General features: G+C 36.4%; 1 protein-coding gene and 1 pseudogene across 2 annotated transcripts in view; both read left to right on the top strand.

Moving 5' to 3' along the window:
- Nucleotides 1–3,428, top strand: part of LOC116531898 — a 4,547-nt pseudogene extending 1,119 nt beyond the window's left edge. The window contains exon 1 of the transcript XR_004260634.1: nucleotides 1–3,428. This exon is cut by the window's left edge and continues 1,119 nt beyond it. The product of XR_004260634.1 is annotated as a periplakin pseudogene (transcript).
- Nucleotides 3,429–75,245: 71,817 nt separating this feature from the next.
- On the top strand, nucleotides 75,246–140,764 carry RADX (RPA1 related single stranded DNA binding protein, X-linked). The gene is made up of 14 exons (XM_032250923.1): nucleotides 75,246–76,098; nucleotides 86,080–86,222; nucleotides 89,297–89,489; nucleotides 96,636–96,744; nucleotides 96,947–97,038; nucleotides 97,144–97,266; nucleotides 100,509–100,613; nucleotides 101,724–101,888; nucleotides 103,395–103,555; nucleotides 104,433–104,602; nucleotides 106,068–106,141; nucleotides 124,826–125,116; nucleotides 132,165–132,332; nucleotides 139,459–140,764. Exons 1-14 carry the CDS (start codon nucleotides 75,456–75,458, stop codon nucleotides 139,587–139,589), a joined length of 2,568 nt encoding a protein of 855 aa, XP_032106814.1. The 5' UTR covers nucleotides 75,246–75,455; the 3' UTR covers nucleotides 139,590–140,764.
- The last annotated feature ends 3,415 nt before the right edge of the window (nucleotides 140,765–144,179 follow it).

Here is a 144,179-nt window from a genome sequence, read left to right as displayed (position 1 = left end):
CAGCCGTGTCCTGGACAGCAAGGGGCAGGAGCTGGCAGCCCTGGCCTCTGAGTTACAGGCCCAGAAGTCCCTCCTGGGCGAGGTGGAGCGGAATCTGCAGGCAGCCAAGCAGTGCTCGAGCATGCTGGCCAGCCACTTCCAGGAGCACTGCCCAGACCTGGAGCACCAGGAGGCCGAAGTTCACAAGCTGGGCCAGCATTTCGACAACCTGTGCCAGCAGGTGGAGTGTAGGGCACAGAGCCTGCGGAGTGCCAAGGCAGCCTATGAGGACTACCGCAGTGGCCATGACCACATGCTGCAGTTCTTGGCCAGCATCCCCAGTTACGAGCCCCAGGAGCCAGACAGCCTCAGCCAGATGGAGACCAAGCTAAAGAACCAGAAGAACCTGCTACATGAGATAGCAGGTAGGGAGCAGAAAGTACAGAAGATCTATGCCAATTCCCAGCAGTATCAGCAAGCTGTAAAGGACTATGAGTTTGAAGCAGAAACACTAAGGTCCCTTCTTGACTTGGAGAATGGAAGGAGCAGCCACATGAACAAGAGAGCCAGGCTCCAATCTCCCGCTGCCAAAGTGAAAGAAGAGGAAGCAGCTCTTGCTGCCAAGTTCACTGAAGTTTATGCCATCAACAAACAGAGGCTGCAGAATTTAGAGTTTGCTCTGAATCTCCTTAGACAGCAGCTGGAAGTAGAAGTGACCCATGAGACCCTGCAGAGGAACAAGCCGGACTCCGGAGTGGAAGAGGCATGGAAGATCAGGAAGGAACTGGATGAGGAGAAGGAGCGGAGGCAGCAGCTGGAGAACGAGATCAAGAGCACCCAGGAAGAGATCCGGACCCTGCGGAATCAGGGGCCTCAGGAATCGGTGGTGAGGAAGGAGCTGCTCAAGAAAGTGCCAGATCCCGCACTGGAGGAGAGTTTCCAGCAGCTGCAGAGGACGCTGGCGGAAGAGCAGCACAAGAACCAACTACTGCAGGAGGAGCTGGAGGCACTGCAGCTGAAGCTGCGCGCCCTGGAATAGGACACATGGGACGGGGGACAGGAGTATGTGGTCAAGGAGGTCCTGCGCATCGAGCCTGACAGGGCCCAGGCAGACGAGGTCTTGCAGCTGCGGGAGGAGCTGGAGGCACTGAGGCGGCAGAAGGGTGCCCGGGAGGCAGAGGTGCTCCTCCTGCAGCAGCGTGTGGCCACCCTGGCCGAGGAGAAGAGCCGGGCACAAAACAAGGTCACCGAGAAAGAGGTGGTTAAACTGCAGAATGACCCCCAGCTGGAGGCAGAGTACCGACAGCTGCAGGATGACCACGAGCAGGAACGCCACCTCCGAGAGTAGCAGGAGGAGGAGCTGAGCTTCCTCCAGGACAAGCTCAAGAGGCTGGAGAAGGAGCGGGCCATGGCCGAGGGCAAGATCACCGTCAAGGAGGTGCTCAAGGTGGAGAAGGACGCATCCACCGAGAGGGAGGTCAGCGATCTCACCCGCCAATACGAGGATGAGGCTGCCAAGGCTCGTGCCAGCCAGAGGGAAAAGACCGAGCTGCTCCGGAAGATATGGGCCTTGGAGGAGGAGAATGCCAAAGTGGTGGTGCAGGAGAAGGTGCGTGAGATCGCGCGGCCAGACCCCAAAGCAGAGAGTGAAGTGGCCAACCTCCGCCTGGAGCTTGTGGAGCAGGAGCGAAAGTACCGGGGGGTGGAGGAGCAGCTCTGGAGCTACCAGAGCGAGCTGCAGACCCTCAGGAGGCGGGGCCCCCAGGTGGAAGTCAAAGACGTGACTAAGGAAGTCATTAAGTACAAGACTGACCCCAAGATGGAGAAGGAGCTTCAGGGGCTCAGAGAGGAGATCGTGGATAAGACCAGACTGATCGAAAGGTGTGATTTAGAGATCCACCAGCTGAAGCAGGAAATCCAGGCCCTGAAAGACACCAAACCCCAGGTCCAGATCAAAGAGGTGGTCCAGGAGATCCTACAATTTCAGGAAGACCCTCAAACCAAGGAGGAGGTGGAGTCTCTGAGGGCAAAGCTCTCAGAGGAGCAGAAGAGGCAAGTGGACCTGGAGAGGGAGAGGGCTTCCCAGGAAGAGCAGATTGCCCGGAAGGAGGAGGAGCTCTCGCAGGTGAAGGAAAGAATGGTGCAGCAGGAAGTAGTCAGGTACCAGGAGGAGCCTGGCCTGAGGGCCGAGGTGAGCTCCTTCGCCGAGAGCATCGACGTGGAGCTGCGGCAGATCGACAAGCTGCGTGCGGAGCTGCGGCGGCTGCAGCGCCGGCGTACCGAGCTCGAGCGGCAGCTGGAGGAGCTGGAGGGTGAGCTGCAGGCCCGCAGGGAGGCAGAGCGCGAGGTGCAGCGGCTGCAGCAGCGGCTGGCACTGCTGGAGCAGGAAGAAGCTGAGGCCGGTGAGAAGGTGACCCACAAGCAGAAGGTAGTGCTGCAGCAGGACCCGAAGCAGGCCCGCAAGCATGCCCTGCTCCGACTCCAGCTGGAGGAATAACAGCACCGGCGGCAGCTCCTGGAGGGTGAGCTGGAGACCCTGCGGAGGAAGGTGGCCGCCCTGGAGAAGGCGGAGGTCAAGGAGAAGGTGGTGTTTTCTAAGAGTGTCCAGGCGGAGAAGGGCGACACCAAGCAAGAGATCCAGAGGCTCAAGAGCAGCCTGGAGGAGGAGAGCCGCAGCAAGCGCGAGCTGGACGCGGAGGTGAGCCGGCTGGAAGCCCGGCTTTCGGAGCTGGAATTCCATAACTCCAAGCCGTCCAAGGAACTAGACTTTCTAAGGGAAAAGAACCACAAATTACAACTGGAGCGGCAAAACCTGCAGCTGGAGACCCGAAGGCTCCAATCGGAAATTGAAATGGCAGCGACGGAAACACGAGACCTGCGGAACATGGCCGTGGCAGACTCTGGGACTAACCACGACTCTAGACTGTGGTCCCTGGAGAGGGAACTGGACGACCTCAAGAGGCTCTCCAAGGACAAAGACCTCGAGATCGACGAGCTGCAGAGGCGCCTGGGCTCCGTGGCTGTCAACCGGGAGCAGCGGGAGAACCACCTGCGGCGCTCCGCCGTGGTCATCCACCCCGACACGGGCCACGAGCTGTCTCCGGAGGAAGCCCACCGCGCCGGGCTCATTGACTGGAGCATGCTTGTGAAACTCAAAAGCCAGGAGTGTGACTGGGAGGAGATCTCAGTGAAGGGGCCCAACGGGGAGTCCTCAGTGATACACGACAGGAAGTCTGGCAAGTTCTCCATCGAAGAGGCCCTGCAGAGTGGCAGGTTGACCCCTGCTCAGTACGACGGTTATGTCAACAAGGATATGTCCATCCAGGAGCTGGCGGTCTTGGTGTCTGGGCAGAAGTAGGCACAGCCCTTGCAACTCTTCTTAGCGGCAGATGCTGGCCCTCTCTTACGACACAGTGACCCCCTTGTGTCGTCCTCTCCCTGGCCCTGTGCAGGCCAAGCATTTTATAAACAAACACCCTCAAATGCCAGCCCACATATGGGACAGGCACTGGCTGAAGACAGGCAACTCTCATGCCAACCACCATTCACTCTGAGTGACCCACTTCATCCTCCAGTGATTGGACAAATCCGATACCCTTTTTTCCTCCCCTCTCCCGTACACTTCCAGCAACAAACTCCTCGTGATAGCTGCACACAATCTGCGAACCACTAGAGGACAAGCTGACCACAGCAGCCAAGCCCACTCAATGCAGCATGGGCACTAGCACAGCAGACAGTGACACTCTGCCCTACAAAGGGCTAGGCCCACTGGGGCTGCTGCCCGCCATGACATCTCTCCAGATTTCTGACTTAAAACCAACTTACCATCAGAGAAGCCGCCTTGGTAGTCACTTTGTTCATGAAACAGATCTGGGCTCCATGCCAGGGAAGGCAAACAGAAATCACAAGTGTCCAGCCCTTGGTGCTAGGGTGGACAGTAATTGTCAGCCGGACTGTCCCAGCACCAATAGAGAACACTTCACAGTTCTGGCACTGAAATCCTTTGATGGTGGATTGTGTTGCTCTTAGCCCTGGTTTCAGTGCTTTACAAGTCTCGCTTATTATCTCATTGGTATTTAGATATACAAAACAGTTGATTATTCACCAAGCAAATTTCTGGTTCTCTGTATCTCATGTATAACAGAAAATGGGAACAATAGGGAACTTTATTTACAGCATGAAAATAAACCTGGTGGCTGGAGTCTAAAAAAAAAAAAATCACCAATAATAGAAAAAATATTTTAAAATTGGACTTACTTATATTAAACCTTTCTTTAATGTCTTTAATAGACATTAAAAATTAAAAGGCAAGCCAATTCAATGAGATAAAATATTCACAATAAATTAATCTGACAATTGACTAGACCCCAGGATATATAAATAACTCTTTCAGGCTGGGTACAGTGACGCACGCCTGTAATCCCAGCACTTTGGGAGGCCAAGGCAGGCAAATCACTTGAGGTCAACCTGGCCAACATGTTGAAACCCTATCTCTACTGGAGTTCAAGATCAGCCTGGCCAACATGGTGAAACCCCGTTTCTACTAAAAATATAAAAATTAGCCTTATGTGGTGGGGGGTACCTGTAGTCCCAGCTACTTGGGAGGCTCAGGCATAAGAATTGCCTGAACCCGAGAGGAGGACACTCCAGTCCGGGCGACAGAGCAAGACTCCCCGTTTCAATAAATAAATAGATTGATAAATAACTCTTTCAACACAATAACAGAAATACAACCCAATAAAAAATAGATGCAAAGCTTGAACAGAAAGCTCAGAGAAAACATATGAGAGGTTAATAAATGTATAAAAGATTTCCCAACATAATTAGTCATCAGAGTAACAGAAACCACAAAGAAGCACTACTAATGAACTATTAGAATTACTAAAATAATTTTTAAGCTCATAATGCAAAGTTCTGAAAACTAGAAAATATTTTGGACTGAATGATAATTAAAATACAATACATAAAGTTTGCTAAATACAACTCAAGTAGTGAATAGAGGGAAATTTGTAGCTGCAAATGCATATTTTAGAAAATAAAATTTTAAAACAATATTCTAAGATTCCACTTGAAGAAATTAGAAAAAGAAAAGCAAGGAGAGTAGAGAAGGAAGGAAATAATAAAGATAATGGCAGATACCATTAAAATAGTCTACAACCGTTAAAATAGGGAAAATCAACAAAGCCACCAGTTAGTTCTCTGAATATCTTAATAAAATTGATAAGCCACAAGGAAAACTAATCATAATAAAATAAATTAACCACATCATAAAAATATATCACAACAGAGTCTATAGACATTAAAATAATAATAATGGAATTTTATGGACATCATGTAAATAAATGTGACAAATTAAATGCACACATTCCTTGAAAAATATGAATTACAAAATAAGAGCTAGATAATCTCTGTAATCCTATGTTTGCTAAATAAAGCGATTCCATAATTAAAAACCTACCCTCCAAAAACAAAACACTTCAGATCCAGATGGCTTCCCTGATGTATTGCTGAAGATACTGTATCAACCTCAAACTGACAATAGAAAAAGGAAAAACAACTCCACACTTTTTTCATGAGGCCAGAATAACCTTGAAAGCAAGTCCTGACAGGTATATGCCAAGAAAATTCAATTACAAAGCAATGTCCCTCATGAAAATAAACATACAGACACAAAAATAAAAAGGGCCAAATAAGATACAAAATTATATTCATCTTCACTCATCATCAAAGAAATACAGATATAAATAGCAATGAAATTCTATTCCTTAACCTATTAGAATTTGCAAAATAGAAAAAGAATAACACTATACACTGTTAGTAAGGGTGTGAGAAAATGGGCAACCTCAGACACAAGCTCCAGGTCACACAGTTGGGAAGTGAAGGAGACCAAATCTGAACCTGGGTCTTTCTGTGTCCATAACAGATGGATGTGCTCTTTCTCCCACTTGTCACCCACTCCTGTGTTTGGAATCCTATCTTGGCAATGTTATATGTTACATTTTTAAAATGAAACAGCATTTTGAGATACTTGTAGATTTACATGTCATCACAGGAAATAATACAAAGAGATCTCTTGTGCTGTTTACCCAGTTTCCCTGTTGCTAAGTAGTAGCTCATGGTATGGATGTACCAAAGTTTGTTTAATCATTACTCACTGAAAGATATTTGAATTAACTCAAGGTTTGGGCTGTTATGAATAAAGCTGCTATAAACATTCAAGTACAGGTATTTGTGTGTGTAAATGTAAAGTCTTTTTGTCTGAGATAAATGCCCAGGAATACAATTGTTAGATAGTACAGTACTTGCATGTTTAGTTTTATAAGAAACTGCCAAAGTATTTTCCATAGTGGAAGTAACATTTTACATTCCCTGAGCAAAATATGAGCAATCTAGTTTTTCTGCATCATTGCCAGCATTTGGTGTTGTCACTATTTTTTATTTAGGAATTCTTATACGTTTGTAGTGATATCTCAATGGGGCTTTAACTCTCTAATAGCTAATGATGTTGAACATCTCTTCATGCATGGGCTTGTCATTTGTATATCCAGTTTTGAAAAAAGGTCTCTTTATGTACTTTGTCCATTTCCCATTATATTGTCTTGATTTTACTGTTGAGTTTTGAGAGTTCCTTATATATTCTTATACTAGTCGGTTGTCATACATACGGTTTACAAATATTTTCTTACCCTCTGTAGCATATTTTTAAATTCTCTTCACAGGATGTTTTTCAGAGCAAAAGTTTTTAATTTTGAGGAGGTCTAATTTGTCAATTTTTCCTTGTATAGATTATACTTTTATGTCAAATCTGAGAACTATTTGCCTAGGCATAGCTAGGCAAAAAAAAATTTTTTCCTGTTTTCTTCTAAAATGTTTAAAATTGTACATGTCACATTTGAGTCTGTGGTCCAAAATGGCTAATTTTTTATAAGGTATGATAATTGGACCAAGCTTCATTTGGTGATCTATCTATATTCAATTGCTCTAGCATCAGTTGTTTAAAAGGCTGTATTTACTCTATTAAATTGCTTTTGCAACTGTGTTAAAAATCAGTTGGGCATATTTCAGCAGTTACATTTCTGGATTCTCTGTTGTGTTCCATTGATCTATGTATCTGATTACTGTAGTTACATAGTAAGTCTTGAGATCAGGTAGACTGAATTCCTTCCACTTTGTTCTTCCTCAAAATGTATTTATCTATGTGAGTTTCTCCTACTTACTATATGAATTTTTAAAAATATTCATACATATCTACAAAATATTGCTGATATTTTGATAGAAAGTGAATTAAATCCACATAATAATTTGGATAGAATTGAAAGTTTTTCTATGCTGATTCTTTCAATCCATCAACACAATTTGCTTTTCCATCTATGGGTGGGTCTTCTTTCACTTCTTACATCAGTGTTGAGTAGTTTGTAGTATACAACTCCTATACATGTTTTAATACATTTACACCCAAGTATTTCATTTTCAAGCAATTGTAAGCGATATAGTATTTTTAATTTTGGGATCCATATGTTCATTGTGAATACATAGAAACTCAATGGATTTTGGTAGAGGGTTTTTTTTTTTTTTTTTTTTTTTTTGCCTCAACTACCTTTTTTTCCTCTCAGCTTTATTGGGGTATACTTAACAAATAAAAATTGTATACATCTACCATAATTTAAAAGTTGTGTATATCTAAGTTGTACAATGTGATGTTTTGATATACATAGACATTGTGAAATGATTATCACAATCAAGCAAATTAACATGCTTATCACATCACATAGTTACGTTTTGTGTGTGTGTGTGTGTGTGTGTGTGTGTGTGTGTGTGGTGAAAACACTTGAGATCAACTCTTTTAGCAAATTTCAAGTACATAGTACAGTGTTAACTATAATCACCATGCTGCACATTAGAGCTCCCAAATTTATTAATCCCACATAGCTGAAGCTTTGTGCTGTTTGACCAACACCTCCTAATTTCTTGCACACCCCATCCCCTGGCCACTGCCATTATACTCTGCTTTTATGAGTTTGGCTTTTTTGGACTCCACATATAAGTGAGATCGTGCAGTATTTGTTTTTCTGTGCCTGACTTATTTCACTTAGCATAATGTCCTCCAGATTCATCCATGTTGTTGCAAATCGCAGGTTTCCATCTTTTTTAAGAATGAATAATATAACATTGTCTGGATGCCTCACTGTTAATTAATCCATTAAGACGGGGCGATGGATGCAGCAAACCACCACCATGGCACATGTATACCTATGCAACAAACCTGCACGATCTACACATGTACCCCAGAACTTAAAGTATAATAAATAATTTTTTTTAAAGACAACCTTAGTTGCTTCCAAGCTTTAGCAATTATGAATAAAGCTGCTAAAAATATCCACGTGCAGGTTTTTGTATGAACGTTAGTTCTGAATTCACTTGGTTAAATACCAAGGAACACTATTGCTGGATCATATAGGAAGAATATGCTTAGCTTTGTAAGAAACTGCCAAACTGTTTTCCAACTTGGCTGTACCATTTTGCATTTCCACCAGCAGTGAGTGAGAGCTTCTGTTGCTCCATATCCTTGCCCGTATTTGGTGTTTTGGTGTTCTGGATTTTGGCCATTCTAATAGATGTAGTGGTATCTCATAATTGTTTTAATTATCACATCCCTGATGACCTATGAGGGGAAGCATCTTTTCACATGCTTATGAGCCATCTTCTTTGGTGAGGTGTCTGCCTAAATCTTTTGCCCATTTTTAATTGAGTTTTTTGTTTTCTTATTGTTGAATTTTAAGATATCGATCTTTGTATATTTTGGATAACAGTCCTTTCTTAGGTATGTATCTTGCAAATATTTTCTCCTAGTCTGTGGCTTGTCTTATTCTCATGACAATGTCTTTCACAGAGCACAAGTATTTAATTCTAATGAAGCTTAGATTATCAATTATTTCCTTCCTGGACCATGCCTTTGGTGTTGTATCAAAAAAGTTAATGCCAAACCCAAGATCATCTAGATTTTCTCCTGTTATCCTCTAGAATTGTTTTATAGTTTGTAATTTTACATTTAGGTCTATCATCTATTTTAATTTTTCTGAAGGTTATAAAGTCTGTGTTTAGGTTCATTATTTTGCATATGGATGCCTACTAGTTCCAGCACCATTTGTTGAAAAGACTATCTTCTCTCCATTGTAACACCTTTGTTAAAGATCAACTGACTATGTTCTCGTGGTATCTTTTTCACTTTTGATGTATAATTTCATAGAGTATAACACTCTAGGTTAGTGTATTTTTCTTTCAACACTTTATAAATTTCACTCTACTATCATATAGCTTACATGGTATCTGGTGAGAAGTCTGCTAAGATTTATATGCTTTTTCCTCTATAAGTAAGCTATTTTTCCCTCTTGTTTCTTTCAAGATTTTTACTTTGTCTTTTCTGCACTTTATGTTATCATATTTATCCTAATTTGTTTTTCTCTGGGATTCCTGGGTCTCTGATTTGTTGTCTAGCACAAATTGTGTAAAACTGGTCATTGTTATTTCTGTTATGTCTTCCTCTCCATTCTCTCCTCTGGTATTCCAATTACATATATGTTACACCTTTTGAAATTATCCCATCGTACTTGGATATTCTGTTTTTTTATTTATTTTTTCTCTTAATATTTCAATTTGGGATGTTTCTATTAACCTATCTTCAAGCTCACTGATTTTCTTTGTCCTCATCAACTATTAATGAGCCCATGAAAGGTATTCTTCATTTCTGTTACACTGTTGTTTTTTTTTTATTTCTAGCATTTTTAAAAATTCTTGCTTAGAGTTTCCAACTCTGCATACATTACCCTTCTGTTCTTGCATGGGATCTACATATTTTCCTCTAGAGCCCTTAACATATTAATGATATTTATTTTATTTTTCCTGACTGATCATTCCAAAATCTGTGTCATATCCGAGTATGTTTGTAATACTTGCTTGCTTGTTTTATATATATTTTTTGCTGACTTTTAGCTAGCATGACTTACCATTTTTTGCTGAAGCCAGGTATGACATATACAATATGAACTGAAATAAGTATGACATTAGCGTGAGTTTTTATATTAGTTTAACTAGGAGTTAGGTTGTATTTAATGTTTGCTGTTTTTGTAGGTGCCAGAGCTTCAAATTCCTCTAGTGCCCTTGGTTTTGTCTTCCTTGTTGTTTAGGGATTTCCTAAGAACTCTTCCTTAGATAGAGACAGCTCTTTCATTTGTAATCCACTGTTACTATATCAGAGCCCTGTTTAAGTGGTGGTAAGGGGTCGGGGAGTGAAAGTATTCTATAATTATAACAATAATTGTGTTAATAATGATTATATTCTCAACAATAGCCTTATTATTATTAGCAAGATTATTATTATTAAATCATAGCCTTTTATTGGGTCTCTGTCCCTAGGTTATTTTCTTCACAAGTGTTTCTTATTTTTTTTTTTCTTTCATTTAGTTGCAACAGGAAGGCTAAAGGTAGCTGGAGTTGCGTGACTGTTTTTCCCTGTAAGTGGGATAAGTTTGTGGTAAAGTCTTACCACTTATCAAGTACGCCTTTGTTAAACAGAAGTTCCAAGTGTATTTCAAAATTATTACTTTCCACTCCTCTGTCAGAAACAAGAGGGGATATTTCTTGGCTCTTCACCATGAGAATATGGTAAGGATTCTAGAAGTAAAACCCAGGAAACTTTGCTCTTCCACAGGATTTGAACCCTAAGAGCTGTTTTTCATTGGAAAGCTAGTCCACATTCAGCCTTCAGTAATGTGTCAAAGTTACTATTTCAGTGTTCCCAGGAGCTTATTGCCCCAGCAGCTTCTGTACCAGATAAAGTGATCTTGGCTATTTTTCTTTGTCTTAGCCTATTTCTCCAGATCTCAGGGTTGTGGTCTTAATTCTCTGGTGGAACTGAGAAAGGCCACAGATTTTCAGTTTGTTCAGCTTTTTTCTTGTTGTGAGGATGAGAATAATCACTGCCAAGGTCTTTACATGTTAGACCTTCCTATTCAACTACATTGGTGGTTTCACCCCAATAACATTCTCTTTTAAAATAGATTTGGTTGCTCTGGCTAGGGCTTCAGTACTATGTTGAATACAAGTGGTGAAAGTGGGTATCCTTCTTTTGTTCCAGTCCTAGCCAGAGCAATCAGAAAAGAGAAAGAAATAAAGGGCATCCAAACTGGTAAAGAACTCAATCTGTCACTGCTTGCTGATGACATGATTGTATACCTAGAAAACCCTAAAGACTCATGAAAAAAGCTCATAGAACCAGTAAATAAATTGAGCAAAGTTTCAGGATACAAAATTAAGATACACAAATCAGTAGCCCTGCTATACACCAACAGCAACCAAGTTGAGAATCAAATCGAGACCTCAACCCCTTTTATAACAGCCGTTAAAAAAATAAAATAAAATACTTAGGAATATACTTCGCCACGGAGGTGAAAGGCCTCTACAATGAAAACCACAAGACGCTGCTGAAAAATATCACAGACAACAGAAACAAATGGAAACACATCCCATGCTCATGTAGTGGTAGAATCAATATTGTGAAAATGACCATACTGCCAAAAGCAATCTACTAATTCAGTGCAATTCCCATCAAAATACAACTGTCATTCTTCACAGAACTAAAGAAAACAATTCTAAAATTCATATGGAACAAAAAAGGGCCCACATAGGCAAAGCAAGACTAAGCAAAAAGAGCAAACCTGGAGGCATGACATTTTCCAACTTCAAACTGTACTATAAGGCCATAGTCACCAAAACAGAATGGTACTGCTATAAAAACAGGCATATAAACCAATGGAACATGACAGAGAACCCAGAAATAAAGCCAAATACTTTCAGTCAACTGATCTTTGACAAAGCAAACAAAAACATAAAGTTGGGAAAGGGCACCCTATTAAACAAATGATGCTTAAATCATTGGAAAGCCACAGAAACAAGAATGAAACTGGATCCTCATCTCTCACCTTATACAAAAATCAAATCAAGATGGATTGAAGGTTTAAATCTAAGACCTGAAACCATAAAAATTCTAGAAGATAACATTGGAAAAACCCTTCTAGACATTGGCTTAGGCAAAGGCTTCATGACCAGGAATCCAAAAGCAAACATAACAAAAACAAAGATAAATAGATGGGACTTAATTAAAAAGCTTCTGCACAGCAAAAATGCTAATAATAATATTCAGAAGAGTAAACAGACAACCCACAGAGTTGGAGAAAAGCTTTGCAATCTATACCTCCAACAAAGGACTAATATCCAGAATCTACAAGGAACTCAAATAAGTCAGCAAGAAAATAACAATCTCATTAAAAAGTGGGCTAAGGGCATGAATAGACAATTCTTAAAAGAAGATCTGTAAATGGCCAATGAACATAGGAAAAAATGCTTACCATCACTGATGATCAGGGAAATGCAAATCAAAACAACGTGATACCACCTTACTCCTGCAAAAATGGCCATAATCAAAAATTTTTTTTAAAAATAGATGTTGGTGTGGATGTGGTGAAAAAGGAATATTTTTACACTGTTGGGTGGGGATGTAAACTAGTACAACCACTATGGAAAACAGTGTGAGGATTCATTAAAGAACTAAAAATGGATCTACCATTTGTTCCAGCAATCTCACTCCTGGGTATCTACCCAGAGGAAAAGAAGTCATTATACACAAAAGATGCTTGTACATGTATGTTTATAGCAGCACAATTAGCAATCACAAAAATGTGAAACCAACACAAATGCCCATCAATCAACAAGTGGATAAAGAAAATGTGATATGTATACCATGGAATACTATTCAGCCATAAAAAGGAATGAAATGATGGCATTTACAGCAACCTGGATGTAATTGGATACCATTATTCTAAGTGAAGTAACTCAGGAATAGAAAACTAAATATCATATGTTCTCACTCATAAGTGGGAGCTAAGATATGAATATGTAAAGGCATAGGAATGATACAATGGACTTTTGGGGACTCATGGAAAATGGTGGGAGTGTGAAGGACAAAAGGCTACACATTGGATACAGTGTACACTGCTTGGGTGATGGGTGCACCAAAATCTCAGAAATCACCACTGAAGAACTTTTTCATGTAACCAAAAACCATCTGTTCCCCTAAAACCTATCGATCAATAAATAAGTCAACTGAAAATACAAAACACAAAAAGATAATAACAGAAAACTTTCCAAAACTTGAGAAAGATAGAAATGTTCTGATGCAGGAAGATCTGAACATACAAGGCATATAATAATTAAACTCTCAAAGGTCAAGACCAAAGAGAGGAGTCTAAAAACAGCAGGGAAAAGAAACAACACATAAAGTAGCTCCGATTTATCTGGAAACAGACTCCTTTTCTCAAAGGAAACCATACAGGCCAGGAGAGAGTGGAATGGTGTTTCAGATTGCTTGAAGAGAAACAAACAAAACAAAAAAACCCTGCCATCCAAGATTATTTTATCTGACAAAATTATTATTCAAATATAAGGGAGAGATACAATCTTTCCCAGACAAACAAAAGCTCAGATAATTCACTAAGACTAGATGCATCTTGCAAGAAATGCTAAAAGCAGTTCTTGAATCTAAAAGAAAAACACCAATGAGCAAATGAAAGTTTTACAAAGTATAAAACCCAGTGGTGGCTGGGTGTGGTGGCTCCCTCCTGTAATTCCAACACTTAGGGAGGCTAAGGCTGGTGGATCACCTGAGGTCAGCACTTCAAGACTAGCCATGGTGAAACCTTGTCTCTACTAAAAATACAAAAATCAGCTGGGCACGGTGGCACATGCCTGTAATCCCAGCTACTCGGGAGGCTGAGGCAGGAAAATCGTTTGAGCCCTAGAAGTGGAGGTTACAGTGAGCTGAGATTGTACGGTTGCACTCCAGCCTGAGTGACAGAGCGAGACTTCATTTCACACACACACACAAAAAAAAGAAAAAGAAAAAGAAAAAGAAAGAAAAGAAAGAAAATTTAAAAACCCAGTGGTAAAATTAAGTACATGGACAAACTCAAAATACTCTGTACTGTATTTTGGGTATGCAATCTACTCATAACTCTAGTATGATGCTCAAAACACATGAGCCAATGATTGCAAAGTGCCTCAAGAAGCTAGATAGGAAAGAAAATAGATTTGCCTGAGAACTTCCAGAAGGGAATGCAACCCTCCTGATATGGATTGGCTGTGTCCCCACCCAAATCTCACCTTGAAGTGTAATAGTTGCCAGGTGTCAAGGGTGGAGCAGGTGGAGACAATTGAATCATGGGGGTGGTTTCCCCTATACTGTTGTCATGGTAGTGAATAAATCTTATGAGATCTGATAGTTTTAAAGACAGGAGTTCCCCTGCTCAAGCTCTCTTGCCTGCTGCCATATAAGATATGCTTTTGCTTCTCCTTTGCCTTCTGCCGTGATTGTGAGGCCTCCCTAGCCATGTGGAACTGTGAGTCCATTAAACCTCTTTTCTTTATAAATAACCCAGTCTCAGATACGTCTTTGTTACCACCATGAGAACAGACTAATACACCTCCCAACACCTTGATTTTAGCCCAGTGAGACCTCCATCAGACTTCTAACCTGTAGAATTGTGCAATAATAAATTTGTATTGTTTAAGCTGCTAAAAAAAGATTTGGGGATCTTGATTGGTATTCCATCAAATGTACAGATGATTTGGGGGAGAATGCGTATCTTTATAGGTTTTCTTTTCTCATGTCCTTCATCATATATTCATAATTTTATTAATAATACTTAAATGGCAATTATTGTAACCTTAAAAATTGTGAAACTGCCCTCTCATTTCTTAAATGAATTGAACAGTTTAGTCCTATTCCTTATATTCTAAATATAACTCTATCAACAAATATAAGCAACTAATCCAATTAGCAAGCTGTTCACAACTGAAGCCCCATTTTCCCATCCTTCCTTTAAAAATAAATTATTACAGAGTTTTCCAAGTAGTCCCCCTCATCCCAGGACCAGCCTCTTACAACTGAAATCTCAGGATGTAACAGAGTAACAACAAAAAAAATAGACACTGAAAGAAAGAAAGAAAGAGACAAAAAAGAGAGAAAGAAAGAAAAAGAAAGAAAGAAAGAAAAAAGAGAAAGAAAGAAGAAAAAGAAAGAAAGAAAGAAAGAAAGAAAGAAAGAAAGAAAGAAAGAAAGAAAGAAAGAAAGAAGGAAGGAAGAAGAAAGAAAAAGAAAGAAAGAAAGAAGGAAGAAGAAAGAAAGAAAGAAAGAAAGAAGAAAGAAAGAAAGAAAGAAAGAAAGAAAGAAAGAAAGAAAAAGAAAGAAAGAAAGAAAGAAAGAAAGAAGAGGGAAAGGAAGGAAGGAAGGAAGGCTGCAAAAATACCTCCAGTCTTGAAGAACAACACAACAGTGAATTCCCAGGGTTTTCTTATTGCCTCCCATTTATCCTGTACAGGGCACTGCAGAAGATTTCAAAACTACTAAGTCGCATACTACAAAAAGTTCAAAGAAATGCTTGTTCTCCCTAGTGAAGGGACTAGGAAAACAGTGGCATAAAAATATAAGAACTTTTGGGCAATACTTACCCTATTCTAGCCAAACACCAATGGGAAAACGACACCCCTCCCCTCTTGGTTTCAGTTAGAATGAGAAGCTGATCTTCCATTCTACCCCACCTCTGCCCACAGAAGCAGGCACCAAAACTCCAGTTTTCCCACCTGTTTCTGACACTATCAGAGAGGCACATCAGAGAGCTAATCTTCCATCCCTGACCTAGCAGAAGCAGGCAGTGCTTTGATTCTCTAGCCACGATAATGTCAGCAGGTTCCTGCAGTGATCTAAGCCTCCACCCTACTCAGCATCAATGAGACTGGACAAAGTGGTACAAGTTGAGACTAGTTGCCTCACCACTTTACTCCTTCACCCCATGTCAGTGGGACCCAGTAGGGAGCTGACCATTTACCCTTATCCCTTCAATCACATCTAGCATCACCAAGACTGCATGAAGTCCGGTGATGAAAGATGTGGCTAGTAAGTATTCTTCAATCCTCTGTTAATATCAGGGAGACCTGCCAAGAACTGAGCTCCACCTCCAGCAACATCAGTGCAGCAGGCTGAGAAAAAATGAATAGAGCCTCAGAAGCCTGTGTGACAATAAGAAAATTAAAATGCATAAACAATAATTATTATCAGTGTATATTGATAAGAACACAATTTATCAATATATAATTTGTTTTAATAACATAAAGAGGGGGACATATAAATATATAGTAGCAGAGTTTTATATTCTGTTGCAGCTAAGTTGGTATTAATTCAATATATGTAGTTATTAGTTTAAAATGTTAAATGCAGTATCTAAAGTAGCCATTAAGAAAATAACTTTAAAAATACACAAAAGAGAAGGGTATCAAAATGTTACACTACAAAAAAATCAAACACTCAAGAAGGCAGTATTGAAGGAACTGAGGAATAAATGAGATATAAGACATATTAAAAACTAATAGTAAAATGGCTGAAGTAACTCACCCATTGTCAGTAATTAGCATAAATATAACAGATTGAACTCTCCAATTAAAAGACTGAGATTACCAAATAGATTTTTTAAAACTGATCCCCAGAGCAAGATGGCGGAATAGAAGGCTTCACCAATTGTCCCCAATAAGGACACCAATTTAAAAACTATCTACACAATAAAAGCAACTTCATAAGAACCAAAAATCAGGTGAGTCCTTATGGTACCTGATTTTATCTTAGTATTATTGAAGGAGGGATTGAAGACAGAAAAAACAGCCTTTTCTTTTTTTTTTAGCTTTAGTTATTTTCATTGCTGTATGGTATTCCATTTTATTTAAAATACCACAATGTTTTTTAGCCATTTTCCTATTTACAGTTACATTCAAGTTTTCAATATTAGAAACAACATTCTTTTTCATGTTTCTTTATGAACACATCAGTTACTTTATGGTATAAGTACTAGCTAAGCCCTATAAGCACACCTTACATTTTAGAAGGCTTTGACAAATGTTCCTCAAATGTGGTTATATCAATTTACAATGTAGAGTAATGGGAGCACTAATACATTGTAATAAACAGTCTTGAATCATTGACATCACCCCTGCCCAACCCCCGGCAGCGATGGTCTGGTGAGAAGAGCATCTCTAGGCAATTGGGGAGGGAGAACACGGCAATTATGAAGCATTGAACACATTGCTGTCCTGCTGCACCAGAAAAGAACACCCAACCAAACTCAGTTGATGCTAACCCACAGAGCATTTAAACCAGCCCTAGCCAGAAGGGAATCACAGATCCCAGTGGTCCAAACTTGAATTCCCACAAACGTCACAACCAAGGGTTAAACGGCTCTGTGTCTTTAAGTAAAAACTTGAAAAGAAATCTAGGCCATAAGGACTGGAAATCTTAGGTCAGTCCTAGTGTTGATCTGGGCCCAGAGACAGTGGACTATGGGAACACATGACCCACTGAGACACCAGCCAGGGAGACCTAGTGGAATCCTGGCATCACCCCTCCCCTCACTGCAGGCTACACAGCTTATGCCTCAAAAAGAGACCCCTTCCTTCTGTTTGAAGAGTGGAGGGGGAAGAGTGGGGTGGATTTTGTCTTAGATCTTGGATACCAGCTAGGCTACAGCAGGATAGGGCACCTGTCAAAGGCACAAAGCCCCTTTCCAGGCCCTTGCTCATGGACAACGTTTCTAGACACACCCTAGACCAGAAAGGAACCCACAGCCATGAAGGGAGGGACCCAGTTCTGGAAGCATTCATCATCTGCTAACTGAAGAGCTCCTGGGCCTTGAATAACTTGTGGTGATACCCAGGTACTACATCAAGAGCCTTGCGTGAGCCTCTGAGGTTTGCTGGCTTCAGTTAGAACACCAAGAAGACTCTTAGGTTCCCCAGTTCTAGGACCTGACTCTTAGACAACATTTCTGGACCTGCCCTGGGCCAGAGAAGAGCCCACTATCCTGAAGAGTGAGTCTCAGTCCAGCGAGCATTAATCAAAGGCTGACTTAAGAGCCCTTGGGCCTTAAGGGAACGTTGGCAGTACTCCAACACTACTCCCCATGGCCTGTGGAGTTACTGGCTATGGGGTGAGGCACCTCTGCCTTTGTTAAGGGGTGGGAAGAGTGAAGAAAATTGTGTCTTGTGGTTTGAGTGCCAGCTTAGCTGCAGTACATAGAACACCAAGAAGACTTCTAAGGTTGTTGACTCTAGTCCCTGACTCCTGGACAGCACTTCTAGGCCCGCCTAGGGCTTGAAGGATTTAACTACACTGAAGAGGAGGACACAGGCCTGTCTGGTTTTGCTCTCTGCTGACGGTTGAGTCCCAGGGCCCTGAGCAAACATAAGCAGTGACCAGGAAGTGATTACAACAGGCTTTTGGCAACACCCAGTGTTGTAATTACATTAGGTTTTACTCAGCACAGTCATAGTGGTAGTGGCCACAGGGGTACTTCTGTCACTTCACTCCCAGCTTTAGGTGGCTCAGAATAGAGAGAGAGAGATTCCATTTGTTTGGGAGAAAGTGTAAGGGAAGAGAACAAGTAAGGGAAGGGAAGGCTCTATGAGTCTGCAAGAACTACAGCATTACTGGGCTTGGGGTACCCATTAAAGCAGATACACCTAAGATAACAACACTCAAGACTTTTTAAATATCTGGAAAGCCTTCCAAAGAAGGATGGGTACAAACAAGTTCAGAAGTGGGTGCAGTGAAGACTATGACAAATACCTAACTCTTCTGTGCCCTGACACCAAAGAACATCTACTAACATTAACACCATCCAAGAAAACATGACATCACCAAATAAATTACATAAAGCACCAGGGACCAATCCTGGAGAAACAGAGATATGTCACATTTGAGACAGATAATTCAAAATAGCTCTGTTGAGGAAAATAAAAGAAATTCAAGATAACACAGAGCATGAAGTCAGAATTCTATCAGATAAATTTAACAAAAGACAAATAATTTAAAAGAATCAAGAAGAAATTCCAGAGCTGAGAAATGCAAATGAAATATTGAAGAGTGTATCAGTCTTTTAATAGCAGAATGAATCAATCAGAAGAAATAATTAATGAGCTTGAAGACAGGTTATTTGAAAATACACAGAGGAGACAAAAGAAAAAAAATTAAAAAAAAACAATAAAGTAAACCTACTAGATTGAGAAAATAACCTCAAAAGGGCAAACCTAGAGTTGTTGGCCTTAAAGAGTAGGTAAAGAAAGAGATATGAGGTAGAAAGTTTGTTCAAAGGGATAATAACAGACAACTTTCCAAACCTAAAGGAAAGGAAGATATCAATATCCAAGTATAAGAGGTTATAAAACACCAAGCAGATTTAACCCAAAGAAGACTATCTCAAGGCATTTAATATTCATACTGCCAATGATCAAGGATAAAGAAAGGATCCTAAAAGCAACAGGAGAAAATAAACAAATAACATACAATGGAACTCCAGTACCTCTGGCAGCAGACCCTTCAGTGGAAACCTTATTGGCCAGGAGAGAGTGGCACAACAGATTTAAAGTACTAAAGAAAAAAATCTTTTACCCTATAATAGCATATCTGGTGAAAATAACCTTCAAACATGACAGAGAAATAAAGACTTTCCCAGACAAACAAAAACTGAGGAATTTCATCAACAAAATACTTGTCCTACAAGAAATGCTAAAGGGAGTTCTTCAGTCACAGAGAAAAGAACATTAGTGAGCAATAAATAATCACCTGAAGCTGTAAAACTCACCAGTAATAGTAAGTACACAGAAAAACACAAAATATCATAACACATCACACTGTAACTGTGGTGAGGAAACTACTCTTATCCTAAGTAGAAAGATATGAATCAATCAGAAACAGTAACTACAACAACTTTTCAAGACATACACAATACAATAAGATATAAATAGAAACAACAAAAAGTCAAAAAGCAAGGGGACATAGTTAAGTTATAGAATTGTATGTTTCCTTTTTTTTGTTTGGGGTTTTTTGTTGTTGTTGTTTATGCAAACAGTGTTAAGTTGTTATCAGCTTAAAATAATGGGTCATAAAGGTTGCATTTGCAAGTATCATGGTAACCTCAAACCAAAAAACATACAATGCATACACAAAAAATAAAAATCAAGAAACTAAATCACATCACCAGAGAAAATCACCTTCACTACAGGAAGACAAGAAGGAGAGAAAGAAGGAAAAGAAGACTACAAAACACCCGGAAAACAGATAACAAAATGGTAGGAATAACTCCGTACTTATCAATAATATTAAATATAAATGGACTAAACTCTCCAATCAAAAGACAGGCAGTGGGCCGGGCACGTTGGCTCACGCCTGTAATCCAGTACTTCGGAAGGCCAAGGTAGGTGGATCATGAGGTCAGGAGTTTGAGACCAGCTTGTCCATCATGGTGAAACCCCATCTCTACTAAAAATACAAAAATTAGCCAGACATGGTGGTATGCACTTGTAATCCCAGCTACTCGGGAGGCTGATGCAGATGAATTGCCTGAATCTGGGAGGTAGAGGTTGCAGTGAGCCGAGAGCATGTCATTGCTCTCCAGACTGGGCAACAGAGTGAGACTCCCTCTCAGAAAAAAAAAAAAAAAAAGGACACATTGATCTGTTGCCCACAAGAAACACACTTCACCACTTCACCTATAAAGACACACATAGACTGAAAATAAAGGAATGGAAAAAGATATTCCGTGTCAATAGAAACCAAAATAGGAGCAAGAGTAGCTATTCATATACCCAAAAAAAAAATAGATTTCAAGACAAAAATTACAAGAAGAGACGAAGAAGGTCACTATATAATAATACAGGGGTTAATATAGCAAGAGAATAGAACATCACTCCTGTTATTCAACATAATATTAGAAGTCCTACCTATAGCAATTAGACAAGAGAAAGAAATAAAGGGCATTCAAATTGAAATGGAAGAAGTCAAATTATCCTTGTTGGCTGATGATATGATCTTATATTTGGAAAAACCTAAAGATTCCACCAAAAAATGATAATAATGGCTAAAAAAATTCAATAAAGTTGAAGGACACCAAATCAACATACACAAATCAGAAGCATTTCTGTATGCCAACAGTGAACACTCTGAAAAACAGATCAAAAAAGTAATTCTATTTTCAACAGCCCTGATAAAATTAAATATAAAAAAATTAACCAAAAAAGTGAAAAATTTTTATAATGAAAACTAAAAAACAATAATAAAAGAAATTGAAAAGAACACACAAAAAATTGAGAGATATTTCATGTTCATGGATTGAAAAAATCAATAATGTTAAAATGTCCATACTACTCAGTAATCTACAGATTCAATGCAATTCCTATAAAAAATACAAATGAAATTCTTCATAGGAACAAAAAAAATCTTAAAATTTAGATGGAACACATAAGACCCAGAATAGCCAGTTATCCCATGAAAAATGAAGAAAACTGAAGGAATCACTTTATCTGAATTCAAATTATACTATGGAGCTATAGTAAACCAAACAGAAAGTTTCTGGCATTAAAACAGGTACATAGACCAATGAAACAGAAGAGAGAAGCCATAAACAAATGTATACACTTACAGTTAACTCATTTTTTACAAAAATGCCAAAAACATACACTGGGGGAAAGACAGTCTCTTTAATAAATGGTGCTAAGGAAATTGGATATCCATATGCACAGGAATGAAACTAGACCCATATCTCTCACTGTAGAAAAAGATCAAATCAAAACGGATTACAGACTTTAACACATCAAGATATGAAACTACTACAAGAAAACATTTGGGGAAATCTCCAGGAGATTGGTCTGGGAAAAGATTTCTTCAGTAATAACCCACAAGCATGGGCAACCAAAGAAAAAATGGAAAAATGAGATTATGTCAAGTTAAAAATCTTCTGCATAGCAAAAGGAAACAATCAGCAAAGTAAAGAGACAACCCACAGAATGGGAGAAAATACTTGCAAACTACTCATCTGACAAAGGAGTAATAACTAGAATATACAAGGAGCTCAAACAACTCTATAGGATAAAATCTAATAATCCAATCAAAAAATGGCCAAAATATTTGAATAGACATTTCTCAAAAGAAAACATACAAATAGCAAACAGGTGTTCAACATCATTGATCATCAGAGAAATGCAAATCAAAACTACAATGAGATATCATCTTATCCTAGTTAAAATGGCTTATATCCAAAAGACAAGCAATAATAAATTCTTGTGGGGATGTGGAGAAAAGGGAGGGAATGTAAACATGTACAACCACTATGGAAAACAGTATGGAGTTTCCTCCAAAGACTAAAAACAGAGCTATCACGTGATCCAGCAATCTTACTGCTGGGTATATACTCAAAAAAAGGAAATCCATATATCAAAGAGGTAACTGCACTCCCATTTTTACTGCAGCCCTGCTCACAACAGCCAAGATTTGGAAGAAACCTAAGTATCAATTATCAGATGAATGGCTAAAGAAAATGTGGTATATATACACGATGGACTACTATTCAATCATAAAAAAGGATGAGATCCTGTCATTTGCAACAACATGGATGGAACTGAAGATCATTGTGTTGAGTGATATTAGCCAGGCACAGAAAGAGAAACATTACATGTTCTCACTTACTTGTGGGATCTAAAAATCAAAACAATTGAACTCATGCAAGTAGAGAGTAGAAGGATAGCTACCAGTTGCTGGGAAGTACAGGGGAAGTCAGGGGGAAGCAGGGGAAGTAGCAGTGGTTAATGGGTACAAAAAAAATCGTTAGAAGAAATGACTATGATCTAGTATTTGATAACACAACAGTGTGACTATAGTCAATAATAATTTAATTGTACACTTTAAAATAACTAAAAGAGTACCATTGGGTTGTTTGTAACAAAAATGATATGTGCTTGAGAGGATGGATACCTCGTTCTCCATCGTGTGATTATTACTCATTGCATGCCTGTATCAAAGCATCTCATATACTCAATAAATACATACACCTACTATGTACCCACAAAAATTAAACATTATAAAACAATTCAAGTGGCCAAGAACATAGGTTGGTATAGTTGCAGGAGAATAAAACAATTTCTTTTTTACTTTCATAAACTACTTTAGGGAAATGTTCCCAAATCCGCCATAATCAGTAAAAAGAATTTCAAAGAATTGTGTGTGGAGAGCATTTGGCTCCAGAAAATACACCATTTACTTTCTATGACATAGTCCAGTCAATGATCAGTGGACCTCTGATCAGAACCAGGTTGAACCTTTCAAAGATGTAATCTCTCGAAACAAGGAGCAAAACTATGACTTACATGACCTTCCAGTTGGGCTTGCTGCTGTCATCAGGTCTGTAATTTCTAGTAGCTTACACTTTTCCCATTAACAATCTTATGAAATAGATGAACCGAAGTTAATATTAACAGGAGTATCAGTGGTGCAGATTCAGGATGACACAAAACAAACTAGCAGCTTTATACTGTTAGACACAAAAGATGATGAAATCTTTCCAAGATGTACTGAGGAGCTGAAATTTCTTTTTTCCATGAAGATTTTGCCAATTCTGGCAGAGGGTAGCTGATGGGGAATGAACAAACCAGATGAGATTTCAGTGGCTACAGGGAAACAGAGTGATAAATTTGAAACCTTGAGAGGACTCACACACATAATCATAACCCTTCTCAAGACATTTGCTAAATTCCAAAACTGAAAAAAAGAGAGAGCCTAAAAAGCTAAGTTGAAATCCCTCTGGAAAGTAGAATGGAATTTCCAATCCTTTCTCAAGACCTAGGAGACAAAAACACCCCAAGTGGAGTGATGCTCAGAATATTTCACCATATTCAAGGGGCAGGAGTTGGACACAGAGAATAATTGCCTTTAATAATGTGCAAGAGCTTTCCTTGGAGAAACCCATCAATATGAATCAGCAATCTGCTGACAATTAAGGTTCTGGCCTAGGCAGAAGGATGTCTCTGGAAACTGATTACATGCACATGCTATGTCCCAGCAATTTCACTCCTCTTTTTATATACAACAGAAAGGTATATACTTACTCACCAAAAAACCTATACAATAATGTTCAGAGAGGCCCTATTCATAATAGCCCAAAACTGAAAATTACCCAAATGTCCATCAACAGTAGAATGGATCAATAAAATGTGGTGTTATTATACAACAAAATACCATACAATGATGAGACTGAACAATCTATAACTACATGCAAAAATATAAATGAATATCATAAACATAGTGCTGAGTGGGAAGATAAAGCCAGATGCCAAAATAGTATAAACTGCATGATTCTATTTATGTAAGTTTTAAAACACCACAGATAAAGCTAATTTGTGGTGTTAGAAGTCAAGACAATGGTTTATTTGGGTGATAATAGTAAGGGGACATAAATGTGGCCTCTAGGGAATAGATAATATCCTCTCAGTGCTGGTTACATCAGTATGTGCCCTTCATTAAAATTTATTGAGGCAAATGTTTATGATTTGTGTACTTTTAATATGTGTGTTTTACTGAAATTTAAAAAATAAAAAGTTTAAGATAAGAAAAGCAAAAAAAAAAAAAAATGTGCACACAGGTCCCACCTCAAGGGATTTGCTTTTTATAAAGCTGTGATAGGTCCTGGAACAGCATTTTTCATACATAGGATTACTGGACAATCTTTTCTCCTTACCAGATACTGGAGAGGATGCAGAGAAATAGGAACACTTTTACACTGTTGGTGAGAGTGTAAATTAGTTCAACCATTGTGGAAGACTGTGTGAAAATTGATTTAAAAAAAAAAATTTGCCTCCTTTATGGATTGTATGTCATTGTCTTCTAACTTTGTAGGCATTATTATGTCATTGTGTCTGGTGGTATATTTATTGCAAATAACTTATTCCTATCTATTATTTTATTTTCACTTTGCTTAAGATGTACTTTTTCAATCATAAGGCTTTATTCGTATGGTCAAATTTTCTAATATATTCCTGTATGTATTTAATATTGTTATTATTTCAAAAACCCTTCCCATCTGTTGTAGTATAAAATATCCTGTTTTTAATGTTTTCAAGGTTTTTTACACTTTAGTCTAACTGGAATTTTTTTATATTGTGAAACGTAGGGTTCTTATAGTTTTTTTTTTTTTTTTTTCCACATGGTAAGTGTATTGTCCCACCTCCAGTACTGATGCAATCATCATTTCCCCTTATATTTATTATTCCACCTAGCAAATACCAAATTCCCATTTATGTTTGGTTTGTTTCTGAGGTTTCTACTTGACTACACTAATACATATGTATACTAACATTTCGCTTCTCTAATTTCTATAACTTTATCATAAGTTCCCATCTTTTTGCTTTTTTTGCTTTTTTCCCAAATTTTCTTGTCTCCTTATGCATTTTTATTTTATCCCTGTGGATTTTAGAATCATTTTATTTGGTCTACTAGAATTCCTACTAGGAGTTTGATTGAAATTACACTAGATTTATGGATAAATTTAGATAGAAATGACACTTTATAATATCAATCTTCTAATCCAAAAACATGGTATATCTCTCCATTTATTTTAGTTTTATTTTAATTATCTCAATTTTTAAATTCCTTCCATAAATATCTTGACATCTGTTTTAGATGTTTATATATTTGCTGCTATTGTAAATTAACTTATGGTGTAAGAACGCTATTAGCTTTTGTACGTTTATTTGTGTCTAACAATTTTACCAAACTCTCATTTTAGTTACATTAATGTATCTGTAGATTTACTGGATTTTCAATGTAGTCAATGACATTGAACACAGGCATACCTCAGAGATATTGTGGTTCAGTTCCTGACCACTGAAATAAAGCAAATACTGCAGTCAAGAAAATCACATAATTTTGGGTGGTTCCCAGGTGCATATAAAAGTTATGTTTATGGCTGGGCATGGTGGCTCACACCTGTAATTCTAGCACTTAGGGAAGTTGAGGTGGGTAGATCACCTGAGGTCAGGAGTTCAAGACCAGCCTGGCCAACATGGCAAAACCTCGTCTCTACTAAAAATACAAAAGTTAGCCTGGCATGGTGGTGGGCACCTGTAACCCCAACTACTCTGGAGGCTGAAAGGGGAGAATTGCTTGAACCTGGGAGGCAGAGGTTGCAGTGAGGCAAGATTGCACTATTGTACTCCAGCCTGGGCGACAGAGTGAGACTCTGCCTCAAAAAAAAAAAAAGAAAAAAAAAAGTTATGTTTACACTATACTGTAATTTATTAAGTGTGAAATACCATTACATCTTTAAAAAATATAAACCTTAATTTAAAATATTTCACTTAAAATGTTAACAATCATCTGAGCCTTCATCAAGTTTTAATATTTTTGCCAGTAGAAGGTTTTGTCTTGATGTTGATAGCAGCTAATTGATCAGGCTAGTGGTTGCTGAAGCTTGGAGTGACTGTGACAGTTTCTTAAAATAACACAACAATGAAGTTTACTGTATAGATTGTCTCTTCCTTTCATGAAACATCTCTCTGAAGCATGAAATGTTGTTTGATATTATAGCATTTTACTCACAGCAGAACTTCTTTCTAAATTGGAGACAATCCTCTCAAACCCTTCTGTTGCTTTATTAAGTAAGTTTATGTAATGTTCTAATCCTTTGTTGTCATTTCAACACTGTTCATAGCATCTTTACCAGGAATAGATTCCATCTCAAGGAACCACTTTCTTTTCTCATTCACAAGAAGCAACTCCTCATTTGTTCAAGTTTTATCATGAGATTGCAGCAATTCAGTCACATCTTCAGGCTCCACTTCTAATTCTAGTTCTCTCGCTATTCCTACTACATCTGAAATTACTTCCTGTCCTGAAGTTTTCAACCCCTCAAAGTCATCCACGATGGTTGGAATCAACTTCTTCCAAACTCCTGTTACTGTTGATATTTTGGCCTCCTCCCATGAGCCACAAATGTTCTTAATGGTATCTAGGATGGTGAATCTTTTCCAGAAAGTTTTCTGTTTGCCTTGCCCAGATGCATCAGTAGAATCACAACCTATGATAGCTATAGCCTTATGAAATGTATTTCATAAGAAATAAGACTTGAAAGTAGAAATTACTCCTTGATAAATGGGCTGCAGAATGGATGTTGTATTAGCAGGCATGAAAAAAAAAATGGCACAATTCCTTGAAGAGAATAACTGGCCACCTCGAGGCAAGCTGACTACTTTGAATCTTTCCACTCTAGAAGCAACAGTGATTTTTCTCTGACATGAATAGATATATATTTTGCTTTTTGTGCATGTAGAGCCTTAACTAATACTACTATTGAAAGACTATTGGAGCATAGGACCTCACATAATATTTTGACAAAACATGGGACCCATTTTACATCAAAAGTATTACAAAAGTGGGCCAATGACTATGAAATTCACTAATCACAAGACATATAGTAGCACTTGGAAGCTGCTGTCATGAAAGAGCATTGGGAAAGCCTGCTTGAGGCTTACTGAAGTGCCAATTCAAAGGTAAAACTTTAGAGAATGTGTTGCTTCCTCCAAGACGGTATACACTTGACCCTTTATATCCATGAATATTGCATCAATCCATGGAATCAACCAGCCATGGATTGAAAATATTCAGAAAAAACTCATCTTTACTGAACACGTACAGACTTTTTTCTTATCATGATTCCCTAAACAACACAGTAAAGCAACTATTTACATAGAATTTTATTGTATCAGGTATTATAAGTAACCTAGAGATGATTTAAAGTATACAGAAGGATGTGTATAGGTTATATGCAAATAGTATGCCATTTTATATAGGGGACTTGAATATTCATAAATTTGGGTATCTGTGGGAGGTCATGGAATCAATACTCCATGGATACCAAGGGATGACTGCACTAACTTGAATCAGAGACCATTATGTAGTGGTGTGTCCCTCAATAGGATGAAATCATGGGTCGAGGAAACAATGGATGGAATTAGGAGTAGCCCCAATCATATTATTCCCAATGACACAGTGGAGAACTTTTTAATTTCTGTCCATCTGGGAACAGTGGAGTTGTGGGTTAGGATCCCAAAAGTGCAAACACTTCTGCCATGAAAATCAGAAAGAATCACATTAAACTGTAAGTTGTGGAAGCTGCCTGGAAACTTCATGATCTTCACGTTCAGGGCATAGTAGGTAAGAAGAGGAGTTACCATCTGTTTTGGACTTCCTGCAGACATTAGATGGAAGTCACCCAAAATTTGATTCAGACAACAAAGCTGGATGACATCACATATACACTAATATGGTTACTTACATAATGAGGCTTTCTAGACCAGGGCTGGCCTGCCAAATTGATAAAAAAAAAAAATAGCTTGAGAGAATAGGTGAAGGAGATTGGTTTGGGGTTCTTGCAATGGCTAGGGGGTGGAGCTAGGGTGAAGATCTCTTTGCATGAACAAGGGCTTGTGTGGTTTGAACCTCCCAATGGTGCCACAGATGCGGAGACTTTGGTTTTCTTACCCATTAGCCCACTTGTCAAGCATAAGGGAAAGAGGGAGAAGTGAGGATTAAAAGATGTCAGCAGTCAAACATCAATGTCAGACTCTACTACACACTGTAGACAGGGGCAACTGACCCTGATCATTAGGAGTAGGAAGGCATGTTTTTCAACAATGAGAGCAAGCAGAATATGCTTAATACCCAGTGATTAAATGGGTACCTCTTGGTACTTCCTTGCCAAATTTTGTTGGTAAATGGACAAGAGCAATGACCTTGGCCAAAGATAAATGTAATAGCCAATGGTTTAAGGCTCATCAGGAATGTCACCAAGTAAATTACAGAGACCATGTGAGGGGAAGGAAAATCTCAAATGAATAGTGGAAGAGGGAAATTATTAGTATGAGTTATGATCATGAGACCAGCCTCTGCAGCAAAAGCTGCAGTACATTCCACAAATTTTCTTTCTCTGTTTTCCCCCCACAAAGAAAGATGCATCAGAACCCTGGAGGAGCTATTTCCCAGAGTTACATTAAGAAGTTAATTTGATCAGCAAAAGGAGTGAACAGGGTTGGACATCGAGGTGCCCTATACAGATTCTTTTCAAGAAAGGATGTATTGTCTGAGATATCAGGAGTCCTGTCAGCAGACAGTGTTCAGCTTTTAGCCCATCAAAGACAGCCTCAGTTGCAGGAAACATCTCACTCTGATACAGTGAGTGATCAAGGAGTGTGTGTGGAGGCCCAGATATTTTGACTCGATGCAAGACAACTCGGGCCACTTTTACTCCAGATCTTTTCATGCAGTCAGTCAAGAGACTGTTGCTATTTGGGCTTGCATTTCACCTTGACTTCTGCCCCTGCCTAATTCTGCTTTCTTCCAATTTTTTCCCCACAGGTATCTATCTCAAGAGCACTCCCACATAAACATCCTGTATAATAAATACTGTTTCAGAATCTGCTTTCAGAAGAGGGGTTGGCATATACAGACAAAAGGAGGTTGTCAAAGGATATGGGCATAGAGAGGTAACAAACTTCAGTAGCAGTACAGACAAAAATACAGACTAACCAGGTAATTCCTACTTGAACAAGTGGAACATGGGTGCAATATTTAGAAAAGAGTCTGATTAGAATACAGAAAAAGAAGAGTATACAAGATATTATGTGAATAAATGACACTAACAATCTGAAAAGGAAATTAAGAAAATAATTCTATTTACAAAAACATCATAAAAAGTAAAATCCTTAGGACTGAACTAAGGAGGAGAAATATTTATACACTGGAAAATATGAAGTGCTGCTGAAAAATTAACAAATATACAAATAAATGAAAAGACATCCCTTTCTCATAGACAGGAAGACAATATTGTTAAGATGTACACACTACACAAAACAATCTACAGATTCAAGGCTATCCTTACCAAATCATAACAATATTTTTTGCAGATATACAGAAATTTATCTTAAAATTCATACAGAATTTCAAAGGCACCCAAATATTCAAAATAATATTGAAAAAGAACAAGGTTCAAGATTTCACATTTTCTGATTTCAAAACATACAACAAAGCTGCAGTAATCAAAACAATATGGTACTGACATAAGGACAGACATACTAGAACAATAAAATAGGACAGAAAGCCCAGAAATAAACCCTCACATACATGGTCAAATGATTTTCAACAGACATGCCAAGACAATTCAATGGGGAAAGGACACACTTTTCAACAAATTATATTACAAAACAATGGATATCCAAAAGCAAAGGAATTAAAATAGACCAATATCTTCCTCCACATTAAAAAAAAATCAACTGAAAATGGATCAGAGTCCTAAATGTAAGAGCTAGAATCATCAAACTCTTAGAAGAAAACATAATAATAAATCTTCATGACATTAAATTTGTCAATGATTTATTGGATATGACATCAAAAGTCCAGGGAACAGAAACATAAAGTGGACTACATCAAAATTAAAATTTTTGTGCATAGTACATGTATTATGGACTGAATTATGTTTCCTCAAGCTTCACACATTGAAGCTCCAATTCCCAATGTGACTGTATTTGGAAATAGGGCTTTTAGGAGATAGTATAAAGATAAAATTAAACAATAAGGGCAGAGTTCTAATCTGATAGGATCCAGGGACTTATTAGAAGTGGCGGAGAGGGAGAGATTGCTCCCTTCACATGCAAGGAACCAAGCCAAGGCCATGTGAGGATACAGCAAAAAGGCAGCCATGAGCAATCAAGGAAGAGAGTCCTCACTGGAAGCTAAATGAGCTGGTACCTTGCCTCCAGATCTGTAAGAAATTAATTTATATTGTTTAAGCCACCCAGTCAATATTTTAATGACAGACTGAGAAAACTAATACAACATAATAGAAGAATTTATGTAATTTGCCTCAGAGTGCACAAAAAGTGATGGTCACATGGTAGTCTAAGCCCAAGTCTGAGACCTGCCAAATGCAGGCTTTTCCTATCTCACCAAATTTTTTTGGAAAATCTTATGCTCTAAAGAGGTGTGAGAAGGATATTCATGCCATTGTTACCCATCTCTCTGAAAGTACCCTCTCCATTGAAATTTCCTGGAATAACCCACAGAGCTGTGTGACCCATACCTCCCCCATGAGAGATGTCCTTACAATATGCAGCAGTGGCGAGGGGGAGCATGTCATTGTGGTATGAGGAGACCCGTTTATGCCAGTGAGGAGAGATCCTGAGCTTCCTCTTCTATTTTCAATTGATCTTAACATTGATCTTTAAATTGACACTTAGGGCTTTAACTTTAAAGCAAATCTACTTCACTAAAACCTTGTTGAAGCTCAGTTTGAGGGTGTGGATAAGGCATACAACTTTTCCTTTGACTTATCTTTCCATATTACCTTTTATCTCCTACTGGAATGCAGAAACCCTGGGGAAGTAGGTCTCAGAAAGGATTTTGACAAATGTTCACATCACCCAATAACTTTGCCAATGGTTCCAGCCATTTTCCAATGAAGAGAATGTTTCCCATTTGCAACTCTAGCTGCTTCTTTGGTAAATTCAGTGAATAGATCAGGTGCTGGAAGCCATGCAAGATTTCTATCATTAACGTGTCTGTGAGGTGGAATCCCAAGCACTCCAGGATCTGAGTTTGGGTTCTGGAATAGGCCACAAGGGAAGGCATTGCCCAAACTGTAAAAATGCTCACAAGAGAAAAGACGGTGTTTCTATGTGGGGTATCCACAATGAACCTCCAATACAGGTTGATTGCAAAGTCAGAATTAATGAATGACATCTTATATAGAGCAGCATTTTGTTGGGACAAATGGTAGGTGGTTACTTCGCCTTCAGAGCTGTTATGTGATGTACAGTGAATAGCAGCATGAAGCTCAATTACCATGAGAACCAGATAGAGGGACAGTGACATTTTGGAAAAAAGGTATACTCTATAAGAGATGAAATAAGAGAATCATTAGGGAAGCTTTGTTGGATGAAACACTCCTAGCCAGCAAAACAAAATTATCTCCTACCTTGATTTAAAAACGAATAGCAAATTTTGATGGTGCATTCATCAGGGGCTCGGTGGAGGTCTCTCTTCCTTGAAAAACTGATGATTCATCTACTGTGGGCAAGGCGTAGGAGAAGTGGCTTGCTGGGGCACAGAAATAATGCCATGGCCTCTCATTTAGATGTAATTGTGAAATTATGAAAATGCTGCGAGTAAATTAAATTCATGGTAATTGAAGCACTTTTTATTTAAATCAGAGGCAGCCTTTTGAAGAAAAAGGAATCTTTGTGTAAAACTAGTATTTCCTTGGCATATACTATTATCTGTAGATTAGAATGTTGGATTGTGTTTTTCTTTAATTTGGCTTTTTAAGATAAAATATATAAAAGATGAGATGAGAGAACATTCATACTTTCTTTGACTAAAAGAAAATGGAGAATAATTTTTGCATTATATGTTTTGTTGGGAAGGAAGGGTGTGAGTTTGTGGAGCCATGTGCAAGATCACATGTTGAAATTCATGCATTTGTGCAATGCATGGAAGCCACAGAAGTATTTTTGAACAAAAAGAACATAAAGATGTAACTGTCTACATTTTACATTGTTTTTTATCATCATTATCATCTAAAGAGTCATTTTAAGTTGCAAGGCATTTAACACTATTAACCTTAATATCTATGTGTATTATTTCTAAATTGCTAGAGAGGAAGCCAGAATATGGTCTTACATGCTCTGAGCTTGGAAGAGTACAAGGTAATGGAATAAGGGGGTCAGCTGTGGAATCACCAGCGATCACAGACATGAGTGGTCAGAGGTAAGAAATCCATGGAGTCAGTACAGGGCTCCTTCCTTAGACCTCCATCTTGTTACTGGGTGATATAATCCACTCCCAGAAACTCAACTTTTACCTCACAAAATTACATATCTCTAACCCAGATTGCTCTCCTGTGTTCCTAGCTATTTATCCAGCTGCCTATTAGATACATCTACCAGGATGGTCCACACATATCTCAGTCTCAAAGTTTCCAAAAGCAAACTCATCATACCCTCAAGCCTTCTGGTTCTCCTTCATTCCACATTTTAAATCTATCACATCAGTCTCTACTGAAACCCCTATGCCAAAAATCTGGGCATTGCCCTAGGGGTTTTCTTCATTCTTATTGCCCGCATTTAATGAGTCATGATTTCCTGTGAATATTATCTTCTAAATACCTCTCAAAACTTCTCACTTCTTTTCATCCCTGCTGCCATTGCATCAAGTCCAAGGCCTGAACTACTTCATCAGCTCCAAACAAGCCACACTGCCTTCTATCTCCTTTATCTCAACCTCTCTTCTTTCATGCTTTATCAAATCTCTATATTGTAATCATAGTCCTCTTTCTGTAAAAGTCGCTGAGACAGGTAGGAAGCCAGTGATCAGATGGTCACACTTAGGTCTTGGCTCTTGGAGCTAGCAGTTCAGACCTCACAGTGATTTGGAACTCTGACTTGCTAATAGAGATGTTAAAAGTTCCCAAAAAGAAAAAAAGTACTTATAAAGCATGCCCAAGAAGCCATTTGCATGTCTCAGAAAGAAAAACCTTTTCAGCTCTATAATATATTCTGTATTGCAAAACTAGGTATTCCTAGCTACTCATTAACCCCAGCATTAATGGCAAAATGATATCTTCAAAGCCAATACCCAAAACCAAGGCCAAAAGGAACAAAGTGAAAAATGATAAGGATGGAAATTTGTGTGATTGCTTTGACTGCCAGATCTCTCATGTAAAGCAAAAGAGAAAGAAGGTTGTCAGAGCTGGAAGGCAGCAGTCCCTGCTAGGAAAAGTGTCTTTTCATTAGGCAGAATGAAGCAAAAGCACCAAAAGGCAGCAGGAGAAAGTTCTCACTATTGGGCTAAACAATGCTGGAACTGGTAGCCTTTTTTTTTGAGACGGAGTTTCGCTCTTGTTATCCAGGCTGGAGTGCAATGGCATGATCTCGGCTCACCGCAAACTCTGCCTCCTGGGTTTAGGCAATTCTCCTGCCTCAGCCTCCTGAGTAGCTGGCCTCAGCCTCCTGAGTAGCTGGAATTACAGGCATGTGCCACCGTGCCCAGCTAATTTTTTGTATTTTTGGTAGAGACGGGGTTTCACCATGTTGACCAGGATGGTCTCGATCTCTTACCCTCGTGATCCACCCGCCTCGGCCTCCCAAAGTGCTGGGATTACAGGCGCCACCGCGCCCGGTGAGACTGGTAGCCTTTTGAGGGAGAAAGGTGTATATACACAGAGGCTGGGTGAGGCTCCTAATGGTGGTGTAGAAATTATTTGCAGAGGAAATGATGTCAAAGGTAGCTTCCAACACTAGACTTCTGGTGCTGCACAAATACAGGTCTGCTCACGGTAAAAATCAGTCCTGTCTTTTGCTCACTAAAATCCCCTATGCCCTCCATTGGCCATATTACTCCAAAAGAGGATGCAGAAGGAGGCAAAGGTAGTGGAATAAAATATTCCACTGTCCACTATTAACTATGTACTTATTATATGCAAAGAAGCAATGGGAACAAAGAGAACTGGGCTCAGTCAGGAGACATGAGTTCAACATTGCCTCCAACAATTTCTAGCTCTAGCAGTAGTAGTAGCAGGAGGAGTAGGAGGAGTAGCAGTAACAGTAGCAGCAGCAGTAGTTGAAGTAGTAACAGAAATTCCTGCATTTGAATATTTACCACGTGCATGGCATTTTGTGAAGCATCTGATTCCAAACACTGCCAGCTTCAGTACTACACTAAAAATGTATATGGGTTTCTCATTGCAGCCAGAGCTCCAGGTCTCATCTTCACTGCTCTGTGTCTTCTGCTCCTAGAGGTCTAGCCTCTGTGGCCCTGTGACCTGCAGGCACTGTTGACATTCAGGGATGTGGCCATATAATTTTCTCTGGAGGAGTGGCAATGCCTGGACTCTGCTCAGCAGAATTTGTATAGGCATGTCATGTTAGAGAACTACAGAAACCTTATCTCCCTGAATCTCTCCAAAATGGTTAACTAGACACAGCAAGGAGGAACATTGGTCACCAAGGGACTGAGACATCAGGATGACTGGCACATGCCTAGCAGATTTTCAGACAGAAGACATTAAGAGCAAATGTAGGGAAGCCACAAATGCTAGACTGAAGGGGAAGAAAGCTGGGAACACCGCATGGGGCTACTATGCACAGGGACTCATTCCTGGCCCCAAACGACTCTTGCAGAAGAGGAGAGTTGAACAGGCAAAGAGAAACCTACTCTTACCATAGGTCTTAAGAATCCTGGCAGAACCCTTGGCCACAACAGACACTTGAGTTGGCAGGGAGAGTTGTTTAGAGAAATGATTGGGGCAGAACTCCAGCCAGTGCAAAAGCCTAGAGTATTTAATGCCAGAGCATATGCAGTAAAGCACAGCCAGGGACAACCATCCCGCTAGGCTCAATTTGCTCCCATAGGAGACTTCAGCCCTAGGAGAACTATTGGTCCTGAATTCTGCAGGGTGGTCTTGCCTATGAGATAGACCCAGTCTGACCTAAGCACATCTCAGACTGCTGGCCTCTGTTGGGGCACAAGCCTGGCCATGCCTGCCTACAGTGCAGCCCCCAAGACCCTCCTGGGGGCCCAAATCATAGCTCCTCCACTAGTGGACTATGCTTGACTGGTAGAGTGCTCCAGCAAAGTGGCCTCTGCAGACATGCACCAGCCCCCTCCACTCTACCCTCCTACTACTGCATCCTCCCCTGTGCTACCTTACCTGAACGTGCTCACCCACAGCCAGCCCCACATAGCTTTGCCAGCATATGTGTGCACAATTGGACCTTGCCTTGCCTTCCCTGACAGTGCACATGTGCATATGCACCTTGTCGTGCCACTGTTGCTGGAGTGATTACATCCTGTACCACTTCCCGGCCACACTATCATTGTCATCTGGAGCCTGCCAGCCTTACCCCTGCCAGAGCCCTGCCCTGTGCCAACACTGCCTCCACTGAGAAACAAGGCATGGAGAATAGTGGATCCTTTCTCATCCTAAGTGGCCACTGCTTCCTGCATGAATGAGCATAGGGAGTGCACACAGTCCTAGGCCCAAGAGCACCCTACTCCCATGTTAACACCACCACCAATGTGAATGCATTCACAGTCACCAGTGAAAGCCACCTGCCTCCCCAAGCTGTGCTGCCACTGCCACTGCTCTGAATGCCCACATGGAGATCAGTACCCCAGCACCCACTAGCACCCTGCAGCAGCCAAGGAGCATGCACCCTGTCACATTGCTGCTGCTGCTGCTGACACATACAAACAAGGATGAATTCCACTGTCACTGCCCTACAAATTGCTTTGCCTGGCACCACCCATTGGAGTGTTGTGACCAACAGTCCAGGAGCACCTTGGCCCCTCCAGTGCAGCAGGCTCCTACTCTCGAGGAGCCAGAGAACAAAGCTAGTGTCTGGCACCAGTCTACCAGAGTTAGAACACGCAGTCCAGGAGTTCTGAGCTAAGCATTGGCCCCCTAAAATCTTCCAGAAAAGAAGTCAGTCGACTGAGTCCGTGAAATACCACAATCAAACCCGCAAGGTCATGAAATAAGATAAAAGAAAAAATATCCATCCAAAGGAGAGCAACTTCAATGATTGCAGTACAATCAGTTCACAAAGATGACAAAGAACCAGTGCAAGAACTCTGACAACTCAAAAACCCAGGGTGACTTCTTTCCTTTCAACAACCACATTAATTCTCCAGCAAGGGTTCTTAAGTAGGCTGAGATAGCTGAAATGACAGAAGTAGAATTAAGAATATGGGTAGTAATTAAGATCATCTAGATGCAGGAGAACATTGAAACTCAATCCAAGGAAGCTAAGAATTACAATAAAATGATAAAGGAGCTAACACACAAAATAGGCAGTATAGAAAAGAATGTAACTGACCTGATAAAGCTTAAAAACACACTACAAGAATTTGATAATGAAATTGCAAGCATTAGTAGCAGAATAGATCAAAGTGAGGAAAATATCTCAGAGTTTGAAGTCTGGCTTTCTGAAATATAACAGTTAAATGAGAATAAAGAAAAAAGATGAAAAAGGAATAAACAAAATGGCCAATAATTATTGTATCATGTAAAAAGACCGAATACGTGACTGATCAATGGCCCTGAAAGAGATGGGGAGAAAGGAAGCAACTTGGAAAACATATTTCAGGGTATCATCCAAAGAACATCCCCAACCTAGCTAGCCAGGCCAACATTCAATTAAGAAAATGCAGAGAACCCCTACAAGATATTTCCCAAGATAATCATCCCCAAGACATATAATCATCATAATTTCCAAGGTCAAAATAAAAAATATAAATAAAGGCAGCTAGAGAGAAAGGACAGGTGACCTACAAGGAGAAGTCCATAAGACTAAGACAGATCTCTAAGCAGAAACCCTACAAGCCAGAAGAGACTGGGGGCTAGTATTCAACATTGTTAAAGAAGAGAAATTCCAACCAAGAATTTCATATCTGGCCAAACTAAGCTTCATAAGTGAAGGAGAAATAAGATCCTTTTCAACAAGCAAATGCTAAGGGAATTCGTTACCACTAGACCTGCCTTACAAAAGCTCCTGCAAGAAGCACTAATTATGGAAAGAAAAGAGTATTATCAGCCACTACAAAAACACACTTAAGTACACAGACCAGTAATACTATAAAGCAACCACACAAACAAGTCTTCCAAATAACCAACTAATGACATGATGACAGGATCAAATCCACACATATCACTACTAACCTTGAAGGTAACAGGTTATATGCCCCAATTAAAAGCACAGAGTGGCAAGCTGGGTAAATAATCAAGACCCAAAGGTATACTGTCTTCAAGAGAGCCATCTCACATGCAATGACACATATTGGCTCAAAATGAAGAGATGAAGAAAAATCTACCAAGCAAATGGAAAACAGAAGAAAAGCAGAGATTGCAATCCTAACTTCAGACAAAACAGACTTTAAATGAACAAAGATCAAAAAAGGTCATTACATAATGGTAAAGGGTTCAATTCAACAAGAAGACATAACTATCCTAAATATATATGCACCCAATACAGGAGTGCCCAGATTCATAAAGCAAATTCTTAGAGACCTTCAATAATGGGAAACTTCAACACCCACTGACGGTACTAGACAGGTCATTGATGCAGAAAATTGACAAAGATATTCAGGACCTGAACCAAACACTGGACCAAATGCATCTGATAGACATCTACATAACTCTGCAATCCCAAACAACAGAATATACATTCTTCTCATTGCCACATGGCACATAAAATTGACCACACAATTGGACATAAAACAATCCTTGACAAATGCAAAAGAGCTAAAATCATAGCAGCTACACTGTCAGATCACAGCAGAATAAAAATAGAATTTGGACTAAGAAAATCGTACAAAGCATGGAAATTAACCTGTTTCTGAATGACTTTTGGGTAAATTATGAAATTAAGGCAGAAATTAGGAAATTTTTTTTTTTTAATTAATAAGAGCAAAGATAATACCATACCAGAATCTCTGGGACACAGGTAAAGTAGTGTTAAGAGGGAAATTTAAAGCAGTAAATGCTCACATAAAAAAGTTAGAAAGATCGCAAATTAAAGACCTAACATCACAACTGAAAAAACTAAAGAAGCAAGAGAAGACCAACCCCAAAGCTAGCAGAATACAAGAAATTACCAAAATCAGAGCTGAACTGAAGGAGATTGAGACACACAGAAATATTAAAAAGATAAACAAATCCAGGAGCTTATTTTAAAAAAAAATAAGATAGACGATTAGCTAGACTAATGAAGAAGAAAAGAGAGAAGATCCAAATAAAAATAATTGGAAACAGCAGAGGGGACATTAGCTCTCACCTCACAGAAATACAAATAATCATCAGAGAATGTAATGAATCCCTCTATGTACACAATCTAAGATTTAGAAGAAGTGGATAAATTTCTGAACACATACACTATCTGAAGACTGAAACTTAGAAAGAAAGTTAATCCCTGAACAGACCAATAATGACCTCTGAAACTGAATCAGTAATAAACAGCTCATTAACCAAAAAAGTTCAGGACCAGAAGGATTCACATTTGAATTCTACCAGATGTACAAAGAAGGGCTTGTACCATTCCTGCTGAAACTATTCCAAGAAATTGAGGAGGCGGGACCCCTCTCCATCTCATTCTTTGAGGCCAGCATCATCCTGATAACAAAACCTGGAAGAGACACAACAAAAAAAGAAAACCTCAGGCCAATATTCTTGATGAAAATTGATGCGCAAATCCTCAACACAAACTGAATCCAGCAGCACATCAAAAAGCTTACCCACCATAATCAAGTAGGCTTTATTCCTGGGGTGCAGGGTCAGTTTAACATATACCAATCAACAAATGTGATTCATCTCATAAACAGAACTAGAGACAAAAACCACATGATTATCTCAATAGATGCAGAAAAGCCTTTTGATAAAATTCAACATCTCTTCATGTTAAAAACTCTCGATAAACTAGGTATTGAAGGAACATAACTCAAAATAATAAGAACTATCTATGGCAAATCCACAGCAAACATCATACAGAAGGAGAGAAAGCTGGAAAAATTCCCTTTTAAACCTGGCACAAGGCAAGGATGCCCTCTCTCACTACTCCTGTTAAACACAGTATTGGAAGTTTTGTCCAGAGAAATCAGGCAAAAGAAAGAAACAAAGAGCATCTAAATACAAAGAGAGGAATTCAAACTATCTCTGTTTGTAAGCAACATGATCCTATATCTAGAAAACCTCATTGGGTTGGCCCAAAAGCTCTTTAAGCTGATAAAAAAACTTCAGCAAAGTTTCAGGATATAAAATAAATATACAAAAATTACTAGATTCCTGTATACCAACAACAGTCAAGCCAAGAGCCAAATCAGAAATGCAATCCTATTAACAATTGCTACAAAAAGCACAAAATACCAAGGAATTCAGCTAACCAGGGAGGTGAAAGATCTCTGCAAGAACTACAAAACACTGCATGAATAAATCAGAGTTAACACAAAACAATGGAAAACCTTTCCATGCTGAGGGATAGAAAGAAACAATAGTATTAAAATGGTCATATTGCCCAAAGCAATTTTTAGATTCAATACTATTCCTATCAAACTACCTATGACATTCTTCACATAACTAGAAAAACTATTTTAAAATTCATATGGAACCAAAAAGGAGCCTGAATTGCCAAGGTAATCCTAAGGAAAAAACCAACCAACCAACCAACAAACAAACAAACAAAAAACTGCTGGTGGCATCACGTTACCTGACGTTACCTGACTTTGACTTATACTACAGGGGTATAGTAACCAAAACAGCATGATACTGGTACAAAAACAGACACATAGACTAATGAAACAGAATAAAGATACCAGAAATAAGGCCACACACCATCTGATCTTCAACAAAGCTGACAAAAACAAACAATGGGTAATTCAATACGTGGGACTGGAATAACTTGCTAGCTGTATGCAGAAGACTGAAGCTAGAGTCCTTCCTTACACAATATACAAAAATAAACTCAAGATGGATTCAAGACTTAAGTGTAAAACCCAAAACTATAAAAACACTGGAAGACAACCTGGGTAATACCATCCTGGATATAGGAACTGGCAAAGATTTCATGTCAAAGACATGAAAGCATGTAGCAAAAGCAAAAATTGACAAATGGTATCTAAGTAAACTAAAGAGCTTCTTTACAGCAAAAGAAACTATCAACAACATAAACAGACAAACTACAGAATGGGACAAATTTATTGCAAACTATGCATCTGAGAAAGGACTAATGTCCAGCATCTATAAGGAGCTTTAAACAAATTTACAAGATAAAAACGACCCCATTAAAAAGTGGGCAAAGGACATGAATGGACACTTTTCAAAAGAAGACATACATGCACCCAAAAAACATGTGGGAAAAAAAGCTCAACATCACCGATCATTGGAGAAATGCAAATCAAAATAGCAATGAAATACCATCTTACATCCATTAGAATACTATTATTAAAGAGGGAATAAATGATAGATGCTGGTGAGGTTGTGAAGAAAAGCAAATGCTTATACACTGTTAGTGGGAGCGTAAATTATTTTAACTCTTGTGGAAAGCAGTGTGGCTATTCTTCCAAGAGCTAAAAATTGAAATATCATTTGACCCAGCAATCCAATAACTAGATATTTATTTTTCCAAAGAAATATAAATCATTTTATCATAAAGACACATGCACACATATGTTCACTGAAGCATTATTCACAACAGCAAAGACATGGAATGTACATAAATGCCTATCAATGGTAGATTGGATAAAGAAAATGTGGCACAACGCCCAGGGTGCAGTAGCTCATGCCTATGATTTCAGCACTTTGGGGGGTGAAGGGTGTTCAAGATCAGCCTGGCAAAATTGTCTCTACAAAAATTAGCCAGGTATGGTGGTGGATGCCTGTAGTCCCAGCTACTTGGAAGGCTGAGGCAGGAGAATCATTTGAGCCTAGGATGGAGAGGTTGCAGTGAGTTGAGATCACACCCAGCCTGGGTGACAGAGTGATACCCTGTCTCAAAAAAAAAAAAAAAAAAAAAAAAAGAAAAGAAAAGAAAAGAAAGGAAGGAAGGAAAGAAGAATGGAAGGAAGGAAGGAAGAAAAGAGAGAAAATGTGGTATATATAAACCATGGAATACTGTACAACCATTGAAAGAACAAGATCATGTTCTTTGCTGGAACATGAATGAAACCGGAGGCCATTATCCTTAGCAAACTAACAAAGAAACAGAAAACCAAATACTGCATGTTCTCACTTATAAGTGGAAGCTGAAAGATGAGAACACATAGACACAAAGAGGGAAACCACAGACACTGGGGCCTACCTGAGGGTAGAGGGTAGGGAAAATAACTATTGGGTACTAGGTTTAATACCTGGGTGATGAAATTATTTACAACAAAACCCTATGGCATTAGTTTATCTATATAACAAACATGAACATGTACCTCTGAACTTAAAATATAAGTTTTTTTAAAAAAAGAAAGAGTAGACCAAGAAATAAGACACTTGTAGATGACATATAGTCTACAAGAAATTCATTTTAAAATATAAAAATACATATAGATTAAAAGTACATAGATGGAGGAAGATACATCATGCCAACACTAACCAAAAAAAAAAAAAAAAAAAAAAAAAAAAAACTTATGTTAATCTCATATAGAGCTGACTTTAGACCAAAGAAAATTACCAGGGATAAAGACGGGCATAACATAATGATGAAGAGATCAAATTTGATAATAGATGAAGTGGGTCAATTCCTTGAAAGACACAATCTGCCCAAACTCACACAAGAAGAAATAGACAAACTGAATAGGCTTATATCTATTAAATAAGTTGAATCAATAATTAATAACCTTCTAAAACAGAAAGCACCAGGCCTAGATGGGTTCACTAGAGAATTCTACCAAACATTTAATTACCAATTATACTAATTCTTTATAATCGCTGTTAAAAGATAAAAGCAGGGGACATACTTCTTAACTCATTCTACAAAGCCAACCTCATCCTAATACGAAGGCAGACACAGACAATATAAGAAAACAATTACACACTGACTTCTCTCTTAGACATTGTTGCAAAATATTCAACAAAATATTAGGAAATTAAACCCAAAAATGTATAAAAAGAAATATACACTACCACCAAGTGGGATTTACCCAGGTATGCAAAGCTGGTTCAACATTTGAAAATCACTTCAATATAATGTATCACATCGATAAGATAAAGAAGAAAAATCATGTGATCACATCAGTAGATGCAGTAAAAGCACTTGACAAATTTTTTCATAATAAAAACTCTCACTAAACTAGGAACAGAGGGGAATTTTCAACTTGATAAAGAATATCTACAAAAATCTACAGCTAACATTATACTTAATGGTAAAATACTAGAAGGTTTCCCACTAAGTTTAGGAACAAGGCAAGGATAGCTCCCCTTGGCACTCCTTGTCAACATCATACTGGAAGCTCTAGCCAATGCAATAAGACAAGAAAAGGAAATTAAGATATGCTGATTAGGAAGTAAGAAATAAAACTATATTTCTTCATAGATGACATTATTGTCTATAGTTAAAACCTGAAATGCTCAACAAAAATCTCCTGGAACTAACAAGCAATTATAGTGAAGTTCCAAGGCACAGGGTTGATATATAATACAAAAATAAATCAGTTTCCTATATACCAGCAATAAACAAGTGGAACTTGAAATTAAAAATACAATTCTACTTACATTAGCACCCCCCAAAATAGAATAGTTATAAAACTAACAAAATATGTATAAGCTCTATATGAGGAAAACTCTTAAAATAAATTAAATAACTAAATAAATGGAGCAATATTCTATGCTCATGGATAGGCACACTCAATATTGTTTTGATGTCAGTTTTTCCCAACTTGATCTACAGATTCAATGCAATCACATTCAAGAGTCTAGAAAGTTATTTTGTATATTTTAACAGACTGATTCTAACATTTATAGAGAGAAACAAAAGATCCAGGATAGCCAACACAATATTAAAAGAGAAGAACAAAGGTGGAGAACTAACAGTAACCAACTTCAAGACGCACTATAAAGCTGTAGCAATCAACACAGTGTGGTATTGGTGGAATAATAAACAAACAGACCAATGGAGCAGAATAGAGAGCCCAGAAATAGACCCACATAAATATATTAATAGTAAACTAGTCTTTGACAAAGGAACAAAGGCAATACAAATGGAGAGGGAAAAGATAGTCTTTTCAACAAATAATGCCAGAAGAACTGGACGCTCAAATACAAAATAAATAAATTCAGGCACAGACCTTAAACCTTTCACAAAAACTGACTCAAAATGGATCATAGACCTAAATGCAAAATGCACAACTATAAAATTCCTAAAAATGTACAAGAAAAAATCAAGATAACCTTAGGTTTGTCAATGGCTTTTTTGATTTGGAGAGCTCTAATGCAAAGTATGGACTCTGGGCAATAATAATGCATTAAAGTCAGTTTGTCAACTTAACAAATATGCCACTCTGGTGGAAGATGTTGATAAAAAGGGAGGTTATACATGTATAGGGAATGGGGTATATGGGAATCTTCTGTACTTTCCACTCAGTTTTTCTATGAATCTTTAAGTGCTCTTAAAAATAGTTTAATTTTTAAAAATTTAAACACTACTATTCCATAACCAAATGTACAATCCATGAAAGAAAGAATTGATAAGGTAGAATTTATTAAAATTAAAATTTTCTGCTCTGTGAATAATACTGTCAAGAGAATGAAAAAGAAGCCAGAGGCTGCGAAAAATGTTTGCAAAAGACATCTGAGAAAATACTGTTCTCCAAAATATTCAAAGAACCCTTAAAACTCAACAATAAGAAAATGAACAGCCCAATTAAAAAATCTGCTCACCAAACAGACACCTCACCAAAGAAGCTATACAGATGGAAAGAAGTATATGAAAAGACACTCCCCATGATATGTCATCAAGGAAATCCCAATTAAAACAACCATATAACTATTAGTATGGCCAAAATCCAGAACACTGAAACACCAAATGCTGGTGAGGATGTGGAGCAACAGGAAATTTCATATATTTCTGGCAGGAAGGCAAGATGGTATAGTCGCTTTGGAAAACAGTTTAGCAGTTTCTTATAAAACTCAAAATACTCTTAGCATACAATTCAGCAGTCGTGCTCCTTGGTATTTATCCAAAGGAGTTGAAAACTTGTGTCCACACAAAAACCTGTCCATGGATGTTTTTAGCAGGTTTATTTATAATTGCCAAATATTGGAAGCAACCAAGATGGTTTCCAATAGGTGAAAAGACAAATTGGGACACATCCAGACAAGGGATTTTTATTCAATGTGAAAAAAGCTATGAAGCCATGAAAAGACACAGAATAAGCTTAAATTCATATGTAAGTGAAATAAGCCAATATGAAAAGGCTACATACTGTATGATTCCACTTATATGATGTTCTACGTAAGGCAAAACTATGGAAACAGTAAAAAAAAAAAAAAAAAATCAGTGGTTGCCAGGTGCTAAGCTAGAGAAAGGGTGTATAGGTGGAGTACACAGGAATTTGATGGCAGTAAAAATACTCTGTATGATATTATAGTGATAGATACATGTCGTTATACATTTGTCCAAGCCCATAGAATGTATGGAGAAAACCCTGATGTAAACTATGGCCTATGGGAATTAATGATGCATTAATGTGGATTTGTCAATGTAACAAATGTACTACTCTGGTGGAGGATGTTGATAATGGGGGAGGTTATATATGTGTGGGGAGGGGGTATATGGAAAACCTCTGCAACTTTCACTCAACTTTTCTGTAAATCTTAAACTGCTTTTAAAAATAAAGTCTAGTTTTTAAAAATTTTTAAAAATCACTATTCTATACCCCAAGCTTAATACTCAATGATTTGAGTGGAATACAGGAGGCTGCCACAGACCAATTGTATCAACTGGCAGCAAAGTTGCTCCAGTTACTGCAACTGATGTTTGTTTACCTAGGCAATATTTAGTTAGGCTCAACATGAACTACTACTTTTAACCTTCTAGATATTTACTGCTCAAGGAGCCTACTAAGGAGCACTAGCAGTAGCAGACACCACAGTACATAGTTGCTCTGTCATACTTGCTTTTAAAAACAAAGGAATTGGCTAAAGACATGATGAAGAGCACAATCGAGTAAAATAAACACATAAAATTCTGTTAGACAAATTTGAAATCTCAAATTTAAAAATCCAGATTCCAATGAGAAGCAATTCACTCTTCCCACAAGTAATTATTTATGGTTTCCAGAGGTTCAGTTTAAAATCAACTACCTATATATATATATAACTACATATCTGTCTAGCAATATATACATATTGGCATGGGTGTCTATCTATAAAGTGTTCTGAAGAGTAAACTTGTTTCATAGTCAAGGACAAAGAATGTTCTAATGATGAAATAGGAAAATAAATTAATATGACAATATTAATAAAACAAACTACCCCATTCCTTGCATTACAGTGGAATCTTAACATGTGTGTACTTTTCTTTGTATATGACATATATATTTGAATGACACCCCTGCAGCTGATACTAGGAGTAAAATGGGATGTGCATGAAAAGCTATGGAGTGGGAAATTATTAAATGCTGTATTATAAGCAGGGCATTAAAACTGTATTACTTCAATCAATGGGAAAAGGGCTCTCTATTCAATAAATTGGGTGGGGATAACTGGCTAGTCATATGCAGAAGAATAAAACTGGAACCCTAGCTCTCACCATAAATAAAAATCAACTCGAGATGGATTAAAGATTTAAAGGTAAGACTTCACAGTATAAAAATTCTAGCAGAAAACCTAGGAAGCATCCTTCCCAACATAGGCTTTGGCAAAGAATTTGTGGCTAAGTCCCCAGAATCAATTGCAGCAAAAATAAAAATTGACAAGTGGGGCCTAATTAAACTAAAGAGCTTCTGCACAGCAAAATAAATTACTAACAGAGTAAACAGACAGCCTACATAATGGGAGAAAATATTTGCAAACTATGCTTCTAACAGAGGTCTAAAATACAGAATCTACTAGGAGGTTAAACAATCAACAAGAAAAACCCAAAAATCTAATTAAAAATTGGCAAAGGACATGAACAGATACTTCTCAAAAGAAGACATTGAAGTGGCCAAGAAACATATAAAAATGCTCAACATCACTAATCATCAGACAAATGCAAATCAAAACCACAATAAGATACCATCTCACACCAGTCAGAATTGCTATCATTAAAAAATCAAAGAACAACAGATGTTGACAAGGCTGTGGAGAAAAAGGAACACTTATATGCTGTTGGTAGGAATACAAACCAGTTCAGCCATTGTGGAAAGCAGTTTGGAGATTTCTCAAAGAACTTAAAATAGAACTACTATTCCACCCGGCAATCCCACTACTGGGTACATACTCAAAGGAAAATAATTCATTCTATCAAAAAGACACATGCACCCATATGTTCAGTGCAGCAATATTCACAATAGCAAAGACATAGAATTAACCCAGGTGCCCATCAACAGTGGATTGGGTAAAGAAAATGTGGTACATATACACCATAGAACACTACACAGCCATAAAAAAGAATAATACCGCGTCCTTTGCAGCAACATGGATGGAACTGAAGGCCATTATCCTAAGTGAACTAACACAAGAACAGAAAACCAAATACTGCATGTTCTAACTTAGAAGTGGGAGCTAAATATTGAATACACACAAGTGTAAAGATAGGAACAATACACACTAGGGACCATTAAGATGGTAGAGAAAGACCCGGATGTGGGCTGAAGAACCAACTGTTGGGAACAATGCTTACTGCCTGGGGTAACAGAATTGTTGATACCCCAAGCCTCAGTGTCATACATATACCCATATAACAAACCTGCACATGTACCATCTAATCTATAATAAATTGAAATTATTTTTAAAATCTGGATTATTTCAAAATGCTTAAGCAAAGAAAACATGCTTTTTCTATAAAAATATAAATAGAAAATTGTGTTTTTCTAAATCACTTTCTATGGAATATTAGCAAATCTTTCAGCTCCTATAAACCCCCAAAATTGCCACAAATGAAAACATAATAATAGAATTTTATCTTAGTAATACTAAGAAATATAGGCGGAGCGTAGTCGCTCACATCTGAAATCCCAGCACTTTGGAGGGCCGAGGCAAGAGGATCGCTTGAGCCCAGGAGTTTGAGATCATCCTGGGCAACATAAAAAGACTCCATCTTTACTACTACTACTACTAATAATAATAATAATAAATTAGCCAAGTGTAGTGGCACTTGCCTCTAATTCTATACTTAGGAGGTTGAGGTGGGAGGACTACTTGAGCCCGGGAGGTTGAGGCTGCAGTGATCTGTGATCATGCCACTACACAGCAGCCTGAGCAACAGAGAAAAGCCATCTCAAAAAAAAAAAAAAAAAAAAGAAAGAAAGAAAAAAAGAAATTCAGCAGCAATATTAGTAGTAGTAAGATAATTTTCTAAAAGAAATGACCTTTGCAATATGCTTAGTTATCTGACAGGCAATATACTTAAGACTGTAATGAGAATTATCTCATTTGAACCTCACAAAAATCCTGTGCCATAAAAATTTTATTAATTTAAAAGCACAGATTTGTTATAAAGATGAAATGATGAATTTAACAATGGTTAATAAAGAGGTGTGGAATTGATATATTTGAATATTGAATGTATTTGCTCAGGTGCGTTACTTATGATGAGAAGACAGTTACATTTATCATTAAAAATTAAAAAGACAAATTCATTTATCAATAAATATTAAAACAATTTATATCATTTTATTTCTGTGGGAATTGCAGAATTTTTCTACAGTCACCAGTGATTTCCTTCTCTAAATGAACAATCACATTTGTTTAATTTTATGAAAAAAATAATAAATATATCACTCAATGCTTACTCATCAATCAATCAAATTGCTTACTATACATTTCAAGATCATTTCATTTGAGCCAGGCAATACCCATAACATATAAAAATCACTCTTACCTTTGCATCTCAGGTTTACTAGGAGGTTTAAAGGTAAAAACTTGTCTAAAATACCTATGTAACCTAAAATACAACATAGCCACATCACTAACATATCACAATGTCCATTATTACAGCTATCAAGGCAAAATGTTAATGCCATAGTTACTTCCAAATTAGAGACTACTTATAAACACACAAGATATTAACCTTGAAAATGTTACTATCATTAGTAAAGATTAACACTATTTCCTTTGGTTATGTTTGGATTCCAGGGTTCTCTCTATTTTCTGAAGTCTAAGTGGGTTATCAAGGTCCAACTGTATCAACAGGTAGCAAAATTGTCCCAGTTACCATAAATCATCATTTTGCTATTTGACAACTTCAAGTCGAGCCCTATATGCAGGGCTAGCTGAGTGCCAAGAACAAGCTCAAAACAGTAAACTCCTAAGAAACATTAGTGATAACATGCAACAAAATATTTAAAATCTGCAATACCATTATTAGAACTATGAGGGTTGGCTATGGGATATTAGCAAGTTAAAGAATGTAGGTGCTTATAAAATTATTGTAATAGTTGAAGGGTAGAAATCAGGGTGCTGCCAGTACATTATTAAATTCAGGGGAAGCTACTACTGTTGCCACCCACAACTAATTCCTATGCCCATGAAGCTAGGAACTGAACAATAGGATGCTAATCTGGCCTCTGCAATTGCCTTTACATACTCATAAAACTGGTGGCCAGACTCTGGAATACTGAGTCCAGCCACAGCTGCCATTCTCTTATCCATGACCTTGCCAACAGCAATAGTAGCAGAAAGATGTCCTCCATCTCATTTCCACCTTACAGATATAATTGTAAGTCTATCTAATTGGCAGAATTACAAGTCTATCTAATTGGCAGAAACTAATTTGCTATCAGAACCCTAACTATAATTAGAAGGGCAGAATGGAGGTTAGGTTGGTCAATTCACAATATTTGCTACATTTGTTAAGGGTTTATGTACCTCTATTTATAAATGCAATTAGTCTATTTTTCTGAATTATCTTTATCAGGTTTGTTTTAAGGTTATACTACTTTATAAGAATAATTGAATATCTGTATACGTTTGTGTGTGTGCCTGCTTTATTTTGTAGGACATAGAAAATACCTATTTTTAGAAGTTGTTTAAGAAATATTTAACACTCTTTTCCATTTGCTTTTATAATTTTTTTTTATTTTTTAAAAAAACAAGTGTTTCATATCTGTTTAGAAAAATAATAGAACAGGTGGTGATAACAACCCCAAAATCTCAGCATGTTCAATTGGCTCTATAGGGCAGTTCTCCTCCAATTGGTGACTCACAAACTAAGCTGCTTTCAGTTTTGGCACTATCTCAATCGAAGATTACACCTTTTGCCACAAAAAAGAAAAAGAGAACACAAAAGCAAATAAATGCTCCTGCCAAATAGTGAATGTCACACTGGCCATGTGCTCTAAAAGAGATGGTAAATGTGATATTCTATATGCCCAGGAAGTAAAGGAGAAATATATATTGGTGAATGCAGTTATCTCTATCATAGCCCACAAAATATTTGCTTCATTCTTCTTCCCACAAGGAAAACTCACTCACCTTTTCTCCAAGGAAGACACCACAAACCCCAGTCAGTCACAATTTAAAAGTCCAGAATCTCCCTGTGATTTACAGTACTCTCCATCAGGTGAAGTTGCGATTCCTATTGGTCTTGAGACCTATAAACTAAAAAGATAGGTCATTTGTCCCCACTCACCCAATATGCAATGGTGAAACAAGGATGGAGTAACCACAATGAAAACTCTCATTCACCGAAGCAAATTGTAGCAGGCATTGTGAATATCTCTTTTCCAGGGAGGTTGGAGATACTCCTTTATTAGGTCTTCATTGTTTTCTCTGTAGCAGTTGTCTTGTTCATTGTTCTCTGTGGCCCCCATGATTCACCCTCTTGGTAAGTTCTTCCTTTTCCATTATCTTCCTCAGCTGTAACTACAGTAAGCATTATGGAATACGTCCTCTTGTGGGATATGTACTTCTCTCAGCCTGTTTCTTGCCTAAAAAATTTTGATGGCCGAAGGATTGTTTTAAATCTTATGACCTACGTTGTGTCTGATGGCCTAAATTGGTTTAATTCTGGCCGCCCAAATACTATTTTAAATCTTTGTCACAGGCTTTCTTAGTTTAGGCTCATGATTTGTTTAACAGGTCAATTGTCCCAACCTTAATGGGTTTGGTTTCAGTCAGTTCCATGTGTGAATAGCCACATCCAAAATTCTTTTGCAGGCATAGCTCTCAGATTTGTAGCCCGTTTTTTCATTTGTTTGCTTTCCTGCCACCCCCCATATCTCCCTGTACCTTCAGCGTGGATTAATCTGAGACTGTTAGTCTTCTATGGGAAGTATATATCCTTAAGATAATCTTGATACCTAGTAATTTTATTTAACTAAAAGGTTTTATAGGGTGTCACACCATTAGTCTAATTTTTCCCTGAAAGCACTCTAAATTTTTTTTTTACAGGTTGAGGTTGAAACTCAGTTGTTTTTTTCAAACATACAAAATCTGAAGTTTCTGTACTCTCTATTCCCCTTTATTTCTGTATGCAAAGCAGCTAATTATTTCTGATCTCACCTCATTCTTGTACCATCTCACCAATCAAAGCCAGTAGCAATCAACAAGCACTACTATCACACCTATTAACATTACTAACATTCTGTTTTCTAGGCTCTTTTCTACTAACATTTTTTCACAATTTTTTATTCTAAAGTTACAGGTTCTCTAATTTTTTGTGTTGAGTTTATTGCAGGTGACCATTATATCAAATTTTTGCCACTGCAAAATCCTGCCACAAAACCACTTAGCCCATGTCGTATTTCAGGTTTTTGTTACAATACTCCACTTTCAGTATCAATTTCTGTATTAATCAGAATAGGCTAAGCTATGCTATGGTAACAAATAGTCCTATAATCTCAGTGGTTTAACACAACAAAAGCATGTTTCTGACTCATACAAATTACACTGTGGATTCAGGCAACTCTCCTGAGTGTCTGCTCTCTAGATGGTGACTAAGTAATCAAGCTACTTCAAATTTAAAGCTACAGCATCTCAACACAAGGCCTCCTCTGCCACTGCAACCAGGAAAGACAAATGCTAAGAGAGTTTTACATTATCAATTAAATGTTGTGACCTGAAAACTAAACACATCATTTCTGTTCACACACCTTGGCCAGAACCAGTTATATGACTGACTAATAACAAAAGGAATAGGAATTATAGCTTTCCAGTACCCATTAAATGGAGGAGAACCAGATACTTGTTGAACTCCAGTATTCAAACCTCAGATACTACTGGATGTAGTATAGCTTGTAGTTAAAGAGTACACCTGGGATCACAAACTCAATTCAAGCCCTAGCTCTTCCATTTGCTACCTAACAACTGGTTTAAATCCTAAGGTCTGGTTTAAAGTGTGAGTAATAATATGCTTGTACAATGCTTAACACAGTTCCTGGCACACAGGAAACATTTACTTAATTATTTGATATGATGTATGGTACAGAAAAACATTGTGACTCACTAAGCTGTGATCATGACCAATGAGAAAGCTGCTTCAGACAATCTCATGGGCATATAGCAGTACCACTTGTAACACATGCATTATGACAGTTCTCAAAACATTTACTAAGTTTTTAACAGACTGGAAAAATGTTGACACTGTTATAGTCCGCATGGCAAATTAAAGTGAAGACTGTGATTATAGCAGTATGTTGACAGGAAGAAAATTACTGTGACAGAGGCTATTTTATTTGCTAAATGTTATAAATTTTGTGGAACAATTATCATTTACTATAATCAGGACTTGCTTCAAAATTACATGCTGAAATAGAAATCTGAAAAGGAAACATACAGCAAGAACAAGTAAATGACCCTGAAGAGCCTCTCAAAAGAGCTCTGTGTAGCATCCTTTTATTTGGTTTCTGCAAATGCTATTACAAACCTCCTGATAAATAATTTTACCCTAAATGGTATTACAAAGCCTCCTGATAAGTAATTTTTTTCCCTATCTTTGTCATCAATGAGGATTTTTGAATAAATAAAATTTTATAATTTGTGCTATTGAATGATGATTGGGTCCTTTTAATGAAGGAAAAGTGTGTCACAAATAATTTTTTATAAGAGAACTCCTAAATTAAATGTATTTATTATGCTTATGACCCTAAATACCAAGGGCTTATGCAATACTTTATTTTTTGTACTTTCATGTAAAATGTTCATTATAAGTTTAAAACATAATAAATGATAATGCTCAAAATATATTCTTCAACTTATATATCCATATTAAAAGGTTTTCAAATTTGTACATTTTTTCATTCTGTAATTGAAGGTTCTTCCAGAATTATAAAATTAATATGCTTTCACTGAAAGCAATGGAATAGAATAATATAGATTTTTTTTAAAAAATAAAATTTTACATACATGTAAAGCTTGTCCTTTCTCATGTCCAGACTCCAGATAACCTAGTGTGTATTATTGTGCATGTTTCTCAATATTCATTGAGTGTGTGTACATTTCACTTAACAATACATCATGAATACCTTCTAGTAATTAATATACCTATAAACTCATTCTTTAATTGCTGAAGAAAATGGTCTATTATTAATGTAGCACAATTTATTCAAACATCCAGCTATTGGTGTACACACAATTAGTTTCTGGTATTTTGCCATTATAGACAAGGCTTCAAATAAGCATTCTTATGCTAATAGAGTACATAAATTAAACATATGCAGCTCTCATTGAGAGAGTAAGCAAAAGTAAAAGACAATTACATTTCTCTTGGTACCAAATCTGGGATAATGTATTTTAAAAACCTGCTTATAGAGAGTATCTTGGAAAGGAGCCTAGGTGTGGGGTCATAGGGCAACCAAATCTGACTTTACAGATTTTTCCCTACTATTTGTTTATCCAAAACCTATACCACCTTTGTAGTCAGAAAAGTAAAAGACATAAAAAATATTTTTGAAGATATGAAGGAATTATTTCTTCTGCAAGTGATTCACAAAATAATGATATAGGTAGTATGGACATGGAAGTTTGTCAAATATGCTGTAAAGTTTTTTTTTTTTAATGATTTTCAAATAGTTTATTTAAATTGTATGAACAGTGGCATCCTTAGGAATCAGTTTCCTAGGAGTACCATAACAAAACAACACAAACTAAGTAGCTTAAAACAAGATAACTTTATTTTCTTAGAATTATGAAAGCTAGAAGTTCATAATCAAGGTGTTGGCAGGTCCATGCTCTCTCTGAAGGCTCTAGCGGGAGAATTCTTGCCTCTTCTGGCTTCTAGTGGTTGCTGGTCCTTGGCTTGAAGATACGTGACTCCAATTCCTGCTTCAGTCTTCAAGTAGCCATCTCCCCACACGCCTGTGTCTTCCCATAGCATTTTTCTGTCTTTCTTTCCATCTCTGTCTCTTCTTCCAATATTGGATTAGGGCCCACCCTAATTCAGTATGATCTCATTTTAAACTTGATTACATCTGCAAATACCTGATTTTCACATAAGGTCACATTCATAGTTAACAGATATTAGAATTTCACATATTATTTGGGGGGACACATTCAACTCACAACAAGCTGGATAAAAGTCTGGAAGTTTATAGATCTAAATGTTAACAACAAATGTTTCCCGTTGGTGAAATTACTGATAATACATATATCCTCCTTTATAATCAAGGAACATTTATAAAATCAGAATAAAAATTGAAGCAGAAACAGGCCTATCCTATTTTGTTAAACTCACACGTGACTTATCTTTCGGTGGGAATGGAGCTCTCCAGAAAGCTGGAGAATACGGTGATGCGACCAGAAGATCAAACACCGCATGTTCTCACTCATAGGCGGGTGTTAAACAATGAGAACACATGGACACAGGGAGGGGAGCACTACACACTGGGGTCAGTTGGGGGGAAATAGGGGAGGGACGGTGGGGGGTGGGAAGCTGGGGAGAGATAGCAAGGGGAGAAATGCCAGATGTAGGTGATGGGGAGGAAGGCAGCAAATCACACTGCCACGTGTGTTCCTATGCAACAATTTTGCATGTTCTTCACATGTACCCCAAAACCTAAAATGCAATAAAATAAATAAATGGGGAAAAAAAAAAAGAGTTGCCTGACTTGCTTAGAGTGTGTTTCTTTTTCCGTCTCACTCCTTGGGTTGCAGTATTATAATCAGAGAAAAAATAAGCTTAAAATGACATATTCCATTGTGTTACACATCACAACCTGTCACATATGAACACATACACATACATCCTTGTCTTTAGTTAAGAATGGGATTTTCCATGGCTAAACAATTCAGCCTGTAAATCCACTGTCTCTACTTGCCCAAATACCCTGGCTGTATTTTCCTTGTCATCTACCTATATAGATGACTAACTCTACTCAGTAGCTGATACCGGTATGTCTATGCTTTCCAAAGAGAGAGCTATGGATACAGACAGTCCTGCATTCTAATTTAAGCTTCCTCGCTTGGCAGCTGTGTGACCTGGGGCCCAAAAATGCCCATTTCCTTGTCCTACTGTCAACATGGAGCTTGGTCTTAGCTAATTTGTATATCCAAATAGGTGAAAAATCAATTCAGTACTATTTATATTTGAATTTACTTAATTGTTTTGTTTATTGTTTGTTTACCTAATCATTGGTCATTTCTGTTTTGTTTGTGGATATGTCACTTCCACTCAAATTTTATTGGCCAAAGTTGGTCCATGACAATACCGAAATCCAAGGGAGCTGAGAAGAGCAATCCTACCACACCCTAGAGTAGAAACCAGAAATATTAAGCAAGCAATATTGCCTACCACAGATAGATTCCCAGAAGTGGAGTTGTTTGGTCAATGACAAATATATTTTTAATTTTCATAAGTACAATTTTCAGTATTCCAAAGGAATATAGTAGTAAAATTTTGGTAAAAATGTGCGAGAGTATCTATTTCGAACAGCTTGATTTTTTTTTTTTCAAAATGAGCACACTCATGGAACCAACATCCAGATGTAAATATAGAACATCATCTGCACCCCAGAAGCCTCCTCCATACTGCTCAGTCATTGGCATCATGATATAAACCATTATTCTTACTTGTACTACCATAGGTGAGTTTTCACTATTTTTAAACTTTGTATAAATGGAATAATACGTGCAAATTCTTTGTATCTAGCTTCTTTTGCTCAACATTCTTTTTGTGAAATCTATCCTTGTTATTTGTCATTATACTCTTTTTCATTGTTGCTAAAATTCCATTGTATGAATATAACACAATTTATTCATTCTGCTGTTGATAGACATTTGGGTTATTTACTGGTTTTGCCTATTGCAATAATGTTGCTATCAATGTTCTCATGCATTTCTTTTGGTACACATATATAGGCATTTCTATTGTACTTATATACTTAGAATTGCTGGGTAATACCATAAGCTCTAAGATACACAGCCCATCAGTTTTCCAAAGTAGTTGTAACAATTAACATGCCCTCCAAAAATGTATTAGAATTCTCACATTCCACATCATTGATGACACCTGTCTGCTTGCTTTTTTAAAAAAAATAATTAGTATTTGTGATTGATATATAGTATTATCAGATACTGATTTTAATTTGTATTTACTTAACTAATAAAATTGAGCATCTTTTTTTATTATTGCATTGACCATTTGGATATCCTATTTTTGATATGGCTGTTCAAGCCTTGTCATGTTAAAAAAAAATTGGGTTGCTTTTTACTGATTTATAGTTCTGTATGTATTCTGAATACAAGTCATTTCTCAGATATAAGTATTGCAAATATTTTCTCCCACTCTGTGGTTTGTCTTTTAACTCTCTTAATAGTGTATTAATTTTAATGATGTTGAATTTATTTTTGTTTAGAGTTAGTGCTTTTTGTGTCTTTTTAAAGGAATGCTTGACTACATCAAGATCATTGAGATATTTTCCTATGTTATCTCCAGTAACATTTATTTGTTTCACCTTTTATCATTTACTCTACAATCCATTTGGAATTAAATGCTGTATGCAGTTTGAAATAGGTACAAAAGTCCATTTGGATCCATTTGGATAACCAATAGATCAAGAACTACTTATTAAAATGATCATTCTTTCCCCCACTGCATTGTTATGAATTCTTTGTCATAAAGAGTACATACATGATTCTCTTTTTAGACTCTTCTGGTCCATTGTTCAATTTTTCTATATTTACAACATGATATATTGGTTTAACTATTGTGGCTTTGTAAAATGTTTTGATTTCTGTAAATCATTAAACTTTGTTTTTTCTCAAGATTTTCAGTGCTGCTCTTGACATTTGCAATTCTTTTTAAAATTTGGAATTCCCTTGCCAATTTCTTCAAAAAATAAGCCTACTGGAATTATTATTTTGAATCAGAGACTAAATTAGGAAAAAAAATCTTTATAAAGTCTTCCAATCATGGTCAAAGTTTAATTTTCTTTTTATTTATGTCTATGTTAATTACTTTCAATGTTTTGAAGTTTTCTGTGTAGAGATCTTGCACATATTTTGTTAATTTTAATCCTCGATATTTGATGATTTTGAAACTAATGCAAATGCTATTATTGCTTTTTATTGTATTTTCTGCTTCCTAGTAATATATATATAAACAATAATTTTTTGTATATGACCTTACTTCTGGCAAACTTGCAAAATTTACTTCTTAATTCTAAGTTATTTGTAAATATTTTTGAAATTTCAAAACACATAGTTATGTCAACTGTTAATAATGAAAGATTTATGTCTTCCTTTTCACTCTTTGTAAAGTTCATTTATCTTTCTTACCTTATTTTACTGGCTAAAATATGGAGTACAATGTTCATTAGAAATGGTGATACGGACAAGTAGGTCACTTTCTGATCTCAGAAGGAAAGCTTTCAATATTTCACCATTAATATGCCATGTGTTGTAATTTTTAAAGACTCTCTTTAAAAAACATAAGACCTAACACCATAAAAACCCTAGAAGAAAATCTAGGCAAAACCATTCAGGACATAGGCGTAGGCAAGGACTGCATGACCAAAACACCAAAAGCATTGACAACAAAAGCCAAAATAGACAAATGGGACCTAGTCAAACTCCACAGCTTCTGCTGAGCAAAAGAAACAGTCATTAGAGTAAATCAGCAACCAACAGAATGGGAAAAAATTTTTGCAGTTTACCCATCTGACAAAGGGCTGATATCCAGAATTTACAAAGAACTAAAACAGATTTACAAGCAAAAACAAACAAGCCCATTCAAAAGTGGGCAAAGGATATGAACAGATACTTTACAAAAGAAGACATACATGAGGCCAACAAACATATGAAAAAATGCTCATCATCACTGGTCATCAAAGAAATGCAAATCAAAACAACATTGAGATACCATCTCATGCCAGTTAGAATGGCGATCATTAAAAAATCTAGAGACAACAGATGCTGGAGAGGATGTGGAGAAGTAGGAACACTTTTACACTGTTGGTGGGAGTGTAAATTAGTTCAACCATTGTGGAAGACAGTGTGGCGATTCCTCAAGGACCTAGAAATAGAAATTCCATTTGACCCAGCAATCCCATTACCGGGTATATATCCAAAGAATTATAAATCTTTCTACTATAAGGACACGTGCACACGAATGTTAATTGCAGCACTGTTTACAATAGCAAAGACCTGGAACCAACCCAAATGCCCATCGATGATAGACTGGACAGGGAAAATGTGGCACATATACACCATGGAATATTATGCAGCCATCAAAAACGATGAGTTTGTGTCCTTTGTAGGGACATGGATGAACCATGAAACCATCATTCTCAGCAAACTGACAGAAGAGCAGAAGATCAAACCCTGCATGTTCTCACTCATAGGCGGGTGTTGAACAATAAGAACCCATGGACACAGGGAGGAGAGCACTACACACTGGGGTCAGTTGGGGGGAAATAGGGGAGGCACGGTGGGGGGTGGGGAGTTGGGGAGAGATAGCAAGGGGAGAAATGCCAGATGTAGGTGATGGGGAGGAAGGCAGCAAATCACACTGCCACGTGTGCACCTATGCAAAAATCTTGCATGTTCCTCACATGTACCCCAAAACCTAAAATGCAATAAAATAAATAAATGGAAAAAAAAAAACAAACAAATTAAGACATTTCCTTCTATTCCTACTTTTCTAAAATTGTTTCATATGAACAAGTGTTGAGTTTTATTAAAGGTTTTTTTCTGTCTCTTTTGTAATAATCATATATTTTTTGTTGTTAATGTGATTAATTACATTATTGCTTTATAAATGTTAAACCGTTCTTTCATTCCTGGAGTAAATTCAACTTGGTTGTGATGTATTAACCTTATAAATCCCTGGATTCATGTTGATAATATTTTATGTAAGATTTTTACATCTATATTCATAAGTTATTGGTCTATGGTTTTCCTTTCTTATAAGGTCTTTCATAGATTTTTAGTATTAAGATTATAATAGCATCACAAAACAAGTATGGAAATGTGTTGCTCCCTCTTTTCTAGTTTCTGAAAGGGTTTATGTAAGATTGGTGGGTTTTTTCCCTTAAATATTAGGGAGATTCACCATAAAAGCACCTGAATTCACTATTTTCTTTGCAGGATGGTATTTACTATGGAATCTATTTCACCAATGTCTATGAGACTATTTGGATTTTGTAGATCTTCTTGAAATCAGTTTTGGTAAAATGTATTTTTCGAGTAATTTATGCATTTTATGCAAATTATCAAATTTGTTGTTCATTATATCTTCTCATCTTTTCAATATTTATAGATTTTGTAGTGATGTCCCTTTTCCATTACTGATACTTATAATTTATGCCTTCTGTTTTTCTTCATTGATATTAATGCAGATTTATCAATTTAATTAATCTTTTCAAAAAAACAACTTTTGACTTTGTTGATCTTCTTTATTGTCTCTTTTGTATTTCTTTGGTTTCTGCTCTTATTATTATTCTCCTTTCTTGAAATTTAACTGGTTATTTGTTTAACCTTTTTGATGTGAGTGTTTACATCATTACATTTTCCTTTCTTCTTTGCTAATATATGTATAAAAGGCTTTAATATATGTATATAAGGCTTTAAAACTCTCTGTAAGCACAAGTTGTGATGTCATATTTTTATTGCAATTCAGCACAAAATATTGTATAATTTCCATTTTGAGTCCTTCTTTGACTTGGTTTCTTTAGAAATATATTGCTTAATTTTTTAATATTTGGGTATTTCTATTATCTTTTAGATATCATTTCTGGCTTAATTCCACTGTAGTCAAATAACATATTCTGTGATTTCAGCCAATTAAAATTTATTGAGACTTGCTTTGTGGCCCAGCACACAGTCAATTTTGATAAATAGCTCATGCACACTTGAGTATGCATTCTACATTTATTGCATGCAATGTTCTAAATATGTTAGTTAGGACCTACCTGTTAGTCTTCTTATCCATTCTTCTACATCCACACTTTTTTGTCTGCTTCTTTTACCAGTTACTGGAGGAAATGCTAAAATTTTAAACCATACTTGTATGTTTATCTATTTATATATAGAGTTCTGTCAGTTTCCACTTTTCATATTTTTTATCTACTTTATATATGCATACCAATTAAGTTTAAAAAAATTAAAACTTGTGTTGAGGTGTGGTGATTCACGCCTGTAATCCCAGCATTTTGGGAGGCTGAGGCAGGCGGATCACCTGAGGTCAGGAGTTTGAGACCAGCCTGACCAACATGGCAAGACCCCATCTCTGTTGAAAATAGAAAAAATTAGCCTGGTGTGGTTGTGGGTGCCTGTAATCCCATCTACTCAAGAGGCGGAAGCAGGAGAATTGCTTAAACCTTGGAGGCATAGGTTGCAGTGAGGCGAGATCATGCCACTGCACTCTAACCTGGGTGACAAGAGTGAAACTCTGTCTCAAAAAAAAAAAAAGAAAGAAAGAAACTTGTTAAATTGACCCTTTAATCATTGTGAAATGTCTCTCCATATCTCTCATAATGCTTCCTGTCTTAAAGTCTAATGTGTCTGATATTACTATAACTACAACAGCTTTACTTTGGTTCATGTTTGTATGGTATATCATTTTTAATACTTTTACTTTCAAATATTCTGTTTTATTTAAGGTATGGCTTTTATAAGCAGCAGATAGTTGTAATTTTTTTTTTTGAGATGGGGTCTCACTCTGTTGCCCAGGTTGGAGTGCAGTGGCACGATCTCGGCTCACTGCAACCTCCGCCCCCCAAGTTCAAGCAATTCTCCAGCCTCAGCCTCCCAAGCGGCTGGGACTACAGGCACATGCCACCACACCCAGTTAATTTTTTTGCATTTTTAGTAGAGACGGGGTTCCATCATGTTGGGCCAGGCTGGTCTCGATCTCCTGACCTTGTGATCTGCCCACCTCAGCCTCCTAAACTGCTGGTATTACAGGCATGAGCCACCACACCTGGCCTGTAATTTTTTAGTTGCAGCACTTAATCTATTGCTTTTTAATGTGATTCCTTGAAAGTGTGGGTTTTAATCTACCATTTTACTATTTGCTTTCTATTTGCTCTTCTTTATTCCTTTTTCAACTTTACTGCCTTCTTTTTAATTAATCAAGTTTTTTAAAATTTCATTTTAACACTCCTATAACTTGTCTGTGATATGTTTTTTATTGATAGTTACCAAATACATCATTCCTTCTTGCCTTATTAAAATCTACCTTGAGACTATAGAAAAAAGTGAACACTTATACAATATTGATGGGAATGTAAATTAGTACAGTCACTGTGGAAAGCAGTCTGACGATTTCTCAAAGAACTTAAAACAGAACTGCCATTCAATCCAGCAATCCCATAACTGGGCATATACCCAAAGGAAAGGAAATAATTCTATAAAAAAGACATATGCACTCATATGTTCATCATTGCACTATTCACAAGAGCAAAGACACAGAATCAACCCAGGTGTCCATCATGGTAGATGGATAAAGAAAATGTGGTACATATACACCATGGAATACTACACAGCCATAAAAAGAATGAAAGTATGTCCTTGGCAGCAACATGGATGGAGCTGGAAGCCATAATCCTAAGTGAATTAATGCAGTAACAGAAAACAAAAATGGGAGTTAAACATTAAACACACAGTAACATAAATATGGGAACAACAGACACTGGACTACTAGGGAGTGGAAGGGGGATGGGTTGAAAAACTACCTACCAGGTACTATGCTCACTACCTGGGTAATGGGATCCATATGTCAAACCTCAGCATCACACGGTATTCCCATGTAAAAAACCATGTAACCCATGTATCTAAATTAAAAGTTGAAATTTTTTAAAATCAAAAATAAATGGTGGCATTTCAATTAAAAAATAAAAACAAAATCTACCTTAAGATTGTGCTTTTACTACTTCCCATATTAGGTAAGAACCTTAAAACACTTCAACTCCAGTTATAGTCTCCTACCTTTTGTGCTGTAATCATGTATTTTAATTGCACATATATTGTAAACCCCCAAAGATATTATTGTTGTTGTTTTAAATAGCTAATATTCATACAGATTTACCCATATTAATCCTTTCTAGTGTTCTTTATTCCTTCTTGAATTACTTTGCTTCCATCTATAATCACTTCCCTTTTGCCTAAATAACTCCCTTTAGTATTTTTTAGTGCATATCTTATAAATTCTCTCAAATTTTGTTTATCTTAAAACACATTTGGTTCACTTTCATGTTGAAACAATGTTTATTAGATAGGCTCTATTTTTTTCCAGCACTTGACGATGTCACAACATTGTCTTCTTTCACTATTTCTGCTGAAAATTTTGTTTGCCAAGTTTGTTGTTGCTCCTTTAAGGATAATGGATTTTTTTGGTCTAGTTACTCTTAACATTTTATCTTTGTTTCTGATATCAATCAGCTCCACTTTGATGTACCTAAGCCTGGTTTTCTTTCTCAATATATTGGTTTTCTATTGTCATAAAAGTTTCTACAAATTTAGTAACTTGAAACAATGCAAATGTATTGTCTTAGAATTTCGCAAGTCAGAAGTCCAGAAAATGTCTTACTGGGCTAAAATTAAGGTATCAGCAGGGATGAGTTCCCTTCTGTAGGCTCTAAGGGAAAATTCGTTTCCTTGCTTATTCAGATTGCTAACAGAACTCAGTTCTTTGCACTTGTATGACTGAATTCCCAGTTTTCTTGCTGGATATAAGTATCAGCATTTCCATCTTCTAGAGGTCACCTGCATTCCCTGACTCATGGACCCCTTCCTCCTTCTTTAAAGCCAGCAACAGTTGATCAAATCTTTCTCATGCCACAGCTTTCCCTAACCAATATCGCCACCTTCCGTGTCCATGTTTAAGGGCTCATCTTAATTAATCCAGGATAATCTCCTTATCTAACATTCATCTAATTAACAACCTTAATGCCATCTGCAACCTTAAATCTTTTTTGCTATGTAACATATTCACAGATTCTTCGAATTAGGGTCATTATGCTGCTTCACAGTTACATAGCCTTTCGAACATGTAGCTTGATGCCTTCCTTCAGTTTGTGGGAAATCCTCAGCAAGTATTGGTTTAAATATTGCTTTTGCCATTATCCTCGGCAAACTAATGCAGGAACAGAAAACCAAACACCACATGCTCTCACTTATAAGTGGGAGCTGAACAATGAGAACACATGGACACAGGAAGAGAACAACACTCACTGAAGCCTGTCAGGGGAGGGTAGTCCGGGGAGAGCATTAGGGAAAAAAGCTAATGCATGCTGGGCTTAATACCTAGGTGAAGGGTTAATAGGGGCAGCAAATAACCATGGCACACATTTACCCATGTAACAAACCTGCACATCCTGCACATGCACCCCAGGACTTAAAATAATATATTTTTTAAAAATTCAAAAAATATATATATATTGCTTTTGCCCTCTTTTCTCTCTCTTCTGTTACTGGATTCCAATTCCACATATGTCAGACCTTTTTGTCATGTTGTCTATGTCCATGTTTCTTATTCTTTTTCCTGTATCATTTTCATCATGTTATCTATGTTTCTTATCCTCTTTTTTGTGTTCTTCCATCTTTTTCTCTGCTGATCTATTCAAGGAGAAATTTCACGAAGAATGTTGATCACACTTCTCTGTATCTGTGTCTTAATCTGCTCAGCCTGCTATGACAAATTATTATAGATTGGATGGATTTAAAAACAAATTTATTCCTCAAAGATCTAGAGGCTGGGAAGTTCAAAATCAAGGTGCCAATATGGTTAGGTTCTAGTAGAGGCCCTCTTTCTGGTTTACAGGCAGCTGTCTTCTGAGATCTTCACATATTGGCAATAGAGACTGTCTTATGTCTCTTCTTACAAATCCGCTAATCCCATTCATGAGGGCTCCACCTTCATGAACTAATTACCTACCAAACACTGTGTCTCCTAATACTATCTTTTTGGGGGTTAGAATTTCAATATGTGAATGTGGGTGCAACATAAAAGTTCAGTTCATAACAGCCTCCTTCTTTCCCCCAGGGACCTTCGCCATTCAAGTCCCAGCCACTTGGTAGGTATGACCTTCAGTTTTGGTCTTCCTGGCCCATTAAGAGTGCTATAATCTCTAATTGCTGCTTTTTGTTTGGCCTTTATATCAAACACTCTGTGAATTGGGCAATTCTTCAAAGGGAGAAAGCATCAGCAAATACAAAACTCATCTCAATGTTTTTCCCTTCACTATAACTTGTCCTGTCATGTCCCAGCTGCCTTGGCTGGTCTCTAGTGTCTTCAAACAGCTTTGTAAAATATTTGTCAAGGATTTACAGTTATTGTCAATAATAGAGCTAGCTTGATATTAGCTGCTCCATGCTAGCTGAAAGTAAAAGTCTGATGCATAATTTTCAAGTTATAAATTTCATATTCTAAAATATATCTCTGCTGTAGAGACACCTCTGGTAATATAGGAAAGAAAAGAGATGTCTTCTGGCCTTAACATGATGTCTAGAGTTTGGATCAGTCCATAGTATGAAAGGAGAAAGCATGGAATATCCATAAGCAGACCAAGTGCCTTTCCTACAGTTTGGTTAACAAGTCCTTCTTCTCTTTGTTGCTCTTGCCTCACTAAGATCCAACCACCTGGAGATGAGACAAAATGGCTACCACACAATAACCCATTATCATTCTTTTAAAATTTTCTGGAAATTTAGTATATAATTGTAATTGACATTTCTCTGACTACTAAAGAGTTTAGGATACTTTTGCAACGTTTATTGGCCATTTAGGCTTCATACACACAATTCAAACTCATGTATTTCTTACCACGTCTCTGGCTTATATTAAATACTGTACCTTACATTATGAAACATCTTTTTATGGACTACTGCTCTCAGGAATTGCTATTTACACCATGTAAATAGTGTTAACTTTCAAACAGGCAAGGTTCTGGACCTTCTAAGTACAGTAGAATTCAAATCTCATAACAAGCTTGTGAGGCAGGTGATCCACTCCACTTTTAAAAGGAGGAAACAGGCCTAGAGAGTTTAGATAACTTAGTCAAGGTCAAACAACTAGTACATGGAATAAGAATTTGTATTTGTACTAGTTGAATTAAAAGTTAGCTTTCCAGTTCTAGTAGTGAAAATAGAAACAAACTATGGATAAAACACACAGATAGGTTGTTGTCAATGCCTATCTTCTGTGATCCAGTGAGGAAGAAAGCAGAAGATTCTCAACCAAAGAGAAGTTATGAGTTACAATGTCTCATCATTCTTCAGAATATAAGGTACACTAATAAAGGAGAAGAATGGATAAAATTATTTCAAGAGCCTAAGAGTACTCCAAAGAAAAGCTAGTCATCCAGAAAACTGTGTCTGGTCAAAGAAGAAACAGTACATTTTAAAGTATGTGTCAGAGATTATAATAGTACCAACACAAACTAGTAATATAAATTGTTTCCAGGCTATTTTAAAAATTAAAACATTAGGCCTTCTATCTTATGAAGCCATCTAAGTTCTGATTTTTTTGAAAATTAGCAAACATTCAAGATTTAAGCTGTCCAATCACATGGAGGACCAACAGATATCCAGAGTCTGACCAATTTAATTATATCAAAGGTTGCAAGTAGCCAGACATTCAGAGACGAGGTTGCTTAGGCATAGTAATCATATAGCTAAAAGGCAATCACACACTTTCATTTCAAAAATGTCGGTGCCCCAATTCAGAATGTTGTATCATAATCAGCTTGCATCAACCAGCATTATATCTAAATCCTATAGGTTTCTTATATTTTAAGGGATGGTCTGGTGTGGTGATTAAAGGGGCAAAATCTCATTACTATACCACATTTTTCTGGCAGAGTCCCTACCAAAGGACAGGGCTCATTTCCAAATCACAGTAATTTTCGAACTAGTATATTTTTACAGACTGGAAAACTAGCTAAATAAGACAGATTATTTTGCTCTTATATTACAAAGCCTGGCCATAGGCAATTGAGGGCTGGTATGCTGATATCATGCGGGCATCAAGTTATTCCATTGTGTGATTACAGCACAATTTATTCAGTCTACCATTATGGACATTTGGGCTATTTCCAGTTAAGAGCTATTGTGAGCATTCTTTTACACATCTATTAGTACAGTTATTTAGATTTCTTTAGGCCAGTAGGTCTCACCTGAGAAGGGCTGATTTTCACAGTGATTGAGGAGTACAACTGACATTCCGAGGGTTAGGACCAGGGATGTTAAACACCCTAAAATGTCTGGTACTTCCAGCACAAGGAAAAATCATTTCCCTTGAAATGTTAATATCACCCTCCACTTTGACAAACACTATTCTTGAAGATACACACACACACACATACACACAGATTTATGGATCATAAAGTCTGCGTGTGTTCAATTTAACAACTAGTTGAAACAATTTACACTCCCACTATATGTTTATTGGTCAATGCCCTTTTTATTGCCAATCTAACACGTATATAATGACTCTTTATTTAATTGCGTTAGTCCCCTTGAAGTTCTTAGGGAATGATCTCTGGATGATGCTGCTGAAAAACTATCCTTGCTGCAGATAAAGTGGAGCACTTTTTCCAGGACTCCCAGGAGCAATAATACATCACTCAAAAGAAGCTGTCACAGATGATATTGATGCCTCTGATGAAGAGGTTCAAGAGCCTAATAAAGATGGCAAAGAACCAAATGAGTAAAATTAAGAAGTAAGAAGAGGAGAAGCAGGAGGAGGATAACCAGACAGGATGCAAACCAAGAGAATGCAATCTACAGTAATCGGGGTGTATACATCCTTAAGGCTAATCTATATTGGAAATAGTCTAAATATCTCTATTACTTTACTTAGAACATTTTTTTCTTGTTAAAGTTATTTTTTTAATTTTAAAAATGGACGTAAAATAATTTTGTTTTTTAAAGAAATGTAATAATATCCTTTTTTGTTTCGTGTAGGATGCAGAAAATTCTCTAAAGTATATTCACTCATTATAAGATAGTTTAGTTCTGAAATCTTGCTGTCATATAGCTATTTGGGGGGGTATCCCATCTCTCTCTTAAATTAATATTTTCAGCTGAAGAGTCCCCTCATTAGATTAACACTCTTGACCTCTCTTCCCACCCTTTAATTGCTCCTCCCCACAGGAGGAATAATGAAACTGATGACTTTGGGGGATATGATCTCAGCAGGCACAGCTTAGCCTCATCCTCTGGTTTCTGTGATCTCTGCCTGCTGCCAAGGGTACATTCTGCTCTATTCTTTCAACTACATGCTGAAACTGGTGTGGCAAACTCTGCTCTTGTGAGATAAAAATATAAGTTAGGAGGTAAGTTGGGTTCAATTCATGTACACCAACTACACCATTTGCCTATTATATCTACTGAGCAAGTTGAATTTTTAAAAATTTTAAAAGGTCCTGAAAAAGAGATCTTCAGGCTCTGATGGTTTCACTGGAGATCTCTACCAAATTTTTTTGATAATAACAATTCTACACAATTTTTTCCAGAAAATAAGAGTGAAATTGCTTAACTCAGTTCATGAAGCCACTATTACCCTAATATCAAAACCAGACAGACAACACAAAAAACGAGAATTACAGACCAATATTCTTCATAAATGTAACATAAAATTTCTCAAAAAATATTAGCCAAGCAAGTTCAGCAATGTATAAAAAGAACTACACATCATGACCAAGCAAAATTTATTCTAGGTATGCGAGACTTGTTCAGTATTCAAAGTTCACCCATTGTAATCCACCATATCAATGAACTAAAGAAAAAATCATATGACCATACTAATTGATGCAGAAAATGCATTTGGTGAAATCTAAAATCCATTCATGGTGCTTTATAAAATTACTGCAAAATAAAAACAGAAGGTAACTATCTCAATTTGATAATGAGCATTTGCAAAAACCATATAATTAACATCATGCTTAATGGCGAAAGACTGAATGCTTTCTTTAAGACTGGGAACAAGGTAAAGCTGTCCACTGTCAATACTATTCAACATTATACTGGAGATCCTAAATAAATAAAATTTTCCCTATTTGCAGATGACCTGGTAGCCTACGTAAAATATGCCAAAGAAGGTACCAAAATATTCTAGAACTAATACATAAATTCAGCAAGTTCGCAAGATGCAACTTCAACATACAAAAAACAATTTATTTCCACACATTAACAATGAAGGCACAGACACTGAAATTTAAAACACAGTATCATTTACAATTGCTCAAAAACTGAAATAGGTGTAAATCTCATAATACACGCATGAAACTTACTTACATACTAAAAATATGAAATGCCGATAAGAAAATCTAAGTAAACGGAGTTCATGTATTGAAAGGCTCAATATAGTAAAAATGTCCATCTCCCCAATATTATATAAAGGTTTAAAGAAATTACTATCAAAATCCTACGAAGATTTTTGTGGATATGGAAAAAATACGTTGATAATTTCTATGGAAAGGTAAATAGAATAGCTAAAATAAATTTGATAAAAGGAAGGAGAAATCTAATTTCAAGACTGGAACACGTACAATAATTAAAACTGTGGCTGGGCGCGGTGGCTGACGCCTGTAATCCCAGCACTTTGGGAGGCCAAAGGGGGTGGATCACAAGGTGATGATATCAAGACCACCCTGGCCTACATTCTGAAACCATGTCTCTACGCCAAAAAACAAAAAAATACAAAGAAATTTGCTGGATGTGGTGGTGCGTGCCTACAATCCCAGTTACTCAGGAGGCTGAGGAAGGAGAATCGCTTGAACCAGGGAGTAGGAGGTTGCAGTGAGCCGAAATCACAACACTGCACTCTGGCCTGGTGACAGAGTGAGACTCTGTCTCAAAAAACAAAAAACAAAAAAACGCAAAAAACTGTGTGGTATTTCTGGAGGGATATACACATACGTCGATGGAATTAAATTGAGAACCTGGAAATATCCTCACACAAGGACCAGGACTGGCCACTGATTTTTTGACAAAGGTCCAAAAGCAATTCAACGGTGGAAGGTTGGTCTTCAACAAACAGTGCTGTAATAATCAGACATCCATGGGTAAAAAAAAAATGAATCTTGACCAAAGTCTCCCATCTTACACAAAAATAAACTCAAAATGGATCATGAACTTAAATGTAAAAATGTAAAAGGATACAACTTCTAGAAAAAAAAAAAAACTCAGAAAGATTATTTTTTAAATCTAGTGCAAGGCAAAGGGTTCTCAGACTTGATACTAAAAGGAAATATTCGATCCCACAAATAAGGAGTTGGGGGAAAATGGGGATGGTTAATGCATACAAAAATATAGTTAGAAAGAGTGGGCCAGGCCTGGTGGCTTGTGCCTGTAATCCCAGCTCCTTGGGAGGCCGAGGCAGGCAGATCACTTGAGCCCAGGAGTTCAAGACCAGCCTGGGCAACATGGCAAAACCCAGGATCTACTAAAAATACAAAATTAGCCAGGCATGCACCTTTAATCCCAGCTACTCAGGAGGCTGAGGCTGGCAGATAACTTAAGCCCAGGAGGCAGAGGTTGCAGTGAGCCCTGATAGTTCCACTGCACTCCAGACTGGGCGACACAGCAAGACTGTCTCAAAAAAAAAAAAAAAAAAAAGAATAAGATCTAGAATTTGATAGCACAACACAGTGAATGTAGTCGATAATAATTTAATTGTATATTTTAAATAACTAAAAGAGCATAATTGGATTGTTTGTAACACAAAGGATAAATGCTTGAGGTGATGAACACCACATTTACCCTGATGTGATTGTTATGCCTTGCATGTCTGCATCAAAATAGCTTATGTACCACATAGATATATACACCTACTATTTATTCACAAAAATTCAAAATTAAAATATATGAAAATAAATTGAACTTCATCAAAATTAAAAACTGAAGAACCTTTGCTCTGTGAAGAGGATAACAAACAAGCTACAGACTAGGAGAATATATTTGCAATATTTGACAAAATATTCCATTTCACACCCACAATGATGGCTATAATAATTAAAAAGGAAAAATAACAAGTGGCAAGAATGTGGGAAAGTGGAACTCATACATTGCCAGTAGGAATATAAAATGATGCAACTCTTTGTCATACAGTTTGGCAGTCCCTCAAAAAATTAAACATAGACTTGTTGTATGAGCCAGCAATTTTACACTTAGGTATCTACAAAACAGATTCAAAAACATATGTCCACACAAAATCTTATACACTAATATTCATAGCAGCTTATTGATAATAGCCAAAAGTGGAAACAACAACCCAAATGTCCATCAGCTGATGAATGGATAAACATAATGTGGTGTATCCATACAATGAAATATTATTCAGTCATAAAAAGGAATGAAGTATACTACAACATGTATGAACCTTGAAATTATTATACTAAGTGAAAGAAGGCAAGTACAATGTATATTTCCATTTATATGAAATGTCCAGAATAGGCAGATCCATAGTGACAGAAATTGAATTAGCAGTTGCCAGTGGCCAGTTGGAATTGGAAATGGCTGCTAATATGTATAGGATTTCTTTATAGGATAATAAAATGTTCTATAATTAGATTGTGGTGATGGTTGCACAAGTCTTTAAATATACCACAAACAACTTAATTTTCCACTTTAAATGGGTTCATTGTATGGTCTGTGAATTATATTTTAATAAGGCTGATATATATATATATACACTTAAAAAAAACTAACAAAGACATCTTTAGATAAATAGCCTATTTTGAACCAACTTCCAGTCCGGTTCTATTTCGGGTACAGCAACACAGGGTAGACACTGGAGTTCAGATTTCCAAAATATCATCAAATTTTAGCCACACATTTTAACAAAGAAAATTCTGAAAGAAATAATATAAGCACTGAAGCATGCTAGTCACATCATGACAAATGAGGATGATAAGTGAGTATAAGAAGGACTAAGTTAATCTGTAGAATCCCAGTTTACTGGCAATACCATTTTCTCTAATAGTCAGAGAAAAGAAAGACCTAATAAAACTTAAAACAGCAAATCTACATTCTAAAATCCAAGTCTCTTACAGATATATAATACTAAGACTCAGAAGAAAAGCTAACATGTCTAGGTCTTTATTAAAAATAGAAGTAAGATTTAGATAGAAGAAAGGAAGGGGGAACAACATCAATCATCCATTTATAGTATGTTTGATAGGTGTTCAGGTTAAGCAAAGGAAGGAAACAAATATGAACATTTGCTTGAGATACTGAAGGGCAAAAGGAGTCAAGAACCACTTTAATGGTAAGTCTGTGTTAAAAACTTCTGTTTGTGTGCTTCAAATATATCAATCAAACCTCATTCGACATCTGATAGAAAGATAATATGGGAATAACCTTGATTTCGATGAGCTATTATAAGCTATACAGATAGATCCTTGTATTATAAGCTATACAGATAGCTCCTTGTATATAGCGGCAATTTAGTTAATAAAATCATCAAGCACAGCCTTAAAAGGGAAAGATGTTGGAAAAGGGCAGCACTGCGCTGGAGGTTGTAGTGCTCTGGTTGCCAGGCAGCCACCCTCAGGCCCTCTCTTGTTACCGTGGTGATGTTTGGAGAGCTTACCTAAATACTCTTTGAGATAGCAGCCGAACTCTCCACATCCTTTTAGCACCAACTAGTCATGCCACTTCTTTTTCTTCCTCCCCCAAAATTCCACCCACACTCTCATAATCTTATGAATTTGATGAACCTACATGTTTACCTCCAATGTCCAACGCTGGAGAATGATGCTAATTTGCCTACCCAGGCAAATGAATGAAAGGATTGTTAAGTGAATGTAAGGATAGGAAAAACAAGGTTCTTCAAACGAAAAAAAAATGATATATTTGGAAGATAATGCAGGATCTGCACTACCTACACTACCTAATGTCATGCAAAGCCTTTTTTTAAGGTTTGATGATCAGAAGGCTTGGCTAATAGTTCTTACGCTCTGCCACTTACCACACTATTATCTTGTTCATATTCATCCCCCTTTCTAACCTGAGTTTCTTCATTTATAATAAGAGACAGTTGAACTATAGAAGTTTCTTTTAAACATTTTGGCCAAACCCATAATAAGAAATACATTTTACATCATGACCCAGTACACACATATACATACATCAAATCTAACATAAACATTTTACAAAGCAATTCTTACCTTTAATATATGTGATGCACTCTCAAAGTTTCTGTGCTATTTTTACATATTTTAATCGCTGTTTGTGACCTAATAAATTGACTTCACAGCCTCATTAATGTTTCACAATTCACAGTTTGAAGAACACTGAACTAATAGGCATCTAATGGCTCCCTATAGTTCTAGCATTCTATGATATGCATTTATCTTCCTTTTAGAATAATAGTAACAATAGCTAACAATTATTGAGCTCTTACTATGTGCCAGGCATTGATTTAAGCACTTTGCCCATATGAACTTAATTATTCAACAACTATGCCTACTTTATTGGTTCAATTTAAAAAATGAGGAAAATCAATGTGACTTATAGCTGCACCAAATTTAGTGGACTACCAAAATACTTTTCATAACCTATTTAAGGTGTTTTGAATATCTTTTAACATTCCTATTTTATAAAATTTTGTCTTGCCTATCTTTATCATTTTAAACCCTGGAAGGCACTATAATAAACCTTCCAGATCTGAGAAGAGAAAAAGATCAATAATCTTAATAATACTTATTACTGGCTTTGAAGTTCATATCCTTTACTTTTCTATTATTATGAAATTGATCCTAAAACAGGTGCTTAGTAATGCCAAATCAGAGAGCATTCATACTTTCATAGGTGTGACCACTACTCAAGTAGACACGATAATTCTTGGGGAGATGCACACTATCAGTAGATTGTCAGTAGAGCAATACAAGTCTCCAAATGTGTGCCCACAGTCACCTTACATCTTTGTTAGTAGTAGTGTAAAACTAAACCTTAGTGCTATTTCTTCCCAATGCCAGTAATTATCCAAATACTAAGCACCACTGCCAATATCCATCTTTCATGAATTAGCTGGAAGGACCCAGAATGTAATGAGACAATACTATTATTCATAAATTTCACTGAGCATATGTAGTTTAGGGGCTGTTGATGGAATAGGATTGAAAGATTTCAAACATGTTCTCTTTGGATAAACAACAGAGATAGTTAACATTTAATGACCCATATAATAAATGCAATACCAATCCATAATTTCATTTATTCATTCCACAATACTATTGAGTACCTACTATATGCTAGATACTGATTTTGCCACTGGAGATTCAGCAGCGAACATAACAAAGTACCTACACTCGGGAAACTTATTTTATGTTTGATAAGTTTGGATTTTTGTATATTGTATTTGTTTGTTTATGGAGAGCCACACTTGTATATTCCCTTTGGTACAGAGACACCGGGAATAGTATGTTTTACTTATTTAAACTATTTGAGTGTCTTTTATGCATAGCAGTAATGAAGGAACTACAGGAAGCAAAAAAGAACAAATCAATTTCTGCTTTTGAAAAGTTTAAGATCTAGTTAATGCAGATCGTAATCAGATGTTCCAATTGGAGCAACTTTGCCCCCCAGGGGACATTTGGCAATGTCTGGAGATATTTCTGGTTGTCACAATTGGAGGGGGAGGTGCTACAGGCATCTAACGGGTAGAGGCCAGAGCTGCTGCTATATATCCTACAGTGCATAAGACAACCCACAACAAAAACCTTTCGGGCCCAAAGAATCAAGAGCGCCCATGTTGAGAAACTTTGAGTTATGCATACATACATTAAACTTTTTTTTAACTGCAAGTATTAGATGATAAATATCAAATGAGTAATACAGAGAAGAGAAAGATTATTCTAGACTGAATTGGTTAGGGGAGGGATCATGAAGGAAGTGGAGTTCAAGCTGAAGTGTCATGTCACTCCTTTGCTCATAACAGAAGAAACCCTGTTACCTCTCTGACCTCACCTCTTACCACTCTCCCCATCGCCCCTCCACAGCTGATTGGCTATTGCATTTCCTTGAAAATATCAAGTATGCTTCTATCTCATGGAATTTGTTCTTGTTTTCTCTGACTCAAGTGCCATTTCCCCAGATATCCATATAGCTCACTTCCTTACTTCCTGTACGTCTCTGTTCTGTTCAATCTCTTACTAGAGAGCCTTTCTGTAATCATACTTTTTATAAAATATTAATTCCTGTTCCCTCCACTTTCTTTCCCTTTACTATGTTTTTTGGTCTCCCTAGCAAGGCTATACCCGGCCCAGACCAGACACTAAAGAATTCTGTACGGAATGAGTAAATTGGTTAAACATATTAATAGCGGCAGGATTTTTTAACCCAAGCAATGAGAAGAAACTTGAGGGTAGGACCCTGACTACAGTTATCCTTAGTGGCTTAAAACAGTGCCTGCTTCATATGGAGACTTCATAAACAATGAATAATGAATGATAAAATAGAGAGCCAAAGGAAATTAATATAAAGAAAATTAGCTCGCAACTATCTTTCAAAGTATTCTTAGAACAGTTACTTCCTTCTGTGTATACTGGTACATCTAAATACATCTGATAAATATTTTATCCTTAATTTTCACTATTCTTACCAGCTTTTTCACTTTACATTCATTCCCGATATATGACTTGCATTAAACAAACGAAGTTTCTGAAATCTTTATATTAAAATTATGTGCATTTTAAGACGTCTCATCTAAAGGTAGCCCTTTACAATTCAATTCTAGTTCTCTATTTTCATTTGCACTTAAACACTAATTCACCCACCCTACACTCAGGGAACCACTACAGATAATTATGCTAATGCTAATCGCAATAGAAGCTAATGTTTATTGAGGATTTTTTGTGCTAGGAACCGTCCTGGAGGCTGCGCATACATTATCTGGTTTTGTTCATACTACAGGAAACCCATGTTATTACATTAATATATATTAATCAACTCTAAATTACTTTCTGTTCCTGGCGCAAAGCCCAAACCCCCAAACTCCTGAGCACTGACTCTGCACCCCGATTCTTGCCACTTTCTCTTTTCCCTTGCCTCTAAGCATCCTCCTTTCCAGGGGAGTCGCAAGTGCTCCTCCCCCTCTCTCTTTGAGAACCATGACAACCACCGATTCCCCCTCCCCTTCCCCTGACATCCCTCCCCAAGTCTGCAACCCCGCCGGCACAAGGTCGGACGACCTGCTACAGAATTCGCGCGTGTGACTGCCTAGTAACAGTGTCTCGAGTCTGAAGCGCACCGAACCAGCGGCAGGGTGTGAGAGCTGGCGCGCGCACGCGCGCGTAAAGTCTTTGCAGCTTCGCTACGCGGGCGGAGCTTTGCCTGTCAGCAGGGGCAGAGTAGCGATCGTCGCCAAAGCGCGCGGTTTTATTTCTCTCAGCTTTGGAAGAGGCAAACTAGCTTTTGGTAGTGAAGCGGATACGCAGTTATCCAACAATGTCTGGTGAGTCAGGACAGCCTGAAGCTGGTCCCTCACATGCAGGGACAGGTTGGCCGAACCCTGAGAGAAATCGAGCTGGGGTCCCGGGAGGGGTGATCCGAAGAGCTGGTGCCCAAGGGCGCAGGTCCTGGATCCAAAAGGTTCTTGAACAGATTATGGACTCACCTCTCCAGTGTGTCACCCCCTCGGAGGTGGTGCCTGTCACTGTGCTGGCCGTCCAAAGGTACCTGTTAGAGGATGAGCCACGGGACACGGTGCCCAAGCCTCCCCTTTATTGCTATGATGTGACTATCTCAGACGGGGTGTACCAGGAGAAGTGCTATCTGGACCCCAGCTTGAACTCTCTTGTATATCAAAATATTCTTAAAGTTGGCATACAAATGAGAGTTTCCAGAGTCTCATGTCTTTACAATGAGAAAAGGATAGGCCAGGGGATCCTGTGCTTAGGTAACGTCCACTGTGGGGAGACCTCAGACACTATTTCTTTAGAAACTCCCTTCAGAAATAGAGCGCACGAGGAGAAACCAGAGAGGCCTTTAAGAGGCGGGAAGAGTCATTACTTGGCGCTGTGGAATAACGAAGATCCGTATGGAGATATCTGGTTAACAGACAAGCAACCTGAGGAACTCAACTTTAGCGGTAAGTGTTTGGAAAGAATGGCAGAGGGTTTTTAGTTTTCAGGAGCTTGCTTGAATGGGAAAAGAAATCAAAATTCTTTTGTATTGTTAATTGCAAGCCAGGAGTGACAGGTCGACAAGTTTTCTTGAATGACCCAGGGATACTTAATGAAATTTGCACAGCCCGTGGTTTTTGTTGGTTTTTTGTTTGTTTCTTTGATTGCAAAAGTGGCCAATTCAGGAAGTGTCTGACTACATCTTAAAATTCAGTCTGGCATATGTACCGATGTGGGAGTCAGTATTCCTCATACGTTCTTTACATGTTTGATTGTGGTGGAATTAATCTTCATTTTATTCCCAATCCAGTTGTGGAAATAGTACGTTGTGACGGTTGAAGAGCTTATAGATTTTAATTTAGTATAAAGGTTGTAAAAATTTGCGGTTTTACATGTTTTAATCTTCATTCGAAAAGGATGTTCCGTGATGTATTCCTTAGCACTTTACATTGATTGAAACGCTGTGTAACAATTATGTAAATATCACGTTTTAAATGTGTAGTTTTATGGGAAGGCTTGGCGTTCTCATTTTCTTGTTTCTTATTACTCACCACAGACAGTACTGATCTGAGAAGTTCAATTTTTCTGTATCAGAAGTAGGAAGTTAACCTGAAAACACTAGCTTGTCATCAGCAACTGCTTGTCAATTACGTTTCTTCTCTAAGAGATGAAATTAAGGGGAATGATAGTACTGTAGGCATGAACACATTTGAAATGGGGAAAGAAATAAAATGCAAAAAGTAAAATAAGAGAAAGTACTGGAAGGAAAAAGATTATAATTTTCTGCATTACTGCTTTTCAGTACCTTTAAAAATGTTGTTGTCACAATACTAAATCATAGATAATCTTGCTGTGATGTGTAAGAGCAACAAACTTGAAAGTAAAAGGATAACTAGCTCAAAAAAACAATTATAGTCACATCCAGTTAAAGATGTTATAGCAATGTGTAGGCAAGGATGTCTTAAATAACTAAATTTTAAAAGCAAGATAACTATTTCTGGGATTTAAAAAAATGGAATGATTTTATCTCAAGCGTGAAATAAGGCAGTAGTGCATTATTACTCTAAATGCTGATTACTTTAATTTTTAGAATTGAATATGTAAATGAAAAATTTGTGTCCTAAAGAAGAGTTGAGGGGATTAATACTTTGTGTCTATTTTGTCATACTATCTATTCATTAAAACCATATTTATATTACAAAAGGTAATGTCTGTGTGCCAAAATAAAACCCAGTCTGTATATTTAAAAGCATATTGTGTTAGAAATATATGACCCAAGTGTAGTAAAATGTTAGTGATAAAATCTAGGAAGTGATCATATTGATGTTCACCATAAAATTTGTTCAATTTTACTGTATGTTTCAAATAGTCAATAATAAAATATTAGGGAGAAGTGAAAGACCTCTTTCGCCTTCCCTGGTGCCTTCACTTTTCCTCTAAAAATCCCAAACTGTCAGTAGTTTGGTGTGTATCTTTGAAGAAAACAAAAGGAAGTAATGTCTCATTGTGTGATTTGCTATTTCCACTAAACACATCTCAGGCATCTTTCCTGTACATCTGTACATACAATATTTCATAGCATGGGTGTGTCGTAATTTCTGTAATCATGCCCATGTGAATAGGTAATTTGTAATTTGGGGCACTTATTAGTTTTTTAGTATTAAATACAATGCTAAGCATCATTAGAATGTACACACATTTTTGTTTACTATGTTCAAGTATTGCTGTTGAACGGCTTCCTCTAGTGAAATTGCTGCCTTAAAGGGTATTTAATTTTTTTTTTAATTTTGTGGATATAGACAAATTATCTCCTGAAAAGGTTGTACAAATTTACATTCACCAGCATATATATGAGAATGCCCATTTCTCCATATCTTACTATTTTAAAATATATCTTTTGTCATTTTTCTAATTAATTTATAGAATTTCTTTGCTAAGGAGTGTTAAAATTTTGTCTGCAAATTGTTTTCTTGCAATCTATTCTTTTTCTCTTAACTTTGTTTATGGTACACATTCGTGCTTTTGAAACTCTTCATTAATGTTTACCTTGTACACAGTAAAAAAAAAAAAAGTTTTAAAAATACAGCTTGATAAATTTTCATATACATATATACCTGTGTAACCACCACCCCCCTCCCTTCAAGATATAGAATATTTCTATATCTTGTTACCCCAAAAGTCTCCCTCATGCCTCCTCCTGGTCAGTACCCTATCTGAAAGGTAACACGTATTGTGACCTCAAGGATAGCTTTAAAAAGTAGAAGTTAGCCTGTGCCACACCCTCCTGCCTAAATCTCTCAGGTGGCTCCCTATTGCATTTAGACAGCAATTCAAACTCTACCGGGTCTGCAAGGCTGTACATCAGAGGATGGCGAACTTTCTGTAAAGAGCCAAACAGTAAATCTTTTTGTCTTTCGAAGACATATAATCTCTGCAACAACCCTTCACTTTTGCCATTGTATATAGAAAGCAGCCTTAAGCAGTATGTAAATGAATAGGTCTGGCTGTGTTGCAATAGAACTTCATTTACAAAAACAAGCAACAAGCAGGATTTGGGCTTATAGGCTATATAGTTTGCCAACCCCCTGCCCTACAGAATCTTTTACTTACCACTCTAATCTCTAACCCCTCTCTTCCACCATTTTGTTCTAGCAACCAGCCTTCTTTTTGATCCTCAAACCTCCAGTCTTTTTCCTGCACCTGCTTTTTCCTCTTTCTGAAAAGTTCCTTTCCATCCTCCAGTTTCAAATAAAAACATATTAAAAGTGCCTTTTAAAATAAATATTTCCTCCCCCATTTATTCTTATCACCCTGCAAATGCTCAAATGCTCTTCATAGAATCATAGCATTCTGAAATTATTTTCTTTAGCTGTTTTTCTTTTTCCCCCTACCTTTTTAATCAGATCCACGACTCTTTTTTTCCCCCTGTGGGCCATATCTTATAGCTAGAATAATGTCTGGCACATAGTAGGCATTCAGTATTTGTTGAATAAAGGAATGAATGAAATAATTTGATGGTTTTACTAATGTTGAGCCACTTTCGAATTCCCACTTGGTCGTGATTATTTTTATATCTGTTTACTTAAGTTAATTTGGTCTATAGGTTTCGTTTTAGTTTTTGTTGATTTTTGTGGGAGAGTATTTTTTCAATGCAATTTTTATATTGAGTTAATATTAGCCTAGTAGAATGAGTTGGAAAGCTTGCCCGTCTTCCTGTGCTTACAGAAATTATAGGTTCATTAAAGGTTTAGTAAAATTCTCCTCTAAAACTATCTGAACCTCGTGTCTTGGGCCAGGATTGGGGGTTGAGTGGGATGACTCTTGCAATTTCTTTTAGAGAAAATGATTAAACTAATAATGCTTTTTCAAGAGCCCACTTTTGAGAGTTGGTAATTCGCTAGGGAAACTCATTTCACCTAGATCTCAAAGTTGTACGTAGTAATCCATGTTTTTTTTACCTATCTTGTCAATTATGACTCCTTTCACAATCTTCTTGTTTGTGTGTTCATCTTTTCTTATGATCGGCCTTACCAGAAGTTTACCTATTTTATTGTTGGTTTTTTTAAAGACACTTGGTTTTGCTAATAACAAAATCTATAGTGAGGAGATGTTTTCTACTTAATTTCTGCTATCATCTTTAATTTCTTCTATATACTTCCTGTGTTCATAGTTTTCTTGTACTACTTTCTTGAGTTGACTGCTTGGTGCATATATTTCCTTGTTTATTTCCTCCAAAAGCATTTAAAATTCTGAAATTTCCCATGGGTATTGCTTAGGCTGCATCCCCCAGGTTTGGAAGTACAGAGATTTTATTGTTACTCATTATTCAAATTTTCTTATTTTATCTTGTTCTATTCTTGTATTTTTTGCATTATTGAATTCTTGTAGTTATTTTTGAAATAATTACACTCCAGCCCAATTGTCTTCTTTAGTGTTTTCCATCTTTCAAATCCATTTAAAAAATGACGGAAGTGATTTAAACAACTATATTGGAAACTAGCTGTTGTGATAATGTGCATCAATTCATTTTGATTATATACTTTCATTACCTTTCTGTATTCTGCTTAGCTTTTTGGGGTCTAAATTTAACTGATATTTTCAAACTTTGGGGGTCTCCTCTGCCATTTCAAGTGAGAATTTTACTGAGATGGTAAAATCTTTAAACCCCTCTCTTTTATTTTCTTGGCATGCAATTGATATTTCTTTTTTATTTTATCCCTCCCTTCCTTCCTTCCTTTCATTCTTTCTTCCCTCTCTCTCTCTCTCTCTCGCTTTCATTCATTCATTCTTTCTTTCTTTCTTTCTTTCTTCCTGACAGAGTCTCATTTGTCTCCCAGGGTGGATCGCTGGCACAGATCTTGGCTCACGGCAGCCTTTTCCTCCCTGGTTCTCCAGCAACGATTCTCCTGCTTCAGCCACCTGAGTAGCTGGGATTACAGGCATACACCACCACACCGGCTAACTTTGTATTTTTAGTAAAGATGGGGTTTTGCCACGTTGGCCAGGCTGGCCTCCAACTCCTGACCTCAGGTGATTCACCCACTTCAGCCTCCCAAAGTGCTGGGATTACAGGTGTGAGCCATCATGCCTGACTCCTTTTTGCTTCTTTAATCTCTGAACATTTAGAAAAAGCTTATTAGGCTTAAAGTTTATTATTATACCAGGTTTTAAAAAATGTAATTTGCATATTCCGGAGTCTTATTTTTAATCTATTTTATTTGCTCTTTTATCTGAGAGGAATATTGACTTCTCTCTATGATGATGATAGTTTTATTTCTCCTTATATTTCTAAAAGGTTTTGCTTTAGATGTTACTATAACGTGTACAGTTTCATAACTGATTGATTAATATATTGTTGGTGAGTTTTACACTTATGAAATTTGCCTCTTTGTCCCTTTTGCCTTGAATTCTATTTTTCCTGACAGTAACGTTTGCCACTTCCGCAGTCTTTCTGGTAGCATTTTAGGACAATGATTCTCAAACGTGAGTAGGCATGCATATCACTTCAAGAGTGCCAGTCAGAAAAATAACTTAAATGCTTCCTAACTCTAAGAATTCACAAATAACATCAAGAAACACTGCAAAGAATGAATGGGGCAAAAATGAGCAATTGGAATTGGAGACAAATAAGCATTCAGATACTGACAGTTTCAAATTACACTTACAAAAATGAGAGAGAAAAAATTAAGCAGAAAAAAAAAGATTTGGAAAAGGTTGCAAATATAAAGAATACACCAAAACTTAAACAAATTATTAAAGCAGTATGTTTGAAATGTTGAAGCAAAAAAGAAATGCCAAGAAAATAAAAGAAAGGGATTTAAAGATATTACTGTCTCCATAAAATTCTCACTTGAAATGGCAGAGAAGACTGCAAAAAGCTAAACAGAACACATGAAGGTCATGAAAGTATATAATCAAAATGAATTAATGGCACAATAAATTATCACAACGTCAGTTTTCAACATGATTTTTTAAATAAGTTTTGCCGTTTTTTTTTTTTAATAGATTTGAAAGATGGAAAACACTAACAAAAGGCCATTAGCCTGGAGTGTAATTATTTCAAAAATGACTACTGTAATTCAATAATACAAAAATAAAACAAGACAAAATACAGATTGCTCAGCACCATTCCCAGTGTATGATTTATTAGATCTGGGGTAGGGCCCTAGAATTTACATTTCTAACATGTTCACTGGTGTTAATGATGCTGCTGGTACAGAGATCACACTTGGAGAACCACTGGCAAGCCGGATGCAGTGGCTCACGCCTGTAATCCTAGCGTTTTGGGAGACCCAAGCAGGCAGATTGCTTGAGTACAGAGTCCACGTCGAGACCAGCCTAGGTCCAGACCAGCCTGGATGAGCCAAGGCAACATGACAATACTCCGTCTTTAATAAAAATACCGTAGTCCAGGTGTCCTGATTTGTGCCTGTAATCCCAGCTACTTGGTGGGAGGGTGGTGAAGGGGGGAGCCTGAGTCCAGGAGATTGAGGCTTCAGTGAGCCTTGATCATGCCACTGCACTCCAGCCTGGGCCAACAGAGTGAGACTCTGTCTCAAAAATTAAAAAAAAAAAGAGAGAACCACTGACCTTAGTGCATGCTTGTCCATCCCTTTATTTCCATTTTGTTTTAGGGTTGTTTCTTTTAAAAAGTATATAGCTAAGACTCTGCCTTTTGAACAAAACCAGTTATTTTTCTTCTAAAATATCAATTTAATTTATCTATATTTAATGTGAATAATGATGTTTGTGCCTGTTCTTGAAATTTTTATGTATAAAATATATCATCTTATATGTCTTTCTTACTTTTTCAGGATTAAAATATTCTTTTTCTTCTAGTAGTTTGGAAGTTATACATTATATTTGTATTCTCCTAGACTTCTAGTGGTTATTCAATGTTTTTGAAAAAAAAATTGGGTATATAGTAGGTGTATATATTTATGGAGCACATGTATTAATATTTTAACAAAATTATTTAAACTTACATGTCTGTTTCAGTCTCCAGAATTATTCTGAATATATAATATACTCCAAATGAACAAGAGAAGACATTTAGGACTCTATTTGATCATGACACAGTTGTCTTTGAGCATGCTGCTATATTAAATTTGAAGTATTGTATTTAGGACTTTTGCCATCATAACTGATTTTAGTTTATACTTTTCTTTCTTGTACTATTTCTGTTGGAATTTTTCAGGATTATTCTAAGTTTATAAAGTTAAGTGGTACAATTTCTATGCTTTATTGGGCTCTGGGACAATTTATAGCTCAGGGAAAGAGCTATTATTTGACATTTGTTAGCCTTTTCTTGTAAAACCACGTGAACCTGCTCCCAGTTTTGGAAGCCGTCATTAGTGAACTTTTTTTCATTTTCTTCCATAGGTAAAGCCACAGTTTAGTTTTGTTTTGCTTCTTATGGCAATACTGGTAATTCATATTTTTCTAAGAGATTAACTATGTCACTGATATTTAAAATTTACTGATATAAAATCATATATAATAATCTTTTAATAATTTTTCTTTGTATGTATAGTTGTTTACATTCTGAGTATTACATCTTTATTTTCTTTTTCATGATTAGACTTGTCAAAGATTTACCTTTTCATTAATTTTTCCAGAGAATTGAATTGATCAATGCAGTTGGGTTTTTTTTTTTTTTTTTAATTGTGGTAGAGTGTTTTCTGATTCATTATTTTTAGCTTTAATATTCATTCCTTCTTCATTCCTTCAATTTATTCTTCTGCTATGATTTTTACAGTATGGTCCAGGGACCTCTAGTGGTGCCCCAAGACATTTTTAAGGGATTCATGAGGTCAAAGCTATTTTCACAGTACTAAGGCTTTCCTCACCTTTTTTCACTCTTATTCTCTCACAAGTGTACTGTGTAGTTTTCCAGAGGCTAAATGATGTGTGACACCGAAGCCAACTGAATATCAAAGAAGATATGAGTATCCACCTGTCATTTATTAAGCTAGATACTAACAAGGTTTGCAGAAATGTAAAACAACACCACGCTTCTCACTGCATTATTTTTTGGTTTTGGAAAATACAGTCATTTTTTTCAAAAAAATATGTTATTTGTAATTATACATATTAGTTTATTACTGTTATTTTTAATGAACTGATAATTTAAAAAATCCTTAGTCTGCTTTATAGTGCGGTAAAATGCTCTTCAGGCTGGCAGCAGTGGCTTACACCTGTAATCTCAACACTTTGGGAGGCTGAGGCAGGCAGATCACTTGAGGTCAGGAGTTGGAGACCAACCTGGCCAACATGGTGAAACCCCGCCTCTACTAAAAAATACAAAAATTAGCCGGGCACAGTGGTGCACGCCTGTAGTCCCAGCTACTTGGGAGACTGAATTGCTTGAACCCAGGAGGTGGAGGTTGCAGTGAGTCAAGATCACACCACTGCACTCCAGCCTGAGCAACAGATTGAGATTCCATTTCAACAAAAGTAAAAAAAAAAAAAGCTATTCAAGACCTTCAATAATTTTTAAGAATGTATAGAGATCCTGAGACCAAAACGTTTTGAGAATCACTGTTCTATTGCATATTGAATATCCAGTTTATTTATTTTCATTACTTCTTTTTTGTTAATGAACACATTTATTTCTATGAATTTACACAAATTCTTCCTTGTCTATAGACAGCCTCTAATTCTTTTTTGGATTTGAGAGATAAAATGTGTATTCTGTGAAGTTGGTGAGTTAAAAACCCAAATTGGGAAAAATGTTAACCAGAAAGACCTCTGCTTACACTTAACTCTCTGCACCTTATTATAACAGAAACAGAGGCTCTTAGAACTCTAGTTTTACAACTATGTAGCTCTTGAATTTATTTCAGACAATAAAGGAGCTGGACGTGCCTTCATTGATCAAGAGTATTCCGTTGATCAAGACAATTCAAAGCTCATCTGAGATTCATCTGACATTAAAATGAAATCACTTAATTATATTAGATCAAATGTTAGGACCTGTGATTCTGGGCTAGTAATTTACTGTATTGGGAGAATCTGGAAGGAAAGTTACAGAGAAAAATTGTGTGTGTTTTTTGTGGTATAGGCATAAATATATAATACCACTTAAATCCTTATTAAAAAGAAATTACAAGTGTGATTTTCGTGTCAAAAGTGTTGACTAGGTAAAACATTATGTTAAAAAAGATAGAAATGAAGGGAGCCTTAGCAAAATAAATATTGGTAATAATGCAAATTCAAGTCTTAATAGTTGAGACTGTGGGCTGTGAGAAAGAAAAATGTGGAGACAGTTGCAGATGAAACCTCTCTTAATCCAAGGAAGACTACATCATGATTACAAATTAATTCTTTAAATTGATGAATAGCTTTTAAGCAGTTTTTTAACTTGCCAGCAAGCCTGCTGATTAAAATGTTTCTAAGTAAATCATATGGCATATGAGAAGATAGTAAGTGCTATGTAGAAAAATAAAGTGGAATGGGAGATAAGTAAAGGGGTCAGTTTTTAACAGGATAGTTAGGGATAATATCACTGAGAAGATGACCTTTGAGCAAAACTTGGAGAGGAGGGAGAAAGTCACTTGCATATCTAAAGGGAAGACAACAAGTGTAAAGGTCCTGATACAGGCTCATGTCTGGTGTATTTTGGGGAGATGGAATTTATACGTATGAAACTGAGGTGGAGGCAATACAAAAAAGTGTAATAAAACAAATATATATAGATACAGATTTTGAGACAGGATCTCAATCGCTCAGGTTGAAATGCAGTGGTGTGATCATGGCTCATTGCAGCCTGGCTGAAGTGGTATGAGCACAGTTCACTTCAGCCTTGCTGCAGTGAGCTCAGCTGCCTGGACTCAGGTGATCATCCCACTTCAGCCTCTAGAGTAGCTAGAGCTATAGGCACATGCCACCACTCCCAGCTACTTTTGTCTTTTTGGAGAAACAGGGGGTTTTGTCATGTTGCCCACACTGGTCTTGAACTTCTGAGCTCAAGCAAGCCACCAGTCTCGGCCTCCCAAAGTGCTGAAATTATAGGCGTTAGCCATCGTGCTTGGCTTAATTCTATAAATTAAATATATAAGTGCTTAGTAATGGGAAAAACATTCCATGACTTTGAGGTCTTTTTTTTCACAAAATATCTTATGGGAGGTGAGTTTAGATCCAGGTTTTCCAGGAAGTTATTAAATGATTTGGTAAGATGGAAGGCATTCTAGATGGAACAATGTGTTAGTCAATATAGGTTTACCTATGTTCCAGGCACACAGTAAGCCTTATATATATTTCAGCTGTTAATATTAGGGATCAAATGTAGTTTATGTGAGAGAGGTATATAGACTTAGCTGGCAGGGTTTAGCTGGCAAGGAGTTGCTTTAGGTATGATTGGGCTACTATTTTTAACCATTAAAATAGATCTTTGAAGTTACCATTACAAGTTAAACAGGATTTCTTTTCTCTTTTTTACATTCTAGATACCAAAATAATTTCCCTTTCTCACCTTGAAATGACCTGGGCTAACAGAAGAAATTTTCCTGCATTGCTTGTGAGGATCATACATAAATCAAAACTGCGATACTATGGGAAACCTGATAAAAAGATGATTGAACCATACCAGGTACAAGTAATGATAAGATATCATATGTTCATTTAAGGTTATAAATTATAACTTACATACTTAATAGTACGATAACCTGTTCGTTTAAATAGCATAAGTCACTTCAATGTAATTTTAAAATGTACATAAATATATGTTGTATTTTTCTGCATAATTTATTGTAAATAAGAAATTATTTCTGTATTGGTGCCCTTTATTTCCCTGATCTAGGTGGTCTCCTTCCCACCTTTTTATTTTCCTTCAACTTTTTCTTCTCAACTATGCTTTCTGCACCACCGTATAAACATACTCTAGCCTCCCATTTTAGAAAGAAAATAATAGTCTCCCTTGGCCTTATGACTCTTTTATTCCCTATCTCTTTCTCTTCACGTCAGCTTCTTGAAGAAGTAGTCTACACTAGATGTTTTTACTTTCTTACCTCCCATTTCTCGACACAATTAGTTTGGCTTTTCTCCTTAGCTTATCATTCACTAGTAACTCTAACTGTCAAATCTGTGTGATACTTTTCTATTGTCTTGACTCTGTGCTGTATAATGCTCATGAGCTCTACTTTCTTAATATGTTTGTGTTCTGTTTTTTTCTTACTTAATATTATACTGTATTTTCCCATGATATCAAGAATTATTTTACATATTTCATTAAACTTTTATTATAAAAGTATGCATGCTTATTGTAGGGAATTTGGAAAATGTAGAAAGCTATTTGAAGATCTTACCACTCAGAGAGAGCCACTGTTAACATGGTGTGTTTTATTCCCTTTCTTGTGTGTGTGTAAATCACATATATACACATACATAAGCATAAACTATATTTACATATACGTATCTATTATATTTATATCATAAATATAACATGTGCATATGTATAGGTATCATATATTTCATGTAACTATGTATGTCATATATCATATGAAATTTTCTTCCCTGAACCTGGAAACCATCATTCTCAGCAAACTGACAGAAGAGCAGAAGATCAAACACCGCATGTTCTCACTCATAGGCGAGTGTTGAACAATGAGAACACATGGACACAGGGAGGGGAGCACTACACACTGGGGTCAGGTGGGGGGAAATAGCGGAGGGACAGTGGGGGTTGTGGAGCTGGGGAGAGATAGCAAGGGGAGAAATGCCAGATGTAGGTGATGGGGAGGAAGGCAGCAAATCACACTGCCACGTGTGTACCTATGCAACAATTTTGCGTGTTCTTCACATGTACCCCAAAACCTAAAATGCAATAAAATAAATAAATGGGAAAAAAAAAGAAATTTTCTTTAAAAATGGGAACTATATTCTGAATACAATTTTGTATTATTTCACATTTTCTTAAATATTTGCTCTTATCACTAAAAATTCTTCATTCATAACTGTTTACAGTTATGAAGTTTTAGCACATGATATCATAAATTATTCAGTCATTCCTTGATTTTTGTTTTTTGGCCTTCTCATTGTTGCAATACTTTCCTCCCTGATTTTTAAACTCCACTTATTTGTTGCCTTCCTGCCTCTTTGTGTCTTCATCATTTTGTCCCTGCTTGCCTCTCCAGTCTCATCTCTTCCTGGGCTTTCTATGCCTCATAATAACCAAATTGCCCTGCCTGGAATTTTCTAATGGTAATCAATTGTTTTCTACTTTTCATACCTCTACTCATGTTACTTCTTCTGCCTAGAATGCTCTTCCTCTCAATTCTCATCAGATTGGCAAAGCCATCTTTAAGATTCAGTTCAGTGCTTACCTTTGATTTACATCTTTCCATGTATACCCATATACCTAGTCACTAAGGAGAATCAACTACATGCTATTCAGGACCCCACTATATGCCCTTACATAGGTCTATCAGAGCATGTATAACCCAGTTACACATATCTGTTAATAGATTTGCTAACCTTACTCTACTGTGAGCTCCCTGACTGTAGGAAAGAAGTATTTTATAGTGCTTAAGAGTGCACTTCCTCTAGTCATATGAACTGAATTCGGGTTTTGGCTCTGTTTGCCATTTCTTAGCTTTATGATATAGGGAAAATTATCCTTTTAAAGCCTCAGTTTACTCATCTGTAAAATAGGGATACTAATTGTACTTACATTACAGGGTTGATGCAAGGATTGAATTAGTTAATATAAGTAAAGGATTTACCTATGTTCCAGGCACATAAGTCCTATATATATTTTAGCCATTATTATTAGGGATAATGTTTGATTCATCTCTTCATTCCAGTGCCTAACACAATGTCTGGAGTAGGGATCCAGTAAATGTTTAATGAATAAAGGAATGAATTACCCAAAATATGTATTCATCATTAAGAGAAAGGGTCTGAGAAAATGACATCGTTATTTAAGAAGAAATTAAGAATTAGAAACCACTTTAATGACTGCCTTTTAGGCAGAACTGAAGTTGTCTGTCACTGTATTTTAACACCGAGAAAAACTCCAACAAATACTTTCTACCTCAACAGATTTCTCTATTTTAACTATACTCATAGTCAGCAATAATGCATACTTGTTCTAACATTCCCCTTTCTGATAGCATAATTTCTCAAATAGTATCTTAGAAATGATTTTCATGTCTTATGTACCAGCTTCGTGTATTGCTATAAATAAATTAATGTAACCAGGGTATTGATGGCATTGTGCCCACTCAATTATATGTTTATCTAAAGTTCTCAAATACGAATATCAAAGCCATCCAACAACTCAAATAACCAAGAATGATGTCAAAATTTTCACGTAAAATTTCTAACATGTGATTTGTCTCATTGATTTGACAAACATATTGTGGGATCACTCTGTAAGGCACCATGCTAAATACTATGGAGGAATCAAATATAAATAAGATTTGAAACCTCAGAGTTTCGGTCACACAGTAAGTTAGTAGTACATTTAGTACTCCCATGGATCTGGTGGCCGTCTCTTCTTTAGGTTACCAATATTAGCAGATTTGACAACTGAATCATTTTTAATAAATAATTAAAATTTAAATGTTGTTTTCCATCACTCTAAATGATCACAGATAATATGCTATATACCATCTATACATAAAAGTGACAGATATGTATGTGCTTTTACTCTTTTTTTTCTAGACCTTTTTGGAGGTTGCTGACAGTTCAGGCACGGTGTCAGTGATTATGTGGAATGCCCTGTGTCCTGAGTGGTTTAAAAGTTTGCGGGTTGGTTTAGTTCTTCTGCTTCAAGATTATTCTGTTAAAAAGAGTTATCCATTCAGAATGCAGCCTGTCCCCGTGGATCCACATATCAAACTAATTTCTACAATGGGTTAAGTATTCAACAAATTTGTTATCTTATGGCTGTTTTATTTATATAAATTTGCAATATACCATATTAGGAAAAAGACCATAAAAATTACTGAAACTGTTACAATCTAATGAACCTTTAAATTTCTTTGTTCATAAGATTTTCAAGCAATCACATAACCTAATAAATATACCTGTTTATTATTTCATTTATTAAGAAAAATCATCTGTGATATTTATTGTTGATTGAAGAATGAGCTCCACTTAGGTTGTACTTATTTGGTTTTCTTTTACTTTTGGTCACATAATACTAAGTTAATAATGAATATATTTTGCAGTTACTACTAGGTGCTATCTCAAAAGGACTTCTGTTAACTTTTGTATTGAAATAATTTCAAACTTACATAAAAGTTGAAAGAATGGTATAGAGAATTCCCATATACCCTTTACCCATATTCAACAATTACTAAGTTTTACCTTTGCTTTATCATTTTATCTCTCTCTTCATATATATATATATATACACATATCAATACACACACACACACACACACCCATACACACACACACATACATACACACGTATGTATATATATTCCCTGTGATCCAGTAAGAGAAAGTGGCAGCCATCATACATACCCCTTTAAGCCTAAACACTTCACTAGTATTTCAGTGTATATTTCCTAATAACAAGAGTATTCTGTTACATAATCTGAGTACAATTACCAAAATTGGGAAATTTTAAATTGATACAATACTAATATCTACCCCATAATCAATATTCAAATTTTGCCAATTTCTGCAATCTTGAAAGGGCTTTTCCTAATTAGTACTGATATCTTGACATCTCAAATATTTTTGAACCATTAAAATTAATATATTAAATAATTGTTTTTAGATATGAACATGATTTTTTTCATTTTCATTTTTAAGAATTATAGATTACATTGCTTAAGTTTAAATACTGTTTTTGGTTTATAATAGCTTTATTCTGAACCTGAATTTCTGTGTATTCTAAATTTCCCAGCTAATGCCATTTAGCTTAATTACTTAGAGAATATTCAGATAAAGGTAGCAATTGTTCATTGTTTTCTTAAATATGTGTTTATTTGCAAAAACCTTATATGATTATTTACTAAAATCTTAAGCATTTTGCAGACATTGGTCAGATCTCCCTAGATGAAGAAGTTATCACCTAGATAGTCTGGTACACATAATCTATTACCTCATTAGTTGTTGCTATAGAAAAGTGAGGAACTAAACTGATAGAGATATTGTGACTTATTAAGAAAACACGATAAAAGTTGGTGAGAGGATGCTAATTTACAACACGCTACCTCTGCTATATAGCATTATAGGACCAGTTTTCATAATGGAAACTCTCTAAGGTATGAGAAACAATTTATTCTTTCAACTAAGTAAGTGCAGATACAGAAATTATTTTTTAAATGATAGCCTTGGTGAGAATATATTTAAAATGCATATTTTGATACTTAAAACAGTTTTCCTTCTTATTAATGTTAGCAGCAGTCTCTATTTTCTCCCTCATATTTTTGATAAGTAACAGGACTTTGCCCTATTTTTCAGGAAGCAATAGACTATTTATATAAAGCGCTAAGTAGTAAATATTTTGGCTTTCCAGGCCATATGGTCTCTGTTTCAACTTCTCAGCTCTGCCTTTGTAGACTGAAGGCAGCCATATGTATGTAAAGGAATGGCTATGGCAATATTCCAATAAACATTTATTTACAAAAACAGGCAGCCATCTGCAGCCTGTAGTTTGCCTAGCCTACATGTATCAGTAGATTGCAATTCTGGCTGTATATTGGAATCACTTGGAGAGCTTTAAAGAACCACTGGTGCCCCACCCTCAAAAATTCTGATTTAATTATTCTGAGAATGGGACCAAGGCATTGCTACGGGTTTAAAACTCCTCAGCTGATCCCAAAGGTATAGCCAAAGTTGAGAACTATGGCTTTATGATCTTTAAAAATTACCTATATGAAACTAATGAGTTTTTTATCCTAGCATTTTCTTCATTTTTAATTGGCAAATAATAATTACATACATTTATAGGATCTAGTGTAACGTTTTGACCTATGTATATACATCGTAGAAAAACTCAATCAACATATCCATTACCTTACCAACTTACCACTTTTCTGTGGTGAGAACATTAAAAATCTACTAGCAATTTCGAAATATATAATACATTATTATCAACTGTAGTCACCATCCAAGGCGATAGATCCCTAAGACTTATCCCTCCAGTTTGACTGAAATTGTACCCTTTGATCAACGTCTAGCTTTTTCCTATCACTGCCCATTTGCCCTACCCCTCCGCCCCCACCCAGCCTCTGGTAACCACCTTTCTACTCTCTGTTTCTATGAGATTGACTTTTTTAGATTCTTGGAGAACGTTATGCTAATTGAAATAAGCCAGGCACAGAAAGACAAATACTGTAAGATCTAACTCATAAGTGGAATCTAAAAAGCTGATCCTATAGAAACAGAGTAGAAAGGTGACTATTTATTTATTTATTTATTGAGACAGAGTCTTGCTCTATCACCCAAACTTGGAGTGCAGTGGTACAATCTTGGCTCACTGCAACCTCCACCTCCTGGGTTCCAGCGATTCTTCTGCCTCAGCCTCTCAGGTAGCTGGGATTACAGGAACACACAAGCACGCCCAGCTAATTTTTATATTTTTAGGAGAGACAGGGTTTCACCATGTTGGCCAGGCTGGACTCAATCTCCTCACCTCAAGTGATCTACCTGCCTTGGCCTCTCAAAATGCTAGGATCACAGGTATGAGCCACCACGCCTGGCCAGAATGTGATTAATTATCTTTTAATGAGAATAAAGGGCAGTTCTATAAATCATGTTAGGCACAGGAGATGCAAAAAAGTAAGTAATATACAGTTCTACCCTTAAAAATTAGTCTAATGGGGTGACACCTATGTAAGATAAACAAATTATAGTAAAATGAAAGACTAATGACAGTAAACCATATTAAAAATGTAATAATGTAAAAAAGTAATAATGTAAGAAAAGGAAAAGGAAATGAATAAAAATGTAATTGAAGAAAGAATGAACAGTGAAGTAGGGAAATGTGTTGCATGGGAGAAAGTGTTAAGCAAGGATTAGGAAAAATACCAGTGTAGCTAAAATGGTTTGAGCATTATAAATGAGAAACAGTAGTGGGAGGAGAGTTGGTCAGTAAATGAATAAGGATTTGTGGTACCATCACTGCCTTTTAGGTGTTCATGTTGAAGGAAAACTACTGGGATCATTTATCTTGGTTTATTTTTCATATTTCCACACATAGTTCCAAGTTAGAAGAACAAAGATGTAAATTTTCTTTTTGAGACAGAGTCTCACCATGTTACCCAGGCTGGAGTATAGTGACGTGATGTGATCTCAGCTCATTGCAACCTTCACCTTCCAGGTTCAAGTGATTCTCTTGCCTCACCCTCCCAATTAGCTGGGATTACAGGCTCCCACCACCACACGAGGCTAAATTTTGTATTTTTAGTAGTTTTGCATATTGGCTGGGCTGGTCTTGAACTCCTGACCTCAAGTAATTCACCCGCCTGGGTCTCCCAAAGTGCTGGGATTACAGGTGTGAGCCACCATGCCTGGTCAATGCAATTTTTTTTTTAAGATTTAATAAATAGAAGCCTATAAAGATGGAAATTCTATTGCAAAAGAAAGGATATATTATTTGTTGGATATGTATGGCTTTGCGTATTGCCATTTTGTATATTCTTCTGTATACCATTTACAAAATAGTTCTTAGCTGGCATACAAAAATAATATAACCTTTAAAATCTTGAGATTTTTAGATTGTATTACGTAATGCTTATTGATTGAGATGATAGCATCAAGTATTTTTGGTTTTGGCGGGCAGGGGCTATTTCTTTAATTAGGAACCCTAGCATTTTAGAGTTGGAAGGGAGCTTGAATATAATTAAGCGATACTATGACAATGAAAGTACTTTGGAATATGCAAACTATGGTACAAGGTAATATTATGTAACACAAACTTTGCTTGCTTATATATGAACAGATTAAAACTCATAAAGGTAAAGTGAATATTTTTTGTCACATGACTAGTAATAGGCAGAACTAAAAATCAAATGTCTTTACCCTGGTTTAAGCCTTGTTTGCTACACAGAAAGTTCTTAGAAAAATATAACGGACCAAGAATCAAAAAACCCAAATAACTTTATAACTATTAAAGGAATTGAATCAGCGGTTTAAAATTTTCCCACAAAGAAAATATCAGGCACACATTATGTTATAGAGAAATTCTACCAAACATTTAGGGAATATATCATTCTAAAACTATTCCAGAGAATAGTCTAAGAAAGTATATTCTCAAACTCATTTTTTGCTACCAATATACCCTTGATAATCAAAACCAAACAAGAATAGTATGAAAGAGAAAAATTGTAAGTCAGTGTCAGCCTTGAACATATAAACATATATAGAGATATCCTGAATGGAATATTGGCAAACTGCATCATGTTAAAAAAAAATCACATACTGTGATGAGGTTGCATTTTTCCTCAGAAATGCAAAATTGGTTTTACATATAAAAATCTGTGTCATCCACCACTTTAACAAATTAGATAATGAGCATCCTAATAGATACACAAAAAGCTTTTGTTAAAATTTTGCAACCATTCATTAATTTCAAAAAGAAAATAACAAGAGAAGGAACCTTCCTTAAACTAAGTAGGGGGCTGAGCATGGTGGCTCATGCCAGTAATGTCAGCACTTTGGGAGGCCAAGGTGGGAAGATCACTTGAGGCCAGGCATTTGAGACCAGCCTGTACAACATAGTGAGACCCTATCTCTACAAATATAAATTAAAAATTAGCCAGGTATGGTGGCATGCACCTGTAGTTCTATCTACTCAGGAGGCTGAGGAGAGAGGATTACTTGAGCTCAGGAAGTTGAGGCTTCAATGAGCCATGACTGCACACCACTACATTCCAGCCTGGGTGACAGAGCAATACCATCTCAAAAAACAAACAAACAAAAACTAATAATGGGTATTTACAAAATCAAAACCAAACAGCAAACACGATTCTTAATGGGGAAAAGTTAGAAACATTCCTTTACAAATGGGGAAAATGGATGCCTCCTATTATTACCATTTCTATTTAATGCTGTACTGGCTATCCTAGCCAGTGTGAGAAGACAAAATGCAGTAAAGGTATAAAGATTTTAAAGAAAAACGCAAAACTTTTTATTACTCGCAAATTAAATTTTCTAGAGAGAAAATCCAAATAACACAAAGTATTAAAAATATGATTATCCTTACCAAACTAATGCAGGAACAGAAAACCAAATACCACATTCTCACTTATAAGTGGGAGCTAAACGATGAGAACACAAAGAGGGGAAGAGCACACACTGTGACCTACTTTAGAAATCGGAGTGTGAGAGAAGGCAGAGAATCAGAAAAAATAACTATCAAGTACTAGGCTTAGTACCTGGGTAACAAAATAATCTGTACAACAAACCCTTGTGGCATGAGTTCACCTATATAACAAACCTGCACGTATACCCTTGAACCTAAAATAAAGTTTTAAAAATCAAAATTAAAAATAATATGATATTGGCAAAGCTACAAAAGAAGTCAACTGATTTTGTATATTCCAATAATAGTTAGAAATTATAATTTAAAAACATCATTGACATTGTCAACAATAAGTATAAGATGTCTAGAAATAAATATAAGAGATGTATAAGACCTGTGCAGAGATGAATATGACACATTATTGGAAGACATTAAGAAAGCCTTAAATAAGTAGAAATAAATAAACTGGGTAAAGACTGCATTTGCCACTACATAATCAATGAAGAATTAATATCCAACATATAAACAACTCTTACAAATAAATGTTTTAAAGACAAACAATTTAATAAAACAATGGCCAAAAGACCCAGGAGTTTCACAGAAGAGAATTTATGTATGAACCATAGGTATATGAAGTGTTGTTCAATATGATTAGTAATAAGGGAAGTATAAAATAGGACCACAACAAATTGTCATATCACTAGACTGACCAAAAGTACTAAATTTGGCCAGGTGCATGGTCTTACAGAGCCCCTGAGACTCACGTGCTTTGGGAGGCTTATTCTAGAGGATACCTTGAGGCCAGGAGTTCAAGATCAGCCTGGGCAACATAAGGAGACCCCTGCACCATCTCTACTCTACCAAAAAGTAAAAATAAATAGCTGGCCATGATGGTTCTAGCTACTCAGTAGGCTAAAGCAGGAGGATTGCTTAAGCCCAGGAGTTCAAGGCTGCAGTGAGCCATGATTGTGCCACTACACTCCAGCCTGGGCAACAGAGTGAGACCCTGTCTCTAAAAAATAAAATTAAAAGAAAGAAAGAAAAATTAGACAATACCAAGGTTTGGAGAGGATGTGTATCAATGGGAATTTTTACACATTGCTGGTAGAAACACAAATAGTTCATTACTTAAAATGATTAGGGATTATGCTATAGAGCTGAATATTTACATATCATATAATCAAGTGTTTCTACATCTACCTATAATACCTTAGAAAAACACTTGCCTGTGTGCACAGAGAGACATATAAAACAATTTTTTAACAACCCTATGTATAATAGTAAAAACCTGGAAATAATCTGGATGTCCATTAACACAATAATGGATAAATAAATTTTAGCTAATAAATTGTAGTATGTTAACACACTGGAATATTATTCAGCTGTTGAAATGACAAAAAAAAACTGCTACATGCAGCTAGATGGATGCACTTCATTAATATAATGTTGAGTGAAAAAATTAGTCATAAAATACTGAATGTAATTCACTCATATAAAGTTAGAAAACAAGGCCCAATAGGATTTTGTTTGGGCAAAAACGTGTAAGTGATAAAACCCTTTTTAAGTTAAAGAAATGATAGAACACAAAGTTCTCATAGTGTGGTTAAACTATTTAAACTGTGGTGCAGAGATAAGTGGATATGATAATGGAAGTAGAATAACGTTGATAATAGTCTAGTTCTTGAGTTTAGCGGTGGGTTCAAAATGTTCAGTCTACTATTTTGCTGTTTAATATATGCACATGTATATTATGGTGTGTATTAAACAGCATTCTAAAGTACCATATTTGTTTTTCAGAAATCTGTCTGAATCTTCGAGATCCCCCAACAAATATAATTATTGTTCCAGAAAAGCAGGTGAAACCAGAATGGAGGCTGCCGAAGTTAAATCACCGATTTACCACAAGGTATAATAGTTTCTTGTAAAATGTCTTAAATACTAATCTTCAGTCTTGGTTACTAAAAAACAATGCATTATAATTTGCTCAAAATCTACTCAGAATTAAGCTATAGCAATTATGTAGATATACATTTTCAAAATAATAATTGTAGAATGCTTTTTCCCTGTTTAAAAATAAAATATCAATTTAATTATTTTACCTTTTTTAGGTCAGAGCTGGATAATATGCCAGAAAATTGTATCTGTGATGTTATTGGCCTTTTAGTTTTTGTAGGAAGGGTCCAGCGGTCAAAGAAGAAAGGTAAGCTTTTAAAATTGAAAATCATAAAAAGGATTTAAGTAAATAATTTGTGTTCATATGTATATAACAGTTACCTTCTTTTTTTTAAATATTCTATTTATATAGAAAACCGTGAAGATTTTTGGTCATATCGCTGGATTCACATTGCTGATGGGACTTCAGAGCAACCATTTATAGTGGAACTGTTTTCAACATCGCAGCCAGAAATCTTTGAAAATATTTACCCAAGTATGCAATTTTTAACATTTTTATTTTATGTTTGGAAGTAGTAGAATTAACTTTTCAAAAAAATAGAGGAAACTGACTTACAGAAGTGGCATGACATTGAGTTGGCAAATTCGAGCGGTCTGACAGCATGTTTCAATCTTTTCTGTATTAATATCGTATTTAGTATTACAGACATTAACAACCATTGGTTGTCTATTCAGAATTAACTTGGGATTGAAACCAGTTTTTCAGAAAACAGGTCCTCTTATCAATTCTCACTGAAAAAAATTCAGACATTAAAAAAAGCTTAAGTTTCAGTAAGACTAAAACATAGGCAGTCAATTCAACTTTTTTCCATTTGGAAATTGATTAAGTAGATCCCATTAAAGACATCAAACACTTATATGGCATTAATTGGTAGATGATTGGTGGACTATGTAATTACATAATGACAATGGTAAGTATGATTCCAGTTGAATATTAGATTAATATTAAGTTGGTGGTGTTATTTATACCAGCTGGTGAGTGTTTCACTTTGGCTTACTTCAGCATTGACTTTCTCCCCCTGGATTCATTCAGGTATAAAATTATTTTTTCCATTAGTTTTATTTACTTGAAAATATTATAGGTTTGTCCTATTACATATTACATATAACAGGTTAGTCTTCTCATCTATTATGATAAGGAAAAATTATATTTAATACTTTTCAACAGTTTTAGTGCATATTTCCTTATTTAAATTTAGAACATAAAGCTATTTTAGATATGGTATGACATTTTATTATTTTCCAAATGATTACATGAATAAACACTAATTGTTACCTGTGTTAAATGCTTGGCCAACATTGAAGAAACTTTCAATATTTACTACATCCAATTTTTTTTTTTTTTTTGAGGTGGAGTCTCACTCTGTCACCCAGGCTAGAATGCAGTGCCACAATCATGACTCACTGCAACCTCCACTTCCTAAGTTCAAGAGATTCTCCTGCCTCAGCCTCCTGAGTAGCTGGGACTACAGGCACACACCACCATGCCTGGCTAATTCTTGTATTTTTAGTAGAGACAGGGTTTCACAATGTTAGCCAGGCTGGTCTCGAACTCCTGACATCAGGTGATCTGCCCACCTCAGCCTCCCAAAGTGCTGGGATTACAGGCGTGAGCCACTGCACCCATCCTACATCTATTTTTTTAAAACTAGCAATAAGATAGACATTGTAAAACACCAGGAGACCTAGACACCATATATAGGGCTGTTCTGCTGCCCCTTTATTCTCTATACAAAATAGTATTACACAACTCTGCTTTGTTAGATTCCACCTAGGTTTGTGAGATTAAATTTTAAAAATATATCTGACCTTACCCCAACTTTTGGGGGATAGAACAGAAAGAGAGTTGTGGCCAAACCAAGGCATAGATTTCCAAGACAAGTGTACTATAAACTCTGATATAACTTCTTTTAGGGCATAAGTAATTGACAGTGATTACTTCTGGTGATAATCCCATTGCCTAAATTTAGGTGTGTTTTATTGCCAGTTTCCTTTTTGTTTGTTTGTAACTACTGTAAACAACAAGCTAACAAGAATTTTGGATAAAGATTTCTCACAGAAACTTCGCCAAGCATATATATTCTATTTCTTGTGATAATGTGAAATGTATCCCTCTAAGAAAGGTATATATGGACCTTGGTGAGATTTATTCTACTATAATAGTTGACAGCGGTCACAATTTATTTTCATCTTTTGACCAAGAGTGAAGGAAAAAAATCATTAAATTAATGTTGAGTATTAAGGGGGCTTCAGGGATATGAAGAACAGCATGGTCAAGAGTCTTCTGGAATAATACCAAAATTCTTTGGTAGTAAGACTTTTTTTTTTTTTTTTCCATAAGAAAAGTGAAGAACTAAGGGTGACTAATACTGTGTGTTTACCGTGTATCAGATGCTTATAGATATTTTCTCATTTTGTACTCTCAATTACCTTTTAAAGAGTTGATGTTGTTATAAATTTTCAAGTCAGAAAGCAAAGTTCCAGAGGGAGTAAGTAATTTCCTGGATTTCGTGTAGCTAGTACGTGTGAGATCTGCATCTCAGATTTTTAGTGACCATGAATTTAGAATTAGAAGTTTACTTTTTTCTAAATTTATTTTATTGTTGTAAGAACACATAACATGAGATCTACTGGCTTAACATATTTTAGAGGTTTCTTTAATATTCCTATATTAACACCTTTAGCCATTAATACTCTTATGTTTGTAGTTTTTGAAATAAAGGAAAAATTAAGATCATCCTTAATATGAATTAATTCTTACCATTTGAACATATTTTCTTTCTTTTCATTGCTACAGAATAAAGAACTTAGTAAATATGAGACATAGCAAACGAATTTATAGTTGTGCTCTGGAGAAATTTTTATTCTCAAATAAGAACTTACCTTTGTGTGATTATAAGAATTTACATTTGTTTCTTCATATCCTAGTTTGTAAAACCATAGTGTTTTGGCATATAATGAGTTAAAAAAATTTTAAATGTTGGATTAATGAAACTATAATAACTAAATATCCTGTTAGATAAAAGCAATTAATAACTTTTGAAAGTAGTTGAAATCTGAAGACATTATACTCTCATTTTTAGATATTCTTTTTAGCCTATGAAGTTAGCAAGGTGAAAAGAAAATAAATCGATGACATAAGCCCTGTCATTGGCCTTAAAATATAATTAAGATAAATACATGAAAGATAAAAAATGCTTGCATAAGCAAATACAAATCAATAATGTATAGCTCTATCTGGTGGAAGGACTTAGAGTAATTCAGAGTTTAGTGTTAGCTAGGGTTAATCAGTGAAAGTATCATGGAGAAACTAAGCTTTTTTTTTCTCTGCAGAAATTAACTATTCACACTCAGTTGTGTACCCAGTTAAAATGACTTGCACTCTTTATCTGTGCAACAAGCAAATGACTTTAGTTAGGTGCAACTGTTGAACTTTCTGAAAAAAGGGGACTCTGACAAAAAGCAGACTAGTGTTAAGTCCTTGTTGCTCCTAGTGTGGTCACAGGACTGGCAGCACTAATAATTGCCTAGGAGATTATTAGAAATGCAGAATCTCAGGCCCCACCCTAAACCTACTGAATCTAAATTTGCATTTTAACAATGGTACCACGTGATGTTTTTGTTTATTAAAGTTTGAGAAGCGATGTGTCAGATCCTGATCTTGTTATGTTCTTTTTGAAATGCAAAAGTAATTTCATAAGTATTTTTATTTCCCAGTGGCAAATTTTGTGTGTACACAGTTGAAAGTTGTCAGAAATGACAATCAAGTACCTAAACTGCTTTACCTCACCACTACAAATGAGAGTGGAGTGTTTATTACTGGTGAGTAATTTCATTGTGTATTATTAAAAATATATTCTCTCTTCCCAGGAATCCTCAGTACATACTAACTTTCACATAATAACATCCAACTACAAGACAGCTTTCTTTTGACTTCTTTTGTTACTACAAGAATGCTTTAGCAAATAATTTTTGGCCTATCAAATACATTGCTTATGGATTACTTATGATTGAGGCAATGATTTTGTGACTCAGTGGAAAATTGTATTTATATCTTTCAGTCAACTTTAATTCCTACTTGGCATAGAATGTAGATGGTCATAAATTGCTTGATAGACTGAAGACCTAGTTAGGCCTGGTATCAAAATATGGATTCTGTCAACAATATTTTAAAATTCTAAATGAAAACAAAAATGAGTGGTGAATTTCAGCCCCAAGTTACTATGTTTTATTTATGTAGCAAGAGAAGTTGTTTCATTACTTGTCTGCAAGTATATTATTTTTTTCTATTCCCTCCAATAATAGGATCAAAACATTAAAGAAAAAAGTTTCCAAGTGAGAGAGTGAGGAAATAGTTTGGAATGAGAGATTTACCAGACTGTTACCATGTTGATAATTAAGAAATTTGTTAAAATTTCTTAGGAAAGGTGTAACATACATCTTTGTCAATGCATATCTTATTTTATAAATACTATCAGATGTGAATATGGCACTTTTAAGTATGTTTTAAGAACATAAATTTAAATGCTGAGCCATATTCATAGCAAGTTTCATTCATACATGATGCCATAATTTCAGGTTAATTCATAGTTTAAAATCAGTTATTTCAGGAGATGTCAACCATTTGGATATTTAGAAAAACTCAAATTGTTAGTTTTTCTTCTTCCTGTGATTTTTGGCATCCTATAGCTAGCTACAGTTTAGTCCACTTAAACTTTAATACACTGGGTGTCTGATTTCCCTCAGGATTTATTTACTGTCTTTGGATAATTATCTGCTACATAGTGAATAAGTGAATTTGACTGTTTTTTCTTGATGATAAAAGAGTGATTGTTTTAATATTAAACTGTTTTACATAAAAATATTCATGCAGAGTGTTAGAGTGACATTTTTATTTCTCATTTTTTTATGATTTACCCTTCCTGCAAAAAGGTCATAGAGGCCAGCCGTATACGTATGATGCCAAGGTGAAAAACTTCATTCAATGGATTAAAACAAAGTCTGATTCCGGGGAACAGAGGAATATGGTTATTGGTGGATATTACCCCTATCCTCCAGTGCCAGAAACATTTTCCAAGTATAGTAGTTCTATCAAAGGTACTAATGTAATTGTCAGTCCTTCCAAACATATTTGTAATTTATATATATGGCATATGCTATTTCAACTAGTCATCTTTATTCTTTTCTTTTATGGGGGTGGACTAAAGTTTAGCAACATTCACTGATAATAGCTTTGCCTTAATGCATATGCAAAAGTACATGTCACATATTTTCTATACAGTTTTCCCTGTATTTCACATGGTAGTCTAAAGATCAATATTTTGATTTTATCAGACTGGAAGAAAACAGACAACATAGGTGACTAATTGGAGATATAGATTAAGTATTCCTAATCAAAAAATCCGAAATCTGAAATGTTTCAAAATCTGAAACTTTTTAATCTTATGTTTTATTCAAAGTGACACTCAAAGAACTACTCATTGGAGGAGTTCAGATTTTGGAATTTTGCGTTATGGAAGCTGAACTGATAAGTATAACACAAATATTCTTATTTGTGACACTCAAAGAACTACTCAAGAACTACTCATTGGAGCAGTTCAGATTTTGGAATTTTGCATTAGGGAATCTAAACTGATAAGTATAATACAAATATTCCAAAATCCAAAAAAAATCAGAAATCTGATATCTTCTGGACCTATATATTTCAGACAAGGGATCTTCAACCTATAAATAATTTAATGTCACTAAGATCACATCTGATCTTGGTGTAGATCTCAACTCCTATGATGATACACAGAAAGACTAAAGATATCTAAAAGAGACACTGGGTGATTTGATATTCAGATACTGACAACTGTATTATGCTACTCTTGTGAAATGATATATATTGTGTTTAACAAAATTCAGTGCCACCTTTAAATTAAAAGTGATGCCAAAATAAATGAGATGCTGAATTTGGAACTGAAGTGCTGATGAGAAGCCTACTATTAATATAAAATTTAGTAGAATTAACATATGACAGTTTAACACAACCATGTTCTTTTTTAAAAAGCTATGAGATAATTGCACGGTTTTTGAAAAAAAAGAGAAATTTTAAAATGCCAACATCGTCGTCTAAATATCGGCATCCTCTTATACATCATAATGCTAGCAACATGTAATAGTGGTTGAAATAATTAAAATGTGTTTTTCTATGCAGTGGCTAGGTAACACTTCATAGTTTTTTGTTTGTTTGTTTGTTTTTTACATTTTTCAGCAGTTTATTTATTTTCCCCCATTTATTTATTTTATTGCATTTTAGGTTTTGGGGTACATGTGAAGAACATGCAAAATTGTGCACTTCATAGTTTAAAATATAACATGTAAATTGCATTTACTATGAACAATTTATTTTGCAAATGAAAAGTTGGAAGCCTGTATTCAAATTTAACTGATAAATGTATTTTGCCTATTTCACAAAATTGTATCAGAGAATGCCATATATAAAGTGTCTCGTTGTTAATGTAATAAGTTTATAATTTTGTGTTGTGAAATTATATTGCCAATCGAATTCTTATTTTTATGATTTCAGTTCTTTAAAACTTACCATTTACTCTTTTGCAGTTCAGTCGCTCTTGACAGCTATGAGTGAAGTCAGGAAGGAGATTGAAGACTTGCAGTATAGGGAACAAAAGCGCATTGCAATTCAGGGGATAATCACTGCCATAAAGTATATCCCCCATAGCAATGCGACTGAAAGTGCCTCAGCATCAGATACACTTCGGGTATGGTGCCAGAGAATTAACAATATTTCTCTAAAAGCGCTGTGATCTTGATTACAATTGGTACCTTTTACATTTTGTTCAAAACTCACGTGTATTGACTCTTAATGTAAGCCTAAGAGAGAATTTAGGTTGGTGCAAAAGGAATTGTGGTTTTTGCCTCTAAAAATAATGGCAAAAACTGAAATTCCTTTTGCACCAACCTGATATTTTTACTTTTTTGTTTGTTTTTTAAGGGTTTTTTTTTTTTGTATCATTTGTTTTATATCATTTATTTGGGGGCAGACTAGGCCAATAATGATTATAACCTCTGACATTTCCCAAGGCCCTCAAACTTGGCATCCTGTTTTTGCATTCTGTGTAATTTGAGGCTATCATTGTTGTTCTAAATTCCCAGGTGGTATCTATGACTACGTTAATTTCCTCCCTTTTGTCCAGGCCAGTACTACGGGAAAACTTAAGTTTTCTCTACATCTGGCATAGTAGTCTTACCCAAGTTCTATAACTCTTCTAGAATAAACGGTTTAGTATTATAGAAGTCGCCAGTTCTGGGATCTAGGCACAATCAAGACAAGTTAATTTCTCCCATTAGTTTATCTTTTTAAACACTATGTCTAGGATTATTAATATTTATATGGAAATATGTGTTTAATCCAGCTTTCAGATAGTAGTATAAGAAGGACTTTTATCTTCCTTTTAAAAAATAATGTAATAGCAGATGGGTTAGATTTAATCATTTGTATAAAAGCACTGTTATGATTTTAAAAGTTTTGCCAGAACTCTTCATTATTAAAAATGAATAAACTAAAATTAGTTTTTTATGAGGTCAGTAATTTTTGTGAATTAGTGTAAAATGGTTTCTCTAAATTATTGGTTTTAGAATGCTAACAGACCCTCGACATCTCAAGCAGCTAGAGTAGAAAATCAAGAAAGAAATGCTAAACGGTATCACGATGATGAGCCAATGAGTTCTCAGTGTATCCAAACTACATCTACAAATTTGAGTCTGAGCAATAAAATAAGAATTCTTCAAGGCCCACATACTAATCCGTAAGTCATTTATATTAAGTATATGTAAAATATATATTTTTTTCTTTTGGTTTATCTCTGTCTACCCTGTAAAATAAGCAATTATCATAGAAGCTGTATTAATTTGTTAGAGCTCCCATGCAAACTACCACAATTGAGTGGCTTAAACACAGAAATTTGTTGTCTCAAAGTTCTGGAGGATAGAGTTCAAGATCAAGGTGTCAACAGCGTTGGTTCCCTCAGGGCTGCGGAGAGATAATCTGTTCAATGCCTCTCTCCTAGCATCTTACTGTGCTGGCAATCTTTGCATTCCTTGACTTGTAAAAGCATTACCTCTGACTTAATGTTCACACGGAGTTCTCTATGTGTAGTATCTTTGTTCAAATTTTACCGTTTCTGTAAGGACACCAGTCATACTGGATTAGGGGGCCACCCTAATCCAATATGACCTCATCTTTACCAATTACATCTGCTATGATCCTATTTCCCAATAAGGTCATATTCAGAAGTCCTGAGGGTTAGGACTTCATCATTTTCTTTATCCATTCACCTGTTGATGGATTCTTAGGTTGCTTCCGAATCATAGCTATTGTAAAAGCTGCTGCAACAAACATGAAGTGCAGCTATCTCTTTGATATACTGATTTTCTTTCTTTTGGGTATATATCAAGCAGGGGGATTGCTGGATTATATGGTAGCTCAATTTTTAATGTTTTTAGAAACCTCCAAACTATTCTCCATAGTGGATGTACTAATTTACACTCCCACCAACAGTATATAGGGTTTTCCCTTTCTCCACATTCTTGTCAGCATTTATTATTGCCTGGCTTTTGGATTTAAGCCAATTTAGCGAGGTGAAATGATATCTCATTGTAGTTTTGATTTGCGTTTCTCTTATGATCAGTGATGTTGAGCACCTTTTCATATGCCTATTTGCCATTTGTATGTCTTTTTTTGAGAAATATCTATTAGAGAAATGTCATTTCTCATACAAGTGTCGAATCTTTTCCCCATTTTTTAAAATCAAATTATTAGATTTTTTTCCTTTACAGCTTTGTTTGAGCTCCTTGTATGTTCTGGTTATTAATCCCTTGTCAGATAAGAAATTTGCAAATATTTTCTCCCATTTTGTGGGTTGATCTCTTCACTTTGATTATTTCATTTGCCGTGCATTTACTAAGTTTTAAATTTGTGTCAGAGAGAATAAAAATATTTTAATCTTCAATTAATATTCACTAACATTAAATGTTCCCTTTAATGGAATAATTCTTAAAAGAAAATTTAAATCTATTGCAGTATTTGAGTTATAGTATATATGGATATTTTTCATAGTTATTAGTGTATTTTAATGCATTATTCAATAAACTTAACCTGTATGTTTTCTAAATTTATTGAATTAGAATAAATTCTGAATAGAACCAATTAATATGTTTTTCATTTGAGGCTCTTTTTATAACGATTGGCTATACTCTTCTTATCTTTTATAGAGTTGCTGTACCTCAACCAGGAACTTCTGTACAAGCAAAGGGAATTACACCAGGCATGCCAACCATCTTCAACCGTATGTTACTGTTTATTATTATTATTACTATTATTATTTATGAAAACTTTATGAAACATTATTGTATACAGATTACTATTTTTACTAAGCACAAGTAATACACCCTTAGAATGTATGCTTTGCATATAGTAATATTAGCTTAGGTCACTGTCAAAAGTGTATTGATCAATTGGGTATCATCCCAAAAATGAAAGTAATTATAAACAAACTTATACTTATCAATTTGTTTCTTTAGAAATAGTATAACTCTGGCCGGGCGCTGTGGCTCACGCCTGTAATCCCAGCTCTTAGGGAGGCAGAGGCGGGAGGATAGCTTGAGCCCAGGAGTTCGAGACCTGCCTGGGCAATATAGGAAGACCCCGTTCTCCACAAAAAGAAAAAAAAAAAAAAAAAAAAGAAATAGTATATCTCTTCTTCAAATGTACTATTTTTAATAGAAGAATAAGTAGGAAGTTTTACTTTTAATTGACAACAAATATGGATATCTCTTCAAAGTAAATTGTATCTCTTTTCTTTGCTATTGGGTTGACTGGTTTGAATTTTGGCCTCATTTCTGAAGTGATTTCGTAACATAAATTTTTTCCAGTGGATTGTCCTTACAGTGGTCTGGTTTAAATCAGATCTTATCAGGTAATTTCTCTCTGGACTAGACTTTTTAGCTTTATCTCCTTGCTTTGTTTTTGGTGTTGTTTTTTTTCGGTGTTGTTTTGTTTTCATCCTCCACGTAGACAAAAGTGATACTGTCATTTTATTGCATAATGCCTAGTTAAATTTGATGTCTCAACGAACCTTTCCAAAGTATTTGAATATGATTTTTGCTGACTGTTACATGATATAAAATTGGGGCATTGTAAACAAGTCCATTCTAAACATTTTAATTCTTTTTAAAAACATAATACCCATCTGTGCTCACCTATTAGATTTATGCGAGTTAGCTAATAATATATTTTTATTCATTTGTCATGTCATATTCTAGACAGATTATTCCCTACAAGTCTGAATATTTTGTCCAAAAGTTTCAGTGAGTGCTTTAGGTGATTTCAGTAAAAAAATGTACTCTTGGGACTTCTGGAGAAAAAGATTATTATTCTCAGCTAAGCATAATTTAAAATAAAAAAAAAGTTCCTCAGACAATGGATCTACCTGGACTCTAAATTTTAAAAGTGAAGGAGAAAACCATAATTGTTTCCGGGTTTTGTGATTCTCTGCTTAATATCCAAGAAAGCAATTAAGTTATATTCTTCACCTTGTCAGCTTGGTGATTAAACTTCATAAAGATTTCTATATTAGCATCTGCTAAGATTTTCCCCTCTGTTTTACCTACAGGGGATAATATGGTGCTTCTCACAATTATATAATTATAGTACAAGCCATTTATTGAGCATTTATGTGTCAGGCACTGTGCTGAGCTTTATGTTCACATTTTATCCCACAGGGAGTGGTTATTCAAAATTAATCTCATCTTTTCCTTACTATTCCATGCTGTTTTGTAGAAAGCTTTTGTTTAACTGTAAGTTAATCGCTCACTTGCTAACTAAAATTGAAAGATAGAGGAGGAGGATCCAAGATGGCCGTTTAGGAACAGCTCAGGATTGCAGCTCCCAGTGAAAGCGCAGAGGGTGAGTGGACGCCGCATTTTTATTGCCCACAGACTAGGCAATTCCCAGGCGGAGGAGCTCCACGGTCGCCAGCGCGGCTGTTTCGGCCAGCGCGGCTGTGCCGGCCAGCGCCGCTGCTTTGCCCCGCGGGTCTGCTTTGTCGGCGCCCCAGAGCAGCGGTTCTCCGTACAAAATACACCGGTCCATGTGCCCTTTAGGCTGGCGATTGGAGCCACAGGAAGTCGCCCATTCGCCAGTTCAAAAAGGGGACTGAGCAGAGAACCAAGACAGTAGATTACAGGGCAAAAAAAAAAAAAAAAAAAAAAGCGCCACAAACCTCAGTGCCGCTGTTTAAGCCAGCGCAGTGAGTGGCCGCAGGGGAAAACAAAAGACCCCGGCGCCTCTTCAACAGGCGACTGGAACACAAACTTAAAAAAGGCTCTGAGGCAGGGAGCCAGGCGATCAGGCTTGGCTGGTCCCACCCCCACAAAAGAACAGCAACCAGAAACTCTGGATTGAGAGTTTCACAGCAAGCGCAGCTGAACCCGGGACGGTCCAGCTCTGTGGGGGAGGGGCATCCGCCATTACCGAGGCAGCCCACCACAACGGAGATAGTCAGCCAATGCTGAGGCAGCCCACCGTTGCCAAGGCAACCCGCCATTGCTGAGGAAGCCCGCCATTGCCAAGGCAACCCCCCACAGCAGAGAGACTCCACCTCAAGAGAGGCGGGCCACCATCTCCAAAGCAGTTCTAACTACACCCATATAAACAGGACTGCAGGGAAGTTCACTCGGCAGCTGGGTGGAGCCCACAGCAGCTCAGCAAAGCCTCTACAGGCTGACAGTGACTAGGCTGCCTCCTTGCTGGGCAGGGCAGGTCTGAAGGAAAAAAAAAAGAAGGCAGCAGCATAACGGAAACTCATAAATAAAGCCCTCAATCCCTGGGAGAGAGCACCTGGGAACAAAAAGCAGTTTATGAGTTCTGCTGCAGCAGACCTAAACGTACCTGCCCAGCAGCTCTGAATGAACAACAGAGCTCACAGCTCACCATTTGAGCTCCTATAAAGAAGAGACTGTCTCCTCAAGCAGCGCCCTGACCCCTATATATCCAAAGAGGCACCTCATAAAGGAGAGATCAGATTGACACTAAGCGAGTATCCTTCTGGGACAAAGATAGCAGAGGAGGAAAACTGGTGACAACCCTAACTGTTCAGCAGCTGCTGCAGGTGAACCCAAGGCAAGCAGGTCCTGGAGTGAACCTCAGCAGACCTACAGCAGAAGGGCCAGACTGTCAGAAGGAAAACCAAGAAACAGAAATAACCTCATCATCAAAAAAACAGAACGTCAATCTGAAAGATTTGAGACCCAATCTGAAAGCCAGCAACTACAAAGTCGACAGGTGGATAAATCCTTAAAGATGGGAAGAAACCAGCGCAAAAAGGATGAAAACGCCTGAAACCAGAACACCTTTCCTCCTACAAGGGATCACAACTCCTCACCAGCAAGGGAAAAAGGTTGGAGGGAGAATGAGTGTGATGAAATGACAGAATCAGACTTCAGAAGGTGGGTAGTAAGAAACTTGTGTGAACTTAAAGAACATGTTCTAACCAAATGCAAAGAAACTAAGAACGTTGAAAAAAGATTTGACGAAATGCTAACGAGAATGGACAAAATAGAAAACAATATAAGTGAATTGATGGAGCTGAAAAACGCAACACGAGAACGTCGCGAAGCATGCACAAGTATCAACAGCCGAATAGACCAAGCAGAAGAAAGGATATCAGAGGTCGAAGATCAACTCAATGAAATAAAACGGGAAGGCAAGACTGGAGAAAAAAGGGTAAAAAGGAATGAACAAAATCTCCAAGAAATGTGGGACTATGTGAAAAGACCTAATCTACGTTTGATAGGCGTACCTGAATGCGACGAAGAGAATGAATCCAAGCTGGAAAATACTCTTCAGGATATTATCCAGGAAAACTTCCCCAACCTAGCAAGGCAGGCAAACATTCAAGTCCAGGAAATACAGAGAACACCACAAAGATATTCGTCAAGAAGAGCAACCCCAAGGCACATAATCGTCAGATTCACCAGGGTTGAAATGAAGGAGAAAATACTAAGGGCAGCCAGAGAGAAAGGTCCGGTTACCCACAAAGGGAAGCCCATCAGACTCACAGCAGATCTCTCAGCAGCAACCCTACAATCCAGAAGAGAGTGGGGGCCAATATTCAACATCCTTAAAGAAAAGAACTTTCAACCCAGAATCTCCTATCCAGCCAAACTAAGCTTCATAAGTGAAGGAAAAATAAAATCCTTTGGGAACATGCAAGTACTCAGAGATTTCGTCACCACCAGGCCAGCTCTATGAGAGCTCCTGAAAGAGGCTCTACACATATAAAGGAACAACAAGTACCAGCTCAACTAAAGGGCAAAACACCCAGCTAGCACCAAAATGGCATTATCAAATTCGCACATAACAATATTAACCCTAAATGTAAATGGACTAAATGCCCCAATCAAAAGACACAGACTGGCAAATTGGATAAAAAGACAAAACCCATCGGTGTGCTGTATCCAGGAAACCCATCTCACATGCAAGGATACACTAAGGCTCAAAATAAAGGGATGGAGGAAGATTTACCAAGCAAAGGGAGAGCAAAAAAAAGCAGGAGTTGCAATTCTCATCTCTGATAAATTAGACTTTAAAGCAACAAAGATCATAAGAGACAAAGAGGGACATTACATAATGGTAAAAGGATCAATGCAACAAGAAGAGCTAACGATCCTAAATATATACGCACCCAATACAGGAGCACCCAGATACATAAGGCAAGTTCTTAATGACTTATAAAGAGACTTAGACTCCCACACAATAATATTGGGAGACTTTAACACCCCATTGTCAATATTAGACAGATCAACCAGACAGAAAATTAACAAGGATATCCAGGACTTGAACTCAGACCTGGAACAAGCTAACCTAATAGACATTTACAGAACTCTCCACCCAAAATCCACAGAATATACATTCTTCTCAGCACCGCATCACACCTACTCTAAAATTGACCACATAATTAGGAGTAAATCACTCCTCAGCAAATGCAAAAGAATGGAAATCGTAACAAATAGTCTCTCAGACCACAGTGCAATCAAGTTAGAACTCAGAATTCAAAAACTAACCCAGAACCGCACAGCTTCATTGAAACTGAACAATTTGCTCTTGAATGTTGACTGGATAAACAATGAAATGAAGACAGAAATAAAGATGTTCTTCGAAACCAACGAGAATGAAGACACAACATACCAGAATCTCTGGGACACATTTAAAGCAGTCTCTAGAGGAAAATATATAGCAATAAGTGCCCACATGAGAAGCAAGGAGAGATCAAAAATTGACACCCTACTGTCAAAACTGAAAGAGCTAGAGGAGCAAGATCAAAAAAACTCAAAGTCTAGCAGAAGACAAGAAATAGCTAAGATCAGAGCAGAACTGAAGGAGATAGAGACAGAAAAAACCCTTCAAAAAAACCAATAAATCCAGGAGCTGGTTTTTTGAAAAGATCAACAAAATAGAGAGACCACTAGCCAGATTAATAAAAAAGAAAAGAGAGAATAACCAAATTGATGCAATAAAAAACGATAAAGGGGATATCACCACAGATTCCACAGAAATTCAAACCATCATCAGAGATTATTACAAACAACTCTATGCACACAAACTAATAAACCTGGAAGAAATGGATAAATTCCTGGACACTTGCCTCCTGCCAAGCCTAAACCAGGAAGAAGCCGAAACCCTGAACAGACCCATAACAAGGTCTGAAGTTGAGGCAGCAATTAAGAGCTTACCACCCAAAAAAAGCCCAGGTCCAGATGGGTTCACAGCTGAATTCTACCAGACGCACAAAGAGGAGCTGGTACCATTCCTTCTGAAACTATTCCAAACAATACAAAAAGAGGGAATTCTTCCCAAATCATTTTATGACACCAACATCATCCTGATTCCAAAACCCAGCAGAGACTCAACAAGAAAAGAAAACTTCAGGCCAATATCCATGATGAACATAGATGCAAAAATCTTCAATAAAATACTGACGAGCCGATTGCAACAGCACATCAAAAAGTTTATCTACCATGATCTAGTAGGCTTCATCCTGGGGATGCAAGGCTGGTTCAACATACGCAAGTCTATAAACGTAATCCACCACATAAACAGAACCAAAGACAAAAACCACATGATTATCTCAATTGATGCAGAGAAGGCCTTTGACAAAATTCAACAGCCCTTTATGCTAAAAACCCTCAATAAGCTAGGTATTGATGGAACGTATCTCAAAACAATAAAAGCTATTTATGACAAACCAACAGCCAATATCATACCGAATGGACAAAAACTGGAAGCATTGCCCTTGTAATGTGGCACCAGACAAGGATGCCCTCTCACACCACTGCTATTCAATGTAGTATTAGAAGTTCTAGCCAGAGCAATCAGGCAAGAAAAAGAAATAAAGGGCATTCAAATAGGAAAGGAGGAAGTCAAATTGTCTCTATTTGCAGACGACATGATTGTATATCTACAAGACCCCATCGTCTCAGCCCCAAATCTCCTGAAACTGATAAGCAAGTTCAGCAAAGTCTCAGGATACAAAATCAATGTGCAAAAATCACATGCATTCCTATACACCAATAACAGACTTAAAGAGATCCAAATCAAGAACACACTTCCATTCACAATTGCCACAAAGAGAATAAAATACCTAGGAATACAACTAACAAGGAACGTAAAGGACCTCTTCAAGGAGAACTACAAGCCACTGCTCAACAAAATAAGAGAGGGCGCAAACAGATGGAGAAACATTCCATGTTCATGGTTAGGAAGAATCAATATCGTGAAAATGGCCATACTGCCCAAAGTAATTTACAGATTCAATGCTATCCCCATCAAGCTACCAATGACCTTCTTCGCAAAATTGGAAAAAACCACCTTAAACTTCATATGGAACCAAAAGAGAGCCTGCATAGGCAAGTCAATTCTAAGCAAAAAGAACAAAGCGGGAGGCATCACACTACTGGACTTCAAACTATACTACAAGGCTACAGTAATCAAAACAGCATGGTACTGGTACCAAAACAGAGATATAGACCAATGGAACAGAACAGAGGTCTCGAAGGCAACACAACATATCTACAACCATCTGATCTTTGACAAACCAGACAAAAACAAGCAATGAGGAAAGGATTCCCTGTTCAATAAATGGTGTTGGGAAAGCTGGCTAGCCATGTGCAGAAAGCAGAAACTGGACCCCTTCCTGACAACTTACACTAAAATTAACTCCAGATGGATTAAAGACTTAAACATAAGACCTAACACCATAAAAACCCTAGAAGAAAATCTAGGCAAAACCATTCAGGACGTAGGTGTAGGCAAGGACTTCATGACCAAAACACCAAAAGCATTGACAACAAAAGCCAAAATAGACAAATGGGACCTAATCAAACTCCACAGCTTCTGCACAGCAAAAGAAACAGTCATTAGAGTGAATCGGCAACCAACAGAATGGGAAAACATTTTTGCAGTTTACCCATCTGACAAAGGGCTGATTTCCAGAATTTACAAAGAACTAAAACAGATTTACAAGAAAAAAACTAACAAGCCCATTCAAAAGTGGGCAAAGTATATGAACAGACACTTTACAAAAGAAGACATATGTGAGGCCAACAAACATATGAAAAAATGCTCATCATCACTGGTCATCAGAGAAATGCAAATCAAAACAACATTGAGATACCATCTCATGCCAGTTAGAATGGCGATCATTAAAAAATCTAGAGACAACAGATGCTGGAGAGGATGTGGAGAAATAGGAACACTTTTGCACTGTTGGTGGGAGTGTAAATTAGTTCAACCATTGTGGAAGACAGTGTGGCGATTCCTCAAGGACCTAGAAATAGAAATTCCATTTGACCCAGCAATCCCATTACTGGGTATATATCCAAAGGATTACAAATCATTCTACTATAAGGACACGTGCACACGAATGTTCATTGCAGCACTGTTTACAATAGCAAAGACCTGAAACCAACCCAAATGCCCATCGACGATAGACTGGATAGGGAAAATGTGGCACATATACACCATGGAATATTATGCAGCCATCAAAAACGATGAGTTTGTGTCCTTTGTAGGGACATGGATGAACCTGGAAACCATCATTCTCAGAAAACTGACAGAAGAGCAGAAGATCGAACACCACATGTTCTCACTCATAGGCGGGTGTTGAGCAATGAGAACACATGGACACAGGGAGGGGAGCACTACACACTGGGGTCAGTTGGAGGGAAATAAGGGAGGGACGGTGGGGCGTGGGGAGCTGGGGAGAGATAGCAAGGGGAGAAATGCCAGATGTAGGTGATGGGGAGGAAGGCAGCAAATTACACTGCCACGTGTGTACCTATGCAACAATTTTGCATATTCTTCACATGTACCCCAACACTTAAAATGCAATAAAATAAATAAATGGGGGAAAAGGAAAAAAAGAAAGAAAGATAGAATTGATTGAGTCTTAGGCTAGAGAAAGAAAGAAATCCAAGAATAGCCTGACAGACCAATAGCAAAAGGGAAAATTGCGTTCTGGTAAATCTGGTCAATTGAAAACTCGCAAAAGAAAAACATTGTAAGTGTATAATTAAGCTCAAAGCAAGAATGAAAAATCACCAAGTGCCAGAAACAAATAAGAAATTTAAATTTAATAGTGAGTAGGAGCCAAAATTAAAAGTGTCCATGAGCATTTCAGAACTACATAGAAGCCTTAATTTTCATGGCCTGAGGTATAATAACCACATGGGAAGGAGAGTCCAGACCGCAGGCCTCCTGCTTGTGTAGTAGTAGAACTAATGTAAAGTTGGAAGGTTATGGAAGGCCAGAAAAATTGTAACCATCAGTGTAGAGAAGTATCAAAGAGCTTCCTGTGTCTCCTGGGCAATGGGTAAGAAAAAGTCATCTGAGAGAAAGTGGAATCCCAGACCTGTGCAGCATGGAAGTGTAGTTGCAGTTCACATGACTAAAATAGTGAGGCTGATGAACTAAGGAGTAAACACTATTATCTGGTCCAAAATCAGTGAAATCAAGACCCTAAGGTCTAGATAAAGGCAGCTGTGAAACTTCCTGAAAGGGAGGTTTCTTGTAACCTAAGGTGCTTGGGATTCCCTTGGAAAACCATGTCTACAGAAAATGGATTCATGGTTAAAAATTACAAACTTCCAAGTAAATGAGCTACTACCGTAAGGCAATGTGATCAGATGTAACACATGGAAGAATTTATACTGCAGGAACTAGAAACACTAGGCCAATCAGAATGAGGCTTTTAAACATATGGTTTTTATTTTTATAAATTTTTGTATAGAGATAGGGTCTCACCATGTTTCCCAGATTGATCTCAAACTCCTGGCCTCAACTGATCCTCCAGCCTCAGCCTCCCAAAGCACTGGGAATACATGTGTGAGCCACCACACCCAGCTCTAAAATAAACATGTTTAAAAAGTTAAAGGAATAAATAAAAATCAGTAAGTCAGAAACAGATTAATATGAAGAAGGAACTGACATATGTGAAAAAGGTATCCACACACACTTATCAGTGGAGGATGAGCTGAAGAGTAGATAAACACAGATGAAAAAATAATTTAGTGTATTTGGAGGTACTGAGGAAATCACACAAGAGAGTGGTAAAGAGTTTAGAAAGGTAAAATAGAAGTTGAGAGACATAGTGGATAGGATGAGAAAGTCCAATTTATACCTAATAAATGTTCAGGAGGACAGAGCAGAGATCATTAAGAAGAAGCAGTATCTTAAGAGGGAATTTTTTTTCAAAATTACGTATATATATATATATATATATATATATATGTATTATTAAATTGAAGGATCACAGTGAATTCTGAGTAGAATAAAAATAATCTCTATCTAGACAAACATATGATATGTGACAAATGATACAGACCATGGTAGTGAACCTGCAGATCATCAAAGATAAACATCCTTAAAAACTACCAAAGATAAAAGACAGATTTATCTACACAGAAAACAAAAATAGACGGAAAAATTTCCCAACAACAATAAATGCTTTAGGCAGTGAAATAATGTCTTCAAAGTGTTGAGATAATACCTAACCTGGAATTTTATGTCTACCTAAACAATCAAGCAAGAGTGAGGGTGAAATAAAGATATTTGCAGATAGAGACTAAAAGAGTTAGAACTTGTAGAGTTTCAATGAATGAATCACTAAAGAATTCTGTGAGATGGAAAATGAAACCAAAAGGATATATTAGAATGTAAGAAGCAATGGTAAGCAAAGAAGTTGGTAACATATTGATAAATATAAATAAATATATGCAGTAGAAATTAATAACTATGGTAACAAATTATTTCACGGGATTTGAAACAAAGTAGAATGAAAATATAATTTAAAGTCAAATGGATAGAAAGATGAGAATTAAGGCATTCTAAGATCATCGTATCTTTATGGAAAATAGTAGAGATTTATTTACCGCAGGCTTTGTAAATTTGAACATGTTGAGTTAAAAATTTAAGATCAAGCTGAAAGAATAGGATAGAATGTATAACTTCTGAAGCAGTACAGAAAAGAAAGGGGGGAATTATGAAATTTTTTTCAGGGCAGTAAGGGCAGAAAAAAAGGGGGAAAAAGTAAAGAAAAAGCATGACAAATATAAAACACGGGCTGAGTATGGTGGCTTATGTCTGTAATTCCTCCGCTTGTGGAGTCTGAGACAGGAGGGTCACTTGAGGCCAGGAGTTCAAGACCAGCCTGGGTAACATAAAGAGACTTCATCTCTATTTTTTTCTTTAAGATAAAACACAAAATAATATAGCTGAGATAATTCTGAATCATCAGCAATTTCAATAAATGTAAACATATTAAACTTTCATATTTCAATCTTAAAAATTAATCCAATTACATCCTACATATAAGAGACACACTTAAGCCTGGTGCAGCTGCATGCACCTATAGTCTCAGCTACTCAGGAAGATGAAGCAGGAGGATCACTTGAGTCCAGGAGTTTCAGACTGTAGTGTGCTGTGATTGTGTCTATGAATAGCCACTGCACTTTAGCCTAGGCAACATAGTGAGAATCTCAAAAAATATATATATTTTTAAGAGAGAGACATACTTAAGCAAAATTATATGACAGGCTGAAAATAAAGGAATGGCAAAATATATGCCTGATATATACTAACCAAGAGAAAAGTGGTATAGCAATATTCTTGTGAAGTAAATAGAATTTAAGGTAAAAACTGTAAGTAAAGAGGGACAATATAGGATATATAGGATGATAAATGGACATTCCACTAAAAAGATAATAGCAATCATAAATGAATACAACATATAATACAATCTTAAAAAGGTAAATAACTTGGTAGATTTTAAAAGAGCAGTTGATGCACATAGCAATCATGGTGCACTACTCTCAGAATAATAGAACAAGGAGACAAAAGCATCATTAAATGCACACACATGCACACATGCTACTGAAAAGCAGGATAAAAGAAATTTTAAAAGAAGCCAGAGAAAAGAAAAAAAAAAAAAGACACATAAGTCACAAAGGAGCAAAGACAATCATGACAGCAGTTTTCACTTAAGAAAATGTATAATCGTAGTGCACACTTGTAGTTCCAGCTACTTGGGAAGCTGAGGCTGGAGAATCGCTTGAACTGGGGAGGTGGAGGTTACAGTGAGCCCAAGTCACACCACTGCACTCCAGCCTGGGTGACAGAATGAGATTCTGTCTAAAAAAAACCCTGTAAACCTAGAATCCTATACACAGTGAATATAAGGCATAAAGACAAAAGCTGAGATAATTCATCACCACAGTGAAAGATATTAAAGGAAGTTCTTCAACCAGAAAACATATAACACCTGATAGATATTTTGATCTAAATAAAGGAAGATAAAGCACTAGAAATAGTAAATATGTGGGTAAAATAAAATATATTTTCTCATTTTTCTTTTAGATCAGAAATCATAAAAATTTATTGTGGAGTTTATAGTTTATATAAAAGTAAAGTGTTATAAAAAATAGCATGATGACTGGAGGGAATATGGAAATACACTTTTCTAAAATTCTTACACTATATGCATGAAGTTGCATAACATCATTTGAAGGTTGATTATAGTAAATTAATGTTGTATATTATAGACTTTAGAGAAAACACAAAAAAAAATGTAGCTAGTCAATAGCAGGGCTTAATGTGATTGTTTTTTTAAACATTCAATCCAAGAAAAGGTAGGAAAAGAGAAAAGTGATCTAAGGAATAGATGAGTCAAAGAGAAAGAACAGCAAAGTAGCAAATTTAAGCTCTTCCATGGTTAGTTACAGGCATACCTCAGAGATATTGTGTGTTCAGTGCCAAACCATTAGAATAAAGTGAAAATTGCAATAGAGCAAATCACACAAATTGTTGAGTTTTTCAGTACATATAAAAGTTATGTTTACATTCTAATAAGTATGCAATATCATTGTGTCCAAAAATGTACATGCCTTAATTTAAAAATATTGTATTGCTAATAAATGCTAACCATCATCTGAGCTTTCAGTGAGTAATAGTCTTTTTGCTCATGGAGGGTCTTGTCTTATGTTGATGTCTGTGGCAGTTTCTTAAAATAAGAGAGCAATAAATTTTGCCACATCAGTTGACTTTTCCTTTCAGGAGAGACTTCTCTGTAGTATGTGATGCTGTTTGACGGCATTTTACCCACAGTAGAATTTCTTTCAAAACTGGGGTCACTCCTTTCAAACCTTTACCCATTAGAGTAAGTTTATGGAATGTTCTAAATCCTTTGTTTTCATTTTAACAATATTCATGACATCTTCACCAGGAATAGATTCAATCTCAAAAAACCACCTTTGTTCATCTGTAAGAAGCAACCCTTCATCCATTCAAGTTTTATGATGAGATTGCAGCAATTCAGTAACATCTTCAGACTCCACTTCTAATTCTAGTTCTTTTCGCCATTTCCACCACTTCTGTAGTTCCTACCCTAAAGTCTTGAACCCCTCAAAGTCATCCATGGGGGGTTGGAATTAGTTTCTTCTAAACTCCTTTTAATGTTGAAATTTTGACCTCCTTTCATAAATCGCAAATACTTTAAATGGCATCTAGAATGGTGAATCCTTCCCAGAAGATTTTCAAATTTCCAGGAGGTTTTCAGTTTTCACTTTTGCCCACGTCCATCAGAGGAATCACTATGGTAGCTGTAGCCTTATGAAATGCACTTTTTAAGAATTAAGACTTGCAAGTCAGAATTGCTCCTTGATCCACGGGCTTCTGAGTGGTTGTTGTGTTCGCAGGCATGAAAACAACACTCAACTCCTTGTACACCTCATCAGAGCCCCTGAGTGACCAGGCGCATTGTCAATGAGCAGTGATATTTTAAGAGAAATCTTTTTATCTGAGCAGTAGGTCTCAATACTGGGCTTAAAATATTCAGTAAACCATACTATAAACAGATGTGCTGTTATTGAGTCTTTGTTCCATTTCTAGAGCACAGGCAGTAGATTTAACATAATTCTTAAGGGCCCTGGGATTTTTGGAATGGTAAATGAGCACTGGTTTCAGCTTAAAGTCATCAGCTGCATTAGGCCCTAAGCAGAGAGTCAGCCTGTCCTTTGAAGATTTAAAGCCAGGCATTGACTTTTCCTCTCTAACAATGACAGTCTTAGATGGCATCTTCTTCCAATAGAAAGCTATTTCATCTCCATTGAAAGCCTGTTGTTCAGTGTAGCCACATTCATCAGTTATCTCAGCTGGAATTTCTGGATAACTTGTTACAGCTTCTACATCAGAACTTGCTGCTTCACGTTGCACTTTTATATTATGGAGATAGCGTCTTTCTTAAACTTCATGAACCAATTTCTGCTAGCTTCCAATTTTTCTTCTGGGGTTTCCTCACTTCTCTTGGACTTCATAGAATTGAAGAGAATTAGGGCCTTGCTATGAATTAGGCTTTGGCCTTAGGGAATATCGTGGCTAGCATGATCTTCTATTCAGACCACCAAAATTTTCTCCAGATCAGCAATAAGGCTGTTTTACTTTGTTATCATTCATGTGTCACTAGAATAGCACTTTTACTTTTCTTCCAGAACTTTTTCTTTGCATTCACAACTTCACTAATTGTTTGGCTCAGAAGGTCTAGTTTTCAGCCTATCTTGGTTTTTGACATGACTTCCTCACTAAACTATTTCTAGCTTTTGATTTAAAATAAGAGATATGTGACTCTCCTTTGACTTGAACACTTAGCAGACGTTATACGGTTATTAATTGGCATAATTTGAATATTATTTTGTCTTAGGGAATATGAAGACTTGAGGGAAAGAGGATAGACAGGGGAATGGCCAGTAGTTGGGGCAGTTAGAACACATACAGTATTTATCAATTAAGTTTGCTATCTTATATGGGTGTGGTTTGTGGCACCTCAAGACAATTACAATAGTAGCATCAAACATCACTAATCACAAGTCACCATAATAGATATAATAATAATTTAAAAGTTTGAAATATTGTGATAATTACCAAATCATGACACAGAGACACAAAATGAACACATGCTGTTAGAAAAATGTCACCAATAGACTTGCTCAACACAGAGGTTCCACAAACCTTCAATTTGCAAAAAGTACAGTATCTGTAACCCACAATAAAGTGCAATAAAACAAGGTATGCCTGTATATTGAAATAAATACTATAAACACCCCAATTAAAAAGTGGAGATTATCATATTGGATAAAAAAGTAAGACCCAATCATATATACCATCTAAAAACCTCCCCGTTTCTTAGACAAATATGCTGTAACTACCATTTGAGAATGATTTGGCAATACCTAATTTGTTGGGAATGTGTTGTACTCTGTGACCTAGCAATTCCATTTATGTCGTTGGCTACATAGGGAGACATATTCCAAGATGTTTATTGGAACATTATTTATAATAGGAAAAATTAAAAACTAAATGTTAATTAACAGAGGATTATAAATACAGTATATTAATATACTGTGATGCTATATTGCAGTTTTTTTTGTTTTTTGTTTTTTGTTTTTTTTGAGACGGAGTTTCACTCTTGTTGCCCAGGCTGGAGTGCAATGGCGCGATCTCGGCTCACCGCAACCTCCGCCTCCTGGGTTCAGGCAATTCTCCTTCCTCAGCCTCCTGAGTAGCTGAGATTACAGGCACGCACCACCATGCCCAGCTAATTTTTTGTATTTTTAGTGGAGACGGGGTTTCACCATGTTGACCAGGATGGTCTCAATCTCTTGACCTTGTGATCCACCTGCCTCGGCCTCCCAAAGTGCTGGGATTACAGGCTTGAGCCACTGCGCCCGGCCGATATTGCAGTTTTAATGAATGAATTAGATCTATATGTGTCAACATGGTTACTAATGTATTCCCAGATAGTTTCATGATAGCTTTGGCTTTTTCTATGCTTGAAATTCAAAAGTCATTCATTTTATGAATATACAATTAATATGTTTGTGTGGTTGGTTTGTGCTTATATCTAGTAACTCAGACATACATTTGAAAAGTTAACAGTAACACAAGACGTTACAGGTAGCCTCTGTCTTTCATGATTCTTTAAAAAGTCTGTTATATACTTGCTACGAAACATACTGACTGGAATACCCTGTTATTTTTCAGCCTTGTAGATCTTGCATCAAGGTGGGATTAGTGGAGGCAAGAAGGAGAGGCAAAGAAAATAGCTTCTTTCCCTCCCCCATGCCTCCATACACCCCACCATTTTTCTTTTCTTTTCTTTTTTTTTTTTTTTGAGACAGAGTCTTGCTCTGTCACCCAGGCAGGAGTGCAGTGGCATGATCATGCAGCCTCGGCCTCCCAGGCTCAAGGGATCCTCCCACCTCAGCTACTCAAGTAGATGGGACCATAGGCATGTGTCACAGTGCCTGTTTTTGTTTGTTTATTTGTTTTTGTTGTTGTCATTTCGTTTATTTTTTGTAGAGATAGGGTCTCCTTATGTTGCCTAAGCTGATCTTGAACTCTTGGCCTCAAGCAGTCCTCCTGCCTCAGGCTGGGATTTCAGGTGTGAGCCTGCCTCTCCCTACCTACCACTCTTATCCACATAATGAAATGCTTGGAGTAGATTTTGTAAAATTAAAAAATAAATTTAAAAAATCACCATGCCTATGTACATACATTTTTTAACTTACCACCTAAATGTAAATGTTCCTCATTAAAACATTGAACCAGTCTCACCAGAAATAAGAGTAAAATAATAGAAATAATAGAGTGAAATAATTGAAATAATAGAGTGAAAATTATACTTGTAAAATATAAAAATATAATTTTGCTAAGCAATAAACCTATATTTAGCTATGCATTAGGATTAAAATATAACATGTTTCATGTAGTTATTTTATTAATATTCAAGAAAAAACTCTAGTTCCCAAACACTGGGGTCCGTTGGGGGGATCGAGAGAGGGACAGCGGCGGGGGGAGTGGGGAGGTTGAGGAGGGATAACATGGGGTGAAATGCCAGATGTAGGTGACGAGGGGATGGAGGCAGCAAACTACATTGCTATGTATGTACCTGTGCAACAATTCTGCATGATCTGCATATGTACCCCAGAACCTAAAGTACAATAAAAATCAATTAAAAATCAATTAAAAATTTAAAAAATACAAAAACTCCAGTTCATGATTTTCCATCTTCTTTTTAGAAAACCCTGAGCTCTAGATATACTTTGTATCTTTCCTATTTATTGCCTTTGATTTTTTGCTATTCATAATCAGTAACTGCCAATGTCTCCTGTATTGATTTCATATTCATTCTTATTAGTTAATTATGAATATATAATTTGAGTAGGTAATTGTAGTCCCCAGTTACTAAAATAAAAATAATAAAGCACATTTATTTAGAGGAATTTTTCATATAAACATTATTTGTACCTTGGCGGTTCTTAATATTAACACTCAAATAAGAAAATATGCATAGAAAATATCCTGGCTTCTTCCTAACAGATCAATTATGTAACTGTTTTCTATAAGGTAGATATAAGTACTTAATTTTTAAAAATTAGAATAACATCACATTTTCTTTTGCATGGTGTATTCTAAAATAAGTCAAGCAGGAATGTTTAATATGGATTAGATCATTGCAATAGCTACTAATTGTTCTTCTGATTATGTACTTTTATTGGTTTGAGAGAGATTTATTTCTAGAAGATAAAAAAGATGAAGTCATTTCCCAATCATCAGTTTAGTCCTACTAACTCTTTTTCTCAGCTTTGATTTATCCCTTTTGATCTTTTCATGTGTGATTAAGCTTTTTATCCCTTTTGTTATCAAGCATTATTATAGGAGGCTGTGTGGTCATCAACTGAATTTTTAGTTTAAAAAACTCTTTTGTAATATCGCAGTATTTTAAATTCCTGGTGAATATGAAGTATGTGTTCAACTTCTTCATCTTCCCTTACAACTCAAACTAATACTTTACCTTGTAATAAATTTTCAATAAGCCTCCAGCTAGGCTTAAGAAACCAAGCATGTACACTGGGAATATGTAATAAAATCTGATAATCAGAAGTAGTATATTAGCCATACTGAAACCTTGCTGCTGAAGCCACCTTCTGCCTCAGCAAAGTTTCTTATACTAGGATAAGAATACCATGGCAGAGGTAAGAAAGCAAGTCAGCAATGCTGGTAAACTCTGAAGCTGTCAGCCTATATCAGCTAGCAGAACTGTTGTTCCAAAATCAATTCTTTTCTGATTTTACTGTATGTCTGATTCTACCATGGTATATTATTTAATTAAAATATTACTTGTACCAAATTCCTTAACACAATGTCTGGCATATAATAGGTGCTCTGTAATTGTTGAATGGATGAACGAATGTTATAATGTGTAAGTGTATTAGTCTGTTCTCACACTGCTATAAAGGACTGCCTGAGACTGGATAATTTATAAAGAAAAGACGTTTAATTGGCTCACAGCTACATATGGCTGGGGAGGCCTCAGGAAACCTACAATTATGGCAGGCACATCTTATATGACCCCGGGCAAGAGAGAGAGTGTGTGTAGGAGGAAATGTCAAACACTTATAAAACCATCTCGTGAGAACAGCCATAGGGGAACCAACCCTATGATCCAATCACCTCTAATTAGGTCTGTCCCTCAACAGCTGGGGATTACAATTCAAGATGAGATTTGGATGGGGAAACAAAGCCTAACCACATCAATAAGGGATAAATTAAATTCTGCCTTAGAAACTAAATGTGTTAGATTAATCATACATAAATGATAATTTGACTTGATAATAGAGAACAACAAAAATTGAGGGGGTCTTTCATTTCAATTTAGTTCCCTTTCTGTTTTCCTTATATTATTTATATCTGAAAGGCGTGTCATATATAATAAATAAATGGCCCCTTTGTTTTTTGATTTTTGTTTTGTTTTAACTTTTTTTTTTTTTAATAGATAGGTCTCTCTATGTTAACTAGGCTGGTCTTGTACTCCTGGCTACAAGTGATCCTCCTAACTCAGTCTCCCAAAATGCTGAGATTATAGGCAAGAGGAACCATGCCCAACCCCTAAATGGACCCTCTGAAGGAGCAAAGTATCAAAGAAGGAAACTGTATTTGTTCAGGTTATTTTTAACAGAGATTGACAAAATTTTATTTTAGGCTCAAACTTCCACCAAGAGTGAGTGATCTCTAATCATAATTTTAATTTGTTCCTGAATATATAAAGAACATATGTTTATTTAAGAGCATTTAGAACATTTAGAAAAAGTAGAAAGAAGATCTACATAATTCCAACAACAGAGAAAACAATGTCACTTCAATATTTTAGAGTAAAAGTTTATTTTGAAAGTGAATTTAATTTCTTATTTTAATAAGAATTTTCTTTCGTACATTCATTTTATATTTTGTAGGTGGTTGTTTGATTTTTAAAGTTACTTAAACTATTCCTCATTAATCTGTGTTGTTGTTGTTGTTGTTTTTGCAATGAATGACTTGATTAGTTTATAGATTAATTGTGTCTATCTCATTGTGTCTTTAACAGGTCGACCAGATACAAACCCCAGTTTGCAAGGGAAAGCTCGAAAAACTATAAGTGATAGGTGGGAGAGTCAGCTGTGGAGGGAGAAAAAGTTTGGCTTAATAGATCACCTACACTACAGCCGTGTTTATCCGGAAAGTATTCCACGGAAATTTACATTTGAACACAGAAAGTTTCTTAGTCAGCAGTATAATTCTCAGCCTTCTAAATACATACCACCAGAAGGAAGGCCCCCAAAACTTGATGATTTTAAGAGTGCCCGAAGCCTTGGACATTTTGAAGTAACCATCCTAGGTAAGTCTTTTGAATATCACTAATTTAACATATTTGAAATATACCTACTGTTTTGCTTTAAAATTCTAAGCCCTTCCCACAAAAACATTAAGCCCAACGGGAGTTCTTGTTTGGCTCAAACAAAAGGAATGGAACACTAATTATGGAATAAATGAATCTCTAATTGTGTGCTTCTAAACATTGGCAAGTCCTTGGAAAGTATCTGGGGAGAGAAGAATGGGACAACTAAGGGACTATTCCTCATTCCTATCTGACTACTTCTAAGGCGGCTTCTGGTCTCCCTTACCCACCAATTTCTTGCCTGTATTCTCTGCTTCTTCATTCATTTGAACCACTAAAGGGTAAAGTGTAAGTAAAAGAGAAGAAAGGATACTAATTAAAAGAAGACCCTACAAAAAAAGGCCTGTTTAGCCCCTCAAGATAATAAAATAATCAAGTAACTAAGGTTGACTAGAAATAAGTTATTGAAAAGACTTCCCTTGTCTGATAAGAGAAAATAAGCTGATTTACCCAGGTTTTTCAAAACTTAGAGGTAGCTATGGAACTTAAAGAAATTTAAAGAAGTCAAAACATTTTAAAACTTAGATTTTTTTGTTGCTGTTGTTTCTGAAAGATGAAAAATTTACACACGCCAAGATTCAAAAATAAAATTTTAGCTAAAATGACTCTCAGAGTCAAGGAAACAATGCATTTGTGTTTCACAGGAAGATCTTAGCACTAGGTCTTATTATCTTAAAATAAAGGAATGAGGAAACAAATATTAGCAAATTAACTTAATGACTGAGCAATTTAGTTCATGGATTTTTGCATTTGTAGTACTGAACATCTTGGCCGGTTAGCTCAGTTGATGAGAGTGTGGTGCATATTTGTAGTCCTGGGATAAATTACCTTGACCTTTATCAAGATTCTCTTTTCCCTCTAATTCTCTCCTAACCCCTCTTCCCCTAACTCCTCACATATGAATATGTACAGACATGTGAGTATGTATGCAATCTATGAAAAGTCTGAATTCCCACTGACTTCATTAGACAATCACAGGCCTAAGTTTCAAATGCTTTTTCACTAGACTGCATTACTTATTCTCTTCAAGTAGTTCGTCAACCTTAGTTTTCTACCTAGGAAACAAAAATTATAGCAAAATTTCTAATCCATCGAAAAAAGTAATCATGGTTAATGGATATTTAAAAAATAGTTAGAAAGAATGCATTAAGACCTACAATTTGTTAGCACAATAACGTGACTATAGTCAATAATGATTTAATTGCACATTTTAAAATAACTAAAAGAGTATAATTGGATTGTAACGCAAAGGATAAATGCTTGAAGGGATGGATACCCCATTTGCACAGATGTGATTATTACATATTGCATGCCTATATCAAAATATCTCGTGTACCCCATAAATATATACACCGATATACCCACAAAAATTACAAATTAAAAAAAGATAACCATGGAAATGATGAGTTCATCTAGAAACATAGAACTTGAATATTTTTCTTACTTTTAACATGCTACTGCTTTATGAAAATAGCTTGACTAATACTTCTCAGCTGTATTACATGTAATTATAAACTTGTGTAACTTTGGTTATGAATCAGCTAAAAGCAGGAATCAAATGTGAAGAAGGAAATTTCATCATTCTACCACTAGCTTTAATCCATGTTAGATGGATACTGTTTTTATATAAATTTTATATCCTTCATTTTTCCAAGGATGGTTTACATAGTTAAAAGACAGTGGAAAATAAGGCATTTATGAATGAAACAAAACAACATTTTAAAGGAAGCACAAAAGCTAAGTATTACTAGATATTAGCAAATAATGAAATTTCTACCATTGGCAATAATTTTCTCTGTGCTTTCTGACAGGAAGGCAGAAGGGGTTTTTTCAATTGTTATTGTTTTTTTTTTTCTTTTTTCCCGATGAGATATTTAATTTTAGAGCCAAAAGAAACTTGGATAATATCTTCTCGTCTTACCCTTGGCTAGGTAAAAGCCAGGCCATGATTAGAAATCAGATCTCCTTAGTCTCTAAACGTATCATCTGTTGCAGAGAAAACAATTATATATAGGAACCCTGCTATTTTTTCTCTCAAACAAAATTCAAGTCTGAATTTGCATGAAATTATTGTGTAAGTAGCACAGGATAACAAATGGGTTATCTTCGACTGTAGTTTTTTTGAAAAATGCTCTTCAGATAGTTGCTTCATGCATCAACCTTTTAATATACCTAATCAGTATAATCATTAGTCATATCTTAATAAAGCATTTCCATAAAGGAATATATATTCACTTTATTATTATATAATCCAAGTACTTCACTCTCTAATAGTTTAACTTAATATAGGGATAAAACCTAGACAGCTGGAATAAATGGTACTGGATCCAGTGATTCTCAAACAGTCTTCGTAGGAGGGGGTAGCTTATCAAAGTCATCTACAAGAGGCCTACTCATACGTCTTGGAATCCTGATACACACAAGAGAAGCAGCCCAGTCTACTGCCATTCATGAGAGAATTATTGCCACAGAGAGAATGCCCCTGCCAAGAACACATCCTGTCCATCAGGTATAAAGGAGTAGATTAAAGGTTGACAACTACTATACTTTAAGTAGTACTTGAAGCATAGACATTATACACTTCATGTACTATCTATATTCATGTCTTCAGTCATTAAAGTACTATCTACATCTATACTTCAGGTGCTATTTAGAATGAGAGCTGAATATCAGATGTGAAAGTGCTGAATTTGTCATATATTTTAGTATCCTAGTATTAACCCACGTTGTATTATAAAACCAGACAAATGGTTTATATATATTTTAAGCATGGACATGAACAATAAACTCAGAAGAGGGGAATAAATCTCTTATTACTGTGCTATTTGTTAAAAGGTGAAATCCTAAAGCTGAAGGATGAATTTAAGTATATCTTATACAAGGCAGAACACTTGGTCAGTAAAGGGCCAAGTTGTAATGTTTGAGGCTTTAAAGACCATACAATTTCTCTTGCAACTACTCAGCTCTGCTGTTTAGTGTGAAAGCAGCCATTGACAATATGTAAATGAATGTTCATGGCTACTTGAAAAATGCTTTATGCACACTAAAATTTGAATTTCATGTTTTTATGTATCATAAAATATTCTTTTGTTTTTTTTAACTATTTAAAAGTGTGAACAATGCCACAATAAACATACATGTGCATATGTTTTTATAATAGAATGATTTATAATCCTTTGGATATATGCCCAGTAATGGGATTGCTAGATTATGGGTGAAACTGGAAACCGTCATTCTCAGCAAACTGACACAAGAACAGAAAACCAAACACCACATGTTCTCAATCATAAGTGGGTGTTGAACAATGAGAACACACGGACACAGGAAGGGGAACATCACACACCGGGGCCCTGGGGGGTGGGAGGCTAGGGGAGGGATAGCAGGGGGTGGGGGGATTGGTACCATGGCAATGTCAGAAGCCTATCCTAGAAGCACTGGTTCTTGTCTTTAAATTCTTGCTGTGCCATCTCACTTGCCTCAAATCAATAGATAGTAACCATTAAAACCTCAGTCCATTGCCTACCATGTAAGATCACACACTTTAAATAGAATATATTGAGATGAAGTAATGCTAGATTTTCAGTGCCCTTAGCCCAAGTACAAAATGTAAAATCTGTTGGTCAGTCTTCCCCAATTTTAAGAATTATTTCTCACCTTAAATATAAGAACACACGTTTCAAAAGTTTTAATTGAGCTTACAAATGTTATAGTGTATCATTGGCTCTACTAACACTGATTTGGTTACCCACGAAATCTGATGGGTCAATTGAAGATTAAAAGTCATCTCCTCGATTTTCATTTGACTTATTTAATTAGGAACATAATCCAGCCAGCCTTTCCAAGTCTCTGAAGGCTACCTATTTGTCTTTTAGAAGTCAAAAGATACAAACCCCAATAATAGCACTAATTGGTGAGGGAACCAACATTGAGGGAACCCAGTGCTACTCAACTAATCTTTCAAATAGGCTTTCAGCAAGGAAGGTAACATACCCCAGAGGTACAAATAATTGATCCTGAGCCCATAGGCTAATAACAAGAAGGGAAGAAATTGGTACTGGTATTGGCCTGCTTGGCTGCTTTAATAAAAGAAAATATAGATGAGTAAAGCCTTATTATTTCAGCATAACTATAGCATATTAAATTACTTTGATGTCATAATGCTATTAAAATTTGAAAATATATTTTAAATGCATTTTACAGTAAAGGAAAAGAAAAAACCATACAACAATTTTTTTCAAAAAATATTTTGACAAACAAAATCTAGAAAAGATTATTTTAACAACTCTCCTTCATCATAGCCATTTTTATTGGAGTTTGTACAGGATATTTGTGTTCATTTATTTGTAACGGGAATATGGATGAATTTATATTTGAATACTCTTCCACAAATGTCTTAAACTCTAGTATTGAAAAAATATAGATAAAATGCACAAATGTATATTTATTTACTCAATTTAAGAAATATTTACTGGGCATCTACTGTGCGCCTAGCACTGTTCTAAGTGCTAAAGTTACATTAGTGAACACAACAGATAAAAACCCTGCTCTATGAGAGCTTGTAGTAGAGTGAGATGGTGACAAGTGCTAAGAAAAACAGAAGCTGGGAGTGTTGTAGTAGGAAAGGGTTAAATTTTAAATAGCAGAGTCTCCTGGAGAAAGGAACATTTCAGAAACCTGGTGGAGATGTAGTCAGCTGGGGAAAAACCATTCTAGGCACAGAAGCAGCAAGCAAAAGCCCTGAGGCCTATTGATTTATACGTTTGTATTTTAACTCTAGTGTTTTCTTTTATTTGTTTGTTTGTTTGTTTGTTTTTGAGACAGTGTATCATTCTGTTGCCCAGGGTGGAGTGCAGTGGTACAATCTCAGCTTACTGCAACCTCTGCCTCCTGGGCTCAAGCAGTTCTCCCACCTCAGTCTCCGAAGTAGCTGGGACCACAGGCGCACACCACACCACATCCAGTTTTGTTTTGTTTTGTTTTGTTTTGTTTTGTTTTGTTTTGTATTTTTTGGTAGAGAGAAGGTTTCACCATGTTGCCCAGGCTGGTCTCAAACTCCTGGACTCAAGCAATCTGCCCACCTCAGCCTCCCAAATTGCTGAATTACAGGCAATAGCCACTGCGCCCAACCAGAACTCTAGTTTTAATCAAACAGCTCAGTAAAAAAGTCACTGATAATGCTAAAGCTCAGCTCCCAATATTTCATAATTTGGAAAGCAAGTAAAAATAATATCAATGACACACTAATATGTCAACCTTCGTGAAAATATCATGATTTCCAAATTCTGATAGTTTCCCAGTTTCATCCGTCCTTTTTTATTTGCAAGTTGGAATGGCCAATGGTACATTTAATGCAGTGTTTTCTTTTTATTTTAAAAAAAATAGGCTGGAAGCGGTGGCTCATGCATGTACTCCCAGCACTGTGGGAAGCAGAGGTGGGCAGATCACAAGATCAGGAGATCGAGACCATCCTGGCTAATATGGTGAAACTCCATGTCTACTAAAAATACAAAAAAAAAAAAAAATAGCTGGATGTGGTTGCATGCGCCTGTAGTCCCAGCTTCTTGGGAAGCTGAGGCAGGAAATTGTTTGAACACGGGATGTGGAGGTTGCTGTGAGCTGAGATCTCATGGCTGCACTCCAGCTGGGGCGAAAGAGCAAGACTTCATCTCAAATAAATAAATAAATAAATAAATAAAATTAATGATATATATCTGAGTTAAATTTAGTCTTAGAATCAACGATATAAGATACCAGCATGTATACATTTACATGAGTCTTGCAGCATTGCTAGTTGTGGGGTGGCTATGCTTCTTATAATAATTAGAATTCTTGGATAATTCTAAATAATATGATTATTCCAGTTTATGGCTACCAAATTTTAGTAATCCTTAGAAAGCTCTAAATGGCCCTTATCTATATGCTAAGTTAAATATCTGAGATTCAATGTCATTTCCCTGTAAAAAGCAAAGAAGTTGCATTTCTGAATTGGCTTGCAGCTTAATGAGAAGGATTTGCATATCGATCATTGGCCTGTACTCAGTACTTAAGAATCACTGTAAAATATGAATCAGAGAAATATTAAGGTCATAGACTCTAGATGACTAAATATCTGGAAAAGACTGAAAAGGATGAGTTAAAGGTAACTCTCAGGTTTCTGGTTTGGGTAACTGGATGGAATTCATAGTTTTTTAAAGCTGTGCTCTGTGTGTTTGTTTACCCTTACTCCAATCAAGATGGTCTATTTAGTCTGGTCTACACCTTTGGCCTGTGCTATTCCCTGCCATGCATGAAATGCTCTCCTCTCTGTTTATTTAAATGATACTCATCCTTTAGCACATAGCTAAAACCCTTTTCTTCTTCTAGGAAATCTTTTTTATCTATCCTAACTGACATTGACCCACATAAAAAGATGACAGTCAAAGGTCAGGATTCCCCCTTAGCCCTTAGTTGTTCCCCCTTAGCCCTTTTTCTACCACAACCTTTTGTGGCCCTAATGGTGAGTGTGTGAACCTTGTCTTTTATATTTGAGGACAGATGGGACCTAGTTACTACGTCATCCCTGAACTTGCTTTAGTCAGATATCCTTGAGTCCAAATGACAATAAGGGAACCAACAGTCATCTCCAAATTCCCCTGCCCCAGAATAGCACCAATCCTAAATGACCAAGGAAACGCTCTACATGTCTTCATTTATATGACCATGCTATCTCTTGTATAGTAAGATTCCAATCTTCCATCAGTAGAGGAAAACTTTTGAACTGTTATTTCCAGCAGTGGTGAAAGGTTGCACTAAAGTGTCTACTCTTTCAACCAATGCCATGTATTCATAAATTGTAATGCTAAAAGTTTAGTCTACAGTTTTCAAACACAGTTTTTTTTTTCAGATCTGAAGCTATTTGGAACATGTTGGGATCAAACCAGCAAACTTGGCATCAGCACCACATGCTAACCCACTGAACTTTTAATAATGTATGAATTTTCTTTAACAGGCCTGAACCATGAGATAGCAATCGATGTTGCATTCCTACCCATGTATTGTCCAGAAGATATTCGAACATCTCAAATAGACACACTGTTGACCTCCATGAATTACAGCTGTGCATATCCACAGAATGCAAATGCCAATGACCGATTGCCAGGTCCGAGAGCAGTTGCAGGTAAAACAATCTCAGTGTTCTTTTCACTTAGAAAAAAAAATTAATTATAAACAGCCCTAACCTTAAGATTTTATTACGTAAACAGTTCTAGTCTTAACATTTAATGTAGTTTTAATTAAAGGGTTATTTGGTAAATGTTCCCCAAAACTTACAAATGAGAATATGTATTTTAAATAAATTGAATAGCTGTTTCTACTCTAGGCAGGCATTAAGAATATTATTTTATAATTCCAAGTATAATTATTTCATCAGACATAAGTGGTATGCACATGGAGCAGTACAAATTCTACTCTTTCCTTTTTCTCAGGCAACACAATTTGTCATTTTGCCTTATAATTGCCTGGAATTATAATACCTCCATAGTATAGTAGAGTAAAATTGTTTTCTCTTATAAATGTTTAATTATTCCAGTGCTATGCAATAAAATCCTTGAGAACTGCTAGGAACATATGTATTCCCAATAGTGAAACTATTCAAGCAGCTAATTGTTTAGGTTGCTGCATAATATGCTGAAATTTAAACTGTTTCTATGTACCTATAAAATTATCTGTCCAATTATAATTACCCCATTCACTTTTTTTGTTGTTATTTCTAATTCCTAAGCATGTGGTAAAGTTTCTAGCAGTTTTCATTGAGCTTATCAGGATATTACATTTAAAATAGCTTTTAAGAAAGGCCTTATTATCTTGGAATTTCGTAGCGGGTCTTTCTAAGCTGATGTGACTCTTGAGTGTATGCTGTTTTTGAATAAGTCTTATGAGCTGTGTCTGATGATAAAGTAATTTTTGGCAGTAATAGTTGCTGCAAATTGAACTAGAGTACCTAATTTTATAAAAGATGATTTTTTTTTTTTTTTTTGAGACGGAGTTTCGCTCTTGTTACCCAGGCTGGAGTGCAATGGCGCGATCTCCGCTCACGGCAACCTCCGCCTCCTGGGTTCAGGCAATTCTCCTGCCTCAGCCTCCTGAGTAGCTGGGATTACAGGCACATGCCACCATGCCCAGCTGAATTTTTGTATGTTTAGTAGAGACGGGGTTTCACCATGTTGACCAGGATGGTCTCGATCTCTTGACCTCGTGATCCACCCGCCTCGGCCTCCCAAAGTGCTGGGATTACAGGCGTGAGCCACCGCGCCCGGCCAAAAGATGATTTTTTATTTTTCTCACAGTCCATTTTAGAGATGATGTGTTAGTCGACCTGCAGTATTACTTTCTACATTGGAGTTCCTTAGACTTTCAGTAATTTCACATTCCTTAATTAGTGCCCTAATATGCAGCTTGAATATATGTGCACTCATGTATGCTCGTTTCATATAATATCCACTTATATCACATGTCTTCTGCTATATGTCTGTAATACTATTGATATAAAATACCAGTTCAGCATTCTCAGCTAATTGCTTGGTCCTAGTGCCAGTATTCTTCCAGTAGTCACTAACATGGTTGTATGAAAAATACCTGGTACCCTTCTGCCAACGCAGGTAATATTTGATATGTGAAGGACAAAAATCACCAGGGAAGAACAATTATTTGGCAATCACAAAGTGGTTCATTTTTTTTTTTTTTTTTTTTTTTTTTTTTGATTTACAAACATCTTTACTTCCTAGGACAGAGGACAAATCTTCCCACTTCAACAAAAAATAAATCAAATTTGACATTGTATTAGCATGTAAGGCAAAAACAAGACTTCCGTAATCGTCCATAATCTTGAACACAAGGTAGTTGTTTCCGGATGAGATTTCCTACACAGAGTAGCACTGCTTCATTCAGTCATGCATTCTACTACCTCTATGCTGTGAAAGCCTTCCCCCCGACTTTTTCTTTTGAGCCAGGGTCTCACTCTGTCACTCAGTCTGGAGTTCAGTGGCATGACCACAGCTCACTGCAGCCACTTTGAGAGTAATATCATTTTTGTGACATAGCATTAATAATAATAATATGTATAATATAATAATAATAGTGTCCATTTAATTCTGTACCAAGCACTGTGCCTAGGCATTTTATGTAAGTTATAACTAATCCTAACAAGAACCTCACAAGGTAAGCCTTACTATCCCCTATTTACAGATAACTAGACTGAAAATCAGAGAGATTCACTAGCATGAGTAACAAAGTTAGATTTTGAAACATGATCTGATTCCAAACTTTTTCTTTCATGATTCTAAACTGAAAGATAAAAATAGTTACAAAATGATGTAATGCATTGGCTCATGGCATAATGCTAGTGTCATCTTTCAAACATTCTTTGTAAAGTAGTTTCTTTTTTCTTACAAAAGCCATACATATTAATAATTTAAAAATTCAAATAGTACAGAAAGGTACCAGGTAAAAATGAAAGCTCCCCTCCTTGCCTTCCCAGTCCAGCTGTTTCCACCAAACCACCCACCTATTCTCAGGAGATAACCAGTATTATTTGAATCCTTTAAGAAATGATTTTTGCAAATGAAAATATGTATTCTATTGCTCTCTCTCTCAAATAATTACGTAAAAATAGAATTAGTAAACATATGAATTCTATATCCAGCTTTTTCCCTTTGACAGTATATCTTTGACATACTTCATTTTAGTATATTGAAAGCTACCTCGTTCTTTTTAATAACTACAAAGTATTCCACTGTGTGGATGTGCCAAAATTTATTTAACAAGTCTCCTACTGGTAGACATTTAGATTGTTTCCAAATGTTTTTGCTATTAACAAACAGTACTGCATGAATATGTGTGTGTGTCAATAAAATCTTTACACTTGTTTCGCTTAAGAAAATGACCACCAGTTCCACCCATGTTGCTGGAAAAGATATAATTTCATTCTTTTTATGGCTAAATAGTATTTCACAGGGCATACTTATATAAGAGATATGTAACTTTGGTAGATATTGTGAAATGGTTCTCCAAAATGGTTATACTAATTTTCACTTGAACCAAAAGCAAGAGTGCCACTTTACTCATGCCATTGTAAAAACTAGATATTGTTGGTCTTGCTAATCTATGACAGATAGATAGGCAAAAATAACATATTATTAATTTGATTTGCATTTATCAATTATTTCTGAGCTTTAAAACCTTAATATGTTTATTTTCCATTTATATTTTTTTCTTTCTATAAGCTTTCTATGCTAGTCTTACCTTTCATTTGTCTCTATTCTTTCTTAGTAACTGGTAAGTTCTCTCTGCATATTAAAGAAATTAACCTTTTATCATGTGTTACAAAGACTTTTACCCAGTTTGACATTGTTTCAATGGGACAGTTGTTTTGGTTGTTTAAGTAATTTTACTCATATGTACTAAAATACATTAGATTTTTTATCTTGTGGTTGCTGGTTTTGTGTCATCTTCAGACATCACTCTGGTCAAGAATACATTTTTAAAATTCACTGTCCTTTTCCAGTACTTTTAGAGCTTCACCCATACATACTGATATATGTTTATCGTGATAAAACATATATATCAAAATTTACTATTTTAATCATTTTTATATGTACTATTCAATGACACTAAGTACATTTACAATGTTGTGCAATCATCATCATTATTCATTTCCAAAACATTTTTATCATCTCAAAAAGAAACTCTGCACCCATTAAACATTAACTCCCCATTCTCCCCTCTTTCCAGCCCTGAGTAACAGCTATTCCACTTTCTGTCTCTAGGAATTTGCCTATTTTTCGTTCCTTTTTATGGCTCTGGCTGAGTAATATTCCATTGTATGTGTACACCACATTTTAATTTTTTGTGCATACATTTGCCTTTTCTTTTAATTTTTATTTCTATAAATTTATGGGGTACAAGTGCAATTTTGTTGACATGCATAGATTGCGTAGTGGTCAAGTTGGGACTTTAAGATATCCATTGCCTGAATAACATACATTGTACCCATAAAGTAATTTCTCATCTTCCACTCCCTTCCCACCTCTCACCTTTCAGAGTCTCCATTGTTTATCATTCCACTTTCTACATCCATGTTGACGCATTTTTTAGCACCCACTTATGAGTGAGAAAATGAGATATTTAATTTTCTGTGTCTGGCTTGATTCATTTAAGATAATGACCTCCAGTTCCACCCATGTTGCTGGAAAAGACATAATTTCATTCATTTTATGGCTAAATAGCATTCCACAGGGCATATATATCACATTTTCTCTATGCATTTGTCTGTTGATGGACATGTAGGTAGGTTCCATATCTTTGATATTGTGAATAGTGCTTCAGTTAACATATGAGGGTAGGTATCTTTTTGATAAATTGATTTATTTAATTTTTAATTTTTTGGTTAAATAGTAAGTATATGTATTTATGGGATACATGAGATGTATTTTGATACAGACATGCAATACATAACAATTACATCAGGGTAAAAGGAGTATCCATGCACTCAAGCATTTGTCTTTTGTATTAAAAACCACCCAGTTGTAGTCTTTTGGTTATTTTTAAATCTACAATTAAATTGTTATTGACTTTAGTCGCCCTGTTGTGCTATCAAATAGTAGGGCTTATCCATTATTTGTAACTATTTTTTGTGTCTGTTAACCATCCCCACTTCCTCCCCACCCCACCCCTACTACCCTCCACAACCTCTAGTAACCACCCTTCTACTCTTTATGTCAGTGAGTTCACTTATTTTGATTATTAGGTCTCACAAATAAGCGAAAATATGTGTTGTTTGTCCTTCTATACCTGGCTTATTTCACTTAGCATAATGATCTCCAGTTAATCGTGTTGTTGCAAATGACTGGATCTCATCTTTTATGACTGAATAGTGCTCCACTGAGGATATGTACCATATTTTCTTTATCTATTCATCTGTTGATGGTCACAGGTTATTTCCAAATTTTGGCAATTGTGAACAGTGCTGCAGCAAACATGGGAATGCAGATATCTCTTTGATTTACGAATTTTCTTTCTTTTAGGTATATACCTAGCAGAGGCATTGCCGGATCCTATCGTAGTTCTATTTTTAGTTTTTTGAGGAACCTCCAAATTGTTCTCCATAGTGGTCATACTAATGTACATTCCCACTAACACGAGAGTTCCCTTTAGCCCCATACTTGCTAACATTTTTTATTGCCTCTCTTTTGGATTTAAGCCACTTTAACTGGGGTAAGATGATATCTCATTTAAGATTTCATTTGCATTTCTCTGATGTTCAGTGATGCTAAGCACATCTTCATATGCCTGTATGCCATTTGTATGTCTTCTTTTGAGAAATGTCTATTTAAATCTTTTGCCAGTTTTTTAATTGGATGATTAGATTTATTCACATATAGTTCTTTGAGCTCCTTATATATTCTGGTTATTAATTCCTTGTCAGATGGGTAGTTTTGAAATATTTACTCCATTCTATAGGTTGTCTCTTCACTTTGTTGATTGTTTCCTTCACTGTGCAGAAGGTTTTTAACTTGATATGATCCCATTTGTCCATTTTTGCTTTGGTTGTCTGTGCTTGTGGGATATTACACAAGAAATCTTGGCCCAGACCAAAGTCATGGAGATTTTCCACATTTTCTTGTAGTAGTTTCATAGCCCAATGTTTTAGATTTAAGTCTTTAATCCATTTTGAGTTGATTTTTGTATATGGCAAGAGATAGGGGTCTTGTTTCATTCTTCTGCATATGGATATCCAGTTTTCCCAGTACCATTTATTGAAGAGACCCTCTTTACCCCAGTATACGTTCTTGGCACCTTTGCTGAAAATAAGTCCACTATAGGTGTGTGAATTTGTTTCTGGGTTATCTATTCTGTTCCATTGGTCTTTGTGCCTGTTTCAATGCTAATACCATGCTGTTTTGGTTACTATATCACTAGCATAATTTGAAGTCAGGTAAAATGATTCCTCCAGTTGTGTTCTTTTTGGTTAGGATAGCCTTGGCTATTCTGGGTCTTTTGTGGTCCATATAAATTTTAGGATTTGGTTTTCTATTTCCCTTAAGAATGTCATTGGTATTTTGATAGGATTACATTGAATCTCTAGATTGCTTATGGTAGTATAGGCATTTTAACAACATTAATTCTTTCAATCCATGAACATGGAATGCATATCCATTTTGTGGGGGTGTCCTCTCCAATTTCTTTCATGGTATTCTATAGTTTTTACTATAGAGACATTTTACTTCTTTGGTTAATTTCTAGGTATTTAATTTTATGTGTGTCTATTGTAAATGGGGTTACTTTTTAATTTATTTTTTCAGATTGTTCACTTTTGGCATATAGAAATGCTACTGATTTGTGTATGTTAATTTTGTATCCCACTACTTTACTTAATTTGTTTATCCATTCTAATAGTTTTCTGGTGGAGTGTTTAGATTTTTCCAAATATAAGATCATATCATCTGCAAACAAGGATAATTCGACTTCTCCCTTTCCAGTTTGGACATCCTTTATTTCTCTCTGTCCAATTGCTCTAGGTAGGATTTCCAGTACTATGTTGAGTAATATTAGTGAAAGTGGGCGTCTTTGTCTTGTTCCAGATCTTAGAGGAAAGGCTTTTACTTTTTCCCCATTTAATATGATACTTGCTATGGGTCTGTTATATATGACTTTTATTACATTGGGGTGTGTTTCTTCTATCCCCAGTTTTTTAAGGGTTTTTATCATGAAAGGATGTCGAATTTTATCAAAGGCTTTTTCAGCATAGCATCAATTGAAATGTTCATCTGGTTTTTGTCCTTCATTCTGTTGATATGAAGTACCACATTGATAGATTTATGTATGTTATTCTGTCCTTTCATCCTTGGGATAAAACATTGATAATTGAATTTCAAAATAGAAAACTTTATCTTCGCACTTCTTTGAAGTGTGCCAATAAGCTATTTATTTGGAATCTTCTAAATGACCTTGAAGATATGTAGATTTATTTTGCTGCACCAAGAACAAAACAAAAACCCAAAATTAATATGGCTTTCAAATACTAGTTCATGCCTTGACATTGTTAGTATATCTGTTTGATGTGTTCACCTTTATATGCAGAAATTGCCGTGTAATTTTGGTAAATGCATATAATCAATTGGAGGGAAAAGGGAGAGGATGAGGCACATCGTTAATATTGTAAGAAAAATTTATCAGCTTATGTGATACTAAAGTCGAGTAAATATTTAACTATTTTACAGTACTTACCATCTGCTTTTTACTTTTAGGTGATATTATAAAAGCGGTAACTGAACTGGATAGAGTGCATATCGTCGGTATCTTGGACATCTGTAATTTGGGTAATAATAATGTGGAAGTCTATTTGCACAAAATTTATAGTCCAGAGAATACTTCTTAAAAGTTAGCAAATGAAATGATTACAGATTACAAGAGGGCACTGCTTTAAATATATTCTGTCATTTTGCTGGTAATTTCAGTAAGTGTTTTCAGCAAAAATATTACATGAGCTCTAAAGCTATTAAGCAGTTTCATGTTCGTCTTGTATTTGGGGTGCTAAGACACCATTTTCGATTCATTATTGAGAAAGGTCATCAAAGTAAGCTTGTGTATAAGGAAATTTACCTTACTTATCTTACTAATATGACTATGATCTTGACTTGTAATAATTTATGCTCACTATTCCATTTGTGAAGTGTACTTTCATTCTAAAGCCTCAGTACAAGCCATCCTAACTTACAAGGGTAACTTTTCATGGAGATTTAACAACCTTCCAATTTTATTCACATATTATGGGAAATTTTGAATTGCTAGTTTGAAGACTATTCTAAAGTGGTCAATCTGCACTTCTCACAACTAAGGTAGTTTGTATCATTTTCAAAAGTACATATTATTAGGGTTTATTTGCCCCTGGTCTTTGGTTTGCTGAGCCGCAAAATGAGCGTGCTAAATTAAATTGTCTTAAGGATTTTCCACTTCATTTTGTGACTTTGTGTGGTTCGAATTTCTCAGTATTTTAACCAGCGTGTTGATGTTAAAGCCAAAGGCTGCAGTATGCCTGTATTCTTGCTGTATTCATTTGTAGTTTCCGTATTTGTAATGTGAGTTTGAATAGTGAAATTTTATCTCATATTAACATTTCAAATGCTCATATTGAAAATGGAAGATAGTAAATATGGGAATTGATTTTATTCTGGTTGTCTATTATACTTCATTTTAAAGGTAAATGGCCACTCTGCATTTGCAAGGCCCTGTGGTTGACATTTGTGTGGTTTGTTAGATGAGACAAAATGACCATCATATGAGTTTCTAGATTATTCTGTGTCAAGATAAATCTGATTCCAGTTAAGCTATAAACTTGTGGGATTTTCTTGTAGCCCTATAGTTCTGTGACTTCATTTGCTATACTCTTTAAATGTTTTGGGCAGCGTATGAACCTAAAGATATACGGAAGTTTATTCATAAATGTGTTCAGTCTTTTTCTCTTTATAATTGTGTGTAAATGTTAAATAAAATAGTGGATTCTTCTCGTGTTATGATGTTAAGTGAATTATTAAAGAAGTTAAAATGCAACAACTTTTTGGTCTCCTGTCTCATTTTGAATGCATTTGATGTGTTTCCTTCATATTTTTGGCCTAAATATATACTTACTAAATGAACCAAGATGCTTCTTCCATATGGGTTTAAAGACTGTTGTCAAAACAAATCTGAAATATATTAGCTTTTTGAAAAATTATATGCACATTTTCAGTGAAAATCAAGCAATATCCTTAAAATAACGCAAGTACCTCTGATGTTATTCTAAGGTTATTGTATCTGACTTCTAGTAGCTTGAGGTCTAAAAGTTGCCCCTAACAAGGTTTTAATATCCATTTTGTAGATGGGGAACTGAAAAAGAAAAAGACTATATTACTTATGCAAATTAGTAAAAACAAGCTAATGGTAAGGTCAAGCTTATATTTCAAAGTCTATTTCTTTAAACTCTAATTGGAGCACTAAGTAAAATGAGGCTGGGCATGATGGCTCACATCTATAATCCCAGCACTTTGGGAGGCCAAGATGAGTGGATTGCTTGAGCTCAAGAGTTTAAGACCAGCCTGAGCAACATGGTGAGACCCCTGCCTAAAAAAAACAAATAAATAATAAATAGAAGAAGGCCGAGTACGGTGGCTCACGCCTGTAATCCCAGCACTTTGGGAGGCTGAGGCTGGTAGATCATGAGGTCAGAAGATCGAGACCATCCTGGCCAACATGGTGAAACCCCGTCTCTACTAAAATACAAAAAATCAGCCAGACGTGGTGGTGCACACCTGTAGTTTCAGCTACTCAGAAGGCTGAGGCAGGGTAATTGCTTAAACCCAGGAGGCGGAGGTTGCAGTGAGCCAAGATCACATCACTGCACTCCACCATGACGACAGAGCAAGACTCTGTCTCAAAAAAAAAAAAAAAGAAAAAAAAAAATTTTTTTTTTTTTTGAGACGGAGTTTCGCTTCTTGTTACCAGGCTGGAGTGCAATGGCGTGATCTCGGCTCACCGCAACCTCCGCCTCCTGGGTTCAGGCAATTCTCCTGCCTCAGCCTCCTGAGTAGCTGGGATTACAGGCACGCACCACCATGCCCAGCTAATTTTTTGTAGTTTTTTAGTAGAGATGGGGTTTCACCGTGTTGACCAGGATGGTCTTGATCTCTTGACCTCGTGATCCACCCGCCTCGGCCTCCCAAAGTGCTGGGATTACAGGCGTGAGCCACCGCGCCCGGCCTAGTAAAATGTTTAAATAATAATACAATTTCTATTAGTATATTGGGTCACTACTAGATAAATTCTATGCTATGGGGCTCACAAAATAATGAGCGAAATTATTGCAGCTTATATCCAAATCTTCTTCAAGTGCCTACTCCATGCCTAGCACTAGGAAAACAACACAATACAAGCAAAAATAAACATGGCCCCTATTATGATGGAACTTAATAGTCTCTTGAAGGAGAAACACATCCAAGTAATTGCACAAATAAGTGAGACAAATATATCAGTAGAAACATGTGATTTATATTAGAGCTTTTTAGCAAAGTGAAGGGCACTAGGAAAGTTTTTCCTGAGGAAGTGAACTTGAGGTATAAAGGATATGCAGCAAAAGGTGTGTTTGAGAACTTATAAGGATTGATATGGCTGAAGTGAGATACAAGATGAGACAGGCAAATAGACAAGGGCTCTTAGAGACTATACTGTCTTATAGGCCATGGTAAAGACTTTAGTAAGTTTGTATCTTTAAAGCACTGGGAAGCCATTGAAAGATTTATGGCTAGTATATGCCATGATTCAATTCCTGTTTTAGAATGGTCACTGTCTACTGGAAGGAGAACAGATTATAAGGAGGTTGGCAGAGACTGCTATAACAGTTGTACCCTAATACCTGTCCTCTTCTTCTATAGTAATAGATCTCCCAATATTTATCTGGGAACATAGCTACCTAGAATAAAGAATACCTTGCTCTGCTTCCTTTGTAGCTAGGTATGGCCTTATGACCAAGTCCTGACCAATGGGAGTGAGCATGATATGTACAGTTTCAGAACCATTCCCTCAAAGGTTAAGAGGGAACGCTTTATTTCCTTCCATCCCCCACTTCCTGCTAGCTATAAAGTGAGCATAGTCATGAGACATTGTGGATCATGCAGAAAAGAGCAACACCCTAGGGATTGCAGAGCAACCAGCTATTAGGAGCCTAGGTCCCTGTCATTGTGCAGCTGCCATGCCAGCTTTGTATACTGCTTACCTGTTTTGGCTGTTACATGAGATAAATAAATAAATAAACTTCTATTTTCTTTAAGTCACTATTGTTCTGAGTCTCTGAACAGAAGTTTAACCTGTATTCTACAAATGCAGGAGGCAACAGTGAAAGCAAGGAGACCAGCTAGGTAACAAATGATATTAAGAGGTGGATGTATTCAATATAATTTTTCAAGGTAAATTAAAATGCAGATTTTATGCTTATGGTTAAAATACAGATATTTTTTGAGACAGAGACTTGCTTTGTCACACAGGCTAGAGTGTAGTGGCGTGATCTTGGCTCAATGCAACCTCCGCCTTCCAGGTTCAAGCAATTGTCTGCCTCAGCCTCCCGAGTAACTGGGATTACAGGTGCCTGCCACCACGCCCAGCTAATTTTTGTATTTTTGGTAGAGATGGGGTTTCATCTTCTTGGCCAGGCTGGTCTTGAACTCTTGACCTTATGATGCACCAGCCTTGTACTCCCAAACTGCTGGGATTACAGGTGTGAGCCACCTCACCCAGATGAAATACATAATTTAAAGATAATAAGTACTTTCATTAAGGTACTTAATATTAAGTACAAGTAGTTGAAAAAGTCTAGTAGTGTTAAATTTTGACAGTACTATATATTAGTGGTTCTCAAACTTAGCTTCATATTGATATCACCTGGAAAGCTTCATAATTACTGTGCCTGAGATGCACCTCTGATTGGGGTGCAGCCTGGGCACTGGAGTAGTTAAAAGCTCTCCAGGTGATTTTAATATGCAAATAAGTTTGAGAACCATTGATATATAGTACTGTTTCAAGCATTTATTAGTTTTATTAGCACTCAAGCTTCACACAGTACTTTGAACTGACCTCCTATTTAAGCACTGCAATTTCATGTACTCTTAATGCAGCTTTGTTATGAATTGTGCTGCTGGGAAGGAAAACATTAGGAATTGGTAATTTGTAAACAACTTTTTCACAGAGCTCTAGCGTGTTGCATTTGGAAAAGACCTTATAGATAAATCCTAGTCTAACCTTGTTTATTGCGCAAATGAGGAAAAGAGCCCAGAGAGATTTTTATTTTCCCGAGGATATGATACTAGTTATTTCAGACTTGGCCCTTGTGGCAAATTTTGGTTTGTGAGATGCTTCATAAATGTTCAGAGTACCACTTAAAGTAAAAGTAAACATCAAATATTTATAGATTGGAAGCTGGAGCACAGTGAGTTTAATGTGA

This window comes from Sapajus apella, unplaced genomic scaffold (assembly GCF_009761245.1).
Source record: "Sapajus apella isolate SASKATOON/1434 unplaced genomic scaffold, GSC_monkey_1.0 scaffold73, whole genome shotgun sequence".
In the NCBI taxonomy this organism is placed as follows: domain Eukaryota; kingdom Metazoa; phylum Chordata; class Mammalia; order Primates; family Cebidae; genus Sapajus; species Sapajus apella.
This window is presented reverse-complemented; position numbering and strand designations above follow the sequence as displayed.

What these genes read in the sequence shown, in the direction of transcription:
- RADX (XM_032250923.1), top strand. Translation starts at nt 75,456, where the DNA reads ATGTCTGGTGAGTCAGGACAGCCTGAAGCTGGTCCCTCACATGCAGGG. An exon ending in TGAGGAACTCAACTTTAGCG is followed by an intron (nt 76,099 to 86,079) that starts GTAAGTGTTTGG and finishes TTTACATTCTAG; the next exon opens with ATACCAAAATAATTTCCCTT. An exon ending in GTATAGTAGTTCTATCAAAG is followed by an intron (nt 101,889 to 103,394) that starts GTACTAATGTAA and finishes ACTCTTTTGCAG; the next exon opens with TTCAGTCGCTCTTGACAGCT.